The sequence below is a fragment of the Suncus etruscus genome, chromosome 19 (assembly GCF_024139225.1).
Source record: "Suncus etruscus isolate mSunEtr1 chromosome 19, mSunEtr1.pri.cur, whole genome shotgun sequence".
In the NCBI taxonomy this organism is placed as follows: domain Eukaryota; kingdom Metazoa; phylum Chordata; class Mammalia; order Eulipotyphla; family Soricidae; genus Suncus; species Suncus etruscus.
In genome coordinates, this window is record NC_064866.1 from 13,897,545 (window position 1) to 14,026,371 (window position 128,827).

General features: G+C 40.8%; 1 protein-coding gene across 1 annotated transcript; it reads left to right on the forward strand.

The window, feature by feature from the left end:
- The first annotated feature begins 20,162 nt into the window (after positions 1 to 20,162).
- On the forward strand, positions 20,163 to 80,015 carry TLCD4 (TLC domain containing 4). The gene is made up of 7 exons (XM_049766031.1): positions 20,163 to 20,373; positions 51,337 to 51,499; positions 55,703 to 55,789; positions 62,514 to 62,572; positions 65,600 to 65,695; positions 70,526 to 70,601; positions 79,693 to 80,015. Exons 2-7 carry the CDS (start codon positions 51,348 to 51,350, stop codon positions 80,009 to 80,011), a joined length of 789 nt encoding a protein of 262 aa, XP_049621988.1. The 5' UTR covers positions 20,163 to 20,373; positions 51,337 to 51,347; the 3' UTR covers positions 80,012 to 80,015.
- The last annotated feature ends 48,812 nt before the right edge of the window (positions 80,016 to 128,827 follow it).

Below are 128,827 nucleotides of genomic sequence, written 5' to 3' on the forward strand. Positions count from 1 at the left end.
AAAAAAAGATACTTGTTTTGCATGCAACTGACCTGGGCTTGATCATTGCCACTGGGTATTGTTCCTAGAGCCCTAACAGAGCTGATTCCTGAGTGCAGAGACAGGAGTAAGCCCCAACTATTGCTGGGTGTGGCCCTCCAAATAATAAATTGTCAATCTTTCAGATATTTTAAAATACCTTTAAAAATAAATGAAACCAAAATTGTGGATTGGAGAGATTGTTCAATGAGTACATGCTTTGCACGTTAAAGTCCTTGATTTCGTGGGTGGCAGCCACAAGATCCCTGAACATCACAGGGAACAACATCACAGGCACACTGCCAGATATGAGCCAACTCCTCCACGCAAAGGTCCCAACCAAAAATAATTGTTAGGGCCTGGAGAGATAGCACAGCGGCGTTTGTCTTGCGAGCAGCTTATCCAGGACCAAAAGTGGTTGGTTTGAATCCCAGTGTCCCATATGATCCCCCGTGCCTGCCAGGAGCAACAAAAATAATTGTTTATAATAATAGAGTAGAGGATCATATTATATTTTAAAATAATTTTGATATATGATTCTTAATGTTTTGAAACAATAAGCAAGGATTTAGTGGGTTGATACCTTTGAGTAGGAATCTTTTCTTTTTGGGTCACACCTGGCCTCTCTTACTCAGGGGTTTACTCCTGGCTCTGTGCTCAGAAATCACTCCTGGCAGGCACAAGGGACCATATGGGATGCTGGGATTCGAACCACTGTCCATTCTGGATTGGTTGCTTGCAAGGCAAACACCTACCGATGTGCTATCTCTCTAGCCCTTTAAATAGGAATATTGATTAAGATTCCTTAACTAGAATCTTTTGTTTGTTTGTTTTTGTTTTTTTTTGGGGGGGGGCACACCCGGCGTTGCTCAGGGGTTACTCCTGGCTGTCTGCTCAGAAATAGCTCCTGGCAGGCACGGGGGACCATATGGGACTTCGGGACTCGAACCAACCACCTTTGGTCCTGGAACGGCTGCTTGCAAGGCAAACACCGCTGTGCTATCTCTCAGGCCCTAACTAGAATCTTGTCCTTTTATTTTGTTTTCTGGATCACATCCAGAGATGCTAAGGGGCTATTCCTGGCTTTCTGCTTGGGAATGCTCAGAATTGAAGCAGGCCTAGTGTGTGGTCATTGAGCTAACTGTCCTTTTTGGGACAATTGTCCTTTTAAACCAGGTGTTTGGAATTTAGGATATTTTATTTTCTTTTCTTTTTCTTTTCTTTTTTTTTTTTTGGTGTTTGGGCCACACCCGGTAACGCTCAGGGATTACTCCCGGCTATGTGCTCAGAAGTTGCTCCTGGCTTGGGGGACCATATGGGACAACGGGGGATTGAACCGCGGTCTGTCCAAGGCTAGCGCAGGCAAGGCAGGCACCTTACCTTTAGCGCCACCGCCCGGCCCCATTATTTTCTTTTCTTTTTTTTTTTTTTTTTTGGTTTTTGGGCCACACCCAGTAACGCTCAGGGGTTACTCCTGGCTATGTGCTCAGAAGTTGCTCCTGGCTTGGGGGACCATATGGGACACCGGGGGATCGAACCGCGGTCCATCCAAGGTTAGCGCAGGCAAGGCAGGCACCTTACCTTTAGCGCCACCGCCCGGCCCCTATTTTATTTTCTTAATAATAACTTTTATTTTGACCAAAGTGGATTACAAATCATTCACAGTAAAATTTTATGTAGATAGTGACATTGAATCAGGGGCATTCTCATCACCAATGTTGTCATCCCTCTCTCCATCTCCCCCTGTTCCCAGCATGCATCCCATATCCTCCTCTGTTGCTCCCTGGGCTCCTAGTATAAGTGGTCCCCTCTGTGTCTAGCTTGTTGTAGATCAGGTATCGATCCTGTTGTCATTGGCTTAGGATCTTTTAAAATAGAAGTCACACCTAGTGGTATTCATTGGCAGTTCCAATGTAGATAGGGGACGTGAGGAATCAGGGAACCAAGTTCAGAGTCTTCAACATGTTGAGAGTATACAGTAAGCATTTATATTATATTGATATATTTAAATATATATTTCTTCCACTCATTTCACTCAGACTGATACCTCAATACCATTTCCCAGCATAGGAGAGTGAATATTCCCTCTCTTCTCTCAACCTGATCCGTGATCCCCAGAGATAGCCCATTATTTATAGTCTGCCTTTGAATTTTAATTTTTAGTCCAAATAATGATAGATCCAACAGTTAGAAAGGCCATAGCAATTAGAAAGTAATGTGTGCTGTTTTAAAACTTTCAGCAGTTTGTTGTTTGGGGGCCATCCCCAGCAAGGCTTACTCCCGGCTTTCTGCTCAGAGGTCACTCCTAGCACTGCTCAAGGGACCACATACAGTGGCAGAGATCAAGTTAGGGTCCCCTGCATTCAAAATAAGCACCTTGGCCCGGAGAGATAGCACAGCGGCGTTTGCCTTGCAAGCAGCCGATCCAGGACCAAAGGTGGTTGGTTTGAATCCCGGTGTCCCATATGGTCCCCTGAGCCTGCCAGGAGCTATTTCTGAACAGCCAGCCAGGTGTAACCCCTGAGCATCGCTTGGTGTGCCCCCCCCCCCAAAAAAAAAACACAAAATAAGCACCTTGACCTCTATGATATCTCTCTAATCCCCTTTCAGTTGTTTTTGCTTGTTTGTTTGTTTTGGTTTGGTTTTTGGTTTTTGGGTGACACCTGGTGACATTCAGGGATTATTCCTGGCTATGCACTCAGAAATCTCTCCTGGCTTGGGGGACCATATGGGATGCCGGAGATCAAACAAGATCTGTCCTGGGTCAGCCGAGTGCAAGACAAATGCCCTACCACTATGCTATCACTCTGGTCCCTCTTTCAGTTGTATTCTTAAAAATCCTGAAGTATATGCTTATACATATGGAAAAGTGTCTGAAGGGATTATTTAACAAACTGGTCTAAAAATCATAAAAGTAAAGTACAAGTCCAGAATATATGCTTCCTGGGTTCAATCCTTGAACTGTCAAACCAGAACACACACACAGACATACACACAGGAGTTTCAAATAATTTTAAATATTTTAAATTCCTGAAATTGCATTGCTATATTAAAAATAAATGATAAACACACGAAAAATGACACCTTGTTCTTCCCCTTCCTATGTTCTGATTCCTTTCAATGATAGTTAAAAAAAATAGGGTTTTCCCCCTTTGCTTCCAGACTTCTCTGGGGCCAGCAGCCACCTGACCTGGGGCCCAGGGCTCAGCTGCTAATCACTGGCTCTGTGTCAAACCAGCAGTTTGCAGGCACAAACGTGCCTTAGGAGGTGTGGAGGAGTCGGCTAGGTGGCAGAAGCTGCATGGGGCTGGCATAGGTAAGTCATTTTAATCTATGGCCCTCACTCCTTTAATGTGTTCTAAGGTACATGAACAATCTCAGTGATAAATCAACAGCAGCACTGGGTCTGCACAACATGAATACTTTTGTTGTTTGACCTTCATGGAAAAAAACTATTTGAAGTGGATAGGCTATTGAACTGCCTCATTCTTTTTGGCCAAGTAGGAGCTGACTTTACTGCTGTTAAATCCTCCATCTTCAGTGTTTTCATGGGGGGCTAGGTTTTCCTATAGGCCCTATAACTTGATCTCCCCAAGATTGGAAACTGGTCTGAACAGGAAAGGTGTTGCAGAGAGTTTAGGGGAATTTGGGCCAGGTTAAAGACACTGAGAGGAAGCCAAGATCAGGTGAGGTCTGTGTGTGATGAAGGATTCTCTACCAGGGGTCTCAAACTCAATTTACCTGGGGACCATAGGAGGCAAAGTCGGGGTGATCCTTGAGTGCAAAGTAAGTAGTAAGCCTTGAACATTGGGGGTGGGGGGGTGACCCAAACAACTAAAACAAAACAAAACAAAAAAAAGATTCCTCTAAGGCAGGGCCACAAAATGTTGTACGGAGGGCCACAAACGGTCCTCGGGCCGCGAATTTGAGACCCCTGCCAAGGAGTCTAGTCCCAGGGCTCAGGACTGACTCCCTTTACATCCCTGATCCTTCCTTCTCTGAATTGGGTTAGGCCTACCATGCACAATAGGGTGTGTGTGTGTTTGCAAACACCACTACCACCACCACCAACAACAACAATAACAACAACAGCAATGACAACAAAAACAAACGAAAATAAAATTAAGGTTTGAGTTCATAAAGATAGTTTTCAGAGGATACCTCTGTATGTACTTTGAGATGTATAGATAATTTGAAACAGGGATCAAAATCCAGAGCTTTTAACTCTTGGGCTTCCAGATGTTTTCTCTATAGAGCCCAGAGCCAGAGTCCTGACCTGCTGTATTGGTGATTCATGTAATGGTAGTCAAAGGAGAAAAGGGGGTGTTTTGTTTACATGCTGTGGTTCTTTTGGTTTGTTTGTTTTGGTTTTGGGCCACACCCTGTGACGCTCTGGAGTTACTCCTGACTATGCACTCTGAAATTGCTCCTGGCTTGTGGGACCATATGGGACACCCAGGATAAAATGAGGTCTGTCCTGGGTCAGCCGCGTACAAGGCAAATGCTCTACTGCTGCGCGACCACTCTGGCCCTGTCTCCATGTTCTTTTGAGGTTATACTGTTTACAAAATTCTTGTATGATAAAAATAGCCAAAGCATATTTGACAAAAGGCTCTGCACCAGGCAAAAGGGTCTGAAATAAGCTTGGGACCCTTCTTGAAATGGGGGTCTTGAGCCACTCTTTCTCTTGTTTTACCCTGTCCCATTTTCTATTTTGAATCAGGTCTTCTTTCCCTCAAGCTTATACCATCTCCTGGATTTTCTTCCCATCTCCTCAGTTCCCCTATTTCCCCACCAATATCTTCTCCCAAACCCACACAAACTTGCATGTGAAAGTTTGCAGTGTATCCCCCTAAATCTTGAAATTATTTTTGCAAAAGATCTTTAAAAGCTAGAAAAGCTTCATTCCTTGTTCTCAGTCTCTGATAAGAGACCATTGCTTATTGTTTTCATGCCAAACACAACACATGCTACTGTATTATCTTGTTTTTTAGACTAGAGATTTAGCAATAAGTAAGATCAGGAGGTCAAGGAAATGGAAGATTAAGTTATATTCAGGCCACTCAGGATTTCTTGTGTAAGTGTAAGAAACTTAGGTCAAAGAAATCACGAGATTGTTTAATAGGAGAAAGACAAATATAACTAACTCTATGTTTACTGCTAGAAACCAAAAACTTTGTGTGAAAGCTTGAATTTATGGGGAGAAGAGGGTGGGAGAGTAGGGCAGCATGCACCTGTCTGTTTATTCCATGATCCTTGTCCCTCATCTTTGAATTGCAGAGACTAGAGCCCATGGGCTTTTATTGACCCCATTGACCCCATTCTTGGGAAAAATTTATTTGATGATTTTGCTGTATTACTTACTTCTTTTCCTTTCCCTTTGGCTATCATTTTGCCACATACATGCTGATCCGTTTCCCAGTCCCCTTCCTGTGCCCTAGGGAAAAATAAGGAATAAATAAATACTTATTGGTTCTAAAAAAATAGGTTTTTTTTTCATATATCTTCTTTGCAATGTGATGGTGTAGTAAGTTACAAGAAAAAGGAGACCAGGAGCAAAATCGATAGCTGATGGGGGGTTTAGATAAAATTTGAAATCTAGGAGTAAAATCCAGTTGCTTGGAAAAAAGGAAGGCCTGACATAAGTGATTGGAGACTTAGTCTACTAGAGGAGTCTTACCCTGTGGTGGGCAGAGATTTAAGCCTGAGACAACTCCTAACTCTGCTTAGAAAGCTCTTGGGTTATCCAGGACCAAAGGTGGTTGGTTCGAATCCCGGTGTCCCATATGGTCCTTCATGCCTGCCAAGAGCTATTTCTGAGCAGACAGCCAGGAGTAACCCCTGAGCACTGCCAGGTGTGGCCCAAAAACCAAAAAAAAAAAAAAAAGCTCTTGGGTTACTGGTTCTTCACCCTTCACAGTCAGTGTGAGATGCTGCATCCTGTCCTGACAATACCATACCCCAATATTATCCCTCTCTGGAGAAAGGGTCTTTTATTAAGTTATACAAGTAATTTATTTTGGACTGCAGACATAGTACAGGGATTAAAGTGCTTGCTCCCATGGTTGACCTTGATTAATATGCTTGCCTTACTCAGGACTGATCCCTGAGTACACAGGCAGCATGAGCCTTGAGCACTGCCGAAATAATGTCTTTTTAAAATTTTTTAAATTAATTAAAATTTAATTTAATTTAAATAATTTTAGTTTTTTTTTGGGTTTTTTTTGTTTGTTTGTTTTTGTTTTTACCATATCTGGTGGTACTCAGGGATTAATTCTGGCTCAGAAATCGCTCTAGGCATGCTTAGGGGGATCATATGTGATCGGGGAATTGAACTTGAGTTCGTCCCAGGTTGGCCATGCATAAGGCAAAAACACCCTACTACTGTGCTATCTCTTCAGCGCCCCAAAATATCTTTTTATTTATCTATTTTATTTAGGCACCATTATTTACAAAGGCTTTACTATCAGAATTTGGGGCAGTGTTCCAACTCTAAACCTCCACCAGATTAGTGTCCCTCGATAGTTCAAGATAGTTATTTATTTCACTTTTAATTTTTTTGTTTTTTGTTTTTTTTGTTTTTTGTTTTTGGGCCACACCCGGCGGTGCTCAGGGGATACTCCTGGCTGTCTGCTCAGAAATAGCTCCTGGCAGGCACGGGGGACCATATGGGACACCGGGATTCAAACCAACCACCTTTGGTCCTGGATCGGCTGCTTGCAAGGCAAACGCACTTTTAATTTTTTCCTTTCTTTTTCTCCTATGATTTTAAAACCTGAGGCACTATGATTTACAATACTGTTAATAATGGGGGTTTATTGTATACTTCTTTTTTATTGTATGCTCTTTTGAACATCACACCCTCCACCAGAGGGTTCCCCTTCAGCCTATTTTGGCATTATTTCCAGAAAGGAGCTGAGAGGTAGAATACCTGTTACCCTTCCCCAAACTTCCTGTTTATCACATCTGAATGGTCAGATCCATGCACACCTGGAAGGAGTTGCTGTTTGGAATAGAGGTTATTCTAGAGGCTCACTAGGTGGAGGAGATAGGGCAGACACAGCAAGATGGATGGAGAGCAGCTGAAGAAGGCTGCTAAAAAAGCTTGGCATAGAAGCCATGTGGAGAAATGCATATGGTGATTAGGGCCATGTAATAAAACTGCTGTCTTCTGAAACTTCATCTGACTACTTCTGAATTTCTATGTTGTTATCCTGCACCTTCAGACTCGACAGCCAAGTGGCCAAGGCACCATGCCAAGAGAAGCCTCACCCCAACACTAGGACTATATTTTATATTTTTACAACAAATGCCTGCCTGCCTGGCATTGTGTCAGGCCCTGGGTTTGATCCCTGGCATTGCAATAAATAAATACTTGAGAAATTTGGGCTGGGAGGAGGAGGAGATTTCTTGTACATCATGAGATTGTCATTTGTGATATATTCACCAGATACTACTGCATTTCACTCTCCTGCCAGGTGAAAATTTCAAAAGGCTTGGCAGGGGTTAGAGGGCAGATAGTGATGATAGACAATAAACTTACCTCCCACTCCCAATTTTGACCTGATTTCTGATTGAGAATTCGTTATTGAGAAATTCTTTAATGAGAATTTCAGTTTTAGGCAATAGAAAATAAATATGCAGGGCCCAGAGAGATTGCACAGTGTTAGGTGTTTGCCTTGCACACACTGACCCAGGATGGACCCAGGTTTCATTCCCGGTATCCTATAAGACTCCCCCGAGCCTGATTTCTTAGCAGCAGAGCCAGGAGTAACCCCTGAGCACCACCTGGTGTGGTGCCAAAAGCCAAAAAAGAAAAGAAAGGAAAAAGAAAAAAAGATGCAGAAATGACTACTAGTATAAAAGGACAAAAAATATCAAGAGTATTGTGGTTCTATCCCTGGGCATCCCATAAGGTCTCCCAAGCCAGGAGCGATTTCTGAGCACATAGCCAGGAGTAACCCCTGAGCATCACCGGGTATGGCCCAAAAACTAATATATATAAAGAATAATACATTTTCTTTTCCATTGAACTGTGCTTTTAATGACTGAGGGAATAAGCTTTTTGACTTATTCAAATCATGAGGCAGGACTAAGCATAGAATAACTGTTTTAGACAAGCGGACCCTAAAAAGTTACCTCCTTCGTGTACTGCTGAGTCAATTATTAGAGTATGGCAAAATAAAAGTAAACCATAAATCATACCTTTGCCACTGAAAGATATTATTGATGGTAATTTGATAGGTTAAACATCCATATAAATAATTGGATGAGTAACATTAAAAATAAATAAAAAAGACAAGAAAATTTATGAATTACAGGAAGAACATATAAAAAAGTGTTATCATGGCACTGTAGTGGTTCAGCAATGCATTATATTTACATGATCAGAATGATGAACACCCTAACTGAATTGCAAATTGTGATATAGCTGTGTCAGAAAGAAGAGTGAGAATAAAGTGAATAAAGTGAAGGTTGTGAGTATAAAAGAGTACAATCATCAAATCATCAAATTTCATAAGAATAAGTTAACAGGGGCCGGAGAGATAGCATGGAGGTAAGGCGTTTGCCTTTCATGCAGAAGGTCATCGGTTCGAATCCCGGCGTCCCATATGGTCCCCCGTGCCTGCCAGGAGCAATTTCTGAGCATGAAGCCAGGAGTAACCCCTGAGCACTGCCGGGTGTGACCCAAAAACCACAAAAAAAAAAAAAAAGAATAAGTTAACAAATAATGTGTAAAACTCAAGTCAAGAAATATAGGTAGGGCCAGAGTTAAAAGCACAGTGGGTAGAGTGCCTTGCATGTGGCTGATCCAGATTAGATCCCTGGTATCCCATATGGTCCCCAAAATACCATCAGATGTGATTTCTGAGCTCAGAGCTAGTAATCACCCTTGAGTGGCACCAGGTATGACCCCCAAACCAAAAAAAAGTAAATAAAATAGGGGCCGGGCGGTGGCGCTGGAGGTAAGGTGCCTGCCTTGCCTGTGCTAGCCTAGGACGGACCGCGGTTCGATCCCCCGGCGTCCCATATGGTCCCCCAAGAAGCCAGGAGCAACTTCTGAGCTCATAGCCAGGAGTAACCCCTGAGCGTCACAGGGTGTGGCCCAAAAACCAAAAAAAAAAAAAAAAAAAAAAAAAGTAAATAAAATAAAGATGTTGGTATAAGATTACCATTTAGGTGATGAAGGATACACTGCAGATTTATGTGGGCTGTGGGTAAAATTAGGGGGGAGAAGTTAATGGCTGATGGGACACATGTATGCTTTTTGTCATAAGTCTTTAATAACAATTCAAATTTTCATATAGATGCATTGATTTTTTAAAAAAATAAAAATATTGGGCCTGAAAGTTAGCTGACACATGCATTGAATTTGGGAGGCCTGGGTTTCATTCTCAATACTCCAGTTCCTCAAGCATGAACAACCCATGAGAACAAAGCTGGAAGTATCCTCTGATGACTGCTATGTATGGTTCCCAGCTCCCCCAGGTCTCAATAAAAAATAAAAATGGGGCCGGAGAGATAGCATGGAGGTAAGGCATTTGCCTTTCATGCATAAGGATGGTGGTTCAAATCCCAGCATACCATATGGTCCCCCGAGCCTGCCAGGAGCGATTTCTGAGCGTAGAGCCAGGAGTAACCACTGAGTGCTGCCGGGTGTGACCCCAAAACCAAAACCAAAACCAAAAAGACAACAAACCAATTGGTTTGGAAAATGTCTTAGTGGACAAAACACTTGTTTTGCACTAAATATGTTCTGGCAGCTTCCTAGTGTTGCATGTATCAAGGGCATCTCCTGTTGTGGCTCACGAGTTCAATTCCACTTAGGATGAAAGTCCAATGACCCATTACAGATTAACTGATTTGAACATGCAGTTTAATGCCTTTGAGAAAGAGCAAAACCAAAACAAAACAATAAAAAAAGACTGTGGCCTTTATTGAGCACCATCACCCGGAAACGGATGTATAAACACTGTGGTCAGAACTGTGACCCCACAGGGAACACCCATATGAGCACCAGAGTGTCTCGTGGCCAACTCTACAACCAGAATTCGTGGCAGTAGCACCATTAGAGTAGTGCTTCTCCCCATGCACACTGGCTGCAGCGTGCGAACACCTCAATCTAAGGGGTGAACCTTAGCAGGCATCCCAGTAATGCATGTGAGCACAACCAAATGTATGTGCAGTTGTCAGTCATCACTCCAACATCAGCAAAGGGAAGGGAAGGGATGGAGGGAAGCCAAACTGAAATGCAAATAAAGACATTATATGTCACAGGGGGAAAATAAGCAGAAACCACACAAAAGACATTTGCTGTTTTCACCCAGACATAACAGTTTTGTTCAAAGTGATAGTATAGTGGGTTAAGGTGTTTGTCTTGTATGTGGCCAACCCGAGTTTGATCTATCCCTGTTACCCTCATATTTTCCCCCAAGACCTTCAGAAGTAATTCCTGATCTTAGAGCCAGTAGTAAATCCTGAACATATCCAGGTGTGATTCAAAAAACACACAAACAAGAAAACCAGATAATCATTGTTATATCCCAAAAGAAGTGTTTTTTGTTGTTGTGTTTTCGGTTTTTGGTTTTTGGTTCACACCCAGCAGAGATCAAGGGTTCCTCCTGGCTCCACGCTCAGAAATCGCTCCTGGCAGGCTTGGGGGACCATATGGAATGCTGGGATTTGAACCACCGTCCTTCTGCATGCAAGATACCTCCCTACCTCCATGATAACTCTGGGGTCCCCACCAAAAGAAAGTTTTTTTTTGTTTGTTTTTTGGACCACACCCGGCGGTGCTCAGGGGTTACTCCTGGCTGTCTGCTCAGAAATAGCTCCTGGCAGGCACGGGGGACCATATGGGACACCGGGATTCGAACCAACCACCTTTGGTCCTGGATCGGCTGCTTGCAAGGCAAACGCCGCTGTGCTATCTCTCCGGGCCCACCAAAAGAAATTTTTAATTTTGAAAAGTAAATGAAGTATTTTTAACTAATTAATTAAATATGTGGGGGATATTATGCCCTTTAAAGTTCAGGCAGCCTTTCTGGCATGGTATTTAGTGGTTACCCCTGACAGTATTCATAGCACCATGTGGTGTCAAGGATAGAACCCAGGCCTTCTGCCTGCAAAGCATGTATTCCTTCTTGCCCATAGAGCCATCTCTTTTTTCTAGCCACGCTCAAGGGACTGATGTCGTGCCTTTTGCATGCAAAGTATGTCCCAGAGCCCACTGGGCTGTGTTTCTGATTAGAAAATATTTCAAAATACATTTAAATAAAACCTACTAAATATTAGCATGGAAGGAAAAGAAATAGGTAATTATTTTGGATGAACTTAACTTTTTTTCCTTTGGTTTTACAGCCACACCTGATGATACTCAGGGGTTACTCCTGGCTCTGCCACACCTGGTGATACGCAGAAATTATTCCTGGCAGGCTCAGGGAACCATATTGGATGCCAGGGATCAAACCCAGGTTGGCTGTGTGCAAGACAAACACACTATTTGATGCGCTATTGTTCTGGCCCCCTAAGTTAACCTATTTAACAAAAAAAATTTGGTGTTTTGGCTCAAACAGCTGGAGTATATATCTTACATGTTAGACAGGGGTCTCAGGTTCAATGCCCCTGACTCCCCCCACCCCTGCACTCATCACTACCTGGTCCCTAGCACCCCTCTAGCACCTAGCTGTCAGGACTGAGATGACGAAAGAAAGATGCTCTCATCTAGAAAGAAATACCATCAGAGCTCAATGCGTTACCATTGTTAAGAGATTTTTTAAGATGAAGAATTTTACCTTAGGACCTCTGTCCTTTGATCTGCTACTTATAGAATAAAAATGGGAGGCAATAAATACACCACCATTAGATAGAAATAGGAATTTGAGTTGCTGACATGTGCAATTTTAGTGATCTTGTGTAACCTTTCTGGTGAGAATAGCAAGGTAGGGGAGAAGGTTAGGATGGGGGCTATATGTATAGGGTGTTCTCTGTGTACAGCTGTGTATATTTAGGGATGTTCTCTGGTCCCTGTATAGGTGACCTTTCCTGTGTGTGACCTTCCCTGTGCCCTTACCCTACATGACCTGTGATGCTGTAGACATCATCATTCTATGCAGGAATGTGGGGGGGCAGTGAACTATCGCTCTGCCCTTTTTAACTTATCAATTTATTTTTATTTGGGGACCTTACACAGCAGTACTAAGGACTTATTCCTGACTCTGTTCAGGGATCCCTTCTGATAGGTCCCAGGAGACTATATACAATGCTTAAGAGTTGGACTTAGGTTGGGCATACACAAGGTAAATGCTCTACCCTCTATCTCTATCTCTGCTCCATTTCTACTTTTTATTATTTTTGGTTTTTAACTATATCTATTGGTGCTCAGGGGAATATGTGGTGCCAGTAATCTGTAGCCCTTTGAGTTTCCTCTCTAATGCTGTATTGTTTCATTATAAGTTTGTTCATTCATGTCTCAGATGTTGAGGTTTCATATATATTCAGTTGGTATCAGCATTTTAAAATCATTAAAAATTACAAATCAATTAAAAATTAAATTAAGGGTCTGGAGAGATAGCATGACAGTAGGGCGTTTGCCTTGCATGCAGAAGGACGGTGATTCGAATCCCTGCATACCATTGGGCCCCCGAGCTTGCCAGGAACGATTTCTGAGTGTAGAGCCAGGAATAACCCCTGGGCACTGCCAGGTGTGACCCCAAAGCCAAAAATTAATTAATTAATTAATTAAAAAATAAAAAATTGGGTGGGAGAGATAGCATGGAGCTAAAGCGTTTGCCTTGCATGCAGAAGGACGATGGTTTGAATCCCGGCATTCCATATGGTCCCCCGAGCAGAGAGCCAGGAGTAACCCCTGAGTGCTGCCAAGTGTGACCCAAAAACAAACAAAAAAAAAGTTAAAAAAATTAAAAATAATATCAAAAATCAATAAAAAATTTGGTTCAGATTAGGGTTGGTCTATATTGATTGTCTTTTCTTTTGAGAATGTGCCCTAGCCTGATTGTTTTGTTGAACAAGTTCAGATTGAATCCTAGATCAATTTTAGTATTTTATTTGGAATTTCTCATTTTTCTGGAAAAAAATGGTGCTTTTTGTTTTCTTCTTTTCAGGTTGAACTCAGCTGGACTCACTCTGAAGTCTGTCTCTTGGGCAGAGCTCAAATTCCTCCTCAAATTTCTCAAAGTTCTTTTATCTCCTTTCAGATGAATTTTTCTGATCTGTGACTGTCCTTTAGCGACATGTAGGCCTAGTTTATATCTAAAATTTGTTATAACCTTTCACCAGCTCTCTTCTATTCTCTCTAATTACTAAAATCCTTCATTCTTTGTTTTTTGTCTTTTGTTTTGGGGCCACACCCAGTGAAGCTAAGGGATTACTCCTGGCTATGTGCTCATAATCTCTCCTGGTTTGGGGGACCATATGGGACACCAGGGATTGAACGAGGTCTGTCCTAGGTCGGCATCGTGTAAGGCAAAAAAAAAAAAAATAGCCCTACCACTGCCTTTATCTGGCCCCTAAAATACTTAATCTTTTAGTTCTATTTGTCTCAAACTTCCTTCACATTTGTGGAGAGACACACCCAATAGTGCAGGGGTCTTCAAACTTTTTAAAGTGGGGGCCGGATTACGGTCCCTTAGAGAGCTGGAGGGCCGGACTATATGTGCTACTAATTCCTACTCACACTGCACATATCTTATATACATAAAATGAAAACCATTTATAAATAAACAGATCACGCGCCAGTATTTCAATGGGAACTGTGGGCCTGCTTTTGGCTAAAGAGATGGTCAATGTCCGGTTCCATATTTGTCACTGCCAGCCGTAACAAGTGATGCGAGTGGGCATCAGTTCATCTTGATCTGGTTGGAGATTTCAGATGTTTCATTCTTGAAAAAGTCTGTTCACAGGCCTAAGTGCTACCAAAGATGGTTAGCATTTTGAGTGCATGGTTCCTGATATTCGGATATACGCTGAATGTATATGCTGGCAGGTATCTTGGCAACCAAACAGCGCTCACTGCTGGCGGGCTGGATCAGACTCCTCTGCAGGCCGTATGTGGCCCGCGGGCCGTAGTTTGAAGACCCCTGCAATAGTGCTTACGGGCTTTCCCAGGCTCAGTAGCTGGAAATTGTGCCTGGTGATGTTCTGAACATTTGATCCTTTGCTGGTATGCAAAGCATGAAAATACTAGCGTTTAACTTCTCTCTCTTTCTTAACCTCCTATCTTTCTATTGTTTCCCCCCCCCCCCTATGGCTTTTGGGCCACACCCAAATGTGCTCAGAGATTACTCCTGGCTCTGTGCTCGGGGATCATATATGATAAGTACTGATACGTTCTGGAGACCATGTGGGGTACCCCAGAACCCTGGTTGGTTTGCTACATGAAAGGGAACTATCCGGGCCCGGAGAGATAGCACAGCGGTGTTTGCCTTGCAAGCAGCTGATCCAAGACCAAAGGTGGTTGGTTCAAATCCCGGGGTCCCATATGGTCCCTCGTGCCTGCCAGGAGCTATTTCTGAGCAGACAGCCAGGAGGAACTCCTGAGCACGAGCCGGGTGTGACCCAAAAAAAAAACTTAAAAGAAAAAAAAAAAAAAAAAAAGAAAGGGAAATATCCTACCTGATGTGCTGTTGCTCTGACCTCAACCTCATACTTTTTGAAGGCCAGGAAGATGACAAGTTTTTAATCTTTTTTTTTTGTTTTTTGTTTTTTTGTTTGTTTGTTTTTTTGGTCACACCTGGCAGCGCTCAGGTGTTACTCCTGGCTCTATGCTCAGAAATCACTCCTGGCAGGCATGGGGGACCATATGGGATGCCAGGAATTGAACCACCATCCTTCTGCATGCAAGGCAAACACCTTACCTCCATGCTATCTCTCCAGCCCCTAAATTTTTAATCTCTAGTTTTCTTTCTTGTTTCTCTATGTTGAAAGTGCTGTAACATAGAAGCCTGCCCTAGAACACTTTCTCTTCCAAACCTTTGTATCCTTTCAAAGTTTTAAATTTTTTTGTTTTTTGGATCACACCCAGCAGCGCTCAGGGGCTACTCCTGGCTCAATGCTCAGAAATCACTCCTGGCAGGCTCGAGGGACCATATAAAATGCTGGGCATCGAACCACCTTCCTTCTGTATGCAAGGCAAATGCCTTACCTCCATGCTATCTCTCTGGCCCCCCTGATGTATATTTTTAAACTTTATTTATTGATGACCAGTTTTTAATCTCTCTCTCTCTCTCTTTTTTTTTTTTTTTTTTGGTTTTTGGGCCACACCTAGCAGAGCTCAGGGGTTACTCCTCGCTCTACACTCAGAAATCACCCCTGGGAGGCTGGGGGACCAAATGAGAAGCTGGAAATAGAACTGGGTCCCTCCCAGGTCAGCTGCATGCAAGGCAAATGTCCTACTGCTGTGCTATCTCTTCAGCCCCTTCCCTGATATTTTTATCCTTATTGTTTACTTAGATGAATGTTTATTTTCATTATTATTTTATATTAATAAATAAAGAAAAACAGAAGAATTTTATATAAGTATAGAATTTGGGGTAATGTGTTCTTGAGAAAGGAGTATGGGAACAACAAAGAATAATGGAAGCTTTCAGTATAAAATATATTTGTATGTATATAGATATATATATTTTTTGGCCACAGTTGACTGTGCTCAGGGCTTACTTTTGGCTCGATGTTCAAGGGTTGTTCCTGTTAAGGTTCAGGGGACTGATATCTGGGATGCCAAGGAATGAATCTGAGGAGGCCACATTCAAGGCACACATCTAACCTTCTGCAGTATCTCTCCTACTCTGATGAAATGCATATTTAGACACTGTGATCACAAACATGACTGTAGATGGGTGTCAGTCACAAAAACAACACCCCCCTTCACCAGTGCAACATTCCCACCACCAATGCCTCCCATCTCCCTCCACCCATACCGCCTGCCTGTACTCAAGACAGTCATTCTACTTCTCTCACTCATTAACATTGTCATGGTAGTTGTTAGTGCATCATTTTTCTGTACTGAATTCAGTGAGCCTCATATCTTGATCCAGTCCTTTTGGCCCTCATTTTTGGGTATCATTACAATAATGTCTTTTATTTTTCTTAAAACCCATAGGTAAGTGAGACTATTCTGTGTGTCTCTTTCTAAAACTCTCTGACTTTACTTGAAGTGATTTTTTTTTTGGGGCCACACCCAGCGGTGCTCAGGGGTTACTCCTGGCTGTCTGCTCAGAAATAGCTCCTGGCAGGCATGGGGGACCATATGGGACACCGGGATTCGAACCAACCACCTTTGGTCCTGGATCGGCTGCTTGCAAGGCAAACACCACTGTGCTATCTCTCCGAGCCCTGAAGTGAATATTTTAATGGAAATTAAGTTGCATTAAAATTTGGAAAAAACATGGTATTTATGGCATTATAAAATCATTAAGGTTTTTTGTTTGTTTGTTTTTTTGTTCTGTTTTTGGGTCACACCGGTGGCTCTCAGGGGTTACTCTTAGCTCTTCACTCAGAAATTGCTCCTAGGATGCTGGGAATTGAACTGGGGTACCACCTGCTTAAAGTTTTTTTAAACTTTATTTATTTATTGATTGATTTTTGGGCCACATCTAGCAGTGCTCAGGGGTTAATTGTGGCTCTTCGATCAGAAATTGCTTCTGGCAGGCTCAGGGGACCATATCGAATGCTGGGAATAGAACTGGGATACCATTGGCTACCACTGTGCTATCTCTTTGTCCCCAGATCATTGAGTTTTGATTAGTTTAAAAGTTAAAAATAACCCCTCTGTTTATGGAATATCTTTCATCTCTCAGACTTTGTCATTGATATAGTCACTTTTTTGTGTGTTTGTTTTTGGCTTTTGGGTCACACCCGGCAGTGCTCAGGGGTTACTTATGGTCTACAATTTAGAAATTGCTCCTGGCAGGCTCGGGGATCATATGGGATGCCGGATTCGAACCTCCATCCTTCTGCATGCAATGCCCTACCTCCACTCTATCTTTCAGGCCCCTGATATAGTCACTTTTGTGCCTGCTACAATCTCCAAACAGTTCTGTGGATTTGATGATGCCTTTGTAGTGGTCTGGCAGGAAGGATACAGTGACACGCAGAAAATAGTGCTTTTCCTTGGCCTTGACTATTTCTCTTATTCGAAAATATGCATTGGCAAAGACAGTGATAGTACATTTATCAGGAAAGAACAGAGCTACTAGCAGCCACAGGAGATGAGTGTAGAACATGTCAGAGGAGGCAGTCTTGACACAGTTGTGAGATGACCTAGAACTTGCAATACTGACCAGACAGATGTATGCGTACAGCCATCCTGTTTACTGAGAATGATGAAATCGCTTAGGAAAGCTCAAAGCAGGTATCTCCAAATAACAAGGAGACTGCATATTGTGAAGAAACTGGAAGGGGACACGCTTCAGTTAGTGGACAAAGGTACCCTAGCACGTTCTCAGAAATGGGGAAACCTAGAGTTGGATAGGGGAGGCTCTTCCTCTCCCCGTTGCTCCATTGCCTGTTCATTCTCTCCCTGTAGGGCAAAATAGGGTCTGTCTTTTTTCCTTTTTTAAAGATAATCTAAGCTTTGTATGAGAACTACAGTAAAGTTTTATTTTGCCAAGACCAGCTTCTTCAGTAGTCACTGGATGATTTTCATCTATTTTACAGAAGAAACTGAACATCTGGGAGGTTGAGTAAGCTATAGAATGTACATTTTGTGTATTTATATATTAGGTAAACTTTATATATATATATATATATATATATATTTTTTTTTTTTTTTTTTTTTTTTTGGGCCACACTGGTGACGCTCAGGGGTTACTCCTGGCTATGCACTCAGAAATGGTTCCTGGCTTGGGGAACCATATGTGACGCAGGGGGATCGAACCAAGGTCAGTCCTAGCCTTATGCCCTGTGCCACCACTCTGGCCCCTTACATTAGGTAACTTATATTAACTCTGTCCTTTTGCCTTTCTTATTCTGTGAAGCAAGACAGTTTTTTATTGGAGTAAATGTACTTAGAAAGAGGTGTGGAAATAAAAATAGAGGCAGTAGTTGCTCAAGAGAGAACACAGGCTTCTCCAAAGTGGAAAGGACAAACAGACAAGTGAAATACAAATTTAAGGGAGAACACAGACCTCCCCCCTCCCTCCCACTTTCCTTTCCTCCCTCCCTTTCTTATCTCCCTCCCTCCCTCCCTCTCTCCTCCCCCTCCCTTCCTTCCTCCCTCCCTCCTCCCCCTCCCTTCCTTCCTTCCTCCCTCCCTCCCTCCCTCTCTCCTCCCCCTCTCTCCCTTCCTTCCTTTCTCCTTCCCTCCCTCCCTCCCTTCCTCCCTCCCTCCCTCCCTTCCTCCCTTCCTTCCTTTCTTCCTTCCTTCCTTTCTTCCTTTCTTCCTTCCTCCCTTCCTCCCTTCCTTCCTCCCTTCCTTCCTCCCTTCCTCCCTTCCTTCCTTCCTTCTTCCTTCCTTCCTTCCTTCCTTCCTTCCTTCCTTCCTTCCTTCCTTCCTTCCTTCCTTCCTTCCTTCCTTCCTTCCTTCCTCCCTCCCTCCCTCCCTCCCTCCCTCCCTCCCTCTCTCCCTCCATCCATCCATGCTTGAGGGGAACATAGGCAATGCTGGATCCAACCTGGGTTGGCCTCATGCAAGCTAAATTCCTTAACTTACAAATAGTTTGTATAAAGCAGTGTATAAGGTGCTTGCCTTGCATTTTGCCAACCTAGCTTTCAATCTCCAACACCAGATACAGTCCCTTGGAGCCTGTCAGAAGTGATCTCTGAGCACAGAGCAGGGAGTTAGCCTTGAGCACCTCTGGGTGCTAGCCCCAAGGAAGGGAGGGAATTGTAACAACCTGAATGTTTTGTTTTATGTAAAATAATCCTATCTGTTGATCCAGAGCCCAGGACATTTTTGAGCCTATGTCGAACAGGCTGTCACCTTAATGGCAAATACTCTGCACCTTGGAATTTTCTTTTTGTTGTTGGTTTTTTGTTGGGGGGGGGGGTCACACCCAGCAGCGCTCAGGGTTTCTCCTGGCAGGCTTGGGGGACCATATGGAATGCTGGGATTAGAACCACTGTCCTTCTGCATGCAAGGCAAATGCCCTACCTCCATGCTATCTCTCCGGCCCACACCTTGGAATTTTCAACCAGATCCTTCAAACTCCCATCCTATTCCCCACAACCTGATAGGAGTTAAGTAAAAGTATTATACAAGGGGGGGCGGCGAGGTGGCACAAGCGCTAGCCAAGGAAGGACAGCAGTTCGATCCCCCAGTGTCCCATTTGGTACCCCCAAGCCAGGGATAATTTCTGAGCGTGTAGCCAGGAGTAACCCATGAGCATGAAACGGGTGTGGCCGAAAAAACAAAAAAAAACAAAAATAAAAAGTATTATTCAAGGATGACTGACAGTCTTGGAGCCACCTGCCTCTTGCACACTCTCATCTGCCCTCTGGAAATAACACAGGCCACCCCATGCGAGAGCAAGAGACTGGGCCTTGAGCCAAGTCAAACGTGGCAGAAGAAAAAAAAATAAATCATAATTTGCCCTTTCATCTCCTTTGCCGTGATCATGTATGTCTGCAGCACAGGGGCATTTAGCCTCAGAAAGTGGAGCATAATCCTGCCTGATCGCCGTGAGCAGAGAGGACCTGGATTGGACTGAAAGGCTTTTCCCTACTTGTGAGTTTGGTGACAGATTTTGCAAAAGAAAAGAAAGGGACACGAGAGATAGCACAGCGGTAGGTAGGCTTTTGTTTGCCTTGCAAGCAGCTGATTCAAACAGGCGGTGGTGGTGGTGGTGGTGGTGGTGGTTCGAATCCCAGCATCCTATATGGTTCCCTCAAGTCTGCCAGGTGTGATTTCTGAATGCAGAGCCAGGTGTAACCCCTGAGCATAGCTGGGTGTGACCCCCCCAAAACAACAACAACAAATAAAGCCTAGCAGCACCTAAATAACAGATCCTGCTTTTTTGGCAGGCTCCCCTTTCCCACCCCATGCCTTGGTGCTTTTTCCTGGGGGGTTCCCTGGCCGGATCCCTTTGCACCCCCCCCCCAAATGCAGCGCCCCAAGGGTCCGCCCACTTTCGCGGGGGTCCGGAGCAGGAGGAGCGTCTGCTGTCCCTTTAAGGAGCCGAGCTGCAGAAACCCGAACCCGCAGTCCGATCGAGAGGGCGGGCTGGGAGCCTGGAGCCCCGGTGGAGGCTCTCGGGGTGCCCGCGGTGGCCCCCCAGGCTGGCAGCTGGCACAGCTGGAAGGGTGGCAGCGGTGACAGGCCCCATGACCCGGAGCCTCTGACAACCAACCCACCGTCTTCCCCCGGCCCGATCGCTCGCCCCGGGGGACCCGGCCCAGGTGACAGCATTGGGAAGGAAAGAAGGAAGAAAAGGAAGGGGGTGGTCGGGTGGCCTAGTGGGCGGAGGGCGCCTGTCCTGTCCCCCTCCCCGGCTTAGCCTTGCTGGGGTGCGCGGCTCTAGCAGGTGTGCTTGGCCCGGAGCAGCATCTATCTCAATTCCCGGCCTCGGAACCCAACCGGCCCCCCCCCTAGCTTGGGGGGACCCACCATCCAACCCAGCCCAGCATTCTGGGGTTCTCCTGGGTCCTCCCTACTCCTGGGATTCAAAGCAGGGAGCAGGGAGCGTCTCCAAGGCTCCCCCCAAGGTTCCCCCATACACAATGCAGTGTGCACCCGGCGATGCATGAATCCCCCCCCCCCTCTTGCAACTGTCACTCCCTACAACAAGTATTTGCATTTTCTCTTTGGGGGCCACTGCATTTTTGGGGGGGGACTGGTGGAAAAGGAAGGAAAGACCCTGACTTAGAGGCTTGGGAGCAATTGGATTTTATTTCCAGCCCTTCCTCCCCCCCCAAAAAAAAAGTTGTCAAATGTGCCTCTGTTTCTCCCAGCTGTGAAATGTTGGCTCTGGCATGGTGCTGGCCTGGCCTGGTGCATGCACCCCAATAAGCCAATAAAAAAAAAAAAAAAGAAAAAACCTCTTGAGAGGGCTCTTTGGAGTTGTGGGAAGTTGTGTGTAGGGGGTGTGTGCCTCGGTCTCTGTGGCTGTGGTTTTGCACAGGACTGTTGTGATGCACTGCAGCATTTCATGAGCATTGGTCATAGTTGTGCGAAGTGTGGTCTCTGGAGGTGTGTATATGAGCCCAGTACTAGCTTGGAGAGCAGATGGAAAGAGTGTACACATTGGGAGCTACTGTGTCAAACAGGGAAGAAATGGCTATTTTGGTAAAAATCCTTAGGAACTTAAAAACATGGAGATGTAGGAAATGGATCTTGGGCTGTTTATTTTGTACAGAGAAGTGCGGAAGATAGTGGGACTTAAGGGTGGGTGGGTGGGAGCAGGGTGGGTGGGAGCATGCCACACCCAGAACAGTTTGTAAATACTTAGGTCCATTTGGTGCTTAGGAATTGCACAGGGAGTTCCCATATGGCAAGCCGTCTCCCTGGAGAAATTGCAGTTTTTAACTCGAGATACTGTCTTCTGGGTTCAAGGTAGAGGTGAGAATGTAACTTTACTTTTTTTTTTAATCCAAAATGTTTAATTTGCAAATATTAGGCTTTATTTTTTTTTCCCAAAATACACTTTTTCTAACTTTCAATCTAAATAGTCTATGTAGTTCACTTCATTTTAAATATATACTCTGCTTCTCAAAAGCATCTGAAGAGAGTGAAATACTGAGAAAATAGAATATACGACCATTTTCTGCTTCCTAGTGCTATACCATATACAGGATTTCTTTTTATCTTATCTTATTTTATTTTTTGTGAGTGTGTAACCAGCTAAGTTGGCAGAATAGTGTGCTGCGCAGAGCCTACCATTCTTTTCCTCTTTCAGTCTTTTTGGCGAATTGCATGGGTGGAACCAAATGAGAAGAGAATGGATGCTCCTGCCACTTTAGAAAATTAGAAAGAATGATTTGGAAAGCCTGTGTTATAGTTCATTTGCTTCCCCACCCTCCTGTACCACCGGATGATACAGAAACTTGACTAGTTTTCCCCTTCTTTCATCTTTGTTTCTGCAACTTCTTCTGTTCCATTACTGCTAGCCCAATTGAAGTCCTCGTGGTGTGATTTTGCTTGGATTTTACCTGTCTAAATCCTCCCACACAGCTTGTCAGATAGGATTACTTGCTTGGGGGTCACACCTGGCAGTGATCAGGTGCTTTTCCTACCTCTGTGCTCAGCAATGACCCCTGGCCATAATCAGGAGGCCCTTTGTAGTGCGGAGGATTTGAACTTGCGACTGATGATACGTTCCCATGTGAGGCAATTGCCTAACCTTCTGATCTCTATCTCTGACAGCAAATTATAATAATAATTATTATTATTATGACTTTTCTGTTCCTATTTCTTTCACGCTAAGCCTTCTTTACTGTTTTGGAAGAATAGCTCTCCTAGCTAAGTTGTGATCTTGGTGATATCTCCAAACAATCAGAGAAGCCGAAGTCTTCTGTACAGATCCTGAAATAACCAAAGCAAAAGTTGGCTTACACAGTTCTTTTTGAAAACTTTTTATGGTGGCAGATGTGATTGATCACTGATAAACTGAGGTCTTGTGAATGGAAATCATCTAAAATCACAGGTAGTTGAAGAGACTGGTTGGTGCTTTCCTGGCAAAGAGTGGGAGAGCAGAAGTGATGCCTTGGGAAGTGATGGAAGGGTCTTCCCCAAATCCAATCAGCTGAGAGGTTGCTCCAGGAGCCCTGTATTCCCTTCCAGGGCATAGAGAAAGTTCTGGGCTACAGAGAAAAATTGAAAGGCTGTTCTGCCATGTATCCTAGATGTGATATGCTTTTCTTGCTTACTCTTTCTAAGACATTTCCTCAGAGCATGGCTGGGCAGTCACACTGTTCTCAGGCTTGTTTGCCCTGTTTTCTTTCGCCATCTGTGTGTTGAGACTCCAACCTATGACACCTACTCAGTTTTCAGATGTTCCCTCTCCTACTGATTAGCATACCTGTTTCTTGAAAGGTTGAAAAGTGGGGAAACTTTGAGCAAGAAACTCAAACCCGATAGTCTCCAGGAAAATATAGAATACAACTTTTTGCATAGAGGAAGATAATTATCTGATAAGAACTGGGTGCTTGGTCCCTCAAGGGAGAGGAAGGCAGGGCCAGGGGTAGACCTTGAGAAAGGAAAGGAACCACCAGGCCCACACAATCACCTATGCTTCTCTCATGCTGTGGACATTGTGAGAAGGAAAAGGTAAAACCATGGAGGTGGAGGTTGCCATCTGACCTCAAGTAGGGGAGGGATAAGAGTCTCTTTACCTGACATTGATGCCATCCACGAGATAGGGCTTCCTTGGGCTTATTTCAATTGCAAAGTTAGGTCAACTTTGTAAGAAAATTGAAGATATTTCTACTTTGGTGACTTTGGTGGCCTGTTTTCTTGTTAGAGATGAAAGGATTCTCACAAAAAGATGCTCTGAGGTTTTATTCATAGTAAGACAGTTGAAAGTGCTGCAGGCAGATCCCAAGCCTTTTTTTATTTCTATAGAAAAGGGTTTGGTTTTTTTCCTTCTTTGCTCAGAACATTGGTCTATTTACAGAGAAGGCAGTTCTTTGGCTAATGAGAAGTTTGTGAATCATGGTAAAAAGGGCAAGGTTTAGAAAAACGACTGATAAAGTAGCCAGTTGAAATTCTGTTAAAAAAAAAAAAAAACAAAAAACAAAAAAAAAAAACCTTGGACATCAGGCCAGAGAGATAGCTCAGCAGTAGGGTGTTTGCCTTGGAAGCAACTGATCCAAATGGTGGTTCGAATCCCGGCATCCCATATGGTCCCCCATGTCTGCCAGGAGCAATTTCTGAGTGCAGAGTCAGGAGTAACTCCTGAATACCACCGTGTGTGACCCAAAAACAGACAACACAAAACAAGAATTGGACAGCATGAGGAATAAAGGGGGCGGTCAGCAGGAACCAGTAAGCAAGGGGCAGGGTGAAATCTAACGAGATGAGCAAAGGTTTGTCCTTCTAAAATGGGCTTCAAACATGTCTGCACTACCACAAAGTAAGAAATGTACTTTGCTGTGAGTCTTAATGCCATAAATGAGTATATGTGTAGTTGAAAGAAGTCTCAGGAAATGGTACATATCCTTACTCTGTGCATTGTATTGTTTCTTTTTCTGCTCTGCTCTACACTGGCTAATGGACCACAGTCCAGAATCTGGAAATTAGACTGTTCTTCTAATGGGTGGGAAAATAGGGTGCTGTGGATAATGCAGGGCATTTTTGGGCTTGGAGAGAGCTGAAGGAAGGCTGCAGAGTGGAGCATGGCCCAGATTAGGAGGTAGTGAAGCAGCTTTCTATGGGTGGGATTGCTGGGAGTATAGGAACTTCTGCAGGACTCACACTAGTGAAAGGCAGACGCAGAAGGTGGCCTTCTTAGCCTTTGTCTCCACTTCAAAGCAAGACAGTTGGTTTTAAAAGAGAAGTGGGCACATGAAAGGAATAAACTTGGGTTTTTGAAGGTGGTCGCTGGGAGTAGTGGATTTTTCTGTGGAGGGTAAATAAGAAGGTAAACTACTTATTATCATTAGCTTGATAAAGAATGGATGGGTAGGAGGCAGAGACCACCCTTTCTAGTTTTGGGAAGTTTTCTACAGAGGGAGTGGATGGAATATGTTGATTCAAAAACCTATTTGCTGATCAGACTTGTTAGGAAGTTGGCTACTTTTGCCTCACAAAGAATTGGAAAAGTATTCCTTTTGCATTTTATAAGAGGGTTAGATTGTTCAGACTGCAGTAGACATCTATTTCAAGATCTACAGTCAAATTCAAATCATCATGCATTGTCTTCTTGGTTGCCAAAAAATATAAATAAATAAAAGCGCTTCTTAAAGAAATTGGTCTCGCAGTATCCAGCGTCCTGGAATTCATTTCAGTATCTGCCCTCAGTTTAATCAAGGACAGAGTTCATCACCATCCCTTTTATTCCTCTTCTTTTAAACATCTGGCGTCACCATTTAACCCCCTCATTAACAGGCAAATATAACAAAGCCTGCAGGAAACGATCTCCAGGTATCAGAGTTCACCTAGGTTGCTGGGTGACTGCTGGCTTTTATCATCCACATCTGACCTAGTTGGCACCTCCCTTGGACCCATCCCTGCCTTGTCTGATTTTGTTCTCTTAGTTGATAGGTTTTCAATGTTTGCCTTTACTGCTCCTCATACTCTACTGTTTCTCTGGTGCTTCTTGACAACAGGGTCCTCTCTGATATCTTCCTCTGACGTTTTCTTGGACTCAGAGTGCCCTCCTCACCCTACCAGTGGAGCATATTCAGGGGATACCCACCTGGGCTGTGTCAGTGTCTATGGGTTCTTGTTTTTGTTATAGTAGAGATAGCTATACAGTGGTGGCTGTACAGAGATGAGCTTAGATATTAGTTTGGCTTTACTTTTGAACTTGGGAGATTGAGGAGACTGTATATGATCAATGCAATTTTCTCTTTCTTCCTCCCTTCCTCCCTTCCTCCCTTCCTCCCTCCCTTCCTTCCTCCCTTCCTTCCTTCCCTCCCTCCCTCCCTCCCTCCCTCCCTCCCCTCCCTCCCTTCCTCCCTTCCTTCCTTCCTTCCTTCATTCCTTCCTTCCTTCCTTCCTTCCTTCCTTCCTTCCATCCCTCCCTCTCTCCCTCCCCTCCCTCCCTTCCTTCTTCCCTCCCTCCCTCCCTCCCTCCCTCCCTCCCTTCCCTTCCTTCCTTCCTTCCTTCCTTCCTTCCTTCCTTCCTTCCTTCCTTCCTCCCTCTCTCCTCCCTCCCTCCCTCCCTCCCTCCCTCCCTTCTCCTTCCTTCCTCCCTTCCTTCCCTCCGTTCCTTCCTTCCTTCCCTTCCTTCCTTCCTTCCTTCCTTCCTTCCTTCCTTCCCTTTCTTTTTTCTCCTTTCTTTCCTTTCTTTTTTGAGCTCTCTTCACAGGCCTGCTTAATTTCTTTGTAATTAGCTTTCTTCAAATAAGTTTTAAAAACCCATAAATGTCAATACTATTATTTCCAAATTCCTTAAGCTATAAAAAATAAAGAAATTAAGCAAGCAAAAAAAATTATCAATCTTTAAAAAGTACAGTTTTAGACCAGAGACAGCTCAATAGGATGGGTGTGTGCTTTGCATGCACCTGGTCCCTGGAGCAATAAACTGATAGTAGGTTATAACACAACTGACAGTGCTTCAAAAATCCAAAAGAAAAACAAACAACCAAATACACTTTGAAGACATTTTTTTTGGGGGGGGTCACACCCAATAGCACTCAGGGGTTACTTCTAGCTCTGCACTTAGAAATCGCTCCTGGCAGGCTCGGGGGACCATATGGGATGCCAGCTCTGTCCCATGTTAGCCACATGTAAGGCAAAAGTCCTACTGCTGCGCTATAGCTCCAGCCTCCTCCTCAGTGGATTTTAAGGACATGATTCCTAAAGTTAGCCTGTCTGTTTTTTGTTTTTGTACTAAAAACAGGTTTTATGTAGAAATTCTGAGGAAGGGGAGGGATAAAGGGAGGAAGGAGGGAGCAAGAGAGAACCAAGCTACTCTTTCTTTATGAACATGTTTCACCTTAAATACCTCTATAAATATTGCATCATTAGGAAGTTAATAAGAGTTTCATTGTTTATTACTTGCTAGTTTGAGGACTTAAAAAGATTAGAACCCTGTTTCTGTGGAAATATGCTTTGCCTTTTACAAACCTGTGTGCTTACTTTACGTGTGTGTGGGTTGTGTGTGTGTGTGTGTGTGTGTTGTGTGTGTGTGTTCCTAAACATATTAATTTCTTACCTGCTCTGAGGAGAAATCCAGGAAACCAAGATGAAGCTTCTGGGGAGGTTAGCTTGCCCAGAGTAGTTCTTAGGTATGTCCCTTCTTGTAATGATCTCAGCAAAGTGAAGCAGACCCTCAGGGCTGTTCTACAATTTTCTCTCCTTTCCTTCACAGGGCTCTACCCTGGTAGTTAATCCTGGTCTTTCCCCATGATTTAGTCCTTCCCCTTCTCTTTCTCCTCAGAGAAAGATGCTCCCAAACTTCTCTTCAAAATTAGTATCCTCCCTCCATAAAACTTCTACTTTCAAAGAAACAAAGGCCTTCAAAGGCAAAAAGCCACTGGGCTTTGTAAAGATGTGAGATTTCTTTATGCCTCATGTCCCTGTTTTTAATTACAGGAATGATGTTTGTTTATTATGAAAAACATAGGGACAATAAAACCAGTACTTGAAGATGGGGAAAAGCACTTTTTCTTTTCTACTACCTACAGGCATTTTGTTCTTAGCTATCAACCAACATATCAGCTTTGGGGTTATAAACCCTCCAATCTTTACATTTTTTGTGTGTGGAATAGAATGCAGTGGGAACCCTATTCAAGCATTTCTCAGGGCCGGGACAGCTAAGACTGACATGACAGTTCCATACTAGGGCCTAAGGGGTACCGTCTAGTAATGCTTAAGCATCCATTTGGTGCCTGGTCATGACCTCTACACTATTTGCTGGCCTCATAGTATATTTTTTATAAAATTTATATATTTATATAAATTTACATATTTTTATATATATAATTTATATAACTTTTTACAAATCCCAAATGGGTCCAGTTGTTTATGAACAATTTATGTTTTGCAACTGTTTTTCTCACTTCTGATATATAATAGACCTTTGTTTATTTATTTTTATTTTTATTTTTTTGGTTTTTTTGGCCACACCCCGGTGATGCTCAGTGGTTACTCCTGCCTAAGCACTCAGAAATCACTCCAAGCTTGGGGGAATCATATGGGATGCCAGGGGGATCGAACTGCCAGTCGTCCTAGGCTAGCGTGCACAAGGCAGATGCTTTATCACTTGTGCCACCGCTCTGGTCCTTTTTATTATTTTTGTTTTGTTTTGTTTTAGTTTTGGGGCTACACCTCGCGGGCGCTCAGGGATTACTACTCGTTCTGTGCTCAGAAATCGCTACTGGCAGGCTTGGGGGGACCATCTGGGATGTCAGGGGTGAAAACCAGGTTGGTTTTCTGCAAGGCAAATGCCCTACACACTGTGCTGTCACTCATAAAATATCTGTTTTAGCTTCAAGTGTACAAATCTACTAAACCCCATTATTGGGGTCTTATAGGCTGCTTCTAATAATATAGGCAACAAACAGCCTTACAGATATATGTACTTTCACATATGTGTGGATTTTATTAAGATAAAAGAGAAAATGCTTTAGTATACTTCTTATATTATCCAAGTCACTTTGTGTTAAAACTACTTGATAGTGGCTATCAAATTTGCATATTATTCAATTCTCTGAAAATTAATTAAAAATAATTAGTATTTCTTTTAACATGTTGTTAAAACTGATTAAAGTAAAAGCATATCTCTGGATACCTAGGGATATCAGAGTAGGAAAGCTTAGGACCCTTACTTACAAAAACTCTGAATCTTAGAGAATTAGGCATACATATTTGACTATCATTTCTCTAAACTTTTCTTACATACTTGATTCAAAAATGATTTGGAATCTCTTGAAATATTCATTCAATATGATAAGATTAATGTCATTTAATAAGGGAGAAAGAACTAAGTGAAAATAAAGTTGGACATATAGGTGAGATTGGTTAGCTTACTTGGAAGTAGAGGTCTCTTCCTGGAAGTTCTTTCTGTTTATAAACTTCCCAGCAGGCTCAGAGAGGAGGTAAATAGTCTCCACAAGTTTCAGAGTATCCAGAAGAGAAAGTTCACTGGAGAAGATCATCTGCTATTAATTCTAGGACAGTAAAGAAGTAGTTCATTTAGATTTTCATAAAGAAAAACCACTACACTGTATTTGCAAAAAGACCAGTATCCTCAGTAGGCCTTCTTAATATCATAGAGTCAGACCCAATGTCCTTGCTTTATGAAGTCATTTCATATCAGATTTTCTCTTGGCCTAGCCAGGGGTGCCACACTCAATAAAAGGCCAGTAAGATGAGGTGTAAGTTCATGGGTTTGATCCAGAGATAGTTTTAAAAGGACCTAATGGGACTCATGGCCAGTTAAAATAGCCATCTGCTATTGTACCAAACAACCTTTTCCACAAAGTATTATTGAATACCACTATTTCAGTAGAGTTTCTGTAAGAAGTAGACTCCATTTGTCCAAGCTTACACCTTTCAAAGCAAAATGTGAGGATATTTAGGTGGCATTAATGTAAAGGAACTAGAACAATGACCAAAGAAAAGTATTTTCTTTACATAAAATATAGATCAAAACTCTTCTCTTACTTGGTACAAGCCATAAGGATGGTGCATTTCATTTTGGTAATGCTATAATGTTAGGAAAGAATCAGAGTCAAAGGTCTTGAAGAAGTTCAACTCCAAACTTGGAATTGTGGGTAGTGTTTATTGTCAGACTTAGAGACATATAAGGGACAAGCATTTTTTTTTTTTTTTTTTTTTGTGGTTTTTGGGGCCACACCCGTTTGATGTCTCAGGGGTTACTCCTGGGCTATGTGCTCAGAAATCGCCCCTGGCTTGGGGGGACCATATGGGACGCCGGGGGATCGAACCGAGGTCCTTCCTTGGCTAGCGCTCGCAAGGCAGACACCTTACCTCCAGCGCCACCTACCCGGCCCCAAGGGACAGCATTTTGACCTTATGGGGAAAGTCTAGCTCTCTGGAGCCTCCCAAATCTGCTCTTTCAGGTCTACATTCACTTGTGTTTTGCCACCACCCTGTAGTTGTTTATTACCAAGTTTGTGGGCCAATATTAACTACTTCCATGGTTCTTTTACCTTGAATTTAAATATTAGAGTTACGGGGCTAGAGCCATAGCACAGCAGGTAGGGTGTTTGCCTTGCATGAGGCCAATCTGGGTTCTATCACTGGCATCCCATGTGGTCCTCTGAACCTGCCAGAAATCATTTCTGAATGCAAAGCCAGAAGTAACCCCTGAACAGCGATGGGTGTGGCCCAACAACAACAACAACAACAACAACAACAACAAAAATTAGTGTTGCAATAGTAGTAGCCCAGTTTTTGTAATAAAAGTTAATAAAAGGAGGTCAGCTAATAGCCATATCTGATTTGTTTTTCCATCTCCTAACTAGCCTGTGTGATGTTTCAAGGAAAGAGGTATAGCTTTTTTAAGGTGGGGGGGGCACCAGAGACTAATAACTCAGATACTGAATTAAGTAGATAAGTACCACACTTACTGGAAAATAGTATAGTTGCAACCCACTCACAGGCAGTGGACAATATTCAAGGAGCATTCAGAAAAGAAACTACAAACAATGGCTTTTGGGTAGGCAGGATAAAAGTCTATCTACAGGGACCGAAGAGGTAGCATGTATAATAGAGCATTTGCCTTGCATACAGAAGGACGGTGGTTCAAATCCCAGCATCCCATATTGTTCCCGGAGCTTGCCAGGAGTGATTTCTGAGCATAGAGCCAGGAGTAACCCCTGAGCGCTGTCGAGTATGACCCAAAAACAAAAAAAAAAAAAGTCTATCTACAGATGATAAAAAAAAATAACTTGGGTTGTTTTCTCAAATGAGACAACAAGAATTCCCAGACATACTGTGTAGACAAAATGTGGTCCTTTTAGAGCAAAGGTTCAAGAAGAGGACTGGTGACATTGCTTTAGAAACAGGCTTTCCTCTTTTAGAATATGTGACATTAGAAAGGCAGGTGTACCACTTTTTAGGAAAGGTGGGGATCATTATGGCTGTCCTTTGAGTTGTATTTTTTCCTATTACTAAATAATAAACTATCCCTAAACCTAGCCCTGTGGCTTGGTCGGTTATTGGGCCCTGGGATCTAGCTCAGTGTTAAGGAGTTCAAGCTTTATGTGTATAAAATGCTGAGTTAGTTAGAGGGGGGTCTTGGTACCCAGCCAGAACTGAAATGACCTCAACTCATATAAAATGCCAAGGGAAATATGAGAATAGATAATATCAATAGATGCCATATGCTGGTTGCTGGATCCAAGTTGGGAATATCCAGTTTAGAGAGAGCAGGTGCATGGGAGGTGACAAAGGAGGCATGGATGAAGTGGTTTGGAGCACTTTGGTGTTGGTGAGGTGACTGTCTGTACACCAAGAACATCAATGTCTACACCATTTTCAGCACAATATCTTAATCTATAGTACATCAAAATGTAAATAAACCATGAGAGAAACATTAAATTACTATTTTTTCTGATTCTGTGAATTGGAGAAGCTAGTTACTCTGCTGATTGTAGGATCAAACATGGCTGCTTTCAACCAGAGGATCAGAGGCCCCAAGAGTGACAGTTGGCGATGACTGGGAAATTGGTGTTGAGTTGGACTGGAAGGACCCCTTATTTTTACATTATGGCCCTTCATCCTCCAGTATATAAGACAGAAGAATTTACTGAGCAGTTTCAGGGCAGTGGTCTAGTGTTGCTAAGGGCCTGTAACCCTATTTAAGCTGGATAACCATGTTTTATCATTGGTATTCTTTTGGGGAGTATGAAGGGCTATGTACCCATACTCAGTAGTGTTCAGGATTGTTTTCAAGTCACACTTTCGGCAACATTATGGTGCTGGGTCTCTGCTGGTGATTAAATTGGCCACATGTAAAGCAATTACATTAACTCCTGTACTATTTCTAGGCTCCGCATTTTTAGGCCTGTCTGTAGAAATTGTACGTCAGAAAGAGATGTTTTATGACTGAAACCCAACTCAAACATGCTTGTAATTACGATGCTTAAATAAAGATTTATATATTAAAATAAAAGATGAACAAAATCTAAGGAATTGTTTCAAGGACTATTTATGGGGGGTTTTGGGGGCCACACCACTGATGCTCAGGGGTTACTCCTTATTATGTGCTCAGAAATCACTCCTGACTTGGGGGACCATATGGGACACCAGGGGATCAAACCATGGCCCATCCTAGGTTAAGCGCATGCAAGGCAAACACCCTTCCTCTTGCGCCACCGCTCTGGCCCCCATGTTTTAAGGATCTGAAAGTTATATTTGAGTATCTGAGTATATTTGATTGAGTAAAAGTATATTTTACCTTTCAAAAGAAAAAATAGAAAGATGATGTTCTTGTTCTCTGGACCATTTGATAAATAATGGGACCAATATTTTGATTCTCTCACTCTAGCTCAGTGTTTCCCAAAGTAGGTGATACAGTTTTCTGGAGAGTGGTAAATAGTCCAACGGGGACTTAGTTAGTAGTTTAGGTACAATTGGGAAATGCTTTCTATTTATTGGAGGTTTGGTATCCCAAGTAATTTAAGGGTGAGAAGATTTTTGGGTTTTTTTTTTTTTTATAATTTTCTTGGTTTTGTTTTTTCCAAAAACCGACAAAAGCAGGTCAAATAAGTTCTGCTCTGACTAAATTCTGAGTAAAAAACGCAGTAGCGAAGCTCAACAAATGGGAGTAACTTGGCCAATTTTCCCCAGACTCAAACCTTTTTTTTGTGTTTGTTTGTTTCTTGGCTCACACCCAGCAGGCTGTTCGGGGGTGCCACTCCTGGCTCTACGCTCAGAAATCGTCCTGGCAGGCTTGGGAGGACCATGTGGGATGCAAGGATTCGAACCACTGCTCTTCTGCATGCAAGGCAAACACCCTACCTCCATGCTAATCTCTCTGGGCCCCAAGCTCTCAACCTTTTTAAGATCTCTCTCCTGTTTCAATCCTACTGCAGCACTTTCTGCTTCCCATAAACTTTCTCAGAGTTCATCAGATTAACAGAAAGGAGAGAATCCTCCTTTCTCACTAAGGTTCTGACCTTCTTATGGTCTCTGCAGTACTTTCATAAGTCCTTTAAATAAAAGGAACAAGAAGAGTTGTGAGAAAGTGTAGCTAAATGGTTAATTACCTGCCCTTGGCATTCCAAGAAGATAATGGAAAAAGAAAAAAAAAAGAAAAAAAAAGATAAACAAACTCAAAAAGGTGGAGCAAATATATTGGGAAAACTCATTTTTTAAATTTTTTGGGGGGGGCTATACCTAGTGACGCTCAGGGATTACTCCTGGCTATGTGCTCAGAAATTGCTCCTGGCTTGGGGGACCACATGGATGGGGGGGGATAGAATAGTGGTACGCAGATGCCTTAAGGCTCGAACCACCACTTCTGCCCCAAAACTATTTTGTTTAATTTTCCTTAATGTCATATACAGTTGGAAGAAAGCCAAAAGCTTTCCTAAGAGTGGTGCTGTAGTTTGCAGAAAGTACTTCTGTTTGATTCCTTTTTGCCTTTGGGGAAGGTGGTTCAGGGTTGGTGACTTGAAGCCTTTTTTGTTTTGTTTTGTTTTTGATCCACACCCTGTGGTGTTCAGGGTTTACTTCTTTTTTTTTTTTTTTTTTGGGCCACACCCAGTAACACTCAGGGGTTACTCCTGGCTATGCGCTCAGAAGTTGCTCCTGGCTTGGGGGATCATATGGGGCGCCAGGGGATCGAACCGCGGTCAAGTTGCTCCTGGCTTGGGGGACCATATGGGACACGGGGGGGGGGGGGGGGGGGGGGAATCGAACTGCGGTCCGTCCAAGGCTAGCGCAGGCAAGGCAGGCGCACCTTACCTTTAGCGCCACCGCCGCCGGCCCCTCAGGGTTTACTTCTGGCTCTGCATTCAGGAATCACTCCTGGTGGGCTCAGGGGACCATATGGGATGCCAGGGATTGAACAGCCCTACCTGCTGTTCTATTGCTCCAGCCCTTTTGGAAGCTTATTTAAATTACATGAAGTTTTTTGTTTTGTTTTGTTTTGTTTTGTTTTTTGGGCCACACCTGGTGGTGCTCAAGGGTTACTGCTGACTATTGGCTCAGAAGTCACTCCTGGTTTGGAGGACCATATGGAACTCCGGGAGATCAAACCATGCTCCATCCCAGGCTAGCACAGACAGGCAAGGCAGATGCCTTACAGCTTGCGCCACTGCTCCAGCCCGATGAAGTATTATTACTTCAGAAAAAAACTCATTTTTTGGCTGAGAACATCTGAAGGTGGCCCCTCCTTATCTTTGCTAGACTCCTTATCTTTGTTAGACTCTCTTGGGGGGGGGGGCTCTAGGGTGTATGGAAAAATATATCTCTAGAATCCCATTTCTCCCTATCAGTTTCCAAAGAGGCTGTAGAAATCTTCTTGACTGGTAAGAGTAAGAATATAGACTAAGTAATGCGTGTGGAGGAATTAAAGGGAGGCTTTGATATCTAAAAATTGAAAAACACTGTATTACAAGGCTGGTGTTATAGCACAAGGATAAGTAAGGCACTTGCCTTACTTGTGGACTGACCCCAGTTTGATCCCTGATACCATAATGATCCCCCACTATCACCAGTGGTGACCCCTGAACACTGCCCAAAAGTTTTTGAGCTTCGCCTAAAGCAAAAATAAGCAAACAAAACCCTGAGTTATAGGGCTCAGGGAATTATTCCTAGCAATCAGGCTGCAGCTGTAGTATAATAGGTAGAGCACCTGTTTAGAATGTGGCTGAACCGGGCTCAGAGAGATAGCATGGAGATAAGGAGTTGGCCTTGCATGCAGAAGAAGGACGGTCGTCCCCTCATATGGTCTCCTGAGCCTGCCAGGAGCGATTTCTGAGCATAGAGCCAAGAGTAACCCTTGAGCACTGCTGGGTGTGACGGGCCACCCCCCCCCCAAAAAAAAAAGAATGTGGCTAACCCAGGTTCACTCCATGGCACCACATGAGGATCTCTTAGTGAACCCTGCAAAAAAAAAAAGATTCCTAGAAGTCATTTTACAATGGGTGTGAAGGACTGATAGAATTAAGATAGGGGCAGAGAGATAGCATGGAGGTAAGACATTTGTTTGCCTTTCATGCAGAAGGTCATTGGTTCAAATACCGTGTCCCCATGCCTGCCAGGGGGCTATTTCTGAGCAGATAGCCAGAGTAACCCCTGAGCACCTCCGGGGTGGCCCAAAAACAACAAAAAACAAAACAAAACAAAAGAAAACAAAAAGACAGATCTGGGGGAATCTCCACTAAGGAGATCTGTAGCAGTTTGTAATTGATTCTCCAAGTAGTTTTGAAGGGGTGACAGCAAGGTGGGGGCCCTTCACAACCCCTGAATGCTGAATATTATTTTTTGTTGCAAGCAGGAGATGATCAGTTTGAGAAACAGAATTTAGCCTTTTCTCTGTTCTAATAGACTATTAAAAAAATTAATAATTAGGGGACAGAGAGAGAGCATGGAGGTAAGGCATTTCCCTTGCATGCAGGTCAGTGGTTCGAATCCTGGTCATCCCCATGGTCCCTTGAGCCTGCCAGGAGCGATTTCTGAGCATAGAGCCATAGTAACCCCTGAGTGCTGCTGGATGTGACCCAAAAACCAAAAAAAAAAAAAAAAAAAAATAATATAAAATCGTGGGGAAGATAAATTTGCGTGACTGTTTAACCTTAAACATTTTTTATTCTTTGTTAAAATAAAGATTTATATAATTAAGAATGTTTCAATGAACTGAGGGTGCATATCTGATATATGTAAGGCTCCAAGTTCTATTCCTGGCCCCATATGCTGCAACCCACTTCTCAGCACTCTGAGGTGCGCCTAAGTGAATTCCAGCATGGCTGGGCCTGGGCAGACTTGGCTTTTAGGCTGAGCATTTATTTATCCAAGTGAGGGGAGTGGGTGACGTATCATCTAAAGTGGTCCCAAACCTCCTAAATCCACCCCACTCCCTAAAATGATTTGGGGAGGTGTTACTTGATTTACCTTTAATTTGAATTCTGCCCTATGCTCTTGGAACAGAAGTTTCGAAAGAATGGGAAAATAATAAAAGTTAAAATGATATCTTTGTTAAAAGTTAATTATCTTAACTCACAGGAAAGAAACATGGAGAAATTTCTCCTACTGTCATGAAAAATTCTAGTTAAATCTTTTTTTTTTTTTTTTTTTTTTTTGGTTTTTGGGCCACCCGGCGGTGCTCAGGGGTTACTCCTGGCTGTCTGCTCAGAAACAGCTCCTGGCAGGCACGGGGGACCATATAGGACACCGGGATTCGAACCAACCACCCTTGGTCCTGGATCGGCTGCTTGCAAGGCAAACCCCTGCTGTGCTATCTCTCCGGGCCCTAAATCTTAAGATCATATATCTAATAACCACTATGTGACTTAATTATGTTCATATTATGCATAACGATTTTTGTGATTTAGTTTTCATTTCCTTTCCATTTACTGCAATTTTATTCCTCCATTTTAGAGGATTTCTAGATGTAAGGTTGACTTCAAGCAGCTGGTTTCTTGTAGTAAATCAAATTCATGGTATGGCTCTTGAAATTGATGTTTAGGAAAAAATAAATGGAATTTTCTATCTGAAACTTACTGAACTTTTATTCATATAGCTTTCGGTATAGAATTAAAACACTTTGTACACATTTGGTTATGTTTTTATGGGCATGAAAAGAAGAAAGTAGGGCAGCTATTTTTAATATCTCTGGCTAATCATTGACATTTTTATCAGCATTTAGACAAATAATTGCAATGTGCTACACTCACCTGAAATGTAAACAAAAACTAGAATGGAATTGGGGCTGGGTGAACCTTTTTATTTTTTAATAGGAAATTTTTGTTTGGTAATATCTTCTGCTATCAGCTTCTTGTTATCTGCAGCAGTCAGGGGTTACTCCTGGCTCTGCACTCAAGAAATTACTTTCCTGGAATACATTGAGGGACCATATGGGATGCTGGGGGATCGAACTGAGGCCAGCCGCATTAGAGGCAAATGTCCTACACCTGCTGTGCTATTGCTCTGGCCCCCTTAAAGCATATTTATTAGGGTTACTGACATGGTAAACATATCAATAAATTAAGTACTTCTGTAGTTACTAAAAAGTTGAAGTACAGAACAGGGCATACTTTTCATAGGGTGGACTATTGAATAGATTAGGCCAGGAAGGTAAAAACCTAGTAAGGGAATCATTGTTGTTTTTAGGAGGCTCTGTTTATCTTTTAATTCTTTCTGCCCAGTAAGGTCTGTAGCTGAGAGGAAGGTATCATCACTAACATTATGTTGGTTGCTCATCTGAACTGTAATAGAAGTGGGGTCAGCCATTTTGCTGCCAATAATCCACTTCATCTGTAATATTTTGTTGCAAAAGAATGAATAGACAGACATAGTAGCCATTAGCTCATTTATGATACTATTATTCTGCTCTTGGACATTTGAAGCAGTCTTCCTTTTCAAGTCTGTATTTTTTGATGCTGCATTATGAGGTTGTCAAATTAGAAAAAAATTTCCAACCCTCCCCCCCAGTGTTCTGATATACTCTATAGTGAGGGGCCTATAATTGCTGAGGTATTGGAATGGAAAGCACAGGTCAGAATATGACTGTTTTGAACTATTTTTACTTAATAGATAATCAACGCACCTTCCTTGTGGCTGGTGCTCTCTTCTCTGCTGGGTATAGGAAAACAACAGTGAGGGATAAATTCATCACATTTCCCATTCTCCTATGGACATTATTCTCTGGGGGAAGGATACCTTCATTGAATATATAACTGAGGAGAGGGATATAGGGATTGGAGATTGAAATATGAGGGTGTGTGTGGGGATTTTGATCAAACTAATAGCTTAGAGAAGGCATTCTGAGAAGGCAGTATGAGAGCTGACTACATGAGTGTTAACTTGGGAGCAAAAGAGGCAGGAAATGAGGAGGAATAAAATATGCAAAACTTTGGGGACTGTTGAATATTTAAGGAACCCAAAAAGGATGGAGGCACTAGAATGCAACAATTGAAGCTGCTGCTAGTTGAAGCAGCAAAAGTGAGGACTCAAGAGCACAAGGAAGACTAGAGAAGGTTTAGAGATGTTATGTTGAAAAGACAACTTTGGGAAAACATTCCCTGGAGCCCTCCAGTCTTTGGAGAAAAGGGATGATAATAGTCTAGAAAAGTGAAGATAGTAGTTTAAGAATAAGAAATCTTTTTCCCCCCCCTTATTCTTCTTTTTTTTTCCTTTTGGTCACACCTGGTAGTACTCAGGGCTTATTCCTGGCTCTGCACTTATAGATCTGCACTCATAGGAGGTGCTGGCGATTAAACCCAGGTGAGCAGTGTGCAAGGCAAGTGTCCTAACTATGGTACTATATTTTTTTATGTCCATTTTTATTAGGTTTATTCTTTGGAAATTGTAAAATCTTAATGCTATTATGATGTGTTTTTCTCATTTATATTTTAGCTTACATTATCAGGATACTATATAGGATATTTTATTTTGTAGAAGGGTAAAATTTCTTATTTTATTAGTTATAATAGCTTGCATTGATTTTTTTTTCTTTTTTACAATCACACCAATTTTTATTTGTTAACTAGAGAGGAAATACTTGGAAGCCAGTTTAAATATTCTGTACTCTCTTTCTTGCTCACAAGGAATGATTTGAAAAGTAAAGGTGCGAGTGAATTCATAGGGGGTTGGTGGTGGGTTGGGTCTGGTGGCAGGGTAGCAAAGCACAGGAAGCAAGTCATTGGGGGTGATTCTTGGGCTCCCAGTTGTCATGGATGTATGATGACATACTAATGAGAAGAGGAACCTAGAGGTTGACTAAATTCAGGGTTCAGGTCATGAACTTGGAGTGGAATACCTTTGAAATACTACTATGTAGTTATTGATCAGCAGTTGGCTTGCATCAGGTAATGTAGACTAAAACAGACTTGGGAAGAATATTTAAATGTGAGGGTTTTTCCTCTTTTTTAATTTTTGGGCTACATCCATCAATGAATGATCAGGGCATACTTCTGACTCTGCTCTCAGGGATCACTCATGATGGGAGTTCTTCTGGGAAAACCATATGTGATACTGGGGATTGAACCCAAGTTGGTTGCAATCAAAGCAATTGTCCTACCTGCTAAACTGTCTCTCTAGTTCCCAAACCTTGAACCATTTGCATGTTAGTAGAACCTAAAGCTAAAGATATCAGTGAAATTAAGTAAGAACTAAGTAGTGAGAGAGGGTTTGGGTCCTAGTTTTAGAGGATCCTCTTATTTAGTGATTGTGTAGAGAGATGTGTGGTAGGTAGTATGCTGACACAGGGAAGAAAAGTTTTTCAAGAAGAAAACCCGGCCAGGAATGTTTAGTATTGTCATGAGGTTAGTAACACAAAAGCCACATATAGAAGTCATTGCCTGAACTGATAGAACAGCAGGTAACTGCACTAGATTGCTGCACTTTATTGACCTGGTTTGATTTCTGGCAACCCTCCATATGGCACCCCTGAGCACTGCCATGAGTAACTCTGGAGCATTGCTAGGTGTGATCCTAAAAACAAACAAAAGCATCTGCAATCCCCCAAAAGAAGAAATAATGAGTTTGGATTTAGTACAGTTTATAGACACTTGTCTCTAGAGAGGATTTGGGGAAGAGAGAACAAGAGAGAAACTATACTGGGAAAGAGATACAGGATGAGGAAATGATAGTAGTGGATCAGTTAATTTTAGTTTTTATTGGCCACTTGATCCAGTTTAAAAAGCCAATAGAAAAATATAATTGAGAGAAAAATTAGGGTGATAAATGAAAGATTCTTGAGAAAGCAAGGAAAGATGGATCTAAAGTGTGCAGGTAGAAAGATTGTTCTACGAACCATAATACGTATTGGTTAGTGATGTGCTGTACAGACATTTAATGCTCGACATGTACTTTTTGTGATGTAAGAAAGGGGTATCCTTCAGAATTAGGATAGGAATGTTGGTGGTTTGAAAGAGCAGGGAGAATAAGTGGAGTGTGGAGATTTGGTTGGCCTGGGCAATGTCATTGCAGGTCAGGGCAGTATTGAGGGTTTCTTTGATCCCTTTATAAACATCACATTCTAACCTCAATCTCTGGTCTTTGGCTTTCACCAACAATGCTTTGATTGTTTAGGACTTGCCACTGTAAGTAACTAGTTGGCGAACAACCAGGATTGGGGATTATCAGGTTTTGGCAGTAGAAAGGGATTGTAGGTCTAAGTAAGAGTGTTATTGAAATGATGGGCCTCTCGCATCTAAGATGATTAAATACAGAAGTGAAGAGAGGAAAGGGATAAGGGATAGCAGAAAAACTGAAAGGACAATTACACTTAAGAATGTTGTAATGCTGGGGCCAGGCGAGGTGGCGCTAGAGGCAAGGGTGTCTGCCTTGCTAGCGCTAGCCAAGGAAAGGACCACTGTTCGATCCCCCGGCATCCATATGGTCCTCTTGAGCGCTTAGCAGGAATAACCCCTGAGCATCAAACGGGTGTGGGCCCGAAAAACCAAAAAAAAAAAAAAAAAAAAAAAGAATGTTGTAATGCTGAGTACCAAGTGAAAGAGAAAGGACAACAAAGGTAAGATTGACAAAAAATAAAGCTGTGTGTGTGTGTGTGTGTGTGTGTTGTGTGTGTGTGTGTGTGTGGTGTTTAGGGACTAGTACTGGTTCTGATACTCAAATCCACTCCTGGCAGTTGTGGGTTTGGACCAGGGCCAGCAGCATGCAAGTTAAGGCCTTAATCTCTGCACTTTCTGTCTCTGAAATGTTATTTTGGAGCCACACACATCTGTGCTGAGGAGTGGTCCCCTAATTTTGGGGGTGTATCATATTTGTTGCCAAGGATTAAACCAGGGTTGACTGCATGTAATGCAAGTGCTTCACTTTCTATATTATCTCTTTTTCTCCCCTAAATATTATTTTGAAGGCAGAAAACATGATTAAGAGATGGTGAAAGATCCATGGATAGTTGAGTTGGGATGAAGAGGTCCTATCTAGTCCAGTTCTCTCTTTTATACTTTTATGACAATTCTTTAGATGTTTGAGTCTAAAGAAAGCTCTTAAATCCCCCTCTAAGTAATCTTGGACTAGCATTCTTCTATCTTTTTTTTTTTGTTTTTGTTTTTGGGTCAAACCTGGCAGTGCTCAGAGATTACTCCTGGCTCTACACTCCGAAATCACTCCTGGCAGGCTCAGGGGACCATATGGGATGCTGGGATTCAAACCACCGTCCTTCTGCATGAAAGGCAAATGCCTTATCTCCAAGCTATCTCTCTGGCCCCAACCCTTAACTCCTCATAGGATGATATAAATTTTCTGAAAATCACTTTCTTAGTCACCCCGCTGAAAACTTAGTTAATTATTTGTACTTCAGAGGGAAGTGGAACTGATAAATTATATCTTGATCCAAAGTTGTATTTCTGTACTTATAAATTAGAATTGAAATTTATTCATTGTTCATAGTGTCTTCATTGTAGTTTTGTTTGGTTTGGTTTTATGAACCAAAATCAGCTCTGGGGGTTATTTCTGGCTTGGTGCTCAAGATTGACCCCTGTTAATGTGGGTGGTGGGAGGGACAACCATATGTTTGTACTGAGGATTGAACCAGGGTCATGACCAAAGCATCTGCATGCAAAGGAAGTACCTTAACCCACCTCTATGATTCTCTGTCCACTACATTTTTTTCTTGTTTTGTTTGTGTAACTTAAAATACTAAAGAATTTGGCTGTGTGTGTGTGTGGGTGTGTGTGTGTGTGTGTGTGGTGTGTGTAGACTATCATGCTAAGCCTCAATTTGTGTATCATTCTTTAAAATTGTAATTCTTGGCTTGGAGAATAGGACAGCAGGTAAATGCTTTGCTTTTATGCAGCTGACATGAGTTCCATTCCCAGCATCTCATATGGTCCCCTTGAGCCCTGCCAAGAGTGATCTCTGAGCACAGAGCTAGAAATAAGCCATGAGTATAGCCTCAAAAAAATAAAAACTGCTCTTTCTCTCTCTCTTCCCTCTCTCTTTCTCTCCTCTCTCTCTCTTTCTCTCTCTCTCCTCTCTCTTTCTCCTCTCTCCTCACCCCCCCTATTTGGGAGTAAACAGAGGGACCAACTTTGGGAGGGTGATTGTGACATAGTACTCCTGGAGCAGAAGAAGAAAAAAAAAAAAAAACCGCCTAGGAGGGCCGGGCGGTGGCGCTAAAGGTAAGGTGCCTGCCTTGCCTGCGCTACGCCTTGGACAGACCTACGGTTTGATCCCCCGGTGTCCCATATGGTCCCCCAAGCCAGGAGCAACTTCTGAGCACATAGCCAGGAGTAACCCCTGAGCGTTACCGGGTGTGGCCCAAAAACAAAAACAAAAAAAAAAATACCAAACAAACCACCTAGGGACTGGTGAAGATAGCATAGAGGTAGGGTGGTTTGCCTTGCATGCAGAAGGACGATGGGTTCGAAATCTTGGCATCCAATATGGTCCCCTGAGCCTAGCCAGTAGCGATTTTCTGTGTGTAGGAGCCAGGAGTAGTTTGCCTGAGTAGGAGCCCTGAGTGTTGCCAGGTTTGACCCCAAAACCAAAATAAATAAACAAAAAAACAAACAAAACCATAAAAACCACCTAAAAAAGAAAGCTACGCTGATTTTATATTTGTTTGGAACTGATCATTTTTATCTTCTGAAGAGTTACTCTGATAGGCTGAGTCAGTTGACTGTTTTAATTATCTTTCCCTAGTTATTTTGTGAAGAATGTATTAACAGGTTTGCAGAAATTTGACTGAAAACAGGTGGAGAACTTTATAGGGTAGGTTAGGAGATCTCAAATCTTCTTTAGATCATTGATTTAGTTTCATTCTAAGCTCTGGATTTCGTTCATGCTGTTTATCCAGTCCAGGTTTCTTTTGTATTATTCACTAGGCTATAGGCACCTGTGAGTCCTTATGAAATCAAGTTTTCTTTTGACATCCATCAGCCTGCAACATATGGCTGTCAGTAGTTAGTGGGAACTGACCAGAAGGATTGCACTGGCCTAGATTGAGATTGTGTGGGTGACAGGTACTTACTTACCATGGTAGGAATCCCCTTGAGGACTGATTGAGGACTGCTTGTGTAGAGACTGTGGCACCCCTAGAATGCCTCTATGGTGTGATCATCTAGAGCAGAGGTCTTCAAACTTTTTAAAGTGGGGGCCGGATTACGGTCCCTTAGAGAGCTGGAGGGCCGGACTATATGCGCTACTAATTCCTACTCACACTGCACATATCTTATATAAAATAAAATGAAATACCATTTGTAAATAAACAGATCACACACCAGTATTTCAATGGGAACTGTGGACCTGCTTTTTGGCTAAAGAGATGGTTAATGTCCGGTTCCATATTTGTCACTGCCAGCCGTAACAAGTGATGCAAGTGGGCATCAGTTCATCTTGATCTGGTTGGAGATTTCAGATGTTTCATTCTTGAAAAAGTCTGTTCACAGGCCTAAGTGCTACCAAAGATGGGTTACCATTTGAGTGCATGGTACCTGATATTTGGATATACACTGAATGTATATGCTGGCAGGTATCTTAGCAACTAAACAGCGCTCACTGCTGGCAGACCGGATCAGACTCCTCTGCGGGGCTGTAGTTTGAAGACCCCTGATCTAGAGGATGCAGTGCATCATGGGGTCTTTTTGGGGGGTGGTAGTTCACACCCAGCAGCTATCAGGAGTTACTCCTGGCTCAGAAATTGCTCCTGGCAGGCTTGGGGAACCATAGGGGATGCTGGGATTCCAATCACCGTCCTTCTGAATGCAAGGCAAATGCCTTACCTCTGTGATATCTCTCTGGCCCCAGCATCATGGGAGTCTTGAGGGGCATAATCAATGTAATGTTAAGTTGTGGAGAACACAATTTATGCAGAGCCTGAACATGCAGAGATTAGGCTCTGAATAAGGGGGGAAGATTGGGAGGAGACTGGAAGCATCATTGCTTTTGTAAACTCAAGTTTACAAAAGAGGGACAAGTGAAGAGAAAGCTTTGATTGGCTGCTTGCCAGCAGGTTGGAAAATGGGAGGCTTGTGTCCTTAAAGTAACTCTCCTGGCCTGGGTGGTCACCGAAGCTTTTTTCATATGATAAAAGGGAAGATCATTTTTAGAAAGGTTTGAGTTTGCAGACCTGTGGACGCCTAAGTGCCTTGTGCCTTGGCTGGAAGCACACTCCTGCTTATCTGTAAATCTGAACAAAGGAAGGGCAAGGACAAGATGTATTTAGATGTCCCCTTCCAAAGGAGTGTCTGGTAATTCAGCTCTTAATTACTGAAAGTGGTTTTATTTTATTTATTTTAAGGAAATACCCAGCAGTGCTTACAGATTATTCCAGTGGTATTGGAGGACTACGCAGTGTCAGCCGTGTGCTCTTGCTCTGAGTTATCTCGCTGGTTCATCCACGTTTTTGTTTTTTAATATAATTTTTATTTTGATCATAGTGCTTACATATTGTTGACAATAATATTTTAGGTACATATTTACATAAAATCAGGGGGATTCCCATCATCGACTGTCCTCCCTACACTTCTGTTTTCATCCTACCTCCCATATATCCTCCTCTTTCACCACCCCCAGGGCTGCTAGAATATGTGGGCCCCTCAGTACCTTACCTAGCTTACTACTTAGTAGTCTTGGTCTTGGTGCCTCCCTTATTTCCCCCTCTAACTGGGAGGCAGGGTTTATTCCATTTTTAATTTCTTTGAGGTAAGTTTCAGCTTGAGGAAAATCATACCCTTTCTTGGTCTTCTTTTTGTTCTTATTCTTGTTTTTTTTTTTTGTTGTTGTTGTTCTTATTCTTATTTCTTTTTTTTAAAATAAGATTCATATATTTTATTTTATTATTTTATTATTATTTTGGGGGGTGTCACACCTGATGGTGCTTAGGGTTACTCCTGGCTCTGCACTCAGAAATCACTCACTCCTGGCAGGCTCATGGGATTCAAACCACCTTCTGTCCTGGATCAGCTGCGTGCAAGGCAAATGCCCTACTGCTGTGCTATTCTTATTCTTCTTCTTCCTTTCTTTTTCTTTCCTTCATAAAAGGGAAGAAAAGCTTCTATTTTAAAAAGATAAAGTGGATAGTTGAGAAAGGTGGATATTTGGAATCAGTGTGGAAGATGGGAATGAGAAAGTGAGCTGGCTAGGGACACACAGGTATGGAATGACACAGTGAGGAAGAGATATTTTTATGCCAACTATTTCTCTCTTCCTTACTATTGCTTATAACGTGACTATACAGGATCATTTTTCTTCTTTTAAAGGCATTTGGTTTGTTTTAATGCTAAACACACTAACTTGGATTCATCTAGAAGTTGAATGGGGAGGATTTATAGTTGTTTGAGTATGTGGAGTTGATATGAGTAGGACCCATATCTCCTATAAGCAGATTAAAGTGATGCCAGGAGTGATCCCCAAACAGATATGTGAGTAGCTCATTCCTGAACATTACTGGGCCTCATCACACAAATACAAAAGCTAATTAAAAAAATTAGACCCTAAAGAAACCCTGCACTTAAAAAGGCATACACATGTGGGGGAAAGAGTAATTGTGTTACAGACTGGAGGGTTCTATTTTTTTTTTTTGTTTGTTTGTTTGTTGTGTAGGTTTGGGGGCCATGTTGGGAAGTGCCAAAGGGCTACTCCTGGCTCTGGATTGAGGGCATATTTTTGGTGGTGCTCTGAGGAATCACCTGTGCCAGAAATCAATCTAGGGAAGGCCACATGCAAGGCAGTGCCTTCCCTTCTGGAGTATCTCTCCAACTCAGGCTGCTGGGTTTCATCTTTCTCTGGTGGCAGTGAGGTTTTTGCCTTCAGAATTTTATTGTAACTTGCATAGGAGAGAAGATGTCCCTGTGACATGCTTGGGGATTACTTTTGAATAACTTTTATGTTTATATGTCTTCTGCTGGGCATTTATTCCTTTGGAAAGTAGGGGGACACTTCACATACATGTATTGCTTTGTGTAGTTATGGTCAGTTTCTTGCTTCTTCACAGGTCCATAAGCTGGGGTTTCTTTTCGATTCTATATCCAAGGCTTGCAGGTGATGGACACATGAAACCTTGGGGCAGGACTGTAGGCTGATGTGAGGATCTAATCATTCTGGTAGTGCTATTTTAGGGTTCCCAGCTCTCAATCTATTGGTTGAGAGGTATACCTGAAATTTTTTTCATGTTCTTCCACACCAGAGACTAGTTGAAATGAGTGTTTGGAAATAGCTCTGGGGGGTGTGGAGATGCAAGGGAGAATAAAAGATCACTTTATTCAGGAAGATTCTGTAAGGGTTTCTTTGATGGAAATTCTAATAAATCAAGGTAGGATAATTCTTTGTAAAGTCTGTGTTTAGACCCCCCCCCATGTAATTGGCCACAAAAATACCACCAGATTGTCTATGGCTCCCTTGTAACTCATAGCCCAGTCTTCAGCCAGCTACTAGCCATAGCTGGAGAGTATAGAAACTAGGTTTGACTAATGCTTTTCTGTTTTTACTGTATGTTTTCCTATTTAATAATCACCAGATTTCTAAGGTCCTTAATTTATGCATTGTTTAGTTTTCTCAACTTCCCCCATGTTCTTGCCTGCTCAATGAGTGAAAAGGGAATTTACTTCCTACAAGAGGCCTTGTTCTGAGAAAAAAAATTACAAAACAAACAAACTCTAAATTAGTCTCTGATTAGACAAGATTGATTTAGCAAGTAGTTACTTACTAAGGAGAACATTTAATTAGCTTCTGTCGTTGAGCCTGTAATGAAAATATTTAATGGAACTTGACTATGTGAAGCTTAGTTTTAAGTGATGTTCTTGGTTTTGTTTTTTGAGCCACATTGGTGACTCTCAGGGGGTTACTCCGACTATGAGTTCAGAAATCGCTCCTGGCTTGGGGAACCATATGGGACGCTGGGGGATTCGGAACCTTTGTCCATCCTAGGTTAGGGCACGTGCAAGGCAGATGCCCTAACGCTTGCGCCACACTCCAGTCCCTTAAGTGATATGTTTTTTCAAGGGGAGCACAGCTAGGGGGGAGCATTTGCCTTTCTTGCTGCCAACACAGGAATGGAAGGTGGTTCAATTCCAGCATCCCATATGGTCCCCCAGTGTCTGCAAGAGCGACATCTGGCATAGAGCCGGGAGTAACCCCTGAGTGCTGCTGGGTGTGACTCCCCCCCCCCAAAAAAAAAAAGATTAGATTTCCCACTCTTTTTGGGCTACTGACTTTTATTATATTTTTGTTTTATTTTATTTTTTGGGGGGTCATTCCTGGCTCTGCACTAGGAATCATTCCAGGTGGTGCTTGGGAGACCAATAGGGGTGCTGTGGATAGAATACAGAGTGGCAACAAGCAAGGGCAAATGCCTACATGCTGTTCTATTTGTCTTGACCTAATTTTTTTTTATTTTGGGCCACACCCAGCAGAGCTCAGGGGTAACTCCTGGCTCTGTGCTCATAAATCACTCCTGGCAGGTTTGGGGAGCCATATGAGATGCTAGGGATTGAACCCAGATTGAGCTGCATGCTAGGCAAACACCACACCTGCTACCTCTCCTCCCCCAAGTTTCTATTTAAATCTCACTTATATGGGGCTAGATAGATAGTTCAAGTTCTGGACAAATGCTTTGCATGCAGGAGCTTAGATTTTCTTCCCTTGTATCAATCACATGTCCCATGAATACCATCTGGAGGGACCCCTGAGCATGGAACCCAGAGTAACCCCTGAACACTTGTCAGCTGTGGCTCAAAACCATTATAAATTAAGAAATAGATCATTGGGGCCAGAGAGATAGCATGGAGGTAGGGCGTTTGCCTTGTATGCGGAAGGACGATGGTTCAAATCCCCGCCATCCATATGGTCCCCTGAGCTGCCAGGAGCAATTTCTGAGTGTAGAGCCAGAGTAACCCTGAGCACTGCTGGGTGTGATCCAAAAACCAAAAAAAAAAACAAAAACAAAAAACAAAAACCAAAAAAAAGAAATAGATCACTTAGAAAATGGATAATGAGGGGCTGGAGTGGTGGTTAGTATAGTACAGCAGGTAAGGCACTTGCCTTCCACTCAGTTTGGACCTGGGGTTCAATCCTTGTTATCCCCAGATACTCCCCTGAGCACTTCCAGGAGTGATTCCTGAGTACAGACTGAGAGTAACCTCTAAGCATCATCAAATGTGGGGTCCCCAAACAACAAAATAGCAAAAGAAAATGAGAAGTAGTGTGTGTTATATACAAAACATACTGTAATATAATTTAATATAATTGCTTAATATTAAGCTTAGATTAAAGAACTTCAAATTATGTTTATTAATATTTAGATCCATACTTGATGGTACTCTTGGGCCACTCCCCCACCCTGCTTGGAAGACCATCTAGTATCACCAATCAAACTTGGATCAACAGCATTTAAAACAGGGGCTTTAACTTTAACCTCTCTGTCAATTAGAAATCTTAGGGGCCGGGCGCGGTGGCGCTAAAGGTAAGGTGCCTGCCGTTGCCTGCGCTAGCCTTGGACGGACCGCGGTTTCGATCCCCCGGTGTCCCATATGGTCCCCCAAGCCAGGAGCAACTTCTGAGCACATAGCCAGGAGTAACCCCTGAGCATTACCGGTGTGGCCCAAAAATCAAAAAAAAAAAAAAAAGAAATCTTAAAATGCCTAAAATTAATGTTAATGACCAATAAAAGCATATTGAATTTAAAAAAAACAAATACTGAAATCAGTGAAAAGAAGAATTGTATATCAGTAATTTTTTACTGAACACAGACCAGGAAAAGAGAGAATGAAGAAAGAGTGGGTCCATTGCTTATCTTTAAATACTGTGAGAAGGGGACTCTGGGAGGAATGAAGTTCAAAATGTCCTGGTTATGGATACAATGGAAATTCTACATAGCTGTGAGGAGTGATGAAAAGTCAGCAATTCATTGTCACTTGGATGGAATTGGAAGATAGGTATATTAAATGAAATAAGCCAGAATGATTTATTTACAGGATGATATCATTTATTGGATTGTTTTTTTATGATTGATATCACTTACAGTATGTGCAGGATGTTATCATTTATATAAAAATATTTATAATAACTGCATGAGGGACTGGCAATGGCTTAAAAGGATTTTTCTAGATTACTCCTTGAACTGGAGTTTTGCAAGTCAGGTCCTTTATGGGGCTGACTGATGGAGGGATGGAGGATGAGGTCTTTCTCCTCCAGCTCGGAGCCACGCGTCTGCGTCTGCCGTCCTGTTCAGCCGGCGGTTCTGAGGTGAATGCAACAGGTAGAAAGCTAACAGGTAGTCAGGCTTCAGAAGATATCAGCTTTATTCAGTGGACAAGGCTGAAGCCAATAGCCCCAGAATCAGTCCTCCCAAAAAAGGTCTTGCCTTCCACAGACCCTTGCTTTTATATATCAGAATTAGGTGCCAGCCTAGGGTGGGAGCAGAATCAGGTACCACCCTAGGGTGGGAGTAGAATGCCAGTGTCACACCCTAGGGTAGGGCACAATCACCAATCAGGGTAGGATCAGTAACATAATAATCCCATGGAAATGTTTACATATACAACAAAAAGAAAAGAAATAGAGGTGGAGTGGGGAGAAAGAAAGATTGTGTAATGACAGGGATAGAGGCCCAAGGATATTCAAGTACATTGGTGGTGTTAAGAAGGGTAGAATTAAATATCCAAACCTTAGAGTCAACAACACTGAAATCAGGAGACCCAAATTTTAGAAACCAAACTTCAAAAGGTGCCTGTCAAGATGGCAGGCTGGGAAGGGGATGTTTGGGAAAGAATTGGGGAGCATGATAGAGAGCGGTTGACATTGGTGGTGGGGTTGGTACTGGAAGATTTTATTTCTAAAACTCAACTATGAATAACTTTGTAGATCAGGGTGCCTTACTTAAAATTATTTAAATGTTTCTGGCTTGTATGAAATAAAGCAGATATTACCTTGCATTAAATGACTTTTTTCTCAAAGAGTTGGCTACAAGGAGGTGGCTTTATTTATTCATAGTAGGCAATAGCATAAATTTACTGATTATTTCCTTTCCTTTTTTTTTTTTTTTTTGGGGTCACACCCGGCAGTGCTCAGGGGAAACTCCTGGCTCCAGGCTCAGAAATTGCTCCTGGCAGTCACGGGGACCATATGGGACGCCGGGATTCAAACTGATGACCTTCTGCATGAAAGGCAAACACCTTACCTTTATGCTATCTCTCTGGCCTTTTTTTTTTCCTTTTAAAAGTCCCTTTTAAAAGTCAGATCTATCAAAAAAATGGAGACTGAAAATGTGTAATGCTGAGTACAAGCAAATGCATTAGTGGTTTTTTTGTCTTGTTTTATTTTGAATCTTTCTAAGCTTTTAGTTTTTTTTGGTGGGAGACCACATCCAGCAATACTCAGGGATTACTCCTAGCTCTGCATCAGGAGTCATCCTGGTGGTTTACAACGGACCAGTGAGACCCTATAGGAAGTGACCCTCTGGGATTAAATTCAGGTTGGCTGCATGCAAAGCAAGTATCCTTTTGGCCTATACTATTTCTTCCTAAGATTTTTTTTTTTTTTTGGTTTTTGGGTCACATCCAGCAGTGTTCAGCAGTTACTCCTGGTTCTGTGTTCAGAAATCGCTGCTGGTAGGCTCAGGGGACCATATGGGATGCAGGGATTCGAACCACCGTCCTTCTGCATGGAAGGCAAATGCCCTACCTCCATGCCATCTCTCCAGCCCTCTTCCTAAGATTTTTAGAAGTCAAGTTTAGCTTAGTTACACAGAAAACATTCTTTGAATATGCATAAATGCAATTCTTCTTCTTCAATCTCTGCTCTTAACACTTATAAAAATGTAGTGGCCCGAGTGACAGCGCAGCAGTAGGGCATTGCCTTGCATGTGGCTGATCCAGGACAAGGCCTTGGTTTAATCCCCTATATCCCATATGGTCCCCCAAGCCAGGAGTGATTTCTGAGTGCGTAGCCAAGAGTAACCCCCTGAGCATCACTGGTGTAGCCCCCTCAAAATAAAACACCTTATAAAAATTTGTGCCTGAGTAGTAGCACAGCAGTAGGGCATTTGCCTTGCATGCAGACAACCTTGACAGGTCCCAATTCGATTCAATTCCCATATGGCCCCCCAATTCTGTCAGACGTGATTTCTGAATGCAGAGCCAGGAGTAATCCCTGAGTGCTACCAGGTGTGCCCCCCCCAAAAAAAAAAACACTTATAAAGTCCTGTTTACTTTTGGGTAATAGAGTAATAGTACAGTAATAGTACAGTACTATCAAGATAGAGTACTTGCCTTGGATACAGCTGACCTGGGTTCAATCCTTGGCATTCCATCGGGTTCCTTCCCCCCCCCCAGCACTGCCAGGAGTTATTCTTGAACGCCGAGTCAGGAGTAACCTCTGAGCACTGTTTGGGTATGGCCCAAAAACCCAAAACGAAAAACAATATATATATTGAGTGCTCAGGATTTACTCATAGTTTTGCACTCAGGAATCTCTCCTCGAGGGCTCAGGGGACTACATGAAGAGCCAGATATCAAACCCAGGTTCACCATGTGCAAAGCAAGCTCCCTACCTGCTATATAGTATTACTCCAGCTTCTATGTGCTCTTTTAAAAATTAAAAAATTAATAATAGATTTATCCTTAGCCATTTATAACTACCACTTCTCTTAACAGGTTGACAAAATATGGATGGAGCACAGGTCATCTGCACTACTATGATTACCAGCTTTTTCACCTTTCAAGTCCTTTTCCATCTTGTAAGTTCTCGGTTTTCAGCAAAAATTTCTACAGGTTTTAATAAGCTCAGCCCTCAAAAGAAGATTGAATGGAACTCAAGGTAAAGACATGAAATGGAATTGGCTAAAAAGTACCCTGTTTTTGGAAATGAAAGTATTTTAAGAGATATTTTTAAGGGACTAATAAAATTAATTTTATGTATGTAAGATGTTAAGATTACTTCTCCCTTGGGGAAATTTGGAAAGTCAAGTGCAATTGTTTTATACTCTGACATACTTGCGAGAATGAGTTCATATCATTGCAAGTGGTATCAGTAGTAATATTAGTAAGAGCTTTATATATGCTTATAATTTATGTATGATTAAATATGTAACTTTAGGGCCAGAGAGATAGCATGAAGGTAGGGCATTTTTGCCTTGCATGCAGAAGTGCGGTGGTTTGAATCCCAGCATCCCATATAGTCCTCAGGGGGCGATTTTTGAGCACAGAGCCAGGAGTAACCCCTGTGCACTGCTGGGTGTGACTGCCCCTAAAAAACAACAAAATAGGCCGGGCGGTGGCGCTGGAGGTAGGTGCCTGCCTTGCCTGCGCTAGCCTAGGACGGACCGCGGTTCGATCCCCCCGGCATCCCATATGGTCCCCCCAAGAAGCCAGGAGCAACTTCTGACGCATAGCCAGGAGTAACCCCTGAGCGTCACAGGGTGTGGCCCAAAAACCAAAAAAAAAAAAAAAAAAACAACAACAACAAAATAAATGTAACTTTAAGTTGTTATTCTAAAATGGTTGTTCTTTCTTAAAATGTAAATTACTGTTATTTATTTATTTATTTAATTTATTTATGGTTTTTGGGTCACACCCAGTGGCACTCAGGGGTTACTCCTAGCTCTTTGCTCAGAAATCACTCCTGGGCAGGCTTGGGGGACCATATGGGATGCCGGGAATCGAACCACCATCTGTCCTGGGTTGGTTGCTACCGCTGTGAACCCTCTTTGAAAAAAAATTCAATTATCTTGGGTTTTGTTGGTTTGTTTTAAATATATGCAATGCTTTAGAATGCATATTTTACTTTGCTAGGAAATATTATTTGAAGAAGAAAATGTAAAATTTTTACTATCAAGTTTATAAATTCAGAGACTATAAATGACTAATATGTAAAAATAAAGGTATTTGATTCTCCACATTCTCATGACAGTGCTTCATTCAGATACTATAATAAGTTGTAATGCCATTTTTATCAGCCTCAGGTCTTGCATTTCTTCTCATTTTTTCTATATAACATTTCAACAGAAAATAGAATTTGAAATCTGAGTATGAGGAACAAAAAGTTCTAATATTTTTTCCTAAAGAAAAAAGTTTAATGATTCCTAGTACTAAAACAAGTAAGAGCTATATATTTTTCTTTCATGAAAATTTTTTTAAACATTTATTTATTTTGGTTTTTGGGCCCCACGCGGCAGCGCTGAGGGGTTATCCCTGCTTCTGTGCTCAGGAAGTCACTCCAGGCAGGCTCAAGAGAACCATGTGGGATTCTGGGAATAAAATCCAGATCCATCCTGGGTTGGCCACGATGCAAGGCGAATGCCCTGTGCTATTGCTCTGATTCTTTAATGAGATTTTTATGTAGCTAGTTGGCTGTATGATTATTTACAAGTTTGTATTTTTGAGCTACACCTGATGGTGCTCTGGGCTTACTCAAGCAATTGCTTGCTCAGGCAATTACCACTTTTTTTTGTTTGTTTGTTTTTGGGTCACACCCGCAGTGCTCAGGGGTTACTCCTGGCTCTAGGCTCAGAAATAACTCCTGGCAGGCTCGGTGGACCATATGGGATGCTGGGATTCAATCCACCGTCCTTCTACATGCAAGGCAAATGCCTTACCCTCCATGCTATCTCTCTGGCCCCTAATTACCACTTCTGATGGTGCTCAGGATACCATGTATTTTGTTGATAAGGAGAAACAGGGATCTTGCATGCAAGGCAAACACTTTATTCCCTATATGGTATCTCAGTCTCTATATGGAGCCATTTTATTTTATTTTGTATTAAGATAGGTACATTTTTGGGGCCGGGCGGTGGCGCTGGAGGTAAGGGTGCCTGCCTTGCCTGCGCTAGCCTAGGACGGACCGCGTTCGATCCCCCGGCGTCCCATATGGTCCCCCAAGAAGCCAGGAGCAACTTCTGAGCGCATAGCCAGGAGTAACCCCTGAGCGTCACAGGGTGTGGGCCCAAAAACCAAAAAAAAAAAAAAAAAAAAAGATAGGTACATTTTGTTATGCTGTGTTTAATGAAACATTATTTGTGTAAGTGTGTGCTTATAATATAAATTCTAGAATTGTAAACCAGATATAATGGGTTAGTCACACTTTCTAAGGGTATCTGGTGATTGTATCTTAGGAATTACATACTTATCAGTAGAAATTTGAACAATAAAAATATGGTTTGACTTAACATGATTGTTTAAAAATAAATTGATCATATTCATGTAATTTGTAAGCTTCTTTTGTTTAGATTCACATAATCTATTAAATCAGCTATTCATTTTTTAGATCACAAAAGATTCTCTAATATCAAACTGCTAGTCAGTAATATGTCACTGATCTGTTTTAGTTGGCACATATCACTTTTGAAAATTTGGATTTGTTACAGAAATTAAAATATTGTGCCCCACTTATTTCTGGAGGCAAAATTTTGCTCTCCCATTTTCATCCATTATTTAATGAAAAGGTACAGAATGTTACTTGTCACCTTTTTTGTGTGTGAATGTACAATATCCTATAGACAGTTCTCTAAGTAACATGTCATAGAATTCAAGTAATGTAGAGTTATAATTAACAAGGTAAAGCTACATATAACAAAATTTTCATTTAAACTTTATTTCTTCTATAAAAGAAAACACCTGGATCTTGCTTCTACTCAAGTGTTTATTTTAAAAATTGCCTCTCTGTGGAAATTTGTGTTCCTTAATATATTTTAAGAAAGTGGAGGTTTTTTTGTGGGGAGAGGCACACCTGTTATACTCAGGGGTTACTCCTGACTATGGTGCTCAGAAATCGCTACTGGCTTGGGGGATCATATGGGACACTGGGAGATTGAACCGCAGTCCATCCTAGGCTAGCGCCAGCAAGGCAAACGCCATACTGCTTGTGCCACCATTCCAGCCCTATTTTCAGAAGTGTTTTTTTTTTTTTTGGTAGTTTTTTGGGCCACTCCCAGCAGTGCTCAGGGGTTACTCCTGGCTTCATGCTCAGAAAATTGCTCCTGGCAGGCACGGGGGGAACCATATGGGACACTGGGATTCGAACCGATGACCTCACTGCATGAAAGGCAAACCCTTACCTCCATGCTATCTCTCCAGCCCCAGAATTTTTTTTTATAATATACACACTTGGTATAAAAATCAAGCACAGTGGTGCAGGTATACTTAAAAACAAAAATCTCAAGTAATTCATCTTTATTTCATGATTCATTTAAATTTTGCTTTATGGCTTTGAACTGAAAATTAATTGATGTGGAAGGTATCTCTTATGGTATTCCTTTTTTTTTGTTTTTTTTTTTTTGTTTTTGTAACCCCGGCTTTGCGCTCAGCAATTACTCCTGGAATTCTTGGGGGACAATGGGATGCTGGGATTAGAACTGAAGTTTGTTCTGTGTTGGCCGTGTGCAAGGCAAATGCCTTACCACTTGCTATCGCTCCTGCTCTTTTTATGATATTCCTAATCTTCCAGTTAATTTCAAATTTTTACACCCAGTTTGGGAATAGAGCCCAGAACAGTGGTACTTTTTACTGTCTGCAAAAAATATTGTCATTTGGATCATTTGGATTATATACTTCTGCTATAAGACTTTTACCAGTGATTGATTCATTTACCAGTATTCAAGCAGAAAATAATAAACCAGGGGACATCGCTTTTTTTTTTAGTTCCAAAGTGAAGCTGTGACCTTTACATTTCTAGGGAGTAATATACTCCAGCAGGTGTAATTTATTGAAAATGTGTCCAGATTTAATATGTTGGAGACATTCCAAGTCTTGACAGAGTGTAAGGTATACTATAAAAACAACAAACACAGGGGCTGGATAGATAGCACAACGGTAGGGCGTAGGCCGTTTGCCTTGCACGTAGCCAATCCAGGATGGATAGTGGGATTAAATCCCAGCATTCTATATAGTCCCCCTCAAGGCCTGCCAGGAGCAGAGCTGGGAGTAACCCCTGAGCACCAGCTGGGTGTGACCCCAAAACAAACAAACAAACAAACAAACAAAACCCCCACAAGATCTAAAATCCTCATGTGTGCTTTATTTTCAGGGTGTTGTCTACAATCCATTCTTCAGCAGTTGGGATTTTGAGCCTGTACATTCTTTTTTTTGATGAGTGTAAAGCTGATCCACTTTGGTAAGTTATTCTCTCCAATATAGTCCACTTGATTTATGTTTAATGTTTATTATTAATAAGAACAGCTCTTACTTTAAAGCAGGAAGCATATTGACTTATTAAAAATGCTTGTGTTCAAACTCATTTCAGCAGGGATGTTTTAAGCACATTTATGTTTGAGTCCAAAGATGGACCATTTGCCTTAATGTTGTAATTATTATCCAGAACAAAGAGACTCTGATAATCATAAAAATATTCACACTGTGTATGTAGTAAAACTAAACAAGTTATTGTAGGCACTGTTTTGAGCAGAAAAGAGTTATTGCTATTAAGATAGGCCGCATAGTTATATCTACTGATAACTTAACTAAATTTACCTTTACCAACCAGTTTTTTTTTTTTTTTGTTTTTTTTTTTTGGGGGGGCCACACCCATTTGATGCTCAGGGTTTACTCCTGGCTAAGCTCTCAGAAATTGCCCCTGGCTTGGGGGGGAGCCTGTGGGATGCGGGGGATCAAACCTCGGTCCTTCCTTGGCTAGCGCTTGCAAGGCAGGCACCTACCTCTAGCGCTACTTCTCCTGCCCTCAACCAGTTTTCTTAAAGCCTGGAAAATAAATGGAAATTAGTCACACATGAGAAACTTTGAAATGAAAATATAGTTAGCAAAAATACAAGATGATTCTCAGCAAAAAATCAAATGTCACTTTAAAAGGCAAAAATGTTATTTTGTTCTTGGTATTATATTAAAATGCTTTGTTGAGAGATGTTCATTTTTTAAGATTTTTTTTGTTTTTTTTTAATTTTTTAAAATTATTATCTTTTTTAAACCACCTTGATTACAAATATGATTATAGTTGGGTTTCAGTCATGTAGAGAACACCCCCCTTCAACAGTGCAACATTCCCATCACCTGTGTCCCAAATCCTCCTCCTCCCCATCCAACCTCCACCTGTACTCTAGACAGGCTTTCTACTTCCCTCAATCATTCACATTGTTAGGATAGTTTTCTTTTCTTTTTTTTTATTTAAACAACTTTATAACATACATGATTGTGTATGGGTTTCAGTCATGTAAAGAACACCACCCATTACCAGTGCAACATTCCCATCACCAATGTCCCAAATCTCCCTCCTCCCCACCCAACCCCGCCTGTACTCTAGACAGGCTTTCTATTTCCCTTCTACATTCTCATTATTAGGATAGTTCAAAGCGTAGTTATTTCTCTAACTAAACTCAACCCTGTTTGTGGTGAGCTTCATGAGGTGAGCTGGAACTTCCAGCTCTTTTCTCTTTTGTGTCTGAAAGTTATTATTGCAAGAATTTCTTTCATTTTTCTTAAAACCCGTAGATGAGTGAGACCATTCTGCGTCTTTCTCTCTCTCTCTGACTTATTTCACTCACATAATAGATTCCATGTACATGCATGTATAGAAAAATTTCATGACTTCATTTCTCCTGACAGCTGCATAATATTCCATTGTGTATATTACCACAGTTTCTTTAGCCATTCATCTGTTTGAAGGGTATCTTGGCTGTTTCCAGAGTCTTGCTATGGTAAATAGTGCTGCAATGAATATAGGTGTAAGGAAGGGATTTTTGTATTTTATTTTGTGTTTCTAGGGTATATTCCTAGGAGTGGTCAAGCTCTTGCTGTTTGCAGATGACATGATACTCTACCTAGAAAACCCTAAAGTCTCTACAAAAAAGCTTCTAGAAACAATAAACTCATATAGCAAGGTGGCAGGCTACAAAATTAACAACACAAAAATCAATGGCCTTTCTATACACCAATAGTAATAAGGAAGAAATGAAAATTAAGAGAACAACCCCATTCAAAATAGTGCCACACAAACTCAAATATCTTGGAATCAACTTGACTAAAAATGTGAAGGGACGTATACAAAGAAAACTATAAAACTCTGCTGCAAGAAATAAGAGAGGACACGCAGAAATGGAAGCACATACCCTGCTTATGGATTGGCAGGATTAACCATCATTAAAATGGCAAATACTCCCCCAAAGCATTGTACAGATTAATGTGATCCCTCTAAAGATACCCATGACATTCTTCAAAGAAGTAGATCAGGCACTTTTGAAATTCCATTTGGAACAATAAACACCCTAGAATAGCTAAAGCAATCATTGGAAAAAGAATATGGGAGGAATTAATTTCCCCAACTTTAAACTGTTAGGATAGTTTTTCAATGTAGTTATTGAGAGAAGATGTTCTGAGACAGCATTGCATAGGGATGTGGTGGATGAGAGCCTTAGAAGAGAAAGATTTCCTGCTGGGTGTGACCCCAAAACAAAAACAAAGAAGAGAAAGGTTTGATGAGGTCTTTTGTTCACCTCCATTCACTACAGTGCTGTGTTTTATTCAACAATATGGCATTGTGCCCATATGAAACATACCAGTATCAATTTTTTTCATTGAGAAGGTTGTTTTTTTTTCTTTTTGGTTTCTGGGGTCACACCTGGCAGCCCTCAGAAGTTACTCCTGGCTTAGTGCTCCAAAGTTGCCTCCTGGCAGGTTCAGGGATCATATGGGATGCTGGGATTCGAACCAGGGTCCTGTCCTGTGTTGGCCATGTGCAAGGCAAAATGCCTTACTGCTGTCCTTTCACTCCAGTCTGAGAAGATATTTTTTAAAGTATATTTTATACATTGTTCAGGTTTTTCATAATCTAGCCAAAAGGATTTTTTTGGGGTGAACTACACCTGGTTTTGCTCAGGGGTTACTACTGGCTTTGCACTCAGAAATCATTCTTGGTAATGTTTGGGGGACTATATGGATTGCTGCAGATAGAACCTGGATAGACTGCATGTAAGGAAAAATCTCTGGCCTCAATTTAGCTCAATAATTTCTTTCTTTTTTTGTTTTTTTTTTTTTTTTTTTGTGTTTTTTTGGGTCACACCTGGCAGTGCTCAGGGGGTTACTCCTGTCCTGTCTGCTCAGAAATAGCTCCTGGCAGGCACGGGGACCATATGGGACACCGGGATTTGAACCAAACCACCTTTGGTCCTGGATCGGCTGTTTGCAGGCAAACGCCGCTGTGCTATCTCTCCGGGCCCCTAGCTCAATAATTTCTAACCTTTATTAAGCCTTCCAGGTGTTTTTGGTGGGTGGGCACACTCAGCCGAACTCAAGGGGCTCTGTGCTCAGAAATAGCTCCTGGCAGGCACAGATGACGATGGGGGATGGCAGGAATTGAACCTGGGTCAATGACGTGCAAGGCAAACATCCTACCACTGTGCTATCATTCTGGCCCTGCCTTCCAGTTTTATTTTAATTACATGATTGTCATTAGAACTAGGTATTTGGAGAAGTAAATTTCCTGAGAAAGATTTGATCCACTGAGCAGATTTTTGTCTTTGTCAAATTTCCCTGGTAAATTGTTTGATATAGTTATACATTTTCTTTGATCTTATAATTAATTCTAAGTTTATCTATTTTTCCTGGAGATTTGTGGATTAAAATTGGTAAAGAATGATGACTAGATAGAGCTGGAACACCTGATTGACACACAGGAGCCCTGAGCTCAGTCTCTCAACATTTTATAGTTCCCTAAGCATTGAGCTGAAAATAGCCCTCAAGTGGGGCCAGAGCAGAGGTGCAAGTGGTAAGGCATCTGTCTTGTTCACGCTATCCTAGGATGGACCATGGTTCGATCCCCTGGCATCCCATATGGTCCCCCAAGCCAGGAGCGATTTCTGAGCACATAGACAGGCGGAACCCCTGAGTGTCGCTGGGTGTGGACCCCCCCAAATATAGCTCCCAAGTGCTTCTAGGTGTGGCACAGAAACAAATAAGTGGATCAAACACTTCTGAAATTTATTTGGAACAATAAACACCCTTGAATAGCTAAAGCACTCCTTAGGAAAAAGAATATGGGAGGCATTACTTTCCCCATTTTTAAGATTTATTACAAAGAAATAGTTATAAAAACATCATGGTATTAGAATAAAGACAGACTCTCAGTGAGTGGAATAGGCGTGAGTACTCAGAGAACGTTCCTCAGACATATAACCACCTAGTTTTTGATAAAGGAGCAAGAAATCCTAAATGGAGCATGTAAACAAGTGGTGTTGGCACAACACCTGTTAGCCACTTACAAAAAAGCGAACTCAAACCCCCATCTAACACCATGTACAAAGGTAAAATCCAAATGGATTAAAGACCTTGATATCAGATCTGAAACTATAAGGTATATAGAACAACATGTAGGTAAAACACTCCATGACATTGAGACTAAAGGCATCTTTAAGGAGGAAACAGCACTCTCCAAACAAGTGGAAAACAGAGATAAACAGATGGGACTATATTAAGCTGAGAAGCTTCCTGCATCTCAAAGGAGATAGTGCCCAGAATACAAAAGCCACCCACTGAGTGGGAGAAATTATTCACCCAATACTCAATCAGATAAAGAACTAATATCCAAAATTTACAAGGTACTGACAGAACTATACAAGAAAAAAACATCTAACCCATCAAAAATTGGGAGAAGAAATGAACAGACACTTTGTAAAATAAGAAAAGCAAATGGCCAAAAGGCACATGAAAAGAATCGTCAGGAAGATGCAAATCAAAACTACTATGAGGTACCACCTCATGCCGCTGAGATTGGCACACAATCACAAAATGGGAAAACACGCAGTGCTTGCGGGGATATGGAGAGAAAGGAACTCTTTTTCACTGCTGGTTGGAATGCCGTCTAGTACAACCTTTATGGAAAGTGATATGGAGATTCCTTCTCAAACTGGAAATTGAGCTTCCATACAATCCAGCTATACCACTCCTAGGAATATACCCGAGGAACACAAAAATACAATACAAAAAATCTCTTCCTCACACCTATATTCATGCAGCGCTATTTACAATAGCCAAACTCTGGAAGCAACCAAGATGCCCTTCAACAGATGAGTGCCTAAAGAAACTATGGTACATATACACAAATGGAATACTATGCAGCTGTCAGGAGAGATGAAGTCATGATATTTTCCTATACATGGATGTACATGGAATCTATTATGCTGAGTGAAGTACGTCAGAGGGAAAGAGAAAAACGCAGAATGGTTTCACTCATCTATGGGTTTTAAGAAAAATGAAAGACATTTTTTAACAGTATCTCAGAGACAAGAGAGATGAGGGCTGGTCGGTGCAGCTCATGACACAAAGCTCACCATATAGTGATGAGTGCAGTTAGAGAAATAACTACACTGAAACTATTATAACAATGTAAATGGGTGAGGGAAGTAGAAAGCCTGTCTCGAGTACAGGTGTGGGTAGGGTGGGGAGGAGGGTATCTGGAAAATTGGTGGTGGGAATGTTGCACTGGTGAAGGGGGTGTTCTTTACATGACTGTAATCATACTATAATCATATTTGTAATCATGGTATTTAAATAAAGATAATTATTAAAAAAATATAGCCCCCAAGTGCTTCTAGGTGTGGCACAGAAACAAAAAAAAAAAGTATTTTTAAAAGAAAGACATACTTCCTGTTAAATCTTACCATTTGTAGTATAGTTGTACCAGTTTCATTTGTGTTTATTGCAAGTCAAATGAGCTAATCATTTGTGTTTGTTTCTGGGAATGAAGAGTTTAGCAGAGTAATGGGAAGGGGTAGAAAGAACAGATAGATGACTTGTACACTAATCATGGTACCTACTTGTTTGAAAGTAGGCAAATGGTATTGGTCCTCATAAAATGCTGCTGCTGCTGCTAATAAATGGCTTTAAAATCAGAGGTAGACTTTGTAAATGTTTGAAGTATTTGAGCCTCTGATTCAAAACAAGAAATTAAGAAATCCCCAGACCCAGTATCTGGAGGGTCTTTTCTGTTCTGTTCTGTTTGTTTGTTTTTCAGCCCTTCCACGCAGTATGCAGGGAACATATTCCTGAAGATTCTTAGCCGCATGATTAGAGATGCTGGAGATAGGGACCATCAGGTCATCATAGAGTGATTCAGGGATCATACCCAATGTTTTGGGAGGATACAGACCTTGAGGTCAAACTGAGGTCCTAGGCTCTCTCCCCAGTCTCAGCACTTGGAATTTCATTTGAATATTTTCACAGATAAATTGCATAGCAGCATGTTTATTAAAGTTGTCTTTTGTTAAAATTATTTTCATGAGACATGAAGATTAAGGCAAAATAGTATGGTGTGGGACCAAAGTGATGGTGTAGTGGTAGGGCATTTGCCTTGAATGTGGTTGATTTAGGACAGACCACGGTTCAATACCCTGATGTCCTAAATAGTCCCCCAAGCCAGGAACGATTTCTGAGCACATAGTGAGGTGTAACCCCTGAGCATCACCAGGTATAGCCCCAAAACAAAACAAAACAAAACAAAACAAATAGTATGCTGTATAGGGAGTGCTTGCCTTGCATATAGGCTGACCCAGATTAATCCCCTGACACCCCACATAATTCCCTAAGCACCACAAGTGAGTACAGTGTCATGAGTAAGCCCTGACCACAGCTATATGTGGGCCTCCCCCCCAATTATTTTCACAAAACCTATGTATATATACATGTATATAAGTTTATTATATATATATATATATAGATCATTTATGCAGGCAGTTATTACCAGTAGCTCATGTGGTTCCTTGTACAAATGATAACCTTCCGCCATTTTGAGAATCTATAGGATATAATTAAATACTATGTTTAACTTTAGACCAAAAAAGGTAACTTACTTTACCCATGTGCTAAAAGGAATTCTTTTTTTTTAATATTTATAGGGGTCGGTCATCGCTTGTAGAAATGAATATTTCTATTTCTTCAGGCTACCTCTTTTCTGGTATGGTGATTTATGGTTCATTGTTTTTCTTTTATACTAGTTGGGAGTTATGTGAAGAATACAGTCTTTTTGTTTGTTTGTTTGCTTTCACTTGGTCTATTGAGAAGTAGCTTTTAGGGGCCCCTCGAGGAAAATTAGCAGCTCTTGAGCATGAACCTGAAATATTTCTGCTTGACTCTGTGTTGTTGTTTAAAACCCAGAACTTACTGTGTTATTTATGAATTAAAAATGGCATTTTTTTTTAACCAACTACAGTCCTCCTCTTTTAAAGAATCAAGATCTCAGGTCAACTCACTGTGTGTTGCCATCACTATGGTTTGCATTGTTTTGGTAAAATTTGGAAAGCAAGCAAGCTGGTTTTAGCCATAATCAAATGAAGACTAAAACTCTACCCTACATTTTTTGTAGGGTCCTCTGCCCTGTGTTTTTCATTGTATTGGATGTGGTTTAGTAGCCTCTCATGATGAGGCAAAGGGAAAATTAAATTGAGAACAATGCCATTTGGCAAGAGGGGAGGGAGTGGAGGGATTGAGGCCATATCCACCCGTACTTGGGGTTTACTCCTGATTTATGCTGAGGAATCACTTCTGGTGGTGCTGGGATTCAAACCAGGGTCAACTATAGTATGTTTTCCTGTTGCAAGAATAACACCATTTAACTGCAGTTTGTAAAGACATTTTGATTGTCTTTTTTTTTTTGCCCCGCCCCGCCCCACCTGATTTGTCTTAATAAACCAAGAGTGAAATAATTATATTTGAAAAATTTCAAATATAGGGGCTAGATAGCCCAGCAGTAGGGCATTTGCCTTGCAAAAAGCTATCCATGATGGACAGTGGTTGAATCCCGGCATCCCATATGGTCCCCCGAGCCTGTCAGGAGTGACCCAAAGACCAATATACATATAAGTTGTATACCATATACATATAATTTCAATATTAAGAGGGAAGAAAAGCAGTTTGGGCTTTTGATTTTTTGGGGGTCACATCCCAGTGCTCAGGGGGCCACTCCCAGTTTTGTGCTCAGGAGTAACCCTCAGCAGTGCTAGTGGACCCCCATGTCTGGGGTCTTGCCTAGCCTCTGTGCTTAGTTCAAAACCTTGAACCAACTTTCTAGTCTTCAAGATAAATTTTAAATAGAAATAATGACCGAACTATTCAGTTATTTGATGGGTCAATTACAAAAAGAATGAATTCTGTGAATGAGTGGAAAGAAATTTATTTCTCACAAAATGCCATCATAAGGCAAAATTTAATTGTTTGGGGGGGGTCACACCTGGCAGTGCTCAGGGATTACTCCTGGTTCCATGCTCAGAAAATTGCCCCTGGCAGGCATGGGGGGGACCATATGGGATGCTAGGATTCAAACCACCACCGTTCTTACTGCATGTTCTTCTGCATGAAAGGCAACAGTCTTACCTCTATTGCTATTTCTCCGGCCCCTGGCAAAATTTAATTTACAATTCAATTTAATTTAATTTACAATGTTAAGGAATCACATCAATGCAAAGAGTAGTTACATGTTGGAAATCTAACAAAACACTACTTAAAAGGTTTTTGCAAATCAGGTGAAAGCCACAAACATTTAAAAATGAAAAAAAACTATGACTAAAATGAACTGCTAAATAAAGCTGTAAGAAGAATGAATTCTTTTAATTCTCTATAGAAAAATATTATGAAATTGTAGGTAAACTGGGTGCAAAAAATGTGCACAGCCAAAACATGTAGGGGAAATAGATACAAGAGGTATAGAAGATGGCTAATTGCTAATTGTTTTTATGTTTTGTTTCCTCATTTATTTTATAATTTGAATTATAGTGCAATCAGGTAAAATAAATATTTGCGGGTAGTTTTGTATTATAAATTTTTTTGTTTTTTGTTTTTTTGGGCACACCCAGCAGTGCTCAGGGTTACTCCTGGCTGTCTGCTCAGAAATAGCTCTGGCAGGCACGGGGGACCATACGCGGACACCGGGATTTGAACCAACCCACCTTAGGTCCTGGGATCGGCTGCTTGCAAGGACAAACGCCGCTGTACTATCTCTCCATGCCCATAAATTTTGTTTCTTTTATTTATTCTTTTGTTTTGTTTTTGGGGCCACACCAGTGGCACTAGGGCTCTGTGCTCAGATATTGCTCCTGGCAGGATTGGGGGACCATATGGGATGGCCGGGGATTGAACCTGAGTCTGTCCTGGGTTGGCATGGAAGGCAAATAAATACTCTACTGCGCTGTTTCTATCGCTCTGGCTCCTCATTTTTTTTTTTTTAAAAGGAAGGCCTACAGGGGCCGGGGCGGTGGCGCTGGGAGGTAAGGTGCCTGCCTTGCCTGCGCTAGCCTAGGACGACTGCGGTTCGATCCCCCGGCCTCCCATATGGTCCCCCAAGCCAGGAGTGAGCCTCTGAGGCGCATAGCCAGGAGTACCCCTGAGCGTCACCGGGTGTGGCCCAAAAACCAAAAAAAAAAAAAAAAGAAGGCCTACCTATTATATAAACCTTCACCCACACAAATTTAAATAATTCCAAAATTTCATTCCAGGATAGCCATAGCTTTATGTTTAGCCATTTGTATATTGACATTTTTTTTGCTATTAAATGATGTACATTTTTTTTTTAGAAATTTTCCCATATGTTTCACTTTTATAGTGATTGAAAAATCAGTAATTAAACTGAGGCCTGTAGTCCATTTGTAATCTACTTGCCTCGAATGTGTGAGAGAGACCCTGGGTTTGATCTCTCGTGCAACCAACAAAAACAAAACCTAGGAATTTATGCTTAAATTTTGTTCTTCAATAATATTATCCACAAATAATTATATACATATATGTAAGGCACTGTGTCAAATGTTCACACCATCTTAAAGGAGGGTGAGAGAAACTTTTAGGCAGAAATAAATAATTTGATGATAAGTGCATATTTGGACTACTTACAAGGAGCCACACTGATCTGGAATCAGAGTTGTTGAGGGTAAGGGTGTTTCTAGAAACAAGTGTAGCTTTCTTTCCATATATAATGCTTATTTTTTTTCCACAGATTTATTGATTCTGCTTTTGAATTGGAAAGGGATTGATGACTTAGCTTACATACTTCACCATTCTACAGCACTATATGGATATGCTGGTATTACTGGTGAGTGCCAGAGTTTACTGTATGTATGAAATAGCATTGGGACAATTGGAGTATAAATATAAAACATACGATTCTTATTTATAAAGACAATAGTTTTGACTTGTATACATTAGTGTGCCTTTTGGGAGTCAATCTTTGAGGAAAGTCAGTTACCTAATTTCTTCTTCTGGATTTTAAGTTGCTCCTGGGCAGGCTCTGGGGACCATATGGGATACTGGGATTTGAACTGGGGTTCTTCCTGTGTTGGCCACATGCAAGACAAATGCCTTACCTCTGTGCTATCGCTTCGCCTCCCCCTCCCCCAATTTCTTAAGTTTTCCTCAGTTATGACCTTTGGGGGTATGTAGCTTTGCATATTTATCTTTTTTTTTTCTTTTTGGGCCACACCCTGTGACGCTCAGGGTTACTCCTGGTTATGCGCTCAGAAATTGCTCTTAGCTTGAGGGACCATATGGGATGCTGGGGGGACCGAACTGCAGTCTGTCCTAGGTAGCACATGCAAGGCAAATACCCTACGGCTTGTGCCATTGTTCTGACCCGATATTTATCTTTTTTCTAGATGTACTAATAATTTATCAGTCACAACATCTGCCTATGATTCAGTGGTCCTCAAACTATGGCCCGCGGGTCATAGATTGTATTTGTATCTGTTTTGTTTCTTCATTGCAAAATAAGATATATGCAGTGTGCATAAGAATTTGTTCATACGTTTTGTTTTTACTATAGTCAGGACCCTCCAATGGTCTGAGGGATAGTGGACTGGGCCCCCTGTTTAAAAAGTTTGAGGACCCCCTGGATATTCTTGTACAATCATGCACAGTTTTTCTTTCTTTTCTCTTTTTGTAAAACCATGTACAATTTAATGTAGAGAACTGAATATTTATGTTGGCTGTAGCAATGGGGTGTCATTGATTTAAACTCGGGATTGTGCACATGTCAGTCACTTGAGCTATCCTCCCTGGCCCCAGCCCCCTATTTGGAAGGTTATATTTTAAAAGTTCATACAAATGTATTTGGATCATATTGTATCTTCCTTTTTTTTTTTTTTTTTGGTTTTTGGGCCACACCCGGCGGTGTCAGGGGTTCTCCTGGCTGTCTGCTCAGAAATAGCTCCTGGTAGGCACGGGGGACCATATGGGACATCGGGAATTCGAACCAACCACCCTTTTGGTCCTAGATCGGGCTGCTTGCAAGGCAAACACCGGTGTGCTAACCTCTCCGGGCCCTTCTACATTCGTTTTTTTTTTTTTTTTTTGGTTTTTGGCCACACCCAGCGGTGCTCAGGGGTTTACTCTGCTGTCGCTGCTAGAAATAGCTCCTGGCAGGCACGGGGGACCATATGGGACACCGGGATTCGAACCAACCACCCTTAGGTTCTGGATTGGCTGCTTGCAAGGCAAACGCGCGCTGTGCTATCTCTGTATCTTCTTGATATTGGCCTTCACACAAAGATAATTAGTGGGGTCTGGAGAGATAGCATGGAGGTAAGGCATTTGCATGCAGGTCATTGGTTGGAATCCCCAGCATCCCATACGGTCCCCCGAGCCTTCCAGGAGCAATTTCTGAGCGTGGATCCAGGAGTAACCCCTGAATACAGCTGGGTGTGACCCCCCCAAAAAAGATAATTAGTGAACCAGAAATCAATCTGGCATTATTTCTTCAAGTATCAGACACATCGAGTCCAAAAAGTAGGTTTCCGTTAAATAGATACCAAAGGGCTATCTTTAATTCTAGGACATCTACATGAATACAGTCATGGAACTGAAAATCACACTAGCAAGATTCAACAGATGACTACTAATTCTCACTTGACCTCATGCTTTTTTTACAAATGGAGAAACTGAAGTAGAGATTAGCATGTGTCCAGTACCAACCAAGGAAAGCTGGAGTTCAAATACTGGCTTGCATAGCACTGGCCCATCATTCATGACTGATCCTACCTCCCTTTGCTGAATTGCTTCATTATTATGAATTGTTGACTTTAACATACTTTTTATAAGACTTTATAAGTTAACCAGTAGATACTTATGGAAATTCTATCATCATAATTGGGATTCAGTGGTGATAATAGATTGCATTCATAGGTGCTTCCATTGTCCATTAATTTTAACTTTCTCATTCCACTGTTGGTTTGGGGTCATAGCTACTGGCGCTCTTAACTACTCTGTGCTCTGTTCTTGGGGTCCCCTCCAAGGTTACTGGGAACCCTGTAGTTCCAGGAATCAAACCAGGGCTTGAATATGCAAAGGATATTTAAAACGTTATGAGTTCTCTCTCTGACCCACATGCCATTATTTTATTTTATTGTAATTTGGGGAGGGTTGGGCCACACCCAGTGATGCCTAGGGGTTACTCTTGGCTATGCGTTCAGAAATCCCTCCTGGCTGGGGGACCATATGGGACACCAAGGATGGAACCCAAGTCTTTCCTGGGTCAGCTGTATGCAAGGCAAATGCCCTACTACTGTGCTGTTGCTCTGGCACCTTTGCCATTATTTTATAAAACACAAGAGATGATGATGATGATGATGATGATAGTAGCACTCTTACATCCAAAGTAGCTCTATTAAAAAGTATTCATGCTATTTATTGAGATCTGAAAACAGGGAGGTTTAGTAGTAGATACAAGGGATGCAGGTAATAAAGTTCTCCTTCATTTGCTGTTTATTGATAACTTGCTTCTGTGTTTTATCTGTAGCCATTACATAGCTCTCAAGTTCCTGACCTTTTTAACTAGCCTCACTTTTACCTATGTTGCTTTACCCTGTCTAAATGTATTTTGGTTGAGACACTAGATATTAGGTTTTATTTTTCTGCTCATAAAATTTTTTTCTTTATTTTATTTTTTTGGTTTTTGGGTCACACCTGGCAGTGCTCAGGGGTTACTCCTGGCTCCAGGCTCAGAAATCATTCCTGGCAGGCTCGGGGGACCATATGGGATGCTGGGATTAGAACCAATGACCTTCTGCATGAAAGGCAAACACTCTACCTCCATGCTATCTCTACAGCCCCAGCACTACTAATTTCTACTCAAAATTGAAAATCCTGGGCCCGGAGAGATAGCACAGCGGTGTTTGCCTTGCAAGAAGCCAATCCAGGACCAAAGGTGGTTGGTTCAAATCCCGGTGTCCCATAGTTCTCAGGGATTACTCCCAGTTCTTTTATTGGTAATTGCCTTGTATTGTTCCCATTTGGAAAGCAGCTTACATGGATTAACCAGTAGGAAAAGGGTTGATTGGGCTTGAGGGATAATACAGCAGTGGAGCACTTGTCTTGCCTTGCAGGTGGGTGATCTGTATTTGATCCTTGGTATCCCATATGGTTCCCCAAGCACTGCCAGGAGTGATTCCTGAGTGCAGAGCCAGAAGTAAAGCCCTGAGAATTGCCAGGTGTATCCCCCCCTAAACAAAACCAAACAAAACTGGCTCTGAATTCCCACATAAATCTTACCATAAAGACATAAATCCCACATAAATCCTGCCACATAGGATAGGAGGTATTGAAATAGCTCCATTCACCTAGTATAACATTTTCAGGATATTGAATAAAATGATTGGAGTTAATACTTGAAACTTAACTAATACTTCTGTACTTTTTCTGACTTTGGTAGGACTGGAGTAGGCATTCTATTTATAGATTCTGAAAGACCAAAATATGTGTTTTAGATATAGATGAATATATCTTTTTTGGGGGGGGGGTTTTCGGGCCACACCCATTTGATGCTCAGGGGTTACTTCTGGATAAGCACTCAGAAATTGCCCCTGGCTTGGGGGGACCATATGGGATGCTGGGGGATCGAACCGTGGTCCTTCCTTGGCTAGTGCTTGCAAGGCAGACAGACACCTTACCTCTAGCGCCACCTCACTGGCCCCATGATGAATATATCTTTTAGGAAAAACACAAGGTTTAGCATGTGTTCATACAGGAGATGAATATACATAATGCTCACAGACTTCTATTATTATTTAGAGTGTTAAATACATCTTAGAGGTTTTTAAGATACTTCTATTCATTAATATAAAAATGACTTCCTTTAAAGTATTGAATACTGTAAGAGTTTTATACTTCCTGAAATATATTTTTCTATTTGTTAAATTTTGGGCCACACCCAGTGACCGTTTCAGAGGGTTTACTCCTGGCTATGCACTCATAAATAGCTCTTGGCTTGGGGGACCATATGGGGATGCCAGGGATTGAACTGTGGTCCATCCTAGGTCAGCTGCATGTAAAGCAAATGTCCTACTGCTGCCGCCACTGCTTCTGGCCCCAAATGGTTGTTTTTATTTTTTGCTACTTCTGAAATTTAAACTACTTTCACCAGTCCTTTTGCAGTAATATGAGAAAAGCGAGGACTTATAGAACTTGCAGCAGTCATTAGGTTCAAACATGAAACAACTGCTTAAAATATGTTTTTGTAAGTAACATGGCTATAGAATTAAAAGGACAATTAAAAATGCTTGAATAATGGGCCCGGAGAGATAGCACAGCGGCGTTTGCCTTGCAAGCAGCCGATCCAGGACCAAAGGTGACTTGGTTCAAATCCCGGGTGTCCCATATGGTCCCCCCCGTGCCTGCCAGGAGCCTATTTCTGAGCAGACAGCCAGGAGTTAACCCCTGAGGCAATGGCCGGGTGAGGCCCAAAAACAAACATAACAAAAATTGCTTGAATACAGAGAAAGAAATCAGTCTTTTAGAGTTGGTTGTATTGATACTGATGGTTAATTTTTCTGCTGAGAAATACCAAATGTATGATATATAATAAGATATTTGGGAATTTTGTTAAAAATTGGCATTTTCTTTTATGATGTTTTAAATTTGTTTTATTCTCCAGACTTCTGGAACACTGGGCTACATTGGAAGTGTTCGCACTACTTGCAGAACTTTCCAGGCCCTTTTGTGAATCAGAGGTAGGTTACTTATACATTTAATTATATTGTGTATCTGCCCATTCATTGGCTTTTATGTCTTTTCATTGGAATCTATAAGTTAGGAGAAAAAAAAATACTTCAGATTTCCGGAATAGAAAGTAGCAATGCTGGGGTCATAGAGATAGCACAAGAGGTTGGGCATTAGCTTTGCAAGTGGGCCGAACCAAGGCCTGCATTGGTTCAAAAATCCCTGCATCCCTTGTGGTCCTGGGCCTGCCAGGAGTAATCCCTGAGCACCGCCAGGTGTGACCCAAAACACACACACACACACACACACACACACACGAAGAAGAAGAAGAAGAAGAAGAGAGGAGGAGAGGAGGAGGAGGAGGAGGAAAGGAGGGAGAGGAGGAGGAGGAGGAGGGAGGATGGAGAGGAGGAGGAGAAGGAGGAAGAAGAAGAAGCTGAAGAAGAAGGAGGAAGGAGGAGGAAGAAGAAGAAGGAAGATGACGTAGAAGAAGGAGGAGGAGGAGGAAGAAGAAGGAAGAGGAAGAAGGAGATGAAAGAAGAAGAAGAAGAAGAGAAGAAGAAGATGAAGAAGAGAAGGAGGGAGGAGGAGGAGGAGGAAGAAGAAGAAGAAGAAGAAGCAGCAGCAGCAGCAATGCAGTCTTTTGAACTTGGCTTCCCTTTGTGATAGCTATACAAGTATTTTATTATACCTGGTTTTTAAAAACTTATTTTTTGACTTTTCATGATGATCAGTATTTATTGAATTGCTGGATTAAGTGGAATTCTTTTTTTGGAGAGAGGAGAGCCTGCGGGCTTTAGGGCCCAGGGATCATCTCGTAATACTTGGTGTGGTCATGTGAACCTGGCAGTTCAGTGCCTGGACCTTCTAACAGTGCAATGATGCCAGGGATAGAACTTGGGCCACATACATGCCAATCATGTGCGCTAGCCCTTTGAGCTGTCTCTCTTGCTCTTTCTTGGGATTTTGGACATCTTAATTATTTAGAAAATCTTTTAAATTTAGATTTATAGAAAATTTGAAAGAGAATACAGAGTGCCCCATACCTACTTTTTTCTCTTTCTTTCTTTCTTTCTTCTTCTTTCTTTCTTTCTTTCTTTCTCTTTCTTTCTTTCTTTCTTTCTTCTTTCTTTCTTTCTTTCTTTCTTTCTTTCTTCTCTTTCTTTCTTCTTTCTTTCTTTTTTTCTTTCTTTCTTTCTTTCTTCTTTTCTTTTTCTTTCTTTCTTTCCTTCTTTTCTTTCTTTCTTTCTTCTTTTCTTTCTTTCTTTCTTTCTTTCTTTTCTTTCTTTCTTCTTCTTTCTTTCTTCTCTTCTTCTTTCTTTCTTCCTTCCTTCCTTTCTTCCTTCCTTCTTCTTCTTCTTCTTCTTCTTCCTTCTTCTTCTTTCTTTCTTTCTTTCTTCTTTCTTCTTCTTTCTTCTTTTCTTTCTTTCTTTCTTTTCTTCTTCTTCTTCTTTTCTTTCTTTCTTTTCTTTCTTTCTTCCTTTTCTTCTTTTTTTTCTTCTTCTTCTTTTCTTCTTTCTTCTTTCTTTCTTTCTTTTCTTTCTTTCTGTCTTCTCTTTCTTTCTTTCTTTTCTTTCTTTTTCTTTCTTTTTCTTCTTTCTTTCTTTCTTTCTTTCTTTTTCTTTCTCTTTCTTTTCTTTTTCTTCTATTCTTTCTTTCTTTTTCTTCTTTCTTTCTTCTTCTTTTCTTTCTTTCTTTCTTTCTTTCTTTCTTTCTTCCTTTCTTTCCTTCCTTCCTTCCTTCCTTCCTTCCTTCCTTCCTTCCTTCCTTCCTTCCTTCCTTCCTTCCTTCCTTCCTTCCTTCCTTCCTTCCTTCCTTCCTTCCTTCCTTCTTCCTTCCTTCCCCTTCCTTCCTTCCTTCTTTTTTCTTCCTTTCTTTCTTTCTTTCTTTCTGTTTTTGGGCCACACTCAGTGATACTCAGGGTTACTCCTGGCTATGCACTCAGAAATCGCTCCTGCTTGGGGGACCATATGGGACTCCAAGGGATCAACAGAGGTCCATCCTGGTCAGCAGTGTGCAAGGCAAACACCTTATTGCTGCGCCACCACTCCGGCCCCTACATTTTTCTTTCTCTATTTTGGTTTATAGGCCACATCCAGCAGTACTCCAGGATTATTCCTGACTCTACACTCAGGGTCATTCATATTTGTACTCAGGACCGTATGGAATGCCAAAGATTGAACCTGGCTTGACCATGTGCAAGACAAAAGCCCTACACACTATGCTATTGCTCCAACCCTTACTTTTTCTTTTCTTTTCTTTTTGTTTTTTGTTTTGGGTCACACCTTGCTCTGCACTCAAAAGTTGCTCCTGGCAGGCTCAGGGGACCATATGGGATGCTGGGAATCAAACTGGAGTCCATCCAGGGTTAGCCTATATAAGGCAAATGCCCTACCACAGGGCTATTGCTCTAGCCCCTACTTTTCCTTTTTTTTTTTTTTGGTTTTTGGGTCACACCCGGCAGTGCTCAGGGGTTACTCCTGGCCCTATGCTCAGAAATAGCCCCTGGCAGGCACAGGGGACCATATGGAATGCCGGGATTGGAACCACCGTCCTTCTGCATGAACAGCAAACGCCTTGCCTCCATGCTATCTCTTCGACCCCCCTACTTTTCCATTTTTTAAACATCTTGCATTGCCATGGAAAATTTGTCAAAACCAAAATCTCAGTACTGTATTTTACTAATTAACAATTCTAGACTTCATTGGATTTCATCAACTTTTCATTTAATCTCAATCTAGGATTCAGTCCAGGGTGATTTAGTGCATATAGTTTTGACATTTCCCCAGTCCTGCTTCTGACCTCTTAACAGTGTGTGTGGTGTGTGTGTGTGAGTGTGTGTGTGTGTGTGTGTGTGTGTATTTTGGGGGCCCCACAGCTCATATGATTTCGGGGGTCGGGGTGGGGCTTCACCATAGTGGTGCTCAGGGATCATGTAGTGCCAGAGATTGAACCCAGGTCTCCCTCATCGCAAAACTGATCTGTTTCCAGCCCTCTAACAGTTTCTTAGTCATTTTTCAAAGCCTTGAGAAAGGGTAAGGAATACTGATTAGTTATTTGTAGAATGTTACCCAGAGGCTGTATTTCTCTATTTTCTTGTGCTGAGTTGTAGGTTATGGGTTTGCAGAATTAATTTTATTCAGATTAGACGTGGGTGGCTCTGTTTGTCAGGTTACCACCCTGCAAGGGTTTTTTCTTTTCCGTACTCTACCAAAGTTTTCCAGGAGTGGGTTGTACTATCTCTAATAACTGCCAGAATGATCCAGGTCAGAGAAGTAGTCTCAGATGCAATTGTGGGAGACACATTTTATTTGCCTAAGAAATAAGATTTCAAAGAGGGGCGGAGTCTTTTATGGTCTTTTCCTTCCTTCCTTCCTTCCTTCCTTCCTTCCTTCCTTCCTTCCTTCCTTCCTTCCTTCCTTCCTTCCTTCCTTCCTTCCTTCCTTCCTTCCTTCCTCCTTCCTTCCTTCCTTCCTCCCTCCCTCCCTCCTTCCTTCCTTCTTCCCTCCCTCCCTTCCTTCCTTCCTCCCTCCCTCCCTCCCTCCCTCCCTCCCTCCCCCTCCCCTTCCCTTCCTTCCTTCCTTCCTTCCTTCTTCCTTCCTTCCTTCCTTCCTTCCTTCCTTCCTTCCTTTTCTTTCCCTTTCTTTCCCTTCTTTCCATAAAAGGGAGCACTGGAAATACAGGGCTAAGATGCTTGTGTTACATGCATCCAGTTTTGGTTCAATCCTTGGTACCACAAGACCTGACAGGAATGATTCCCGGAGTAAGAGCCAGAAATGTGCCATTTCACTGATGGATGTAGCTCCCAAAACCGAAAATAAAATAAAATAAGGGAGAATAAAAATGAAATAGAAAAAAGTCCTTGAGTTTGTTGAGATTAGATAAGATTATATATAAGGCATCTGACATAGAGTTTTTTAATTCACTGTCTGTTCTATAAGTGCCAACCATAGTATATAATTCAATACATTAAAATTCAATAAGCACCGAGAGTGCATTAGTTTACCATTTCTCCTTTGTTATTTTTTTGCCTTTTTTTCTCTTTAAATTAATTAATTAGACTTCCTCCTCTGTCATTTTGCTGAAACTGATTAATTTGCAAATCCAGTCAACACACATTGGCGCTTTTTACTGTATCTGTCTATGAACCTTTCCTAATTACTCAGTCTGTTTTTATGGTTCTTGTATCTCTCTCACTACCTAGCATATTCTTTATTGGAAATAACTCCATAAATGCTTAGATGTTTTCCTTAGTTTCTCTTCTGGACTATTGGTTTTCCTCTCTATTTTTCCCCAAGTGATTTTATATACATTCAAGGTTTAGTTTTTTACCCGTTCACTCATCTCTGTGTATGTAATATGTGATGTATGAAGTTTAGAATCATATAAACTTAAATGACCATTTAACCTTGACACTTACTTGCTTCTGACCTTGGATGAAGTACTTACAAGCTCTGGACTAAAGTTGCCATTTCTATGAAAAGAGCAGATTGAATTATTCCCCACATCCTTGCCAAGTGGTAATTTCCGCTCCAGTGGCACACCAAATTCAACACGCCTCCAAGTACAATTCAAGTGTTTTCTTTTTATTTCTTTTTTTCTTTTTCATTTTTTGGGGGGGGGGTCACACCCTGCAGTGCTCAGGGGTTCTTCACCTGGCTCTATGCTCAGAAATCGCTTCTGGCAGGCTCGGGGGGATCATATGGGATGCCGGGATTTGAACTACAGTCCTTCAGCATGCAAGGCAATCGCCGTGCCTCCATGCTATCTCTCTGGCCTGCAAGTGTTTCTCTCTATCCTATTAGTTGTTCTTGTTCTCAACGTGTGAGCCCAGGCATTCTTTAGCTTATCCTGGCTCAACCCACTTGAATCGGCTTTCGTTTTCCCCGAGGCCCTATTGTATCACCACTTAAATATTTTATGCTGCGCCACCACTTCTTCATTTCTAGGACATCTCAAGGCAGCTTGTCTCACTGACGGTTGCCATCCCAGCCTTGAACATTGGGGCTGCCTACTGGAATAATCATGATCTTCCTGTGGACTACATTATATTACAATTCAATATCAGATTCCTTTATTTGAAGGCTAGAGACCAATCAGTCAGATATTCCCCCCGCCCCCCCCAGAAGCACATTTTTCTTTATTAAAATTAAGAACTTCAAATGACTAGTGGATGCTGAAAAACTGGTTTTGATTGTTTGTTTTTGGGCGGTATCAAAATTTAACGAGAGCCTCACAAGGCAAGTATTCTTCCACTGAGCCACATCCCCTTCTTTAGGCTTGTGTTAGGACTTCTGTGGGATATTTTATTATTGCAGAGAGTTTGTCGGGATAGTACTTTTCTAGGGTGTTGCCCTGAGAACCAAACCCATGGCCCATTTTTGTGAGGTTCAACTGGAGCATAGCCAGGCTCTTTTGTTTATCCACTTGGGTTTGCATAATAGAAAAAAAAAGTTCTCTACTTGGTGTTCATTTTCTGGCTCTTTATGAAAGGAGGTTTGCTTATCCAGCTTGGTACCTACCTCTAGTATTGTTCTCTCTCTTCTGTATTATTATCTTGGGGTCATCTCTCCAAAACAAAAAAATGAGCATGCCACTCTCCCGTCAGTGTGAAGTTTTTCGAAAAAATGTTTTATCCCACCTTGTCCTTTGGATGTTGAGGCTTCCTGGCTTCTGATTCCTCCTCACTCCTGACCCAACCCAAGATCTTCCCCATCATTATTCCAGATCTTGGTGGGTCAGGGCTGGGTGCCCCTTCTCTGTGCTTCCATCATACTGGATTACAGAGAGCCCTTTAAAAGCAACCTGCTTACTGCAAAGCCCTTATCTCGCTTCTACTGTTTCAAGTAGCTCTTTAGTACATAGTATAGTAATCATTCAATTGTTATTGGAACTAGTTATTGCAACTAGTTAATTCTTTAGCAACATTTATCTTTTGATAAGTTATGCCCTTTCCTAAAAGCTTTGAATCTCTTGTAAAATAAAGGAAAAGAGAAGTGGGTTTGAAAATATAAGCAAGACTGGATGGGGGGCAGCAAGGAGATTGTAACAAAATTGAGCACAGCTATGTTATTATTTTCCATAGTTCTTTGCTTAATAGCTTATGGCTATTTTGTTTTTGTTTTTGTTTTCTTGGGGGGGGCACAACCGGTGACACTCATGGGTTATTCCTGGCTCTACGATCAGAATTCGCTCCTAGCAGGCTTGGGGGGAACCATATGGGATGCCAGGGATCGACTCACAGTCTGTCCTGGGCTGGCAGCCGTGCAAGGCAAACACCTTACAGCTGTGCTATCTCTCTGGTCCCAGCTTATGGTTTTTTTTTATGTTTTGCTTTAGAATTTTATATCAATTGGCACACATGAGGACTGAAATAAAGCATAGATATCCAGGCTTCAGTTGAGTTTCTATGGCTAACTCATAACCATGTAATTTTTGAAAAAATAATACTTATTTTAAAAAAATTAATTAAAACCCTATTTAAAAATAATAAATGCTCACAGATGGTTTTAGGACATTTATAAATTCCTACTGAAATAAAGCTTGCTTTTCAAGCCCATGTTTTCCCTTTGAACACTTAGCTTGCTTGCTTATTTCTCTGTCTCTTGCGTTCTCTCTTCTCCCCTCACCTCTTTCTAAATAAGTTTCAGTAAGAACTATTGTTTCACATACACAAAATGAAATAACTAGTACAAACTTGGTGTCCGTGTTTCTTAAAATTTCTATTTCAGTTAGCTACTTTTTTTTTTTTTTTTTTTTTTTTTTTGTTTTTGGGCCACACCCGGCAGTGCTCAGGGGTTATTCCTGGCTGTCTGCTCAGAAATAGCTCCTGGCAGGCACGGGGGACCCTATTGGACACCGGTGATTCGAACCAACCACCTTTGTTCCTGGATCGGTTTGCTTGCAAGGCAAATGCTGCTGTGCTATCTCTCCGGGCCCACTAAATACTTTTTCTCTACCCAAATCTCCTAATCTTTGTCTTCAAGAAGCTTCCAGTACAAAATTTTATGTCATATCTATGAGAAAAAGAAAAAGACTTTAAAAGTAATATAAGGTATTAAGAAAATACATTACATATAAAAGGTAAAGAAAAAATAATGCTGGCATTTTAATAGTCTTTAAGCAGGCATTCAAACTTCAAATTATTGAGCCAGAGTGGTAGCACAGCAGTAGGGCATTCGCCTTGCACACAGCTGACCCAGAACTGATGCGGGTTCTACCCCCGGCATTCCATATGGTCCCCTAAGCCAGGAGTGATTTCTGAGCTCAGAGCCAGGAGTAACCCCCGAGCACCGCTGGGTATGACCCAAAAATCTAAAAAAGAAAAAAAAAATTAAGTATTGTGGACCAAGTGAATTTTTTTTTGTGGTAACTCTCTGTTGCTATTTATCATATTGGGAATTGAAAACAAGCCATTTAAATTACTTTTTTTTTTGGGGGGGTCACACCTGACAGCACTCAGGGGTCACTCCTGGCAGGCTCGGGGTATCATATGGGATGCTGGGATTCGAACCACCGACCTTCTGCATGCAAGGCAAATGCCTTTCCTCCATGCTATCTCTCTGACCCAATTTGTTTATTTTTAAACTTATTTATTAATTGATTCATTGGTTTTGGGGCCACACCCAGTGGTACTCAGGGGTTACTTCTGGCTCTGCACTCAGAAATTGCCCCTGGCAGGCTGGGGGGACCATATGGGATGCCAGGAATTGAACCAGATCTCTCCCTGGTCAACTGCATGCAAGACAAATGCCCTACTGCTGTGCTACCTCTCTGGACCCCCCTTAAAAAAAACTTCATTTATTAATTTGTTTAATATTAAAATAATTTCTTACTGCCATAATATTTGTGTGAAGCAGAACTACTCTGCCAAAAACAAAATAGTTTTGTGGAAATGTGTCATTCTACAGTCTTACAAATCACAATGCCCACACACACTCACAAAAAAAATCATAATGCCTACCATGAGAGAATTCAACTGAAATTCTCAAATCAACTTCTGTTTCAGTCTCTTGTGAAACCGTATTTTGGTTAAAGCATATGAGAAAAAAAATGATTGGTGGGAGTGCAGAGTGATATTACATTGTTTTCCTTGTATGCAATTTTCCCCAGTTTAATTCCTGGCACCACAAATGATCCCCTGTATACCACTAGTAAGGATCCCTGAGAACAGAGCTTAGACCACCCCCTGAGCATCACCAGGTGTGGTGCAAGAAGAGATAGTACAGTGGTTGAGGTCTTTGCCATACTTTTATCTGGCCTAGAGCATTACTGAGATAGTCCCTAACATCACAGGGCCGAAACAGCATCACATTCTTGAGCGCTGGCATTGCCATCACTGGCCTAGGGGCTCCTAGATTTCCTGAACACTTTTTGGAAGGCCTTCTCACCGCTGTCAAAGTCAGTATGCTTTGAGTATGCTTGTATACTATTCCTTTGGGCCTCTCTATCCATTCCTTCCATTGGTTTATTCTTTCATCATGGATATATAACTTTCTAATTTTTTTTGGGGGGTGGCCACACTCGGTAACGCTCAGGGGTTACTCCTGGCTATGCGCTTGGAAGTTGCTCCTGGCTTGGGATCGAATCGCGGTCTGTCCAAGGCTAGTGCAGGCAAGGCAGGCACCTTATGTCTAGCGCCACCGCCTGGCCCCTAACTTTCTAATTTTTTTTTTGTTTGTTTGTTTTTGGGCCACACCCAGCGGTGCTCAGGGGTTACTCCTGGCTGTCTGCTCAGAAATAGCTCCTGGCAGGCATGGGGGACCATAAGGGACAACAGGATTCGAACCAACCACCTTTGGTCCTGGATCGGCTGCTTGCAAGGCAAACACCGCTGTGCTATCTCTCCGGGCCCCTAACTTTCTAATTTTTATAGATTTATAGTGAATCTTGAAAAGTAGATAGTACTGACAGCTGACTTTGTTTTTTTTTTTTTTTGGTGTGTGTGTGCATTATGGGGTTGATCATTCTAGGTTCTTTGTCTCTCCACATATATCTGAGAGTAATTTTACTGAATTTGAAAATAAAAAGTTGATCTTCTGAGGAATTAATGTGATGATTGATGTGAATTAATGTGATGTTTCCTACTTTCTTTTTGTTCAGGTGGTTCTTTGAAGTTCTGAACTACCCTAAGCTTTCCAAAGCTAACATCATCAATGGGATACTCATGACAGTGGTGTTCTTCATCGTTCGGGTTGCTGCCATGCCACCTTTATATTACTATATATATTCTGTGTATGGAACTGAACCCTACGTGAGGCTTGGGCGTCATGTTCAATATTCCTGGTTCTTATGTTGTGCGACATTGGATGTATTGAATATCATGTGGATGATCAGAATCTCAAAGGGGTGTATCAAAGTCATCACTGCCTTCAGAAATGAGAATGCCAAAAATAGACTTCAGAATGGAAAACTTGACTGACATAGGTTATTGTTGAGCACAAGTTATTACTACCTGCATTATGTTTGCTGATAAGGATACATTCTTGGCATGTTCTTGTGCTTTTTCTTTTAAATTAATAACACTTGTTATCCAGGGTTCTGGTGTCTTTGTCTTTTATTTCATCTTAGAAACAAGAAACTAAAATTAGTTTTTACCCTCATATTTATCATCTTATTTTCTTCTGAATTATAAGCATGGACAAAGCCTTAAAAGTTTAAATAACAATTATAAATATAGTATGAATCTTTTCAGAAAACTCTTTGTTAGTATATCTGTGAAAAGGTGACTGATGGTTTGCTATACTTGGTGTTAGGTCTCTAATTTGCTGAAAGAATAAGAATTGTTTTATATCTGTAAATATCTCAATGTTTTGTTGTACCATACTCATTTCTGAATATGGCCATCAATACCTGTATAGGGTTTACAATCTAAATTATAGAAATTTTTTCTATAGGCTTTTAAAAGTAATCAACTTTTCATTTCAGATGTTCTATCATTCATTGATATTTAAGTATTTTACTTTGAAATGATTTAGTTTGGTTATAGAAAATTCTTCTATTTTTGATATTTTTCAGGTATCATTTTTCTATTTTAATCATTTGTCAAAATATGCATTTTATTTTATATTAAGGCTAAGATATCTTTATAGAACTAAGAGATGAAATTCTCCTAAAAATGCATGTAATAGATTATTTAAGCAAAAGAAGGAATAATTCAGAAAAATACTTTCACATTGCTATCTGTTTCTTATACATTTTGCACAAAGATATATTATTTCTCTCTTTTTTTTTTTATAATTTTTGGGCCACATCTGATGATGCTCAGGGATAACTACTTCTTCTGCACTCAGGAATTACTCCTGGTGTTACTCAGTCCTTTGATTCTGGGGATCAAATCCAGGTAAGCCATGTGCAAGGAGAGTGTCCTACCTGCTGTGCTATCTCTCTGGTCCTGAAAATATGTTATTTTTATTTGCAGAACTTTCCCTGAGTTTAGAACCCAACACAATCAGTACCAAAGTTTTATTATGCATTATATTTATCATGCTTCTAACATAGACCTCTTCATAATGAAACTACATCTAAACACATACACACACACACACACACACACACACAAAAGATCAGTATTTATTTCACAGTTTGCACACTGATATGTTAATTTTTAGTTTAAGTGCTTTGAATTTTATTCTTATTAAAGGGAAACAACAAGTAAGTTACTTTAGTAGTATGATTGTTAATAGTATTATCTTATGTCATGATAAATCACAGGTGACTGACTGGCTTTTGTGTATGTAAGTTCTTTACTTTTGCTTTGGTTCTCAATCAAAATACAGTTTTCTGTAGTTATTGTTGCCTTTATTTTTTTTCCCAAGTACTTGACAGGTTATTCTTAAGAAAAAAAGATTGGCTTTAAAAGTGGTAAATATGGGCCCGGAGAGATAGCACAGCGGTGTTTGCCTTGCAAGCAGCCGATCCAGGACCAAAGGTGGTTGGTTCAAATCCCGGTGTCCCATATGGTCCCCGTGCCTGCCAGGAGCTATTTTTGAGCAGACAGCCAGGAGTAACCCCTGAGCAACACTGGGTGTGGCCCAAAAACAAAAACAAAAAAAAGTGGTAAATATTTGAATTTAATTGAAACCAATTCAAAAGATGCATTTCATTTGTTTTTACCATTTGAAATAAATAATTGGTTTCCCTTTCATTCTTTGATACAATATACTTAGGAAACCTAGTTGAATATGAAGTCTTTTGACAATCTGATTTGGCTATTCAATACAAATAGAATAGAACCTGATACATTCTAGTATGTTTAATACATTAATACCCATCAATAATTAAAGATTAACTGGGATTGATTGGCTTATATTAAGTACATTTATCTTTGGAAGAATGAAAAATAATGGGGCCAGAGAGATGGCTCAAACGGCTGGAACACTTTACATGAAGGAGACCCAGTTTGATCACCAGCACCACGTGGTCCCCACCACAAATTAATGTGAAAATTAAAGATGTGCTCCTAAAGTAAGAATATTATGCCTATGATTTGTCACTAAATATTGTGGCTTTCAGATAATAGGTCTTAATATATGTAATCATTAGAAGGCATAAGAAAGTCTATGTTTTGTCTTATTTTTTTCTACTCTTAAAAGGAAATCGGTTTTTAAAATGGAAAATATTATATTAGAAAACTCTTTCAAAAATTACTCCTGGAGAAACAAACTTGATATTTTTGACCCTTTGGCTATTTCTGTGGTTTCTGCACTCAGATTTCAAACTTACATCAAAATGAAGACAATATAAAACAGTAGCATTTGTGAACCTACATATAACAGTTTCAGTTCTCTTTATTTTAAATTTTTTTTGTACTGTCAGGGCTTAAACCAAGCATGTAAAGCAAATTGTCTACTGCTGAGCTACATCCCTGGCCCACTTTTTGTTTTGTAGCTGTTCTTTCATGCTAATATAAAACGTCATTTTTACACTAATTGATAGGGATGTTTCATAGCCTAAGTTATTTAGTTGGCAGTATTAATGTCTTAAAAGAAACTTTGTTATTCCCTTAATCATCAGACCTCATTTTCTGCTGGCTACATGACAGCTAATTTTTCATTCTGATTTTATATCTAAAAGTAGATTGTGCATATACTTACTCATACAGACACATGAAATGGCAAAGATACTACAAACTAAAACGCTTCTTGTAAGGCAGATCTTGATAGGAGCAACACTTTGCTATTTTGGGATTGTATCCGTAATCTAGGATAAAAGTAGATAATGAATGATGAATTTTCATTTATTATTAAATGACAAATTTTTGCTAGCTTTTACATATTACGTATTTTGACATGAGCTAACTTAAATGGTTCTATTAGGTAATTACCAATTTCATTAACTATTTATAGAAAACAAAAGAAAATTGGTATACATTTTTAAGCGATTCTATTTTTGTAGAAAAAGAGTAGCAACAACTTATAAATGCTCTTTGAATGTGTAGTGGTTTAGAAAATAAAAATTCTTATAAAATTTTGAAAATGAAAACTAAATAGCATGGAGTAGGATCAGAGACTCTGATTATGGATTTGAGTTTAAAGAGTTTGCATTCTTCTATCTGAAATCTTTTTAAAACTCCAAATGGTATTATATCTGACTGAAAATAAATAAATTTCTGCTTCAGTGCTATCTTGATACCTTATAGAAAATTGAAATCCATTTTTTTTTTGAAATCCATTTTTATTTTAACTTTTATTTTATGGACTAACCAATGTTAAGAGAATGTTTATATCAGGGCCAGAGTGATAGTACAGTGGGTAGGCACTAGTCTTGCATGTGACTGACTTAAGTTTGGTCCCTTCCAAGCAGAAGTAATCACTGAGCACAGAGCTAGAGATAAGCCCTAAGCACGCCAGGTTTGGCACAAGCATCCTTCCTTTCCCTCCACCCACCACACATGAACAAAAGACTCTTATAGACCACAAAGAGTTCAAAATTCTAGAGGACATGCTTTGCATGGGAAACCTGGTTTGATCCCCACATTACATGGTTCTCTGGGCACCCAGTTGAAAGTAGACCCTGAGAACCCCTGGATATAGGTCCCAAAAAAAAATAAAACCAAAAAAGATAATCTTACCATTTCTATACCTGAAAGATATGCTGTGGATGACCCTGTACTGCAGATAGTTTTAAAAGCAGCCTGGTTTATAGATGATTAGTTTAAATACTTTTATAAGTCTTTATAATCTATTTGATTCCAGTGTTTGCTATACTCTGAGTTTCAGAAATGCACACTATTTCTGAAGTGCACTGGGCATTTGGAGAACAATTTCTAACTGGTGCAAAGAGCCAGCTTTACTGCTTTTTACCAGTCGTTGTGCATTTGGAAACATTTTTAAATGGAGATAAGTGGAGAAAGTATGTTATAATATTCATGTTGTTTTTGTCTGTTTCATATTAGGGTAAACAAACCTGTTCCAAAGACACCTTTAAAGTATTTGTACCAATTTAGGTTCTTGGTTTAACTCCAAGTATAGTTTGGATATACTTGAATAGGTCTTAAGTGGCTTAGTCTGGATAAAGTTGAAAAATCCAGCCAATTGTTGATCACATCAATGATTCATCTCACACGACTGTGTGCTTATTTGGGCTTTCCACCTGAGCAAGCTTAGATTATTTTCTGAACTCCAGTGACACCCTGGCTGTCCCCTACACACCTCTCAGCCTTCACTAGGCAGTGGAAACAGGCACACTAGAGCCACTGAAAGCAAGTCATGACACAAAACTCTTGGGCTACATGATGAAAAAGTATCCATCAGGACCTGGATTCCCAGGGAGGCACCATGATTACTTTCCCCTGTCTTGCCTCTCTCTCAGTCCAGACATTTCTCTCTGAAACTTCCAGTTCTTCTATCTCTTCTCAAGTTCCCAGTCCCAGTCAGCACCTTCCTCATGCCAACACCTGTGATTGTCAACTTGCTGAGGCCTCTTCATACTTGTAAGGTCAGTCTATTATAGACATTAGATAAAAGTTTGATCTTTCATTGTAATTTAAGCAAGATCAAACTACTACTTAAATTATTATAATATGTAATATAAGTTACTGCTACATCCAGTGGTGGCTGTAGTAATTACAGGCAATAGTATAGGAACTCGTTTGGCATTTATAACAACACATAGTATATGTATATTATAAACATCATGGATTTGTTTTCTTGTTAATGCTGGGATCGAACCAAAGTTCTCACACATGTAAAGCATGTACCGAACCACATCCCCAGCCCTGCTTAACACTTGTTTATCTGGCACAGCTAATTATCTGGTTTTATTGAGAAATGTCTGTAATCTTTTACTCAAACAGCAATAAAACTTTATCACTGAGGAGTCATCATAACTTATCTAAATGTGGTTCCTTAGTCTATGGTAAAACTGGGGAGCTGGTGAGCTAGCTGTTAGAATATTGTTCTAAGCAGAAGGTGCTGGTCTTTGGCAGATTGATTTCTTACTCTTGAGCAAATTTGGGTGATTTTTTTTTTTTAAAGCATGCTTACAAGGGCCAGAGCAATAGCGGTAAGTGTTTGCCTTGCATGCTGTCGATCCAGAATGAACCTCGGGTCAGTTCCCAGCATCTCATATGGTCCCTTGAGCCTGCCAGGAGCGATTTCTGAGCGCAGAGCCAGGAGTAACCCCTGAGCGCCACCGGGTATAACAACCCCCCCAAAAAAGCATGTTTACTGGCAAAGAATTATTTGTGTTTTACAAAGTATTACACTCAAGCATTTGAGACTGACGCCTTTCTGTTCCAGAGCTCAAATAGCCTCTACTAGTTTTGATAATGCTAAACTTTTATTGGAAAAAAATTGGATTGCAATGAAGAATTGGAAGCAGCAGCTTAAGATAATTTGTTTACTTTGAAACTATTTGCACTGATTCCCTCTGAATGGTAGCTTGGTTATCAGACCCTTTACTTACGAACAAAAACAATGAGAAAATCTAAACTTAAACATGCTATATATATTTTCTAGTTTTTATTGGCATTTAGTATAATTGTGTTTACTTTTTACTTAAGAAATCTCTGCATAGGAAACATTTACAACTAGAATGAATTATGAGATTTTTGGTAAATATTATAATTTATAATGTCTTTTGGTTGTAGATTTAATTTGAAAGTTGTTTGAAAACTTCAGCAAAGGCAATAACAATTTCAGTTATCTTCTGAAAATATTTAAATTAATATTTAATTAACAAGATGTTTGGAAATTTTTGGAATGCATTTAGCATTTGAGAACACATCTATATTTCCATAAGGCTAAAAACATTTATAAAATATAAAACAAGGGGTTTTATAAAAAATTTACTTATATTTATCACCAATTTAGCTTCATTTGTGGTTTGTGTTTTATTTAGAGGGATTAATAAATATCAAGATATTTCTCCTACATTTTGAAATGTTTGTATCCTTTGTATGTGCGCCATTTACAAATTATGCAAGTTTCCAGCAATAATCTGCATGTTAAACAAGATTGACACACTTTGACATGATAATTTTATGTATATCAATTTTGAGAATATGTGTAAAACCAGTATTCTACATATAAATAACCTCTACCCCAAATTAAAACCCTGGCATAATCTTGTGTTGGAAGACTACTATAATGAGGTGCAAAACTTTGTATTTTGTGAAAATATTTAATAAAATTACAATTATTTAGTGCAAATATTTGAGTCTGTAAGATGTATGCTTTAATAGTAATTTTGAATAGGTCAAAGATAAAAATTAGTTTTATTTAATATGGAAATAGATCTATCACTTCTGTTCCCTGAGTATATGTTTTATTTTAGGCTCCACATCTAGTATGGAACTATTTCTGACTTGATGCACACGAGCTGCTCCTAGAGGTGTTTAGGCTATCCCCTTCTGAAAATCATGTACACAGCCTTTTAAGTGTTCCTGCCCCCCCCCCCCCCCGCAGCACATGAATCATGTTTGTTTTGAGGCCACACCAGGCATTGCTTAGGGCTTACTCCTGGCTCTATGCTCAGGGGTCACTCTTGGTGGAGCCTAGAAAATTATATGCAGTGTATGAGATTGTACTGAGTTTGTCTATATACAAGGAAAGCATCCTAACCCCCTGCACTATCTCTCTTCTTTCTGGAATCTTAAATATAAGTTTCTATGTATTCAAAATGCCTCTAGAGTTTGTTTACCAGCTTCTATCCCTTCTCTTCTTGAGGTCCCAGCCTTATAGCAAACCTGAAACCATTACCAACATCTCAGCCATGCTGATTAATAGAAGGAATGGCACTATTAATGGACTCTTTGAGTGGACAAAATTTTGGCAGTTTCTGGGGCTGGAGAGATAGCATGGAGGTAAGGCGTTCACCTCTCATTCAGAAGGTCGGTGGTTCGAATCCCAGCATCCCATATGTTCCCCTGTGCCTGCCAGGGGCAATTTCTGAGCATAGAGCCAGGAGTAACCCCTGAGCGCTGTCAGGTGTGACCCAAAAACAAAAACAAAATATTTGGCAGTTTAATATTTGTTTCTTCTTAATATCCTTCTCTTTGTCCATTAGGCCTTTGATCTTAGGTCTCCTGCCAAATGTCTTGGCTGGAGTTCCTGTCTTTTCAAATCACCAGTGGTCTAAAGATTGCATCTTGGTCAGAGATTACTCCAAAGACGAGCAGGCAGAGCACTCACTGAATACTGAAGAGGTTTGGCCTTTAGAGAGTTGCATGAGTCATGCTTCAGAACATGCCTCAAATGTTGTGTTAAGACTGGCAAAGGATCAGCTGAATTTCAAAATTAAAATAGCAATCAGCTGTCAGAGAAGATGGGCCACAGGTAAAATTACAGGGATTCAAACTCTAAGCATGGGTAAATGGGCACAGGTTCCCACACTTGAGGCTGCCTCAAAGATGGGCCGCCCTTTTACTTTCCTTTTTTTTTTTTTAGTCTCTACTGCTTCCCTCTCCCACCTTGGTGGCCTTCAAACATGTAGAAAATAAGTTCTAGGGCTAATTTTCAGCTTCTCTCTGCTGGAAATGGAGGAAAGCAATCATTGGAAACTGATGATCCATAGTTCCTGGATATTTCCTCAAAGTACCTGAAGTCAGGTCTATTCATACCCAATCTACTCAAAAAGGCTATCATAGCGCACAAGTGTGTTGTATAGAGAACTCCCAGGTCCTATATATGACTCCTTCCTCTTCTCATCTCCCTTCACCTGAATTCTGTATACACGCACGCACGCACGCACGCGGGCGCACACACACACCTCTCTAGTCTTAACACCTTACCAAGTCACTGGTTATGTCACTTGAGAAATTACTTGAGCAGGACTTTCCAAGACGGGATCATGAGGAGACATGGAAAATAGTAGGAATGAGGTGTTATATTTCTGTCAGAAATTTTAAGCATAGGTGGAAAATCGGGAAGAAAAAGGATAAAAGTAAGGAAAGGAACATTAGATGATAGGGGGAAATGAGTTAGAAGTAGCTCTATGTACATGCAGATAGCATTTTGGACATCAAGAAAAATGAGTAGGGTGAATTTTGATACATGATTTAAGAATTGTAATTTTCCTATTTTTGAGTTTTGGGCCATACCCAACTGCTCAGGTCTTGTTCCTGACTCTGAATTCAGAGATCACTCTTGGTGGGCTCAATAAACCATATGGGGTTTCAGGAATTGAATTGGGAACAGCCACATGCAAGGCAATCACTCTACTGTCTATACTAGTGCATTCCCCCTCTGTGATGTCTTTTCTATATTAAAATTATGTATGTGCCTGCTTTATAAAATTTAAATATGGGGGCGGAGAGATAGCACAGCGATAAGGTGTTTGCCTTAGATGCAGAAGGACGGTGGTTCAAATCCTGGCATCCCATATGGTCCCCTGAGCCTGCCAGGAGTGATTTCTGAGCATAGAGCTAGGAGTAACTCCTGAGCACTGCCGGAGTGACCCAATAACCAAAAACCAAAAACCAAAAACAAACAAAAAACAAACAAACACAAAAAACACCCCAAAATTTAAATATAAGCATGTTTTTTCTATGTGATTTGATAGATGGCTTGGACATCAGTTTCTTTTTTTTTTAATAATATATTTAAGCACAATGATTGCAAACACAATTGTAGTTTGAGTTCATTCATAAAAAATAAAACACCCTACTTTACCATGCAGTATTCCCACCTCCAAGGCTCTCCATTTTCCTCCTCCACCACTCCCTGCCTGTATTCAAGACAGGCATTATACTTCTCTCACTCATTAACATTGTCATGATAGTTGTTTAGTGTAGTTATTTCTCTAACTGTGGTGAGCTTCATATCATCAGCCTGTCCTGGCCCTCATCTCTGTTGTCTCTGGGCATTATTACAATAATGTCTTTTATTTTTCTTAAAACCCATAGATGAGTGAAACTATTCTGAGTCTCTCTCCTTCTGACTTATTTCACTCAGCATAATAGATTCCATGTCCATCCATGTATAGAAAAAATTCATGATTTCATCTCTCTTGATGGCTGCAAAATATTCCATTGTGTATATGTACCACAGTTTCTTTTTTCTTTTTTTTTTTTTGGTTTTTGGGCCACACCCGGTAACACTCAGGGGTTACTCCTGGCTATGCGCTCAGAAGTTGCTCCTGGCTTGGGGGACCATATGGGATGCCGGGGGAATCGAACTGTGGTCCGTCCAAGGCTAGCGCAGGCAAGGCAGGCACCTTACCTCTTGCGCCACTGCCTGGCCCCATACCACAGTTTCTTTAGCTATTCATCTGTTGAAGGGCATCTTGGTTGTCTCCAGAATCTGGCTATTGTAAATAGTGCTGCAATGAACATAGGTGTGCAGAAGGCACTTTTGTATTGTGTTTTTGTGTTCCTAGGGTATATCCCTAGGAGTGGTATAGCTGGATTATATGGGAGCTCAATATCCAGTTTTTTGAGGAATCTTCATATTGTTTTTCCATAAGGACTGGACTAGAGGCATTCCCACCAGCAGTGAATGAGAGTTCCTTTCTCCCTATATCACCACCAGCACTGAATGTTCTTGTTCTTTGTGATGTGTGCCAGTCTCTGTGGTTTGAGCTGGTACCTCATTGTTGTTTTGATTTGCAAATTCTTGAAGATTAGTGATGGGGAGCATTTTTTCGTGTCTTTGACTATTTATCTTTCTTCTTTACGGAAGTGTCTGTTCACTTCTTCTCTCCATTTTTTGATAGGATTAAATAATTTTTCTTGTTAAGTTTGGACATCAGTTTCAATATAATTTATACATGAAAGTTTGTCCGTCGCGTTTCACCCAGTCCCAGTAGCAGATGCCGTAAGTCATGCAGAGGCAAGAATGAGGGCATAGCATTAGTAGCACAGTGAACCTGGTAGCTTGTCCAAGCCTGCAGGGAACCTCAAGTCTTGATCTACTGTAATTCCCCCCAAACAGATTATATGTGATTAAGCTCCTGGAAAAAAAAATGAGTGTTGTCATTCAGCCTTATAATGAAATATTTCAGAAGATGCAGTGAGCTCTTTTTAAAGTAGGTGTCATTGTGAACAGAAGGGATATATGGCCGGCTATGGAAAAGAAGGCTATTTTGTTTCAGTTATAAATTTGAAAAAAAGCAATTTGGAAAAGTGAGGCCAAAATAAAATTAATTAAAGCAGCCACCTGAATGTGTAAAGTAGCTGAAATATTTTAATCTCTGAATCTTCATATCTTCTCATCTGTGAAACAATCAAGCATCTCATGTTCAGTCCAACTCTCTCATCCTATTAATTTGAAACAGTAATTAGGAAGCAGCCTTAGGCTTTGTAATGTGATTAACATGATGTGAGGGAGAGAGAGAGAGGAGAGAGTGCTTCTCAGTAATGAAGGGGAGGTCAGAAATAGTTCAGTGATGGAGAAACTGGCTGAGTGGCTGCAAACTGATTTAGTCTGATATGCTACTTGAGTTAAGTGTTGGCGGGGATGTGGGGAGAAAGGAACTCTTATCCACTGCTGGTGGGAATGCCGTCTAGTTCAACCTTTATGGAAAGCCATATGGAGATTCCTCCAAAAACTGGAAATCGAGCTCCCATACGATCCAGCTATACCACTCCTAGGAATATACCCTAGGAACACAAAAATACAATACAAAAACCCCTTCATTACACCTATATTCATTGCAGCTCTATTTACCATAGCAAGACTCTGGAAACAACCAAGATGCCCTTCAACAGACGAATGGCTAAAGAAACTGTGGTACATATACACAATGGAATATTATGCAGCTGTCAGGAGAGATGAAGTCATGAAATTTTCCTATACATGGATGTACACAGAATCTATTATGCTGAGTGAAATAAGTCAGAGAGAGAGAGAAAAACGCAGAATGGTCTCACACAGTTATGGGTTTTAAGAAAAATGAAAGACATTCTTGCAATAATAACTTTCAGACACAAAAGAGAAAAGAGCTGGAAGTTCCAACTCACCTCAGGAAGCTCATCACAAAGAGTGATGAGTTTAGTTGGATAAATAACTACATTTTGAACTGTCCTAATAATGAGAATGTATGAGGGAAATTGAGAACCTGTTTAGAGTACAGGCGGGGGTCGGGTGGGGAGGAGGGAGACTTGGGACATTGGTGATGGGAATGTTGCACTGGTAAAAAAAAAAAAAAGAAAGGAAACACAAAGGGACTAAAGGACTAACAAGAGTGATTTGTAATTGGAAAAAAAAATCATTGAGTTAGATATGCAAAAAAAAAAAGAAATATTATGCAGCTGTCAGAAGTGAGGAAGTCATGAAAATTTCCTAATCATGGATGTACATGAAATCTATAAAAAAAAAAAAAAAAAAAAAAGAAAGAGAATAGCAGGGCCGGAGTGCTGGCACAGCAGTAGGGCCTTGCATGTGGCTGACCTAGGATGGACCTTGGTTCGATCCCCTTTTGTCCCATATGATCCCCCAAGCCATAAGCAATTTGTGAGTGCATAGCCGGGAGTAACCCCTGAATGTCACTGGGTGTGCCCCCCAAAAAAGAAAGGGAGAATAGAAGAATTCAGTCTGATCAATATTGTAGAGAAGAATGCCAAAAGGATTTTGAAATAAATCAAATGTCACGATGATGGCAGAGGGCTGAAGAAGAGGCAAATGCCTTTTGTCAACTGGGAAACCACCCACTCCACTCTACTCCACAGGGATCTGAGATCAGTGGGCAGTTCTGTGGAGGACTTTGGAGGAGAGGGAAATGGGGAGCTCCAGGATGGAGCAAGTTGTCATGAAGGGGAGTAGTTGGACCTTGGTTCGATCCCCCGGTTTCCCATATGATCCCCCAAGCCATAAGCGATTTGTGAGTGCTGCCGGGTGTGACCCAAAACCAAAATAAATAAATAAAATAAATAAAAAAGCACTCTGCTGGAATCGGAGCTATAGCACAGTAGTAGGGCATTTGCCTTGTATGCAGCTGACCTGGGATGGACCCGGGTTCGATCCCTGGCATCCCATATGGTCCTCCAAGCCTCCCAGCAGCGATTTCTGAGCACAGAGCCAGTAATAACTCCTTAGTGCAGCCGGGCGTGTCCTCAACCCTCCCCCCAATAAAATAAATACATTAAAATAAACACACTGCAACATCTGTTCTCAATAGCTACGCAGTCCCCTATGGGTCTGTCCACACCACAACTTTGTTACTATCTGTCACATTCTTCTAATGGACTCATGATAAAACACATCTGCTGGAGGCTGGGGAGATAGTACAGGGGCTAGGGAATGTTTTGCATGTTTAGGACGCTACTTTGGTCCCTATTACTATATGCCCTTCCACAACCCCATACCAATAGGTGTAGTCCCTCAGACCTCCAATACTCCAGAATGTGGCCTGATAGTTCCTACTTGGACCAAGAACTGCCCCTCAATTTCTTAGCATTTAACCAGTAAAGGGATCTGGAATGGGTACTAGGTCTCTTAGCACTGCTGAGGTGCCCTCCCTTCCACAAAATAAAAAAAAAATTCATAAATTTGTGTCAAAACCTTGTTTAGAATTTCTAATGCTCTACTTTCAAGTCTATATATTTTTTAATTTTTTTAATTTTAATTATGAGAACAATGGTGCAAAGAGGACAAGGTAAAGTTACAGTGAAAGAACAATTGCCCATAAACAGAGTTCTCAGAAGAAATCCCCTTGCTGACACCTAAATATTGAACTTACAGTTAAAAAAACATTAAGCAAATAAGGAAGAATCCATGTACAATTACTTTGTCCACTAGTCCCCAGATTGTAGTACATTATAACATTTCTTAGCAGTACACAAAGCAATGTAAAGCCATGAGATTTATGTGTCAAGTCTATATTTTTAATTTTATTTTTTGGCCACACCAGGTGATGCTCAGGGGTTACTCCTGGCTATGTGGTCAGAAATCGCTCCTGGCTTGGGGGACCATATGGGATGCTGGGGATCGAACCAAGGTCTGTCCTGAGTCAGCCATGTGCAAGGCAAACTCTACTGCTGTGTTATCGCTCTGACCCCTCAAGTCTAAATTTTTAATTTTTGTTTTGATTTTGGGGCCATACCTAGCTATGCTTGGGGGCTTATTCATTGCTCTGTGCTTGAATCACTCCCTGGTGAGGGTTGGCATACGTATATGGTGCTTTGGTCATCTGCCTGTCACTGTCTCTCTGGCCCTCCTCAAACAAAGTTGAACATTCTCAATAATTTTATTCATCTTCATGTGGCTTCCTCTGAAAAATCACAGATATCCAGCTGTCAGCCTTTCCCTTTCTGCAGTTGCAGCCCTTTTCTCTCACAGACATGCTACCTAGTCATCTCCAAGATAAGAGTTAAGACCATTGGGGCTGGAGAGATAGTACAGCAGTAGGGCATTTGCCTTGCACGCAGCTGATCCAGGATGGACAGTGGTTCGAATCCCAGCATCCCATATGTTCCCCCGTGCCTGCCATCAGCGATTTCTGAGCGCAGAGCCAGGAGTAACCCTGAGTGCCACCGCCAGGTGTGACCCCAAAATGAACAAACCAAAAAAAAGAGTTAAGATCATTGGTTCCTTTTCTCAACTAAAACCTCCCAGACCAATGTGTTCAGTAAAGCCAAAAGGAGCAAGTTCATATCATAAATTTCTTTTAATAGTCGCTCATCCTGGCTTCGTTGCCAAGTATGCTCCTCTATGACCAGGATGAATGAATTAATTATGACTGACTGAGCCTGGGTCTCAGAAATTCATGCCTGCCAACCTTTTATAGACATAGTTGAGATGCTGCATTTTTCTCAGTTCAAGTTTAAAAGAATTAGCCAGTTTGATTCTGGCACCACATATGGGCCCCTAACACTGCCAGGATTAAACCCTTGAGCACTGATCCAGGACTAAGTCCTGAGAACTATTAAATATGGCCCCCAAACAAACAAAAGCAAAACAGAAAGAAAATGAAAAAGAACTGGGCCTGAGAAATAATACAGTGGGCAAGACACTTGCCTTGTTTACAACTGGCTTGAATACAATTGTATTCAATTGGTTTGAATCCTTGGAACCACATATCACCCTCAAGCTCTGCTCGGAGTTTCCACGATGACTGCCAGGTGTGCACCTTCCAAATCATATGAAATTCAAAAAAATTAGCTTATCTACACCCAGTGATTAGCCCAAGAGGTGGAAGCACTGCTTTCTAGATAGTTTTAAATAACAAGGTGGAATGATTTTCATCTGGGAGTTTGGAAAAATGGATTCCAATTCTCCTATTGTCAATTGTCCACCACCTTAGACTCGAGTTTTTACCATATTAAACATAAAGGTGAAGAGCTAAACTATGAGATGCAGGCCCATTTTCCTTCAAATTGCATCATTCTGTGATAAAATACTTATAATCCGAGTGGTATATCAGGCTATGAGCACAATTTCTGTCAGGCAGCCATCCTAGAATATTGGTTTCGTTGAATGGGTTTTGGAGGTGACTTCATTTCTAATGTTGATTTTTTTTTTATTGTTTTCCCTTGAAGTAAGGCCACTTGTTTATTCCACTTGCAAGAGGAGATAGTATCACTTGTAATCAATGAACCTAGCCAAAAATCTGACAATTTTACTGAATGTCCCAACATTTTTTAGGGGAGAGATAAAATATTAACAATGTATATTTCTACCATACCTCATGTTGTTGAGTTTTGATCATGATATTCAAGTATGAAAACCATTTCCTTTGTTTCTCACAATAAAATATCAGAAAGAAAAGTAAAAGATGAACACACTTGGGGGGGAGAGATAACACAGTGGTAGGGTGTTTGCATGCGGCCGACCAAGGATGAACCTGGACTCCATCCCTTATGAACCTATAAGCTTGCCAGGAGCAATTTCTGAATGAATGCAGAGCAAGGAGTATCCCTTGAGCACCACCATATGTGTCCTCTCCCCCCCAAAAAAAACCAAAACAAGATGAATACATTTGGGCCAGAGTGGAAAGCACAGTGGATAGATAGGGTGCTTGTCATACATGTGGTCAACTCATTACATGGGGTTCACTCCCAGATTCCCAAATAGTCCTGACATAGCATTAGAAGTGCTTCTTCACTGCAGAGCCAGGAATAACTCCTGAGCACTGCTGGTGTGCCCACCCTTCCAAAAAAAATATGAATACTTTTGTAAGAAGTAAGTTATTTGTTCTTCTCTAACCAAAACAAGCAAATAAAATACTCCAAATTATGCAATTATTTGAGAAGTCAGTTACTAATGGCCCAATTACTTTGATGATTGGGAGTAAAATATTTTGCAACACAAAATACCTTTAGGTCAAAAGAGACCCTAAAACTTGGACTGATGGAGTGATTTGGTGAGTTTTGTAGAGTAAAGGCCAGAGAGAACAAGGATGGTGGAATTATTCTCACAATGTTTATTTCTGTGACTTGTGTGGGTCATAGATTTTATTGTTTCCTGTAACATTATTGTCTTTAGCTGACTGATGGTAGAAGTATCTATAGTAAAGACATCCCCACCTATACTCAGGGAGCCCAGGGGCTATTCCCAGTGATACTAGATTTGAAGTGCCATCCAACAGGTTGGGTTCATCATGCCTGGATGCTTACAGTTCTGGGTTATCAGAGCCAGAGATTAAGACTGCTGAGGGACCATGTCGTGTTGGGTATTGAACTTGGGACCTGGTGCATGCCAGGAAATCCATTACAGATTTTCGCAATCAATAACTATATCTTCGAAGTGCTGTATCATGATGAAAAGTAATGTTAAAAAAAGAAGCAGGCCAGAGATATAATATAGTCAGGAGAGCACTTGCTTTGCATATGACTGACCTATATTCTATCTTCTGAATCATATGGTACCACATATGGCCCCCTGGTACGTACCAGGAGTGATTCCGGAGCAAAGAGCCAGAAATAAGCCGAGTGCTACTGGATGTGAAGCAAGTCTTCTCTTATTTCCCCCCAAAAAAGAAGTAAATCTGCATCACACTTAGGAATAATGTAAATGAATCCTTAGCAATTGTAGTGAGCTAAATTAAATATTAACTAGGAAGGATGAAGTGAGAACATTAATGTGACAATATATTAATTTTCCTCTTTAAATGTGACTGAATTGAGGGAATTGAAAAGCTAACTGAGAAAACTAGGGCACATACCTGGCATGCATGAAGCCCTGAATTCAATCCCAGCATTATGTGGCCCTTCTAAACACCTCAGGTATAGATATGGTAGCCCCTAATCTCTATAGAGAAGAACCCAAAACTCTCTGAAGTGAAAATACTTCAATAAATTAAGAACATTTTGTTGCTGCTGTTTTTGGGTCACACCCAGTAGTGCTCAGGGGTTACTCCTGGCTCTATGCTCAGAAATCGCTCCTGGTAGGCTCAGGAAACCATATGGGATGTCGGGATTCAAGCCACCGACCTTCTGTATGCTCTACCTCCATACTATCTCTCTGGCCCAGAATGCTTTTTTAAATTCACCTCTAAGCAGCTCAGAAACCAAACTGAAAGCCTTAGGTCCCTCTTGTCTCTATCTAAGGTCTGTCTCCCCTACCCATTGGACCACTGATTGCAGCTCTTTCCACTCAGAGCCACATTTTTTTTCATGGGGGTTGGGTACATCTGGTCTTACTCAGGGCTCTGACTCTTGGCTCTGCCCTCAAGAATCACTCCTGGTAGTGCTCAAAATGTGGTGGCAGATATTGAGACAGGGTAGTTCACCTACAAAACAAATACTTTAACCCCTATCATATCTCTCCAGCCTAGACCACAATTTTTTCAAAGACTTTTTAAAATTTGAAACTCTGTGGAAGAGTTTCTATATTCTATTGTCCATCTGTTCAATCATTAGTAACTCCTAAATATCCTGACACTAGGTCTAAATAAATATTTATATTTTCTATGCTTATCCCAAGATTCAAGAAACCTGCTAGAAAATCACTCAACGTGTTTAACTGAAGTCACTACAAATTCGTGATCTATCATTCACTTAAACATTTTTAATTTCTAAGTATCCAGTAGTATGTAGATTAGAGGGCAGAAAGGGGGGACAAACTTATCAGGACCCTAGCTAGAAGAAACAGAGGAAGAAAGGGGAAAGCATGTAGATGCTTTGCCACTCTGTGGGATATATATTTCCTCTCCAATCCAACTTAAAAAGAGTTCAAGTTGTGCTGCACACAGAGTAAGTCGATCATTCAAGATAGCACTGATGCAATTCTTACCTTGTGCCATGCCCTCATTTGGTCTTAGATGATACGTCAATTAACCAGGCAGACAAAGATGGCTCTTTAGAGCTTCCATTTTTGCAAACAGAGAATTGTCTTAAAAATATTTGGAAAATAGGGCTGGAGAGATAGCACAGCAAAGGACGTTTGCCTTGCAAGCAGACAATCCAGGATGGACAGTGGTTTGACCCCAGCTTCCCATATGATCCCCTGAGCCTGCCAGGAGTGATTTCTGTGCATAGAGCCAGGAGTAACTCCTGGGAACTGCCAGATGTAATCCAAAATCCAAAAATAAATAAATAAATAAATAAATAAATAAATAAATAAATAAATAAATAATATATGGAAAAAAGTCAATAAGCCTACTTGGTAGTAATTACTTTGAAAGAGTGAAGGTAAGGAGACATTTTAAAAAGGACACACTGTGGGACTGGCTGAGATAGAAGAAGCAAATGTTAAGGAAACCATTGCTGGCACAGGAAAGAGCAGATGCTAACTGTGTATTCCATGAGCAGGAAGCAGTTGTGATTGGTGAGTACAGGGGAGAGGAGAAGGTGGCTGGAAAGGTTTTAAGCAGATATAATATTAAAGGTTTTTAAGCCTCTAGATTTCAGCAGCTTCATTGAGAAATGAAGACTTAAAAGCATGCTTTCACATAATTTTATTCCACTACAGTCTACCAGAAGAAATATTTTGTGTGATGACTCACTATAAAACACATTATTTATGAACCTTTCACAAAACAAGAATTTTACCATGAGTGATGCACTCTGAGACTGACTCTTCCATCTCACTCCAAAAATAAAAATACTGATTGTCCTCCTCTGGGCCGATTTCATAACTCACGAACGAGTTGCAACTCATAGTTTGTAAAAAGCTGGTTCAGACAGAAGTGGTGACAGTAGCAATTGAGAGAAATCTATTACAGAAGTCGAGTTGGCAGCAGCTATCGATGGAGCTGCGTCAAAGTGAAGGGGAAAGTTTGATAGACAGCGACTTTTCAGACTTTGGCATAAGCAGACGAGTTGATAATAGTCCTGTATTTTAAAATGGGGAGGATCATGTTTGACACGTTAGTAGGAACATCAAGAATTTAATGACACTTAAATTCTGATTTCAGGTCAGAGAGAGGGAAGGGACTTGCCTGGCTGCAGTAAACCAATGTTTAATTCTTGAGACCACATATGGTCCCAGAATTCTTTCAAGAGTTTGAGCAAAGAGCCAAGAGTCAGTCCTGAATACAGCTGGGTATGATCTCCCCAAACAACACAAAATTCTGATCCTATATTCTTTCTTTCTTTTCTTTCTTTCTCTTTCTTTCTTTCTTTCTTTCTTTCTTTCTTTCTTTCTTTCTTTCTTTCTTTCTTTCTTTCTTTCTTTCTTTCTTTCTTTCTTTCTTTCTTTCTTTCTTTCTTTCTTTCTTTCTTTCTTTCTTTCTTTCTTTCTTTCTTTCTTTCTTTCTCTCTCTCTCTCTCTCTTTCTTTCTTTCTTTCTCTCTCTCTCTCTCTCTTTCTTTCTTTCTTTCTTTCTTTCTTTCTTTCTTTCTTTCTTTCTTTCTTTCTTTCTTTCTTTCTCTCTCTCTCTCTTTCTCTCTCTCTCTTTCTTTCTTTCTTTCTTTCTTTCTTTCTTTCTTTCTTTCTTTCTTTCTTTCTTTCTTTCTTTCTTTCTTTCTTTCTTTCTTTCTTTCTTTCTTTCTTTCTTTCTTTCTTTCTTTCCTTCCTTCCTTCCTTCCTTTCTTTCTTGCTTTCCATTCTTTTCTTTCTTCCTTCCTTCCTTCCTTGCTTTCCCTTCCTTCCTTCCTTCCTTCCTTCCTTTATTTCTTGCTTTCCATTCTTTTCTTTCTTCCTTCCTTCCTTGCTTTCCCTTCCTTCCTTCCTTCCTTCCTTCCTTCCTTCCTTCCTTCCTTCCTTCCTTCCTTCCTTCCTTCCTTCCTTCCTTCCTTCCTTCCTTCCTTCCTTCATCTTTATTTCTTTTTCTTTTTTTTATTTTTGGCTATACCCAGTGATGCTCAGGATTACTCTTGTTCTGCGCTCAGAAATCGCTCCAGGCTTGGGGGGCCATATGGAAAACCGGGGGATTGAACTGTTGTCCGTCCTAAGTCAACTGCGTGCAAGACAAACACCTTACCTCTGCGCCACCACTCAGGCCCCTGATCTTATATTTTCATAAGTATAGAAATTGATTTCTCCAACTTAAAAATACATACAAATGCCTGTATAGTAGTTTTTTTGTTTTTTTGGATTTTGGGTCACACCCGGCAGCACTCGGATTATTCCTGGCTCTGTGCTCAGAAATCGCTCCTGGCAGGCTCAGGGGGCCATATGGGATGCTGGGATTCGAACTACCATCCTTCTGTATGCAAGGCAAACACCTCCATACTATCTCTCTGGTCCAATTTCTGACCTCTATTAGGCATGTGCCTATATTTGTGTGTATATACATTATACATACCCCATTATCCATCTCTAACTTCTGAGAGTCCTGAATACACCTTTTTTTTTAAGTAGAAGGTCATAATTATACATGCTAGTCCAACTAATATATTCTCATTATGGCCCCCTTCACTTCACATTCTAACAGTACTCTGGGCTATTACTAGCAGTACTCAATTAGATCATATGATGCCAGATATTAAACCCAGGGTTCCTGATATTAAACCCAAATCATACTCTCAGATAGTTAAGCTCTCTCAAATCTATATATTCCTTAACCCGTTCCCTAATCCCATTTGTTAAAGACCAATGCTTTTTTTAAAATCAAATAAAGTTGGCTTTTATATGAAAATAAAGATTATTTCACAATTCTCAGAATGTTAGATAATGTGTGGGTTGCAACCTGAACCCAACAAAAATACTTTCACTTATAAATCAACTCAAATTGCAAAGATGTCCGTTACATATCATAATTAAACATGCTAAAGAAGAATTCATGTGGGGCCGGAGAGATAGCACAGTGGTAAGGCGTTTGCCTTAGACGCAGAAGGATAGTGCTTCAAATCCCTGCATTCCAATGGTCCCCTGAGCCTGCCAGGAGCGATTTCTGCGCATAGAGCTAGGAGTAACCCCTGAGTGCTGCCAGGTGTGACCTCCTCCCTAAAAAAGAAGAATCCATGTGAAAATGCCCACTTAAATCACCCCACATGCCTCAAACCCATTCTTTGAATAGCTTTATATTCTCCTTCTGTCTGCCTCTATCTGTCTTCATCTGTCTGTCTTTCTTTCTTTTGAGTAAGGAGTACTTAGGGCTTACTCCTGGTGCTTAGGGAACCATTTAGTGCTGAGGATTAAATTTGCATCAACAGCATGCAGGGCAAATGCTTTAACTTTTGAACAGTTTCTCTAACCATAGCTTTATCATTTCAAAGGGAATAATGAAAAAGAAAGTACATGCCAAAAACATTCAAACTGACAATAATGCTTTGGGCTTGAAAACATATAGGTAGTAGCATAATTCATAATAACTTCCTAGGGCAAGCAACTTAAATGCCATCAAAGCTAGAGTGGAAAAGCCAACTAATTCATTTCCACATTGAGGTACTTCTCAGCCACTAAAATGTATGAACCACAATTGCCAGCAATAACATTAATGCATCACGTGAACTCATTGAGTAAATGAGGACAGGTATCAGGGAAATTCTATTAGCCTTTGTTTAAACAAAATTCAAAAACAGGCAAAACCAATCTATGGTGCTAAAAATTTGTAGAGATGGTAGACTGAGGGGTTTGAGGGACACACTGGGAACTGGGAGGCTCCTGGGATGTCATGTTAGCATTGTTCTTTTTATCCTTTTTTTGTTTTGTTTTGTTTTGTTTTTGAGCACACCCGGTGGCACTCAGCCGTTACTCCTGGCTCTACATTCAGAAATTGCTCATGGCAGGCTTGGGATGCCAGGGATCGAACCTGGGTCCCTCCCAGGTCGGCAACGTGCAATAGCACTCTACAGCTGTGCTATTGTTTCGGCCCCAGCAATGTTCTTTTTCTTTATTCTTAAAACTGGTCACATTGAATGTGTTCATTTTGTGAAAATTTATGATTTGTACAAAGTTCTGTTTGCTGCTTACAAAATGAAAATATTTATTTAAATCAGTACAGACATGTGGTCTCCATACATATCTTAATAACAAGAATATAAGCTTTTAGAGGGAATATGACAAACAAAAGCCTCTGCTGGGGCCTTTGTGGATGCATTGCCTCTGAGAAGTTTCACAGAATATTAGTTTAAAATATGTTTTCTTAAAAAAAGTTAAAGGAGCCAGAACGATAATTTAGCAATAGGACATTTGCCTTGCACATGGTTGGCCCAGAATGGAACTGAGCTCAGTTCCTAGCACCTCATATGTTCCCTGGAACCTGCCAGGAGCAATTTCTAAGCACAGAGCCAGGAGTAACCCCTGAGTTCTGCTGGGTATGCCCACTCATCCCCCCCCCAAATAAAGCTTTAAAAAGACACTTGAAGCACTTTTAAATATATATATTTTAATTTTGGGCCACACCTGGCGGTGCTCAGAGGTAACTCCTGGCTCTGTGCTCAGAAATTGCTCCTGGCAGGCTCCAGGGACCATATGGGAGGCCAGGAATCAAACTCAGGTAGGCTGTGTGCCAGGCAAATGTTCTACCCACTGTGCTATCACTCTGAGGCCTCTGAAGTGTAACATTATCTTTGCGAAGTAGGATATGACGCAGAATATGGGACTTCTCAAAATTTTTATATCCACAGGATTTTTTTTGTATTACATTCATTTTCAAATGTTATTGTGATTTCTAATTTTTTCTTTCATTTTCTTGAAGACTGAAAAATGTGCTGGTAATTTATTGTAGAACTTTCTGTTCCTTTCCTCTTCTGTTTAAATAATTAGGGAGGAAGATTTTCTGCATGTACGCTCAGTTGCACATCTAGTTTTAATTTCTGGACACACAGCAATGCGCTTGCTACAAGTCACATACTTTAGCTGCAGTTTCCCAAGGATCACACATTCTGATGTGGTACTTGGTATGTCTTGGGGGTCCCCAAACAAGTAAATCACCAGGACTATACTTGAAGCTTGTGGGAGGCACATCAAGAGATCCAGTTTTAAAGTGGAATATTTCTTCTTCTTCTTCTTCTTCTTCTTCTTCTTCTTCTTCTTCTTCTTCTTCTTCTTCTTCTTCTTCTTCTTCTTCTTCTTCTTCTTCTTCTTTAATAATTCCTTTATTTAAACACCGAGATTTCAAACATAATTGTAGTTGACTTTCAGTCATAACAAGAACACCCCCCTTCACCCTGCAATCTTCCCATCACCAATGCCCCCATTTCTTCCCGGATCAAGAACACTTTTCTCTACCTTTCCAAGACTTATGGCTGGGAAATAATTAAACTGACACAATACAAATAAACAGAAGACCACATTAATTTTCATGAGCTGGGAGGTATCCTACGAATATGGGATCTGTGATGTGAAAAGAGCAATATTCTTAAACACTTACAAAGAAATTCTTGACATTTTTGGGTTTGGACACTAATTTAGTCTTAAACAGGCTTTATTTACATGGGAGAAACAGACATGAGCACTTTGTCTTTAGTGGTAAAATTTTTCCCTCCATATGGAGATTTATTTTCTGCTTCTAGGAGTCTAGGAGGTTGAGACTATCAACCTTCCATCTGTTGTTTACCTAGCAACCCTAATTCATACTAATAATTATGCCACTTTGGCATATCCTGGCACAAACTGCCCTGGGCCCTCAACAATATTTACTTAAACAGTATTTTTTGTAATTTATTTTTTTATCATTTAAAAAAAACCCAAAATAAGAATGAAAGCTTGGTGTCCAGCTCCGGTAGTGAATAGTAACAACAGCATTTTATAGATAAATAAATAGTATAGAATCAAATAGCATATAAAATATAGATAACTTGGGGCTAGAGTATAGCAGGTAGGTCATTTGCCTTGCAAGTAGTCAACCAGGGTTCAATAACTGGCACCCAGATGGTCTTCTGAACCAGCAAGGAAAATTTCTGAATGCAGAGCTAGGGTAACCCTGAACACTGCTGGGTATGGCTGCAAAATATAAAGAGAGCTAATAATAAATCTACAAATGATAAATAAAAATTGCAGTGCTGAGTAGTTAATAAAGAAAATTAAAATAAAATAAAATAAATAAAAAAGTATTTTAGGTTAAAGCTGATCATACCTCTATATGTGCTACTCACGCACACAGAAAAGAGCTAAATGGCAACAATGGGCTATAGGAGAGATTATTTATTTTTTATTTTGTTTTTGTGGTCTTTGACTCAGACATGAGCAACATAAAACCATGCAGAACTTCTTACACTTTTCCCACTGATGATGTCACCCTTTTAATTTGAGAAATTGTTTTGTTTTGTTTTGTTTTGCTTTGGGAGGGACCCACACCTGGGAATACTCAGGAGTTACACCTGGCTCTGTACTCAGGAATCACTCCTGCAGGGTTCAGAAGACCATATGGGAAGCTGGAGATCTAATGTGGGTTGGCCACATGCAAGGCAAACCCCCTCCCTGCTGTACTTATTGCTTCAGCCCCATATTTGAAAAATGTTATATCACCTAAATACTTAGGTCTTTACAAATCAAACATTTATTTGAACAAATGATAATTAAATTTACTTTAAAACATTATAATTTGTTTTTGTTTATTTTGGGGGGTCATACCTGGCAATGCTCAGGGATCTGTTATCAGGAATCACTTCTGGTGGGTTTGGGGGCTCATATGGCTGCCAGGGATCAAACCAGGACTGGCTGAATGCAAGGTTAACACTTCATACATGAGAAGGTAGAAATTATAGGACAAAATATAGCACAGATCGAAGGAGAAGGGGACTACAGGTCTTCAAAAATATAGTTGAAAGAGTTAGGCAGAATAGCGAAATACTTTGTAACTAGTGAACACTACCCAGATTTAGGGTACAAACAGGATAGCATCTTTGACTTATAAAGATAACTGAATTCATACAAGTCAGTTTCTACACTTACCTTACTCGTTTTCCATATCAGCAGGTATTAATTTAACTCAGGTAGAGAATTATGTGCTGAGTTATCTCCCATGCATAAAATGGAGTTGGGCATGGATATTTTCTTAGTCTATTACTGATTTTTTTAAATTAATTTTTCCTCTATTTACCCCCTTCTCTCTGTTGTGGTTGCAATGATGAGGGTAGGGGAAGTTGTGCATATGCATACACTCAGCTGTTATGCTCTAACACTTGATTGCAGTGTTCACATAATTAGTTGTGCTGCTCACCAGGGTCATACACTTTTGTTAGGGCATGTATGAACCCTAAAAGGTGGTACTGTAGCATCACGTGTCATGTAAGAAGTACAGGGCATTGAACTCATGGCCTCACGCATGAGAAGCAGATGATCCACAACTGAACCATATCCAGATCTCTTATCTTTGTTTCTTGAGTCTACAGGATGTCATCACTGAACCCTGGTTTTGCAATTTCACAGATGATGTATTGGTGCTTAGTCAAGGCAAATGAGAAAGTTTCCCATTCTTTCTGGTTTCTTCTGAACTTGGATAAACAAAGTCCAGATTAGCAAGAGAAAACTCCCAACATTTGGAGAAATTACATAGGTGTAAATTTAAAAAAAAGTGGGGATCTGGGATATTTATCCTTTGTTAAAGGAATTGGGACATGAAGGATAAAGAAGGAAAAAGATAAAAGTCTGAGAATGAAAGAAATGAGTCTCTCAGAACACTTCCCCTTGGTAAACTCTTAGAGTCAGAAAGCCAAAGGGTTCTCCATTGCCCCAAAACTCAGAGAGACAGAGATTGCCAATCAGTGATGCCAATCAGTGATGCCAATACCATTGGAATTTATTTAGGTTGATCTGCAGACCCTGAATTAAGGAAGCACAGGGTTTAGGAAGGGTTCCACAGGCTTAGCAACACTAATATCTCATGGGTGCATGCAGATGCATTAGTTCAAAATTAACAAATAGCAAAGAGAGCTCTTCAGAGGACAGAGGGGCTCAACCTTGTGACAATCAAGCATCTTTGTTGTGGGCAGTTCCTCCTATGTTTGGGGTCTGATATCTTTTTATGGCTAACAGATATTCTGAGAGGATACCTTGAAAGGGCCTTTGGCATCCCATTTAAACATTCAAAAGATACAATCCCTGAGGAGGGTGATTTCCTAGGAGAAGAGAGTCTCACATGTACAGCCATGTACAGCATGTACAGTCTTTGAGGCCTGAGTTGCCATGACATGTATTGTGTCAGGCTGTACACTGCACAGCTGTACACTGCTCTCTAGCAAAACAAAGCTGGGTGCTGAGAGATAGTACTGATAGGGACAGAGGGGACTAGATGGTTGTATTACTTCCAAGACTCAGTGTGGGAGAAGGAACCCTTTTCCTGTCTCTGTTTGCCTTCTTCCATTTCTGGAGCATCACCAATAGTGATCCCTGAGCACAGAGCCAGGAGCAAGCCCTGAACTCAGCCAGGTGTGGCCAAACAACCCACCCCCATTTGGAAACACAGCTTTGTGATATTCCCCAAACTTTTAGGGAACCTCAACCTAACTTTATCAACCCTTTACCCTCACCATATATGTTCTTGCTTGATTGTCTTCTGAAAGCATATTCTGATGCCTAACCAGAATTAACAACCGGTCCCCCAAACCACCCAGAAAGGACCCTGTAGGGATTCAAGAGTGGAAGAAATATCCCAAAGATCTGATGCATTTCCCAGACACCCTTAAATCAAGTCCATCCCAGAGCCCCACCTAGAATAGTCAAACACAAAAGTTGGGTTGGTGACAACCCTGAAAAACTAATCTTTTTTTACAAAACCTACCCTGCCAGGCAGTTTCCCCAGAGCCTCCCCAGCTTTGCTGCCCTCCCCTAGCTCTGGCTTGTCCTTTCCCAGTAAAATCATAATCTTTGTCTTCCATAGTTAATCTTAATCTCTTGAATATTAGTCAAGAACCCACCTTTGTACTTACTTACTTTAGGCAATTGCTATAACTAAACACATTCTTCTGTGTTTTGAAAGAAAGGGTGAGGATGATATTTTTAAAATTAAGATAAGGGACTGATACAATCAAAAGCTTTGTCTCAGCCTCTTCCCTACTTGTAACTGAAAAAAATTCTGCCTTGGGCCAGGGGGAAATCACTCTCATTCAAAGGTACCTACTTGGGAGGCTCTGGGACCTCATGGTTCCCCTGAGCATGCAGAAAGCAAGTCTAGAACATTAAAGCACAGCCAGGAATGACTTCCCACCAATTCTGGATGTTCCTTAGTATGGCAATAACTTCTTTTGAGGCCCACAGTGACTTGACTGACCCTTGCTCCCCAACCTAGGTGACACTGTTGAGGAAAACCTTTCCACCTCACAGGGGCCAATAGCAACTGGTACAGACAGAACAAAGCTTGCCTTAAGGCCCTTCCCCACTTCAGAATACCTAGTCCTGGTTGACTTAAAATAAATTTATTTAGGAAATATAAGTGAAGAGGGACAGAAATAAGGGAACCCCAGAAGTAAAGGTAAATCCTGAAGGAGGGTAGGGGAGAATAGGGTAGGAGAGTGGCCATCTTGAATTGTGCTGAGAAAGCCATTAATTTACCAAGTTAGGTTTTTGTTTGTTTGCTTGTTTAGTTGGTTGGTTTTTGGGCCACACCCATGATGCTCAGGGATTACTCCCAGCTATGTGCTCAGAAATTGCCCCTGGCTTGGGGGACCATATGGGACGCGGGGGAGGAGGGATCAAAAATCCATTCATCCTAGTTAGCCTGTGCAAGGCAGATACCCTACCGCCTGCGCAACAGCTCCGGCCCCCTACCAAGTTGGTTTTATTGATTGTTTTTCTCACTTCAATTTTTCTTAGTTTATGCTTAAGAATTCTTGCTAGGGGGTTGTCAAGAAACAGGACTTTGAGCCTCTGCAGGACTTTCTTCATGCCCTTCAGTTTTATCAGGACACAGAAGCATTTAGAGCTAGAGGTAGGCTGGTTCTTTTTCAGAATATATTTGGTCTCTCCAAACATTTCATGGTCATTTTGGTTGTTGTTGTTGTAGCAAGAGGGAAATTCAAATGACCAAATTCAGTAAAGGCTAAAGTTGTGATTGTCAGGTCACTCTTCGCCTAATCATCCTTCTATTGTCCTCCTTGGACAACAGAAGTGGATGGAAGTTAGCATGTACACTCAAGGAACAACAGTGTGTATTCATCTATCTGAATGTGTATTTTATGTAATAATTATTTGGAAATTCTTCTGATTGAGAACTTGGTCTCTTTTCTCCAGGATGCTTGGTTTTAAAATTCTCTTCCAATGATTCTATGATCTCTTCCCTTGCTTATCAAGATTAATCCCACTGGTTAAATTTCGTCTAGGAAGCTAGCTATTTAGTTCATATATTTTAGTACAGATCAATCTGCTGATAGCAGTAGTTGAGAGCAGTGAAGAAGAATTTTGCAAAATAATATTGAAAGCATCTATTAACTTTTTTTCTTAGTCGTTACATTTCCATAGGCTGAGAAAAAATTCATTTATGGGAACACAGTCACAGTAAAATAATCTGACTAACATGAGGCTTGAGTGCTAACTCAACATTTTTTGACTTTTTCTTTCTCTAAATTATGAATATATGCATCGTTTTTTTTTTTTAAAAAAAAATGAAACCTGGGCCTGGAGAGATAGCACAGCGGCGTTTGCCTTGCAAGCAGCCTATCCAGGACCAAAGGTGGTTGGTTTGAATCCTGGTGTCCCATATGGTCCCCCGTGCCTGCCAGGAGCGATTTCTGAGCAGACAGCCAGGAGTAACCCCTGAGCACCGCCGGTGTGGCCCAAACACCAAAAAAAATAAATAAATAAAATTAAACCTTATGCATTTTATTAGAATTAGAAGAGAAGCCAGAGCAAAACTGTTTTGAGTTGCTAGACTTATCTGAGCTCTACATCTTTAGTTGTATGACTTATAGCAAATCACATAACATCTGTAAGTTTTAAACTTCCCATTCATAAGTCTGTAAAAGAATATCAATGCTCACATGGCATAATTTCTGAAGATCAAGTTGCATATTTAAAAATTCACTTTTGGGGAGCCAGAGCCATAACACAGCGGTAGGGTGTTTGCCTTGCTCGTGGCCAACTCAGGACAGACCTAGGTTCGATCCCCAGCATCCCATATGGTCCCCTGAGTCAGGAGCGATTTCTGAGTGCAGAACCAGGAGTAACCCCTGAGCATCAATGGGTGTGCCCCCCTCAAATTCACTTTTGAGCCAGAGAAATAGCACAACAGTAGGGCATTTGCCTTGTACGCAGCCAACCCAGAATGGTCCCAGGTTTGATCCCCAGCAGCCCTTTTGTACTTCAAGCCTGCCAGGAGTGATTTCTGAGTGCAGAACCCTTGAGCACTGCCCGGTGTGGCCCTCAAAGAAAAACAAGACAAAAAAATTCACTTTTTATGAACTTGAGCATTGATTGCTCAAGTGACCGAATGCTAGTACTAATATTCAGCCAGCTAGTAGATAATGCTAGAGTAGATACCTCTAAGTACTGCTAAATACTTCTAGATACTAGGTACTGCTAGTTATTAGTCAGTCTCTCACAGTTTTCTCCTGGCCTTTTCAACATTTGTTCATGAAACATTGGAACGAGCATGTTCTCTGGGCCTTAGTCATGAGAAGAATTAAACTTTTCTAAGACCTGAAGATCTGAGCTGGGTAGCCACAGCTTTATCTTGTTGGATTTTGAAAAGCAAACTTTCAGAAAGAGAAGACAAAACAAAACAAAACAAAATATAAAAAGGAAAAAAAGAAAAGCAAAGCAAACTCTCCTCTTGCAGAAGATCTACAAGCTCTGTTTGCCTCACCAAGCCATGACAGATAGTGTAGCTCTTTCCTGGAAAACAGAACATAGACATTTTCCACATGCATTCCTGTCGTTCCATGCATGCTCTTTTGTCTTTTAGTATGAACACTTAAGGCAGTGGGGATGAGTAATATTCAGAAAAGATTTTCTTGATTTTTTACTTTTTTTTTGGTCAAAAGACTCCAAATAATATGAAGGAAATTATATATATGTACATATATATATATAAAATATATATAAAGGAAATTTTATCTTGAATAACTTCTTGAGCATAACTTAAGTAGACATAAAAAGTCATAAAAAATTCCAAATCAGAAGAAAAGAATGGCCGCCAATACTTTCTCATTTTTTAAAAACTTTATTGATTGATTGATTGATTGGTTGGTTGGTTATTGGGCCACACCCAGCGGCACTCTGGAGTTACTCCTAGCTCTGCACTCAGAAATAAGTACTTCTGAAATAGAAGACACTCCACTTATGTTTGAATTCTAGAATTTTTTCCAAGTTGCTAATGTCCACTCTGCCTTTCTGCAAATTTCTGTACTTTAACTTTCATGATCTCAGCACAAATCATTAAGGAAAACAACCCAATTAAAGCACACAAAAACCATGTCAGCCTTTTCTGCTATCTGGATAGCAGCCAATATCAGGTGCCATCTAAGGTAGAACATCTATGCCAGATAGGTTGAAATGACAAAAATAGATGCAATTGATATACAAGTGGCAAATGACTCATACCTCTACTGATCTCTCAATTTTTGTTTGTTTGTTTGGGTCACACCTGTGGTGTTCAGAGTTTATTCTGGCTTTGTGTTCAGAGGGTTATTCCTAATAGGGCTCAGAAGATCCTGATTAGCCACATGCAAGGCAAACACTTTAGCTATTGCTCAAGTGCCTATAGATACTTCACTCAACAAACAAAATACTAAGTAGAAGAAAACAAGGTCATAACATGACTTGAAGGTGGAGGGAGGACAACACTAGTGGTGGGAATGGCCCTGATTCATTGTTACTATGTGCCTTAAATTATACTGTGAAAGATTTGTAACTCACTTGGGTCACAATAAAAATTATTAAAAAATGACTTGTAATAATGTGCTTATTTAGTGCATTAAAATCTATGTATGGGGCTGAAGTGATAGCACAGTGGTAGGGTGTTTGCCTTGCATGTGCCTGACCCAGGATGGATCTGGGTTCAATCCCCGGCATCCCATATGGTCTCTCAAATCAGGAGCAATTTTTGAGCAAATAGCCAGGAGTAACCTCTGAGTGTCACAAGGTGAGGCCCCCTCAAAATAATCTATGTAACATCACCCTTTAGTCTTTTATAAGGAGCTGGGCTTATGTAGATTACTTTTAGGAGGGCAGGATGGACCACATCTAGCAGTTCTCAGTTCTTATTCTTAGCTCTGTATCATTAGGTATCATTCCTGGCAGGACTTGGGGACCTTAACTTTTATTTTTTCCTTAATTATTTTATTTTAGTTTGTTTTTATTAATGCAAGCCCAGTTTCTCTGGGTTTATTTTTTAAAATTTATAATGAAGTCAATCGAATCATCATGAGATACACAGTTATACCCTTCACCAGTGCATCTGTCCTGTCACCAATTTCCATTCTGTCCTCAGTTTCCATCCCATCCTCTGTGGCAGAGATTCCTCTCTTTCTCTCTTCCTAACTCTCTTTTTTTTTCTTTTAGATACTTTGGTTTACAATACAGTTACCAAAGGGGTGACATGCATATCATGTTATCTCCTTTTAGTTCTTGTGATCCTTTCCAACTATTATTGTCATAGTGGTCCCTTCTTTGCCCTAACTGTACTTCCTGGATATTTGTGGCATTTCCTACCATGGTGCTCTGGGTTTCTTCCCCTGCCCCCTTGGGCCGCACCCAGTGGTGCTCAGGGGTCACTCCTGGCAGTGCTTAAGGAACCCTGTGTGGTGCCAAGAGCGGAACCAGATTGGCACTGGCAAGGCCGGCACCTGCCCCCTGCCCCCATGCTCTGCTATGGGTTTCTGTCTTGGTCACTGATAGGTCACTGCAGTGAAGAAGCCCCTTGATGACTCTGAGCACAGGGCTTGCACCCCACAGATCTGAGGCCTTGGGGTGCTGCAGAGACTGTAGTCATAGAGCAGTTGAGACTCAATGAGAAAATCGCTTCTCAGCAGCCTGGCGTCCTCAGCTTCCCAATCACTAAAACACTCTAATAAGAGTTCACTTGAGGACCGGAGTGATGGCACAGTGGTAGGGCATTTGCCTTGAACACTACTGACCCAGGATAGATGGTGGTTCGAATCCCAGCATCTCAGATGGGCCCCAAGCCAGGAACGATTTCTGAGCACATAGCCAGGAGTAACCCCTGAGTGCCTCAGGGTGTGACCCCAAAACAAAAATAAAACAACAAAAAAAGAGTTTATTTGAGGGCAGGGGTGTAGCCGGGATTCCCCACTTTCTGGTTGAATAATCTTGGTGAAGGGGTCACTTCAGGACCTAAAAGAGATGTTCCAAATGTCCTTACCTCATTGGTCAGTATCCCAAAGAGGAGAAAAGAGATTCCTACCAAAATCCCAGGTCAAACTTGACTGTGAAGTTTCTGGCCTCCAAAAAGCCCCATCAGTGTCCCAGGCTCTGTCCAGGGCCACTTTATCAATCAGAGTGAGTCAGTCAAATTTCAGCAAAATGGAATGAACTTCCTCAACCCTGCCAGCTGCCCCACCAGCCAGCAGGACGGAGGCAGTGACAGGAGGAAAGAACAGATATCTGGGAGCCTTTTTCCTCACCAGTATTCCCCATGGTCCCCCGAACCGTGGTCTCCAGAAGTAATCACTGAGTGCAGAACAAGACTGAGTCTTGGGCCCGGAGAGATAGCACAGCGGCATTTGTCTTGAAAGCAGCTGATTCAGAACCAAAGGTGGTTGGTTCGAATCCCGGTGTCCCATATGGTCCCCTGTGCCTGCCAGGAGCTATTTCTGAGCAGACAGCCAGGAGTAACTCCTGAGCACTGCCGGGTGTCACCAAAAAACCAAAAAAAAAAAAAAAAAAAAAAGACTGAGTCTTGATTTTTTTTTCTCATTTACATTTTTTAATCTGATCTTTTGGCCAACCACAACTTGCCCAAAGTAATGGGTAGTTTTCCTTAGTCCATTAACATCCAACTTAGGGAGACAAGTTGGTGCCACTTGAGATACTAAAACCTCCCCCAAAATAAATATTATTGTTATTACATACAGATGCTGATTTACTGTAAGTACATTTAAGTATCAAATGTTGTAGTGCAATTTTTTTTTGTTTGTTTTGGTTTGGTTTGGTTTTTGGGTCACACCCGGCAGCGCTCAGGGGTTACTCCTGGCTCTAGGGTCAGAAATCGCTCCTGGCAGGCTCAGGGAACCACATGGGATGCCGGGATTCAAACCATCATCCTTTTTCATGCAAGGCAAATGCTTTTAACTCCATGCTATCTCTCCAGGCCTGTTGTAATGCAATGTTACTTCAATAAAATATTTAAAAAAAAAAGACAAAACCTTTACATTATGTAGTAATATAAATATTTTAAAAATTTGGGAGTCAGAGAAATAATAAGTATAAAGACCAACTCATGTTTGATCCCTAATACTGCATATGGCTCCTTGAACACTGCCCTGGACACAATTGGGAATAAATTTGGAGCACAACTGGATGTGACCTAAACTCTTGGATTCACCCAAATTTTTCTTTTGTACTTTATATATCATATAATCAAGTAAAATATTAACTGTGGATAACTATTGTTCAAATGAGAAAGATATTCAAATGTTTATAATGGTAATTTGTGGATAATTTTGGCTCCTCTGTATGAAACTGGGGATGTTTTATTGGTAGTAATTGGTTGTTTTCTTTGGCTGCTGTTACTCAGAATGCAATTCAAGTAAATTCAACAATAGTAGACTACTTGCTTAATATTAATGTATTACAGCATGTTTAAGAAATAATAAAATATGGTGAGAATTAGAGTAGAGGTAATAACTTCTTGTTTCTAGTTTACAACTATGCATCTGAATTCTTTTCTTTCTGTCTGCCTGTTTATTTTTTTTTTTTTTTACTAGACCTGACTATGCTGAGAGCTTGCATCTGTACTTAGGGGTCACGCCTGGTGGAACTCAGGGTCTATAAGTGGGACTGTGGATTGAATCTGGACTGGCAGCTTGCAAGACAGACCCCTTCCCTGCTATATTATCTTTCTAGCCCAACACTGGCTTACTTTATTACATAAACATTATGTATCTTTTATATTGCTAGAATGCTAAGAATTGGAGATACAACCAAAGACGGCATATAAACACTTTTCATATCTATGGGTCTATAAACATACAAGCAATTATCCTTTAGTCAATATAGATGATGGAGAAATGTAATAGGCCCTACACATATATCTAGAAGCAGGCGTGGGGTTCCAATCTGAAGAAGGAATAAGATTTAATGAGGCCAAGGAGTAAAAAGTACATCATGAACAGGAGAAAGTAATGTCAAGGTCTGTTGCAAAATAACCCCAATGGCAAGAACATTGATTGTGTTTTGTCTATAAAATTCCTTTTGAAATTAATGATGTGAATCCAGAGCAATAGTATACTGGACAGGGCATTTGCCTTGCATGTGGTTGACCTAGTATCCCAAATGGTCTCTTGAACATACCAGGAGTAATTTCTGAGTCAGAGCCAGGAGTAACCTCTGAGCATTGCCAGGTGTGACCCCAAAACCAAAACATAAAATATAAAACATAAAAATAAAACAAGTCAATAAGATGATGTTACATGAATGAAAAGCATTGCCTAACCAATGATTTTAAATGTAAATGAGAGTTGCAAAACTAAGCAGGATTTTGGTCTGAAATAGTATGCTAGCTTTATATTTTTATTTTTATTAATAGTTTTCTTTATTCTTTTTTTTTTTTTTTTTTGGTTTTTGGGTCACACCCAGCATTGCTCAGGGGTTACTCCTGACTGTCTGCTCAGAAATATCTCCTGGCAGGCACGGGGGACCATATGGGACACTGGGATTTGAACCAACCACCTTTGGTTCTGGATCGGCTGCTTGCAAGGCAAACACTGCTGTGCTATCTCTCCAGGCCCCATAGTTTTCTTAATGAGACAGACAGACCCTGCCTGGCATGTGGTAATGGTGTCACCCATGAAAATTCTCTTGTTTGTTTACTTGACTAGATTTTTCTACTAATAACATAATGAAGCAAATGAATGAGGAAAAAATAAACATCAGGAAGGAAACAAACACTACCATAAAAAAATGTTGTTTGAATCTGAATGGTGCTAGGAAGGCTGGGCAAGCAATGCTCCTTTGTTCCAATGTCAGAGGCATAACTTCCAATTATTGTGACCCACAAGCAAGCTCCTCTGCCCTCTGATTTTAATTGACATCTAGTACCAAATGTGACCCTGCAGGTATGATGTCTTAAGAATGATTTCCTTAATTCCACTACAGCTTCCAAGTGCTTGCAAACCACACAGAAGGCCGTGGAACATTTGCACAGAGGAAATAGATGCTTGTGAAAGAATGAAGGCAGAGATATTTCCAGCCACCCCCTTCTCCAACTCTCTGCCTTTTTTTCTTCCCTTATGATGGAAATCCTCAAACAAAATGATCAAACTAATTTTCCTGGGGTTTGTTTGCTTGTTTGTTTTGACTAATGGCTCTGTCATGACAGAACACTCATCCTTCCACCCCAGAAAAGGCAGTGCATCTTCCAGATTAGACTTGGAATTCTAGAATTCCAATGGCCCTTTTATTCAGTTATTTAGCCTGTAATCTCATTGCATCTTAAGTGCAGAGTAGATGTGCCAAAAATCTATTGGAAAATAGTGGTAGTAGGAATAATTTATAAATTTTATAATGATGCTTGTATCAGGAGATGTTTATTAAGTTCCATTTTGCCAGGCACGGTTTCAGACATGAAGATACAGAGGTGAATAATATTTAATTTCTGAATGTTAAACTTCCAGTAAAGATAGTTGTAAACTTGTGTGTGGTGAGAAATTTTTAGTCTCACCCTTCCCTCATTTCTTCCTTATCTCTGTGCATAGTGGATAAGAATAATGGGGCCGGAGCAGTGGCACAAAGGTAGGGCATTTGCCTTGCACATGGCTGACCTAGGACAAACCTTGGTTCAATGCCTCAGCGTCCCATATGGACCCCCGAGCTTCACCCGGTTTGGCCCAAAAAACAAACAAACAAACAAACAAACAAAGAAGACTATTTAGGTACTAAATTCCTTAAGCAGATCATAAAGACACTGGTGTGTGTGTGTGGTGTGGTGTGGTGGTGGTGGTGGTGGTGGTGGTGGTGGTGGTGGTGGTGGTGGTGTGTGTGTGTGTGTGTGTGTGTATCAGTATCCTTCTGGATGTCTGAGCTCATTTGCTTAGTTGGTTGTGAACTGAACTAGTACACGACACATGTAAGAAAACAAGGTGACCACAGATAATGGTTAATGTCCTGGAAAGTCTCTCTAGAATGATGGAAGAAAAAAAACAAAGGGTGTCAAGGAAAGAGATATGTTGCAGATGAGCTAGTCCTATGAAATTATTATGTGACCATTGAATCTCTATTAAGTGCCTGCATATTTATATATAAGTATATATAATCTATAAATATAAATTATATTATATAAATATAATATTTATAGTATATTATAAATAATAGGAATACTTCATTTCTTCCTTTACTAGAAACTGGAAATATGTTTTTCAGAAGTAAAATATAATGACACTTTCCAGTTCCCTTCCAATTGGGTGCAATTATATGATTAGACTACCGTATTTTCTGGCGTATAAGACGACTTTTGAAACAAAAAAAAGTCAATCGAAAATCGGGATCGTCTTATACACCAAGTATATCCTGAAAAATGTTTCAATATGCCGCTAAACGAAAATTGTCTGAATATTGCCACAAAACGAATTTTCCAACTTGATCCTGCACCAATCACTGCCAGGCTGCTCAAATGCCTCTCTAACTCAGCCAATTCAAGCAGGCTTTTGATGCATGCGAATTAGACAATGTTCTGGACCCAAATCTACACTGTAAAAAGCCTATTCAGATCGGCCAGCGTCAGAGAGGAAGTCTATTACAGTAGAACCTTTGAACCTTTGCTTGTTGTGATTGGCTCACTGTGGTACATACAGTTGCAGCACAGGAACGTTCTGTTTGATACAGCGAATATAGACCTAAACCTATGTTTTAACTGCAAAATTAGGGGGTCGTCTTATACGCTGGCAAATACGGTAAGTAATATTTTCCAAACTGAAGACCAATGGAGCTTCCGGGCCAACCATGGTCCATGGTGTGATTTGGGATCAGCTACTTGTAGCACAGAGCCATGAAAGACATTGGCAAAGCTCCTGACATGTCAGCATCCTGACATTAAGGGACAGTGCTTCTCAAATTGTGAGTTGAATTAAATGTTAATTAATTAACTTAATTAATTAAATACTTTTTTAAAATTTATTTTAAGGAGTTTGAGAGATATAGTACAGGGATTTAGCACTTGCCTTACATGCAGCCAAATGCAGGTTTACCTTTCTGCCCCAACACTACAAATGGTTCCCTAAAAACTTACAGGAGTGATCCCTGAATATGGAACAGAAGTAAGCCTTGAGCATCATTGGGTGTGTCCTTATATCTTCAAACCTCTCAAAATTTTTTAAAAATATATTTCTTTGTAATTTATTATCAATAAAATTTTGACTTGTATATTTTATACACACTAAATGCATATATACATATATGTGTATAAACATATACCTGGGATCTTGTGAACTTATAAACAATGACTGTAAGTGGAAGAAATTTAAGATGTCCCACTGTAGAGAAAATTGACTTGAATATCTACATCAAACCATTCTTTTTATTGGTATGGGAGGCAATATCTGAGGTGCTCAGGAGTTATTTCAACTTAATGCTCAAATTTCCCTTGGGAACCATTTATGTTTTAATACATATTACTGAAACATTTATTTATTTATTTTTATTAATAATTTTTATTTGACCAAAGTGGAATACAAATCATTCACAGTAGTATTTTAGGTACATAGTGACATTGAATCAGGGGCATTCCCACCACCAGAGTTGTCCTCCCTCCATCCCTGTTCCCAGCATGCAACCCATATCCCCCTTCCTTACTCCCTGGGCTGCTAGTATAAATGGTCCCCTCTGTGTCTAGCTTGTTGTAGATTGGCTATCTATTCCGTTGTCATTGGCTTTGAATTTGGTGTTTAGTCTGATCATTTTTTATTTTTACTCAATGTTCATATGACTGTTTGATCTTGGTGCCCCCTGAATTTGTGAGGCATTATTTCCCCCTGAATTTGTGAGGCAAAACACTAGTAAATGTTTGATATAAGGGATACTGGGAATCAAACTCAGGGCCTCATACATGCGAGGCAAAGTTTAAGTCCTGAGTGCTATATTTTCTTTTTCTTCTTCTTTTTGTTAAATGTTATTTTTAAGTAGTTCTGTTTTTTGTTTGTTTATTTGTTTGTTCATTTGTTTTGTTTTGGGTTACACTTAGCTGTGCCCAGAGTATACTCCCGGCTTTGTTTGAAAAGGTCACTCCTGGTGAGGTTCAGCAAACCATCTGGTGTGTGCCAAGGATCAAATCCAGGTGGGCAATATGAAATGCAAGTGCTTTACTTGGAATACTATTTCTCTAATTCTAAAATAGGCATTTAAAAAAGAGCCACACCATTATTTCCAGCCACCTTCTATCAGATAACAAAACTGATTACATCAGGAATATATAGTGGAAAAATACATGAGAACCATCCATTAGTAGCATACAAAATTTAAGTATTAAGTGCTATTTTTAATTATAATTAATTAGGCAAACTCGACAACCCTAAAGATACTAAAGGTTTGTTTTTATAACATTGACAGGACATTGAACTTTTGTATCAGAGGGCCTGAGCCAAGCAGATGTTTTCTACAAATAAATCTGGAATTGTTTTGATATCTCACAAGAAGGAAAACTTGCATAAGAAGGAAACTTGTTTCTCAGAGGCAGAATAGCCAATCTTTTGTTGAAAAGAGGACAGATTTCTTGGATATGATGGAGGCAGGGCTTTCTACAAAATTGTCTGACTTGCAGTTAGTGACAAGTTCTCCTGGGTTTTAGTTGCCATTATTTTGTTATCTAGGGAAACAATACAGTTCTGGCTTGCACATTATAAAAGAGCCAACAGAATTATGACCAAGCAACACCATTAACACTATGCACTTTTGGAAGTCTACCATTGTTGCATGAAATAATTAATGATGGAGCTGGATGGCGATGGATGGAGGCCTTTGTGCTTAGGCCCCAGCCACGTGGCTTTATCCCCATTCAGCTGGTGGATTTCAGGCCCAGGTAATCGGCGTAATCAAGACTCACTCACAGGCAGGCTTCAGGAAGCATTAACTTTATTCATGCCCTATTCACCACATGTGTGTGGCCTATCTCATAACCTTTTAAGCACTAGTTATTCTTGGCCCTGCATCTAAACTCCTTTCAGCCATCTTCCCTTTGGGCTCCATGCTGGTCAAAGACCAGAACACAGAAACCCAGAAGCCAGAGCGCCCAGCAGCGCAGAACGGGCAAAGAGCCAAAAGGGGCCAAAAAGCCAAAAGCGCCGAATTCCCTTGGTCCAAGCCTTATATAACATTTCCTAGACCCCTCCCAGGAATGGGAGGGTCTAGCAGGTAAGGTTACACCTAATATCCGGTTCCCAAGACCCCTCCCAGAAGTGGGTGGGTCTAGGGTCTTAAATAGGTACACCCACATACCATGTTCTGGAAATTATGAATATATGTATGTCTCCCTTGGCATCATGTGAGAGATTGAGGCTACTGTGGTGCCTTGTTACTCTCACCTACATAATGATAATGAACATCACAATAAGAAGGCCATATGATAATTTTGGACCCTTAGCAGGGTGAAGCACCTTGTAAAGGCTGCAGCTCATGGTGCTCAAGATTTAGGCCATGGAGAGCAACAGTTTACGGCCTTCATCTCTTTTGTTTTGTTTTGTTTTGTTTTTGGGCCACACCTGGTGATGCTCAGGGGTTACTCTGGCTATGCGCTCAGAAATCGCTCCTGGCTTGGGGGGACCATACGGGGGATAGAACTGAGGTCTGTCCTAGTCTAGTGCAAGCAAGACCTTACCGCTTGTGCCACCGCTTCGTACCCTGCCTTCATCTCTTCATTTCTCAATATTTAGCTTATTAAACAAAGCCATTGTTAAATGAGCGTCCAAGGATATTATATGACATCAGTAAATACAGAACCTGTTAGACAACATCAGCTAAGCTAGTCAGAATTCAGCTTTTATGCCTCTTTGTTATCACTTTCTCCCCACCTTCCCTTTTTTGGTGATGATGCTTTGTGGTGGTGCTTGTTATTCCTCCCTCAACTTCTTGCCTATCTCACCTGGATACTGAGGCCATCCCACAGCTGGGAGGGGGTCTGTGGTTGGTAAATAAGGGTGGCCTAGGGGTCGGAGGGATAGATAGATAACATAGAGATAGAGGTAAGACGTTTGCCTTGCATGCAGAAGGACGATGGTTCGAATCCTGGCATCCCATATGATCCCTGAGCAATGCCGGGTGTGACCCCAAAACCAAAAAATGAACAAACATAAAAAAAGAGTGGCCTAAGGGGAGGGGTGTAGGGGAGACTCAGCAAGAGAGAAGTAGCAGGAAGGACATCACAGACTCAGAGACACATGTTGGATGCAGAGTGTCTGCTTAGCTTAGAAGCCATGAGAAATATGCTTAGGGCCTTGTAATAAAGCTGATGGCTCCTGAAACTACATCTGACTGCCTGTGGATCATTTTCTCACCATTATCCTGAACTCTCAAACCCGCGGGCCTAAGGGGCTGCAGGCTCCAGGCAGGGCCAAGAAAGGCCTCACCATCCACTCCATGCACCTCTAGGACTTTATAATAAATAATTAATGCAACAGTGCTGATACATTTACATATTCAGATGTGTTTTGTGAGGTGAGGAAAAGCATATGTATTTGTAGTTCTGACATGTGCTTACTTAGGGGATTGTTTTCACTCTTTTTTTTTGGGGGGGGGGTCACACCTGGCAGCACTAAGGGATTACTCCTGGCTCCATGCTCAGAAATCATTCCTGGCAGGCTCAGGGGACCATATGGGATGCCAGGATTCGAACCACTGACCTTCTGCATGCAAGGCAAACACCTTACTTCCATGCTATCTTTCCGGCCCCTGTTTTTACTCTTAACGATTCTTGAAAACATTTTTATTTTTCTTGGAAATATAAATATGAGGGCTGGAGTGATAATCCAACAGGTAGGGGGGGGTTACCTGGCAAAATATCTTACCCTTTGAGATCCACCAGTAATGACCCCTGAGTGAAAATTCAGGAGTAAGTCTTGAGCACACCAGATATAGTCCCCAAAATAAACATGGAGAGAATATTAACGTGATAATTTTCCTTATCACATTTCACCCAGCATTAGGTTTTTTCCTTCATGATACAACACTTTTCTTTAAATATTTCCCCATGTCTGTGCCCATGTGGAGTTTGGCTTGAAATTCCAGTCAGAGAGTCTTTAAGTCTTCTCAGTACTTATGACAAAGTGAGAAAAGAGTTTTCTCTGAAAAGTTTTTAAAACTATCTCCTAGGTTAGAAGTTGTATCTAGAGAAGAGAGATAAAAACTTTTCCCTCTTATAGTCTTGCAGGGATCCTCAAACTTTTAAAACTGGGGGGCAGTTCATTGACCCCCACAGTGTTGGAGGAATGGACAATAATTAAAAAAAAAAACTGTGAACAGGGGCTGGTGAAATAGCATGGAGGTAAGGCATTTGCCTTGCATGCAGAAGGATGGTGTTTTGAATCCCAGCATCCTACATGGTCCCCCGAGCCTGCCAGGAGTGATTTCTGAGTGTAGAATCAGGAGTAACCCCTGAGCGCTGCCGGGTGTGACCCAAAAACTAATAAATAAATAAATAAATAAATAAATAAAAAAGCTGTGAACAATAGTGGCCCATAAACTGTAGTTTGAAGACCCCAACAGAGTTTGAGAGGAGGAATTGAGAGAGAGAAGGATATTCCATAAATGCTCATTGTAGGCCCAGGAGGATTTGGCTGCTAAGCAGGACAGGCAACAGAAAAACCTGGCAGCCCGGATACATGCCATTGGCTGGCCACATGTGACCTGTGGGCCATAGTGTGAGAGCCCCTGATCTTGAAGACCCACCATTATAGAGAGGTGTCATGCTTAAAGCATGCCATTCTAGTTAATCATACACTGTTAGGTAGTAGAGAGTGGGGTGGAGGCAGGATGAGAGAGATCCATGTCATTCATTCACATTAACTCTACATTCATCTCTTTCGAATTTTCAGTAGCCTCTGAATATAAGAAGATTCATTCCATGAAGGGAAGAATTTGATACTTGACATGTAGCTGATATTTTCCTAGCATGAGAAATATCAAGCTGACATTCTGCTGTCTCAGTGATGATTGCTTCCAAATGTCAGAAAGCAGAAACTTAGTCACGAGACTTCAGGGACTTAGGATAGTGTCGATTTAAAAGACATTCACACCGACTTCTTATTCATTTGAACGCATTAAGTGGAGTATGAAAAGCAGGTGGAAAAATCAAAAGAGAAAGGAAGAGCAAAGGAAAAAACTATTGACAAGAACATTTAAAATGGATTGTTATACTTTGGTTTTTAAACTTTATTTACTTATTCATTGACTGATTAGTTGGTTCTTGGGCCCCACCCAGCGGTACTCAGGGGCTACTCCTGGCTCTGCACTCAGAAATCACCCCTGGCAAGCTGGGGACCATATGGGATGCTGGGAATTGAACCTACCACTGTGCTATCTCTTCAGTCCCAGATTTCTCACAGCTGTAACCTTCCCTGTCGCAGGCCAGTTGAGTCAAGCAGCACTGAAAGGGGCTTCAGGGTTATTCGATAGAAGAATGGGAGTGAGGAGTTGGCGAAGAGTGGGTACTCAGACCTCTGATACATTCAAGAGTAGTTGGAGCTGAGTTTGGTTTATTGGGAATTCTGCTTCATATTTCAGCAAAAAAATGATCAATAGTAGGAAGTTGAGTAGATCAAGTGTGTCATGCTTTTTACTATAGAATAAACAGTACATGTCAGCACAATAATTAGACAATCATCTAAGCATTATATGTGTATTGTAAATTCTTTGTTATCAGTTTCATTACCATAAACAGAAATCAGAAAATACTTATTCTTTCCTCTTGGATATTATTCTGGTCAACTATTAATCAAAAAAGTACAATCCCATTGTCTATTTAATATTATACCAAAGAGCTATTGTGAATAAAGGACGGATGTAATTAAAAGACCAAACACACCTGTAGCCTACACAATAGTCCCACCGTAGGATCTGTGCAGATACTGAGACCCCTAGACACAGAGGTCTGATTGTATCACCCAGGACAGAGCAGAAGTCTTCCACACACCACAAAAGCACCACCGGGAGAGTAAATGATCCTGATAAGAGTCTATAATTGATCCCATGACAATATACTCCAAGGACGGAGAAACCCCATATTTGTTAGGCCAAGTGAATTCCTTTTCGAATGACCCCAATATTTACTGTGCCAGGGCAGGAGGGAAAAAACAAAAATACAAAAAGCACAAAACCTTGGTTATTTTTTTTTTTTTTTTTTTTTTTTTTTTTTTTTTTTTTTTTTTTTTGGTTTTTGGGCCACACCCGGTGACGCTCAGGGGTTACTCCTGGCTATGCGCTCAGAAGTCGCTCCTGGCTTGGGGGACCATATGGGACGCCGGGGGGATCGAACCTCGGTCCGTCCTAGGCTAGCGCAGGCAAGGCAGGCATCTTACCTCTAGTGCCACCACCCGGCCCCGGTTATTTTTTTATATATTATTTTTTATCTTCACTTATTATTATTTTTTTTTTTTTTTTTTTTTTTTTTTTTTTTTTTTTTTTTATTTACCTATCTATTTTTGGTCAATTTTTCTGTTTGGGTGTGATTATTGAAATTGTTGTCCCCAGTTATACGTATTTTTTTCTCTTCCTTTCTTTTCTTTCTTTATGTGCTATGCCATGTTTCTTATTTCAAGACCATGGCGGGTTTTTTTGTTTTGTTTTGTTTTTGTTTGTTTTTCTTTGTTTTGTTGTTGTTTTTTTTTGTTTGCTTGTTTTTTTTGTAGTGCTTATCGATATAGCTGGAGTCCCCACTGGATATTTGACACTTCTTTTGGTACTGGTGGAGTGTCTCACCTTCTTTTTCTCCTTCATCTCTCAAATCGTTGATGAGAGCCCCTAGAAGGATTCCGCCCATTTTCGGCGTATTAGACTCTTACCCCAGTTTATTACTTTTCTCTTTTTCAAACAAAACCATGCATCTTGAACTAGCTAGTCCTGCCTCCAGTTAGAGGGGGAAATAAGGGAGACATCAAGACCAAATAGGTGCAAGACTACTAAGTAGTAGGTCAGATACAGAGGGGAATACATATTCTAGCCACCCGGGGGGTGAGGGAAGAGGAAATGGGAGGGAGGACAAAAATGGAAGTGTAGGGAGAACAATTTGGTGATGGGAATTCCCCTTGATTTTATGTAAATATGTGCCTAAAATAATATTGTCATCAATATGTAAGTCAATATGATCAAAATAAAAATTATATTAAAAAAAGGAAATTGTGGGCCCGGAGAGATAGCACAGCGGCATTTGCCTTGCAAGCAGCCGATCCAGGACCAAAGGTGGTTGGTTCGAATCCCGGTGTCCCATATGGTCCCCCGTGCCTGCCAGGAGCTATTTCTGAGCAGACAGCCAGGAGTAACCCCTGAGCACCATCGGGTGTGACCCAAAAACCAAAAAAAAAAAAAAAAAGGAAATTGTGTATAAAAATATTATTATTAATTCTACCAGCTTGAAAAAAAATACTATTGTAGATTATTCCAGCAGTTTAGAGAAAGTAAGGTATGTTCCAGCAATTCTTGTTTTAAAGCAAAGGGTAAAGGAACACAGTGTGTGTGTGTGTGTGTGTGTGTGTGTGTGTGTGTGTGTGTGTGTGTGTGTGTGTGTGAGTTTTAATGTGCTTGGCATTGCTAATTTTCATCATACATCAATGCTTAGTAAGTCCATTGTTGCTATCCTGCCAAGCGCTAACCTAAGGCACAACTGGCCTTTTCTCAAGCAGTGTCTGACAGGACCACAACCCTCATTTTCAGGGAGAGAGGCTGAGTCTGCACCACAGCAGTCTTGCTGGCATTCAGCCATCATATCTGTAGACTGGGGGCTACTGCACTTACCAATCATTTGATTTCAATCACTGTTATGTTAAGTTTGGGAAATGAAAAAATAGAATACCTGGGACAGGAGCGATGGCTCAAGCAATAGGGCATTTGCCTCGCATGCTCTAATTTAGGACGGACAGCAGTTCAATCCCAGCATCCCATATGGTCCCCCAAGGTAGGAGTGATTTCTGGAGTGCATAGCCAGGAGTAAACCCTGAGCGTCACCTGGTGTGGCCCAAAAACCAAAAATAAATAAATAAATAAAAATAAAAAAAATAAAAAATAGAATCTAAACCATTAAACTTTTAGATTATCTTTAGTCAATACTTAAAATTAAAATTAACACTTCCCTATAATCTTTTAATACTGATGTTGGGTTTCAAACTAAAAAAAATCAAATGTTTTAGTTATAGTTTATATTGAAAATGAATTTCTTCTGTGCCAGACAATTCCAGAGGTTTTGGGGCTAGTGGGAATGCACCCTTCCTGCCTCTCAGACTCTGTACTTTTAAGATGCTCCAGGCAGCCACATTCATGAACCAGATATTTGTGCCTGTCTGCACAAGACATCAATGTCCTAATCTCATGTAACTCTCAATAGAGAGACCCAACTAAGCAGGAAGAACTCATGAACATATTGGCCTCACAGTTGGTCTCCCTGATTCATCGTTGTCAACATCAGCCCAGCACCGCAGGTTCTCAGATTTGTGGACTGTATGGTCTCTTGCACGGCTGCACGACACCCCATAATTTTAATTTTGATTTTCAAGTAGTATTACACAAAATAGGAAGTTAAATTACTTCTATCTGCCAAGGGGGCAGGTTTCAAGGAGGTTGGGGAAACTGATACCCGGGTTGAAGGAAATTTTATATTGGTGGTGGAATATTGAAGGCCAGAAATGACTGTTTTATGAATAATTCTGTCAACCACAGTATCTAAAATAAAAATAAAACAATTAAAAAGTGTATTCTTTTGTTCACCAAAATCTTTACCAGCTAAATTGTGAATTTATTGAATTGCTTCTATTTTGGAAATAACCAAAATTTTTTCTTTTTTTTTAATTAATATCTTTATTTAAACATTGCGATTACAAATATGATTGTAGCTGGGTTTCAGTCATGTAAAGAACACCCCCCTTCACCAGTGCAACATTCCCATCACCAATGTCCTGAACCTCCCTCCTCCCAACCCCACCCCTGTCTGTTCTTTAGACAGGCTTTCTACTTTCCTCATTCATTCACATTGTTATGATAGTTCTCAATGTAGTATTTTCTCTAACTGCACTCATCACTCTTTGTGATGAGCTTCATTTTTAAAGTATTTTTTCTGTGTTTTGGATCATACACAGCAGTATTTACAAGCTTACTCCTGGCTCTGTGCTCAGATTGAACCCTGGTTTGACCTCCTATAAGGCAAGTGTCCTATACTATCTCTTTGGTCCCATGAAATGAAATTATTTATTATTAAACAAACTGGTCACATCAGAGATAATTATGAGTTTAAAATTTTGTCTTTCCAATTACGTGCTCTGTTTTGCCATTAATTATCAGGGGTCACTGAAATCTCATGGCATTCTTTAAAGAATATGTCTCCTGCAGTCTATCTTATTCATTTCCTGTTTATTCTCAGAAGTAAAGATTTTTTCTTAGCCCCTCATATGACTTCCCTCACCCCCTGATTTTTGTTTATCAATGGTGTGGATGGCTCTAATGAGTAAAACAAAGATTTGGAGGACTAAAATCAGCTCCCTTGGGTCTGACTTCTGGAGGTCTATGACAAGAATCAAGATATAGTCATCTAAACCCCAAAATATTATGTGACAAAAATGAATGTTGAGAGGCCATCCCCAAGTAGGGGCAGTTTCTTTGAAGGATGCAACATCTTAATCTATTTTAAAAACAAAGCGCAAGTCAGAGGGTTGACAGCTTTTACTGCTTCTGAGGATCACTGTCATTTGTTAAACCAGAAGGAAAACCTGAATATCTTGCTACCTTCTCAGTATTGCTTATATATTTTTAATAAAAATAATAAATAATAATAAATATATATTTCTATTTCTGAATTTAAAACATTTTCAAGTTTTTGCAGTTCAAAAAATTTGAAATTTCTGAATTTCTTATTTCTTTTTTTAAACTTTATTTATTTATTTATTTATTTATTTATTTATTTATTTATTTATTTATTTATTTATTTATTGGTTTTTGAGCCAACCTGCCTTGTTCAGGGATTACTTATGACTCTGCATTCAGAAATCACCCCTGGCAAGTTGGGGAACTATATAAGATGCTGGGAATCGAACCAGGTACCTCCCAGGTCAGACACATGCAAGGCAAAAAGCCCTGTGCTATCTGTCCAGCCCCTGATTTTTTGTTAGTTTGTTTGTTTTTTGGGTCACACCCGGCAGCACTCAGGGTTACTCCTGGCTCTACGCTCAGAAATTGCTCCTGGCAGGCTTGGGGGATCATATGGGATGCTGGGATTCGAACCACCATCCTTATGCATGCAAGGCAAACGCCTTACCTCTATGCTATATCTCCAGCCCCTGGCCCCTGAATTTTTATTTCTGAATTTCATTTAAATTTAACCTGAACTTGATTTTACTTACTAAGCTTCAAAAGTCACATCTTGTATGTCACGGATATCACATAATAATAATAATAATAGGTATAGTCAGTATTTGATCAGAAGTCCATTGAACCATTTTAGCAGCATTGATCTTTGTTAAGATGGAAACATGAAGATGTTCCAGGGGTGGAACATATGTCTTACAAGTGGGAAGTTTGGTCCTTATATTCTTATATATCCTTATATTCTTAGGACTATATATTCCTCCAGCAGTTTCAGGACTCTGAGCTGGGTGTGACCCCCCTCAATATGGTGCTTACCATCTGGTACATATCTCCCCCAAATTTTTGGGGCCACAACAAAATGCACTGGGAATGTTAGGGATAGCAGGTCCAATTCACTCCTTTTTTATTTCACTCCTTTATTTTAATTAAAAACATATTTTAATTGAAGTTTTGTGAATTACAAGTCTTTCACAGTTGTATTTCAGGTGTATAGTGACAGTGAATTAGGGCCATTCCCACCACCAGTGTTGACCTCCTTCCACCATAGTTCCCCACATGTATCCCAAACCTCCATCCTTAGCTCCCTGGACTACTCGTGTAACAGGTTCATTTTGTGTTTAGCTTGGTATAGTTTGGGTCTCTTGATTCTGTTGTTGTTGACTTTGGGTATGTAGATTTGACCTTTTTTTATTTTTTTTCCCACTCAATGTTCCTGAGATCACTTGGCCCCTGGGCCCCATCCACTTTTTTTTTAAAAATCAATTTGTAAAAAGACATAGAAATATGAGACAGAACAGAACAAAATGATTCAAGTTCTCTAGTTCTATGGAAAAGTGGTAGCCGTACCTAGAATATTAGTAAAATTAAAAGAAGAGATAGAAGAGGGTCGAGGGGGCAGGTGAGGCTTTTTTCTCTATGTAAGATTTCCCCATTTTTGTGTGCCTATGCAAAACGAAACAATGCCACATGATACTCCTGTTGCATATAGGGGTAAAAATAACAGCTAAACTATCTCTATAACCTGATTGTAACCAGAGCCCATAACCCAATGAAGACTTTTCTATAAGAATTTTCTAGTAAATAGATCCAAAACAGGGATGGGGGGAAGCGACATAGGGAAATAGACACTAAGAATTATAACTGTTAAGGAAATAAACCTACAGAAATGTACAAAAGAAATATAGAAATCCACTTTAAGTCTTTTGAGATAGTTGGGGGGGTGTAGAATCCAGAGCACAGTTTTATCCTGTCCTGTTGTCTTGTGGAGCCTGATATCAGGTATCAGATAGTGTCCTCAAGTTGAGGGTAGCAAGCATCAGTCTACAGTGGGGAGAGGTTGGGAGGCAAAGGGCTGCAAGGAGTGGGTCTGTGGAAGTGGTGTCTGCGGGTTCTTCCCCGGGGCAGGGGGGGGGCAAGACATATTGGGCTGGGAGGGTGTCCTTTCACTTTGGGAGTCGGCTGGCAGCTTGCTGAGGTAGGGTGAAATTTTCGATTCCTGAGGTGATAAGAACTGTGGGTGAAGAGGGTAAAATATGGGAGATCAAGGATCAGAGTTGAGGGGGTGAGTGGAGAGAAGAGGATTTTTAAGGTGGTAGATAAGGGGGTGGGTGGGGTTAACATAATAGGAACTATATAAAATATAGGCAGGAATTATGTACAATACAGAATAAAAAAGCATAGCAACTCACTCCTTTTGTGTGGGGTAAAGAAATCTAGACCACAAAAATCTAGCCCTGTGCCTTGACTACTAATTGTAGTGGCAAGAGTAGAGTGGGGATTTTTACTGCCCCAAGGACTTTTCCAGTATTTTTTCTTTTTTTTTGGGCCACACCCAGCAACTCTCGGGTGTCATTCATGGCTCTGCACTCAGAAATCGCTCCTGGCAGGCTCAGGGACCATCAGGGATGCTGGGGATCGAATCTTGGTCCC

Coding starts and splice junctions, on each gene's coding strand:
- TLCD4 (XM_049766031.1), top strand. CDS start 51,348: ATGGATGGAGCACAGGTCATCTGCACTACTATGATTACCAGCTTTTTC. Junction 65,696..70,525: donor TGGATATGCTGGTATTACTG/GTGAGTGCCAGA, acceptor TTTATTCTCCAG/ACTTCTGGAACACTGGGCTA. Junction 70,602..79,692: donor GGCCCTTTTGTGAATCAGAG/GTAGGTTACTTA, acceptor CTTTTTGTTCAG/GTGGTTCTTTGAAGTTCTGA.